The 141935-nt window shown below is 40.6% G+C and overlaps 1 protein-coding gene and 1 long non-coding RNA gene across 4 annotated transcripts; both read right to left on the reverse strand.

Annotated features, from left to right (window-relative positions):
• Positions 1 to 968: 968 nt before the first annotated feature.
• Positions 969 to 97775, reverse strand: LYST (lysosomal trafficking regulator). 3 transcript variants are annotated; one of them, XM_005436539.4, is made up of 53 exons: positions 97447 to 97775; positions 71358 to 71442; positions 69875 to 70073; positions 67443 to 67533; positions 62574 to 64656; positions 59924 to 60956; positions 58123 to 58284; positions 57327 to 57483; positions 54641 to 54867; positions 53571 to 53637; positions 52640 to 52749; positions 51176 to 51599; positions 49765 to 49909; positions 48785 to 48958; positions 46959 to 47119; positions 45440 to 45630; positions 43643 to 43888; positions 41855 to 42028; positions 41194 to 41343; positions 40463 to 40600; positions 37909 to 38107; positions 36502 to 36633; positions 33602 to 34229; positions 32951 to 33128; positions 31868 to 32037; positions 30186 to 30416; positions 29112 to 29278; positions 28467 to 28616; positions 26818 to 27009; positions 26108 to 26286; positions 24759 to 24965; positions 23360 to 23536; positions 22806 to 22882; positions 21685 to 21873; positions 20875 to 21020; positions 20693 to 20789; positions 19949 to 20010; positions 19555 to 19610; positions 18377 to 18529; positions 17804 to 18048; positions 17007 to 17073; positions 15969 to 16125; positions 15449 to 15589; positions 14829 to 15046; positions 13288 to 13518; positions 12414 to 12603; positions 11373 to 11509; positions 10531 to 10629; positions 6960 to 7099; positions 6546 to 6643; positions 4784 to 4940; positions 4506 to 4577; positions 969 to 3087 (listed from the first exon to the last, which is right to left on the reverse strand). In XM_005436539.4, exons 3-53 carry the CDS (start codon positions 70064 to 70066, stop codon positions 2949 to 2951), a joined length of 11406 nt encoding a protein of 3801 aa, XP_005436596.2. In that variant the 5' UTR covers positions 70067 to 70073; positions 71358 to 71442; positions 97447 to 97775; the 3' UTR covers positions 969 to 2948. The 3 variants fall into 3 exon arrangements, with proteins under 3 accessions (XP_005436596.2, XP_055569489.1, XP_055569490.1); XM_055713514.1 differs by lacking the exon at positions 97447 to 97775 and adding an exon at positions 88011 to 88131; XM_055713515.1 differs by lacking the exons at positions 969 to 3087; positions 4506 to 4577; positions 4784 to 4940; ... (7 more) ...; positions 15449 to 15589; positions 97447 to 97775 and adding an exon at positions 88011 to 88131 and having other exon boundaries at positions 15988 to 16125; positions 17007 to 17090.
• Positions 97776 to 112268: 14493 nt separating this feature from the next.
• On the reverse strand, positions 112269 to 124425 carry LOC129736408 (uncharacterized). Its single transcript, XR_008732962.1, has 3 exons — positions 114781 to 124425; positions 114602 to 114694; positions 112269 to 114411 (listed from the first exon to the last, which is right to left on the reverse strand). It is a non-coding gene; the product is annotated as an uncharacterized LOC129736408 (long non-coding RNA).
• Positions 124426 to 141935: the final 17510 nt, after the last annotated feature.

Raw genomic sequence — 141935 nt, forward strand, 5'->3', positions numbered from 1 at the left:
CAAACCAGGTGGTATTTTCCACCACTGCTCTCTAGAGTTCTCTCCGCAAAATGCATAGTAAATCCTGCAATCATAGTAATTCAAGAAACTGGGGTGGGGGAGGTGGCAAGGCTCTTGCTCAGTATGAAGGAATTCTTCCGACTAGATCCTGTAAGTTGATGTTTCAGAGAAAAAGTTGAAAGATATCTATCTCCTCACAGAAACCATTTTTCCTGCAGAAAATTTTGTCACGTTTAAGTTCACCGATAACAGTGCCTGACTGATTTTGTTTCTCCTGTTCGTTGTCATGGGTCTGTAAACAGTAGCTCTCTAAACCCGAGATCAGGGTTCCCTTTTTCAGTAATGGTTTGGAGACTTCCTCTCCTCTTCCCATGACAAGCGAGTATCTGGCTATTGCCTCCACTTGCGTTTTTTACCACGCATCTCCATAATCAGAACATAAATGGGCTGGGTTTACCACAGAATCCTGCAGGTGGTATCAGATACAGGCCTTGCCACATGAACCTCTCTCAAAGCCTAGCTTCCAACAGGAAAAGCCTTGCATCCTCTCTCAGATGCCTTCCAGAGATCCCAGTCTCCCAATTTCCACCCAGCACCTCTCTCTTCCTTCCCTCAGAGAATCCAGGGAGGAGTTGCTTTTTTGCCTTTCCTTAGCTCAGTCCGGTTTTCAGGGAGGCAGCAGCTGGAAGAGGAGTATCTCTGCTTTCATCCGAATTAGTTACACCTCCTACGGGAAGGAAGGGCACGTGCACACATGTGCAAAGTGATATGCTTCCCGCTTCCAATCTCACATACCACCCCCCCCACTTCCGTGTGTCAGCCACATGATGTAGTCCATAAGCTTCATGATTTTAAAAATATTAAAAGACATGAGAACTAGCAGAAATTTATCTGGAGCAAGGTATGCAAAGATCTCTAAAAGAAGAGAAGTGAAGCTAAACCAAAATTACATTTCTGACCTCAAACAATTTGGTACAAAGATCTGTTTATTACCCAACAATGTGACAGTATATATACAAAGACAGTGTGGAATGTGACATTTACAGGAAATTTCAGTACATCATGCACAGATACTATTGCAATGTATTTTAAGAGTTCCAGAATGTTAAGCTGAATAAATATTCCTTGCTTCAAAAAGTAATTTTTACTTTTACATAAAAATATATAATATTGCACTCTTTACAAGGCCAGCAATTTTGCATATTGATTTGTAACAAGTGGAATTCTACTTTATAAAAATAAGCCTTTGTGAGCAACACCCCAAACCAGGGAGCACAAAAGTACCCCCAAACCCACAATGTTTGTATTTTTTTTTCTCTTCAATAATAAAGCACATCACTTCAACATAAGCCAGGAAGCTTTTCAGTCTGTATTTGGACCTTACATTAACATTTAGACAGTGAAAAACATGACTGCAGCTATCCCATACAATGCTGCTACAATATACACCATTTAAGATTCAATTCATACAGTATGTAGCCACTTGCTTAATTGAACCCATGATCAGCTTTTGTGTCATGGACTATGAGAATGTTTTTCTTCAGTTTTTCTAGTTTGAAAAGTTCTTCCATCAGGAAGTTGCAAGAATTTCTGAGACTGTTTGGAATTTTCAAAAGAAGTGTAAAGATTCCTTGTGTATGTGTCATCTTTATCGCAACTTGACAATTTCATATACAGTGTTTTGAAGGCAGATTAACCTTAAACATGAGAAGTGACAGCAGGTCATCTGTATGGCAATAGCGGAACATGTCAGTGATGAAAAAGCAATGCAATTTAAAAAAAAAAGGTAACTACATCAGACACACGTAGCATTCTTGCCTTACCGTTCCCACAGCTAGTAGGCACTCATTCATGGTGTCAGGTTTAGAGGTCTTCAAATCCATCAACTGAAATGTTACTTTTTGATCTGGCCTAAGAATTCAAATTCATTAAGCCTTTCACAATAGAGGCTTATTTTTCTCCCCTCAAAAAATAGCACCTAGGAATAAACAACTTATTTGCACAGTGTTATCTGTGTAAACTCTTCCAAATGATCTGATGCCTGTGAACATTGATTATTCAAGCAGTTAGATTCAAACATTTTACAGTGTATTGAACTTCAACAACACTAGAACAGAAGCGCATCTGTGCCTTCTTTTTAGAGCTCTGGAAGATAAGCTGCGTGTGTTTTTATGTCCTGCCACAGAATTGCAATAGCTAGGTGTTACTAACTTAGGGAGTTAACATTAAAAAACAAAACCAAAACACGATCTAACTATTGCTTCATGATGCCATAAGTTGTCTACCCATTATTAAGACAAAATATTTTATTTTGGCTGTTGTAAAGACTTATACTGAACAAAGATGATGGCAAAAGTCACAAATATAAAGATAACAGGAAGTCAATTTTTAGCATTACAATACCATAAGATGGTGCAAAAAGCACCTACTAAGTTCTTTGCTTCTCAAAAAAAGCAATTTTAAGTGGTCTTGGATTTTTAAGTTTTGGGTTGCTTATCCCAGAGCTAACTATACCACGCTCAACAAATCAGATATACATATGCTGACATTTTAACAGATATTTACAGAACTTTACGCTGCCAATATTTTACAACATAAGAGGGAGAATAAACATTATCAAATTTTTTTTAAATACTTCTGTTCAAGAAGCGATTTAAAAAATGCTATTATGTTTTATATTGCAGCATTTTGACTTGTATATTGGAGCATTTATGAGTCACTTTGCTGGTATTGGAGTATATGACCAGAGCTTCCTGGTGACCTGGATACGCTTCAAGTTTGTGCATGCACATACACAATTTTACAAACTTAAACTGTTCTTTTATTAAATCCATTCAGTCATTCTAGAGACCTTCTAACTACTTCAAAATCCAGTTAAATAAAAGATAGTATAATCTATTTTGGATTTAAAGTGCATCAGAGACATGAGTTAGCAGCAAAAATAGTCATCACCCAGCTGCATAGCTGCTAAGGAATGAATAGAACATGGGTAACTTCAAGCGCTGCTGGTCCTTGCGACACCAAGCTATGACATTTCCATCGCTATTAGCTGTGAACAAATGATGACCATCACAGGAAAACGTAAGGCTGAAAAACAAGACGACAATCTCTTTTGTATCAAGTCTGGCTATTGAACATGCTAGAAGACATTAAAAACCCGTAAGAGTGTAGCCAACAAAGATTAGCTGTCAGCTGGGGAGACCCAGTGAGTATGTCAGCATAGTAGTATGTTTGCATATACCTGCTTACTCATTTTTGTAACCAAACAGGCTGAACTACAGCTTTGTCTAGCACTTCAACATGCCATGCAGTTTAGTACTCATTTCTTCCCAGCGTCAAAGGGCAGGATCAGCAGCAGCATCCCACCTTCTCCCTGGGCTGCCCCATCTGCTTCTGAAAGGAAGGCTTTTCAGCAATAGCATTCACTGCCCTCTGAACTTGCTTGCTGACAGAGGCAGAAACTAAATCCTTCAGATTTCATGGTACAGCATAGGACTTTTGTTCAGCCAGGCATTTCTTGAGCTTTAACAGCAGTAAAGCCCTTCAGTCATGCCACCGGTAATGTTAGAAAGCATGAAGGTCAGCATCCATTTTCTGTCTCATTTAAGCAGAAAATTTTAAATTATTCAATAGCTACTAAATCATTATCAACAAGCTTTGTGCAATACGCCTCTTAAGCAGGTAACAGAAAGACAGTAACTGCTATCAGAAAAAGCGTTCGTTTTAAAAAATGATCAGTGGTTTGGGTTTTAAATGATATTTCAGCAATGGTCAAAACATTTTTTCCAGAGTTATTAGTTACTACAGTAACGTTAAGATGATAAAATTTTGGCATAACTGTAAGACCTCTGTGCAGACTACTGTACCATTGGGGATATCAAAGACTCAATCCTTTGTGTGCTGAAAACACTTTGTCATGGGAATAATTCTGCTTATATAAATCATCACGGGGACTCAAAAATCACACAAGCACTCTAAAATGGCAGCTGCCAGGCTCATCTAAGTTGCCTTCGCTCCTTTCTCTACTGTTTCCCTCCAGCATCAGAAAAAAAATGGTTAGGGAAAATGCAGTGTTTTCATTTATTTCTGAGGGAGAAAAAACTCTTGTCTGAGTCTGACAAAGTTATCTCATAATTTTTTACAGATTCCAGGAAAAAATATTAAACGTTAAGAATAAGGAGAGTAGCTATTGTTCAGTTCCCAAGGGAATCCTGCTAATTTCTATCTGCCAGCAGCAGAACCTAGTTATTACTGTCATTACAGATACGGTATACTTGCGCTCATTTTGGCTTCATGAATAATTAGTAGGATTACATTGCTCTTTTTAGACATGGGTGTGTACCCCCTGTTCTCATGTCAAATCCACATTCAACACAAAAAGCTATTTTGTTGTGGTGTTGTTTGTCGTCGTGTCCCACCCCTCCACCCCCCCACCACACACACACACACCCCCCACCCCCCCCCTGAGAAAAAAAATATTTATTGTATACTTAAGATCTTTTTACCTTACAATAGGTTTGGCTGACTTTGAAAATGTTATTTCTCGTACTGGCTTCAAGTCCCACGTACTCCACAGTCTGAAAGAAAGAGTCATTTTTCTTCACGTTTAATTTTACAAATGTTTCAGTGATAAGCCTAACTTATTTAGCAACTACTAGGATTGGAAACGGACCCTTCTTGTCCACCTTTAAAGCCAAATATCAGCATGATATTTGTGTAAAAAAATTAATTAGCTGTAAGCCTAAGTTGTAAAGCATTTTAATAACAACTTTCAAATGCTTACCTTACAACTCCATTTTCAAGCCCCCCTGCAATCACGTTGACAGACACTCCTTCAGGCTGGTTAGAGAAAGCAACAGAGCAAATACTTTCCCTGCAGTGTACATGTCCCACAAGATCGCCATTAACTGTCCAAAGTCTCAAATCACTGCCTCCTCCAACTGCAACAGAACACAGCGTAGGAGTATTAAAAATCCCTCTAGACCACAACTAGATCTATGCAACTGTATCTTCAAGTGTTAAAGAATTTGACTTTTTGAAAGATCAGAAGGTTTGATGACCGAGCGATGTGTGCCACAGTAAATAAACAATTACCTCCTTCCCTCCTTTTGTGGCAGGGAACACGCAGGCCACCAAGCCACTGCAGTGATTTTGAAGATACCACTCATGTTTATGGAACGTTGTATTTACAAAGTAATATGCAAATTTACTTTTAATGACCACTTTTATTGTACTAACAGGGAAGCACTAATGGGGAATTCATATTATCTAATGTAAACAGCTAGTTCTTGTACCCTGGCTTGCATTTTTAAGCAAAATACTTAAAATAGCAAGCACAGTTATCCTACCTGGTTTTCTGGGATCATTTGATTCTATCAAAGAACCAATAGCCTAGCTACTGCTTTGTCTTAAAAGGGATTGACGCTCCCATCCCTTGCCAATTAAAGAACACAATCCTTTCCAGAAAAAAAAAAAAACCAAACCACTATGATGAGCTACAGAAATGGAGTTGAAAGTCTCCATCTCAGTTTAAAAACTAAGTACTAGGTTTCCGAACCTGCCAGAACAATTTCCCCCTTGTCCTTTAGTATTACAGACAGTGGTATTTTGCTTTCTTTCCCCCTCCCCCAATTTGGACAAGTATTAGTTTCAGTTCAGTCCATGGAGGACTACAGTAAGAAAAGCTGGCTAAAAGACACTTCAGTAAGACCTATCTTACTCAAGACAAAAGAGAAAGCAAGCTGTCCTGGACAAAGACAGAACTGGGTCAATAACTGCCTTCTAACAATATGGATAAACAAAGTTCAGCTCTCTTCCTTCTTATTCTTTACCTTCCTGGATCAATGGAACAATATTCTGTCATTTAGATAGAGCCTATTCCCCTTCGCAGTCTTAAGTTAATACACACAGGTATTCTTATAGACAGCAAAATATATAGACGCTGACTTAGCCCTGCTTTACAGATACACAGTCTTGTAGCACTCAACCAATCTTCAAGTCAATGAGCATACAGATTTATGAAATACTCAAAAATCCACTGCTCAAATAGGTCTTAATGTTCTTGTCCAGAAACGGTACCACGTGGAAAACACGATAGGACAAAAACCTGCTTTAACATAAGATGAGGGAGAATCTATATTTGCTTCCAGGGGTACGGACACATTTAAAGTGATACAGTGAATAACAAAAATTCTGTCACTCTAATACACTGTACTTCCCTGAAGAGCCATACCTTTGACAACAAATCTCTGTTAAAATGAAAACAGCCAACTTGACAGAGTTTAGGTCTCCCAGGAATGTGTTGAAATTTAAGTCTCCTTATAAAGAGATCAAGCTGTTAGCTTTTATATTGCTACATTTTACTCAAAAGATCTGCCTAGTAATTTCTAGAGAAACTTCTATGGTACTATGTAAAAAAAAAAAGCGCTCCTATTTGACCAAATGCATCCTCAGATGATTAACACACTCAGTAACTACTTTACTAGCAATTCTCATTATTTACTTGGTCTGCAAGTCAAAACTACTTTGCCAACTGCCAAATATACCTGAATCACAGACTGTTGCAATATCACCAGTTGTTTCGCTAGCTGAAACTGCAGTCACAGGACTCTTGTGTCCAGCCAGGCTCTGGACATAGCACAGCCTGAAGAAAATAAAGAGAACAAGCCTAAAGCCCAGGCTGAAACACAGAAAAGGTTCTTTGAGGAAAATATTTAAGAGTTACATTAACTTCAATCAACATTTTGCACAATGATAGTATTTTTCATATTCATTCTAGAATTTCAGTACCCTTCATGAGAAAAAAACAGTAAGAGTTTGACTTCACATTGATAATGCACAGAACAAATTCAGTTAACTTTAAGAGGGTAAAGATACCCAAAAGATGGAAAACGGGTATTTAGAAGGCAGCCACTGGAAATAGTTACACATACTTGTACCCGTTACATATATATTTGTACCTGTTCAAATCCCATATGATGCAGGTTCCATCTTTGCTGACACTTATCATTATACTATATGGTTTGCACACAAACAAGCTTGTTATTTCTGCTGTGTGACCATACAGATGGACTTGCGACTCCATTTCTATTTCTGAAGGCTGAAAGATAAAACATGAACTCATGAAAAAGAATTAATATCTTTCAGAAAAGGATAAGCCTCCGGACAAGTTCAATTCTTAGATTTCAAAAAATGGTTCCCACTGCTTTTAATGTCATCAGTTTAGCAACACTTAATGCTTTATTATGTTTAATGCTTTATAATGTGATAAGCCATACTGAACATTAATGTTCAACTTTTTCCTTCCAATGCTTTAGTCTCAGGAAACGTTCTGACGTGGTCCGATGAACTGAAATGAACAACTATTGTACTTCTGTCTCAATTACACACCTTGAAATCAGCTGATTCGCTTTTTGCAAGCCTGCTATTTCCACATGAGAGTGAAAATAACAGTCCTCAATATTTTTAGCATCTCGAGGAAGCACTTAGAAACACAGAAGGAAAACCCAGCTCAGCAGTTATCACTGTGTACAGTAAATTACTGGGAATTCCTCAAGTTGGTGCCAAGTTGGAAAAATATGCAGGAAATCAAGTTTAAATACAGCAACTGCTAGATAAAAATTAAAGCAGCAAATTTAACATTGAAATAACACTTCTTATTCAAGTTTTATCATTTCAAATTATTCAGACTTCCTGAAAACTGGCTAAGTTGAAGGAACTTCTTAATCAGAATACTAATGCTTTAAAACAACTTGCTGTACAGACATTAGAACAGACTTTGTAAAAAAAGAACTGAACATTTTTCTACTTGTTGCCGCACATGTGTCAGAGCGCATTGTCTGCGTTTTTGCATAAGGGTACAAGATTCAAATAACAGGTCTACAAAAAGTTTAGAAGTAAAAAAAGACAAGATAAAAATATACGTATGCTTAACAATTACTTTGTAGAAAATTTACATGTCTTTCTGCAGTACAAGGGACAATATAATCTATATAGTGTTGTCAAAAAAGTGTATTGACTTTTGCAACAGGAAGACCTGCTATTTTCCTCTTGCTACTGAGCATCTCATCCAAGTAAGATGCAGTTATGAAAGTATCTAGTCAATCTCACATGCAGATCCTTCTTGTATCCTTGCTCAGTTTAAAGAAAAAAAATATACAATTTTTCTTCCCTAACAACAAGACTTCTGATTTTCCAAAGAACTGATTTTGATAACCCTTTTACTGTGCACCTCCCATCTCCTTTAAACGTTTGCTGTTGATCTGCATTTCAACGCTTGAACTGAAAGCAGGATTCACCTGTAGCAGCTTCTATCTACAGCACGAACAGCAATGGTCTGCTGATTCTTCACTGGGTTATTGTAACAATACTGTAGTAAGACAAGCTGTGATTTTAGCACCAACTGTATTAAGGTCTAATGAGTTACGAAATAAACACTTCATGCCTAAAATACTATCCCCTTTTTACTTCCCACTTGTTTTTTAGATGACAAAATCAGTATCTAGATCAGATGCAGGTCTGTATCTACCTTTACATACCAGGTCTTTCTGTTGGTTACCCCAAAGCACCACCTATAGCACTTGAGTGGAGAATTTAAACAATCTCTGCCTAGTTTTACTCCAACTGATCACTGAAGTGGTCTCTTTCTGTTTGCGAGACAACTGAACAGTCAGCAAGTGAAGGCTGGAGTAATTTCTACAACCAGAAACCTTTGGCTGAAGTTTTTGTGAACTTACAGACTTATCAAGACAGATCAGTTTCAAAGCAGCACTTTCATTTTTTGACCATCTTAAAGGCTAGGAAAAACAGAGCATCTGAAGTACAACATGAAGGTATTTTTGAATTCTGACAGCACGCCTTTGAATTCCCATATCCAATTAAAAACGTATCTGTTTTATGCCTGTGCACTGAACTTGTATAAATGTGAAACAGGGCAAAACATTCATGTTTCAAGTAGTGCTTTATAACAGACTGTTCACTTTATCACCGAACAGCTGACAAGATGCATACAGAACAGATGCTGGGAAGCACATTTGCATTCCCTGCAGCCCTGACTTGGGTAACTGACTCAACAACAGGAGCTACAAAATTGGCACAAGGTCAGTCTGCCTGGGGCACGTAAAACTGTCAGTGCTGAGAAATTCAGCAAAGACTGTCTCAAAGACAACATCTGTGCAAATGAACAAAAAAAGAAAATCACCACTTGTTCCTAGGAAATGGAGGGAACTCAAGAATCACAACCCTACTACCAGAGTTTCATTTTAGCACTGCAGAAGGCAAGTGTATTGCATTTCCATTTTAGTACCTCAAGAAATTTAAACTGGAATCCAAGTTTCAGAACAGGTTATTTACAAGTTCACTATTCTGGTGAGCAGTTAAGGTGCCCGACTTGATATCCAACTGACTGAAGCTTGCAGGCTTCAAGCTCTACTTCATTTTTTTTTTTTAAACTCCCAAGTGCTGCTGAGCTCAAAGTCTGAGTGGCAGATCACCAGAAACTGAGAGAAAGCCAAGGAAGAAATCACTGTATGTTTTTGTGCTTTTCCCAGTCGAAGCATCTGCTGTTTGTCACTGTTGAAAATGGGAAACTGGGTAGGCACAGCAGATTGCACCAAGGTTCTCTCTAGCCCATGCTAATGTAGTGAATCAAGAGCATCAGGGAATACGATACCACAAAGTGTTTGCCGACGCTTGTATCAAGCTAAATGAAAAACCAGTGTAGTTGTTGCTATGGGTAATCCTATAGACAACACACCTAAAATGACCTGTCAAGAACATTGCAAACTCTTTGTTAGAATGATGAAGAGTAGAAATTACTGCTGGACAGAATCAGACAGAAGCTCAGAAACTCAGTCTGAATCAGAAGATTAATTTCAAGTTCTGTTTGTGATTTCGTAATATGCTTATTTACCACATAGTATCAGTGCGATTTCTACTAGTATCTCAGTGTCTTTTAATAATGCATTAAGTAATGCAAGTTATTTTTCTCCCTTCCCTCCTGACAGCTTTTCCCCTTGGGGAACATGACAAAGTGAAAAGGCTTAGTGGTTACTATATATACCATCTGAGACTTCATCCTGGCTCCAAGTGCCTTCTGCATTTGAAATGTTGTTTATTTTGGGGAAATGTATTCCAGTTTCAGTTAAGGCTATGAACGGCTGTCTCCTTCACCGAAAAAGTTACTCCTTAATGTAGGGAGCTTCATTGTGCCAGAGAGCCTCAAGTCCAGGCCCTAGCCTGAATACAATCAGAGCTGTATCTGTGATCAGTTAATGCACCCAGCTGATGAGGGCTGACTAAAGGTTAGCAGTATGTGAACAGCTTCAGAAAAATCCACAAATAAATATGCTGAGATAAATCTATGTATTAATGTCAAAAAATAAATATTGAACAAGTACTTGATTGTTTTAGCAATATTATCCTGAATACACCACAGTCCCCTTTTCTCATACTTCCTTTTTTTAAAAAAAATTACTGTAATAGTGAATATGGTGAAATCCTTAAATATAAATCCTATCCAATGGAACTTACCGTATTGCTAGTGAATCTGTTCATATATGCTGTGATGACACCAGATTTACTACCTGTGAACAGCTGACAACTGTCTGGCACCCAAGCACAACTTGTTACCTTGGAAAGACAACACAAACCCAGAAAAAATTAGAACAGAAACTATTCTTACTGCTATTTCCATTATGCTATAGCATTTGGTCAAAATGATTCTTTAGTGGTTATCCTAAGAAAAAACCATGTAAAATACCTAAGCTGAAGAAATCAGAGAGTAAAATATACCTGCTGTATGTCATGTTTGTTATTACTTCAGAAGCAAAGTAAAGAGGGAAAATATATCCCAGAATTCACAGCTGAAGAGCAGTGAATTACTGCATACTCCTAGATCTATACAGCCACATCATCAGCCAAAATCCTTTTGGAAGAATCTCCCCAACCACTGGTGTGTAATGGAGATTATGCAGTGTTCCCTAACAATCTCTTCGACAATCTTTTTCAGAGGAATCCTAAACTGGAGTTCTGTTTCTGATGAGCGCCATCTATAATTTTTTCCTGTATTTATTTTTCTTGGCTTATAACCTAAGGTTTTATAAAACCACACCAATATTCCATAGGAGGAAAAAGCTACAAATATCTAATGCCTTCAAAAGGGATCTTTACCTAGTACAGGAACACATCCAGGAATGAGGCACACTGGAGCAATGAGGGATACGTTTCAAAGGAGAATCAAACAGATTAAAACCAGTTGCGTTTGGATGCTCATCTCAAAAATGAAAGCAAGACTACCTACTGCCAAGTCAGGCCACCACTTAAACTAGCGATATTCAATTGAAGACCAAGAGACTGACTTTTTTTTTTCTTACCTGATGGAACTGTGAACTCTGTATAAAATTTACTGGAGGTTCACTTTGCTTGCTTTTCAGTCGTAAAATGTTATCGGCATATCCCCAGCTCAGGATAGCTGACCACTGAATATCAGTACTGTGCATGCTTCTCACACCTGAAGGCAGGCATATAATACTGGGTCACATATGCAACCAAAGAGTTGATCACCGAGTCAGCAAGAAAAAATCTCAGGTCCATGTTCTACCACAAGTTAGAATACAAAAAAACCTCCAAAGTTTCTCAATAAGAACTTTTGTGTTAGGCTATGGCTTAATCTGTACTGTATTTTGAACACACAGATTTCTGAAACCATGTAGACATTCCGTGTTCTCCAAAGACAGTCTGCAACCTGGACAAAGCTTTTTTGAAGAAACATTGCATCTATTGGGATTGGAGAAAAAAGGGAAGAGGCTGACAACACTTCCCTGTTAAGAGAAATGATTGTTCATAACTTCAAGGAGAATGTTACGTATTTTTGTTGACTAAATGTGAAGCCATTGATTTATAAAAACCCCAGATCTTCACTAGTATATGTTACGAAGAAAACAAAAGGATGTTGGAACCTGTCCGCACATTATCAATAGGAATCCCTCTGAGGAGTTTATCTGAAAACAGATCCTTCACCTCTGCTTTTCACTGAACTTTCCTTATTCTGTTTCTAAAAACTGTTCCTTTAATTCTCCTTTCTGTTGCCACATGTTCTTTTCATCTGTTCCTCAGTTCTTGGAGTGAATCTGCTGCCAAATTCTAAAGTTAAATCCTCATGCTCCAACCACTAAGGAAAAATATCAACTTAATTACAGGATGCCTCTATGCAATTTTGAAAGTTGCAAGTAAAATCCACCCTCCAGGAAAGATACCACACGTGTGGAAACTGTAACTGGATTTACAAATCAATCGTTGGCAGAAGTAACTACCTTTGGGAAGTTTGCTGGAGAATAATGGTAGCATTAGGTTTAATTTTTTATGGCTCATTCTTGTGCGTGTTCTGCATGTAGAGAATAAGCACACATTCATACCTTGTTCTTTGCTATATATCATCAAAAGGCAAAACTTGCTGGACAAACCGCAGATAGCTTTAGTTGGTAAAGCCTGGAGAGAGCCAAACCTTTCTCCGTGTGGCTGGCTAAAGCAGACAACAGGATCTGGAGCACTTGGGGAACCAACGTATTCTCCCCACTTCAAGCCTTTTATCCATGGTAATGGACTCTAAACCAAACATAAATAAGGTTCAAGTTAAAAGGCCGTAAAAAGTTTTCAGGAAAATCTTATTTTATGAGTAAGAGAATCATTTATATCACATTCCTGTGAGCAAACACATGGTAAGGACTGCTGAAGTATTCTAAAAATAACAGACAAGTATGAGGCACTGTAGTATCAGCTAAACTATTCACTTTAAGGGAGTTTTTCCACTTCTTTAAGGGCTGAGATAGCAAGCTTGTAGTTCAGGTAGTTTAGTAAAGAGTACAGATTTCTTTAAATGCAAGGATTCAGTTTCTCACTGGACTTACTGGAAAACAAGCGTCTGAAGTGAAGAAAGCCGAGTTGTCCCACAGACAATGAAAAATTTGAGGATGGAAAAAAGCACAGTATGTGTTTACTTACTGTAGGTTTGCACACAGATTCCAGAATTCATCACTGACTATAAAATATTAAATGCTTTCCAACACCTCTTTGCTGTAACAGATAAATTCTGATCTCTCTTTGTTTGACAATATAACACCAAAGCATGAAAATAACTTTTGCTATAAATTTACTAATTTGGTGTATTTTCTTTACAGTACAATATAGATAGAAAGTTGCAGTTTTAGGAAGGAAATTGTAAATGTAAGGGTAGAATAATTACAGCATATGAATGTTAATTAAACCATCTGGCAATTCAAAATGACATACTGGATATATTATTTCTTTAGTGTGCTCTCTGGTTTCTCTGAAAGCAAACTGCACGAGTAATCCCATGGCAGCGGGAAGTTCTCCTTCCATGATAAGCCTGGATCCAGGTCTGCTAACATGTGCTGCATGGAACAGCTGGCGAGGTGTTTGCCCATATGTTTTTATCATTGTTTCAAGGGCTCTTCTCTGAACAGGATCCTCAACAGCAGAAACATCCATTCCAAAATAGGTCTAGAAAAGAAAAAGAAAAAGGAAAAAGAGGATGGGGCAAAAACAAGCTTGTTGAGTTTTGTCTTTGGGAAAGATTTCTCAAGACATGCACGTGAGTTTAGAGGCAGACTCTTCCATTGTTTGGTTAAGACTTGGACCAGAAGCCAACCCACAACAGCTGCGCTGACTAAAGAGCTACTGAGAACAGTAACCTTGTTGTCATCACTTCTTTATTGGAGATAACTACCACTTTAGGATTTATCATGTGAATTGCCCCTACATGTACTCCGTGACTAATTTCTGTCACAGAGGTTTTCTTAGTAGCCCTTCGCTCTGTGCATAAGCAGAAGGGTTGCTGATAAAGAAGGAATTGAAAATGTTTGTTTTCATACCTCTTATTAACACATTAAAGCTCTATTTTGGGGTGGGGAGGGTGAAAGAGCCTTCATATTTCAGGAGAGTGGAAATTCTCTTGCTACTTGTCTTTTTCATGCCTCTCTATGTACGATATACTTTTCCTCAGCTCAAAAAGGCCTTGCCTTTTCACTTCAAAAAACAATGAACACACCCACACAAACTTAGGATTTGAAATTTGAGGTAATAATGAAATCAATACTTAAGCACAAAAAAGGAAGAGGAAGGAAAGCATTTGGATGGCTACTTGAAAAGGAAAAGCCACTGCTGCCAAACACTACTGTTTTATTAGCTCTTCCAGCTATAGAACGAATACAACACACACAAACACATTTGAATGCATTTGAAAACAGGACTGGCTGGCTGAGCAAACTCTGTGATAGTAAGGACTGAAGCTAAAGAATATCATCCAACATATCCGTGTTACAATTAAGTAGTGAAGCTCTGAAATGCTTTACATTAAATAAAGACTTATTTGAAATCAAGTTTACTGGGGACAAAACATAAAACATATATGAAGGGAAAGTTCAGGACAAACTGAATTATTTTAAGCATATCAAAAGTGGCAGCACAATCTATCTAAATGAAAGGCTTCTTTTCAGTGAGATGGGAGCAGGTATACACCAACACAATACCTGTACACCCCTGCAAAGAACTATCCAGAAAGTCTCAGCCCCTGATCATCCTCCAGGCCTATCTCAAGGCAAGACAGACAAACACAAATTCACTAAGTCTCACAACAGTCCCTGGGATCTTACGAGTTTTTCACTGAAACAGTTAAAGCCTTTTCTTATTCTTCAGCACCTCACAAGCAAGGGTTCTTGCTTCATGCCGGATGTTTTCCAAGCAAGTCAGACCAAACTTTCCCCCGTTATGCCACCAAGTACAACGAACACACACACTGCTTAAATACTTACTGCAGGATGAAAGACATTAATAGCCTGAACAGAGGCCTTGCCTTTTTGCTTGTAACCAAATACCAAGTCAATCCAGTGACAGATCGTCTGGGAAACATGGTCAGACTCCAACGCCTGACGATGAATCAAGATGAATAGACGAGGATCGTTACGAGCCCAGGGTGGAAGATTGACATGGTTAACTCTGTCACCATTTTGACGTACTCCAAAATCAAAACCTAGAAACAGGGGTGTAGGATTCCAACGTTTTAGCTGACAGTAACTTCAAAAAGGTCTTCCTACGGTTCTGTGAAGACTAACCATTAAGCACAGCGATTGCTGATCAACAAAGCAGCACCATTAACAATTCCCCCCAAACACACTCAAGCTGTACATACTCATTCAAAAGGAAAAACCAGACAACAGGAAACTCCTTTGCACCTCTGACATAATTACGAGAAAACTTCCCTTAAGTCCTACATAACAGTTTTTAGCATACCCCACAAAATCGTGCCAGATTTCTTCCCTACATCTACAACTTAACATATTCAATCAAGCGATACCAGTGTTTGCAGTTTCAACCCATAGGCTCTACTGTACAGCTGTTGTGGGTATATAGTTCAGTTATCCTTTTAGCATACCTTCTCTGTTAACCAGAAAGTCAGGAAGGTAGAAAAACTCTGGGATAAGCTCCTTTACATCAGTCATTGATTCATATGAAGAGAGTCGCCAGGTTGTATTGGTAGAGTGAAAAGTTCTGTCTGGGATGTCAAAACTTTGATCTGTAAAGAAATCCAAACCAAATTTGTTACATAGATGATGGATAGATAACTGTTGCACATCTGCAACGCCAAGTGACTGCTCTCTAGTTAGCTGAGAGCATTTAGAATTCTTCCATCTCAACTACAGAGACTGCAAGTCAAATGAAGGTCAGCTTTTTATAGTACATGCACCAAGGTATAAGTAAAAGATGTACAGCTTTATGGTCTAGCTTGATAATTTCAGAACAGCTCTACTGTGATAGCATACCAGATTTCTTTTTAGTGAATTCAGCTATTTGGAATTGATAAACTATGTTAAAACAGAGTAACAAATCACATTCCTGGGTCACTGGGACAAGGCCCTGATGTGAGAGGCAAGTGCAAGCAAAAATAACCTTACCCTGATAGGCTAAAAACATTTTAGTAAAAGGTGGCAGCCTGACTAGGAAATGAAGCACAGTTCCACTGTTGGAGTAATGAGATCCATAGTGATATGGTTGTACAGGGGGCATTGGATCATCCTCTCGTGCTCCTTTGCGGTACTCTTCTTCCAAATACTAGAAAAGCAGTAGGAAAAAAATAAATCATAAGCCTCCTACTTAGACTGCATTCCAATAACAAAAATAAGAGCTTGCCTAAGTTGTTTAGGAATAAAACTTAAAACTTTTAGAGGAACATACATTTAAAATCAATTTGGAATCAAGCACACTTTAAGTGACTAAAGACGTGATCATATTTACAAGCCAGTGAGGTACCAGAGTCTTAAGCCACTTTTGCCTGTTTTCCATATATTATTTTCCCTTTTTTCCCCTTCCCTCTTGTTTTCTAACAGAGCAGAGTCGTTATACAGGCTTTTCAATATTAAAAGGAAAAAACAGTACTTGCAAATACTACACTAGACCATGATGATATAGACATAGATTTGAAGGTCCAGCTGCAAATGCTTTCATTCCCCAGCATGCTGTTATTTCCTACAGCCTTTAAAACATTCTAAAGAGCAAAACAAAGAGCACTGCAATCATAATAGGACATGTTAAAATAAGAGTACTTGAAAAAAACAGCTTTTCTTTTACCAAACAAAGAATAGCCACAGTTCCACTGAAGTAATTTCAAATAACCAGCAGCAAGTTCCTGATCTTTAAATATGTATGTATGTATGTTCATACTTAAGATACTAATTTAACCTCCGTGGCAGTATCCCATGGAAAGACTAACTTGATTTCTGATTTCAGGTGCAGGAACAGACACACACACATTTCAAGCATGTTTTAAAACATTTCCCAGGAAACGTAGCATATTGGAAATGAGAATTCCATAGACAAAATACTGAATTTGTCGTTTCCCCCCCCCCCCCCATCAATATATGTTAAAGAAAATTGAAGCCTCCATATCATTTTTACACAGGAAAGGCAAGAAGCAAAAGAGTTATCCAAATTACCTTGTAAGTGTCCACATAACGATCTTCTTTTTCTTTAGACTGCACAGCTATTGGTTTGACCAGATTTCTGTAACAGAAGTAGTACTAATATCTTGTCGTTTATATAAAGATGTTGATTCACACCATTTAATAATGCATTTAATATCATGAGAAGGACAAGCGAAACTCAATAGTGCTTTACAATAGAATTCAGAAAATAAAAAGGCCGCTTCTAGTTAGTGCTAAAGGCAAACTCAGAGCCACAGGCTACCCCAGAGCACAGTCACAGGCATGCAAATGCAACGTGCCTCCATCAAATCAAGAGGCATCATATAAAGGCAAAGCCTCTGTGCACACAAACATTAAATCATTTTTACTTATTTAGGTGGGAAATTCACTTGGATGTCTTCACAATGAAGACAATATGATTCTGTAACTGGCCAAATAGTTTACAATATTCTTTCCTTTTCTATTTAATTTTTTTTGCTAATTGGCCTGGAAATTAATCACACAGATTTAAACATAGAGCTCTTACTTAGATCTGTGGACTATCCATACCCTATTAAGACAGTATACAAGTCAAGTCCAATTCAGAGCACCCTTTAAATATACACACTCTTAATACTAGGCATTTTACTTGAAATATCCGAGGTGAAGCAGCCACTTATTGTAAAAAGCCCAAGTTATTATGGATGAGGCTTGTCCGTGAATAGTTCCGTTCACATATGCTTGCATTTTAGTACAATGAAGTTGAAAAGCTATACTGGATAATGACTTCAAATATTTGAAAATAACCGGTTCCAAACATTTCATATTACCTATATACTGATGGATCATTTAGGTCCAGCGTTTCATTGGTGTAGTCAGAAAGTATAAAAGGAAATACTGGATATTGCATGAGATCATTGAAGGAACGGCCCGCATGTTTGTTTAAATGAGTCAGGTATTCAAAGTTAGTAATCTGTCCTGTGCACCACAGGTGGGTCAAAGCAGTAATGTTTCCATATTCCAAAAGGTTAGGCAAATTGTTAGTTAAGATGTTGTGGTACACATCATCGCGGACCTAGAAGAAAATACCATAGATTTAATCATATAATTTAAAAAGCTTCAAACTAAGACTTAGTAAGTTTATCTCATTTTAAAAATGTCCACATTATCTGCTGTAATGGAATAAATAGCGTTTACTATTAAGATTCTTTCATGTCTTAAGACAGATGTGTTTTACAACATGATTGTGTTTGTCTAGAAGTCTAGCCGAGCAAAGGTTTTTCAAAGGTATTATTAGGCACAATTTAATTAGTCCATGCAACAGGTCTCCTTAAAAGAACGTGCACATTATGAGGACACAGCAAAATGCTTTGATGTATATTTACATAGCAGTGCCACATTACCTTTGTATTATCAAAAGCCAAGAGTAAAGTTCTGCCATTTGTTAGAAATATTTCCACAGCGTTGTCTCTTAACTGCCACCAACGCTTATGAACTTCCTTAATTTCCTCATAGGTCCAAGAAAATGATGCTGGTTCGGTTTCTCCATGAAAACTCTGCAGAATTTACAATTGAAAAAGTTATTTTAGATAGATTGTCCAAACAAGAAACCTTCCAATGCAGCCACTTTATAACCATACAGCATACTGTAAGGCAAACTAATTTTGGTGTTATACTTTAAGACATGGGTGTGATTTTCTTCGTGTTTCCCACCCTCCACCCTGCTCAAGGCAGTGGGCAGAACATCATGCACACCCCTCAGCTGCTCCAGTTCCCTATCCAACACCAGCACACAATGCCACATTCTCACTGGCTCTTACACTAAAATACTGGACAGCCAACCAGAGCAAGCAAAGCCTCGCCATGAATCCCAGTTCTGACACTTCTATGAAGGACAAAGCAGCACAACAGCTGGTAACATCTTAAACCACAGGAGCTGCATGGTTAATGGATGCAAGGAAGAGCTCCCTGAAAACAGTTTACAGCTTTCAACAGTATAACCCATATCTTTATTTTTTTAAGAGGTCTGCTGGATGTATAAACTTAAATAATACATCAGAGCCTTTGTAAGTCAGAAGGATTAGACCAGTCCTGGTTTTGGCCATGGCACAGTCCTCTCTTGTCTAGGATAAGGGAGGAGCTAGAACATCCTTTATAATGGAAAATACCAGAATCAGATGCTGTAGAGTGCAGCACAATTCATACACTTGTGAGTTTCTGTTCTGCTTGTGCTCCAGCTCCCAGTAAGGCCAATTATCTCAGGTGCAGACCAAAGCAAGTTCTGTGCACTCGTGCTGATGAACTCAGAGCAACAGACAGCAAGGTGCAGAAGCCTCCCCACGTCACCCCCTCCTCATTCTGTCCCAGCCCCAGGCCCACATCTTCCCTGTTTTCTGCTCTCATCACTGATTCCACCACAGCCAGGGGCAACAGAAGCAACACTGAACCCAAACTAATCGGTTTGGCTGGCCTTGTCCAAGGACATTAACTAGTACTCCAGAAATCTCAGTGGCAGTACACAAAAAGTACTGATGGTCATAGCTTGGAAAATTAAAGCTGGACAATATGCTCTAATACTTACTGAACTTTCAATTGTGTCTGAAGCGTTGTCTTCAACAAAATACATGCCACATTTTCCTGCAGGAAAAAAAGTTGCAAAAGGGTACACGATATGACTATTTGTTGAATAACTTAGTGTTACAAAAAGCGTCCAGGAGTTAAGATTACTGGGCAACATCGACAGAAATAGAATTTATCATTCACATTTTTAGCACGTGCTTTGCAACTAAGACTTTACTACAGTGGAAATAGCACTCATGCAAACAGTAGGGAAGAAAGGCAGAACTGATCTATAATTAATCTTAATCCACAAGTCCAGCAACGGATGAATTACTTAAAAAAATCAGCCAAGCTTATATATACAGCAGAATCTTATACAAAAAAAGATATTCATGAGGACTGAAGATTCTACTTACCCAGCAACAGTTCACCAGCAGTCTCTCTAGAAGGTGCTACGCTTATACATCTTCGATTAACTCTGAAATATTTCAGAACATATTACTGTTTATGGATTTGTGTACCTTTTGGCACATACTTAAAACTAACAGCCTCAAAAGCTACAGTTTAAGAACGACTTTTCAACACTATGACTTTAAGAGTTCAAATCCCAAGGAGTGAAAGAAAATAGAACCTCAACTTTCTAGACTTGCACATTAGTGTATTTGTATTTATTTCTTTGCGTGTTCACTGCTGTTATTTTAGGCAGTGTTAGTGCCTGTAGCAGGTGGTAAATTGACACAACTGAAAAGTTGAGTAACACAATGGTAGAAGCAGAGGATGAAAACACTATTTGCTTTTAACACTGATGGAAAGACCTACCAGATCTAGTAGCACTGCCTGTCTTAGATATCATAAATGACAATTAAGTAAAGAAATCTCATGAGGTTAGGCCACAGAATTCCCATTCCCATGTCACACCAGATGGTATTTTCTTTTACTGATTTTTGAAGTCATGGAGATAGACTGTTTTAAGACTCAGAAAATGTACGTATTGGTAGTGCTGACCTTTTGCTTAAGAGTATAGCAAAAACCCTACTACTTTTGACGTTGGTCTCTTATCTCCCTTGATTGTTTTATAATGTTTACTTTGAAAAAAAAAGTGAGAACTGTTTCATTGGAATGGCAGAAGGTGGGAAGAGGTGGTGTTACCCAAATCTTACCTTATGTGTTCACTTGCTGCTTTGTCCTTTACAGTAGAAGAGTGAGAAGAATGTGTTTTGTCTTCAAATAAGTAAGATAATGGAGTTTTTATCACACCTATACAAAAAAGCAAACAGTAAGGCCCACAAAACTAAACAGTAAGTCATTAAAATTCAGATTTATTCCTGAACATTACAATTACCTTCTTGTTTCTGCCTGTCTGGGAGAAGGTACTTGTTTGGAATAGTTAGATAGCACCTCTGCAAGCGGCGCCTCTCCCTGTTTGGGCCTTCTGTTGGATCCAGTTGCCAAGAAGCTGGGTAATAGACTGGGTCATACCAGAGTGCTCTGCAAAAAACAGATTATGTTAGAGTTTTGCAAATGCAGCATATATGCTCGTTCATTCGTTTTTTCTTTAAATAGTGGAAAGGCAGAAGTTTCATAGTAGTACACTGGGCAAATATGTCTGAAAAAATATCAAAAGACCGAATCCTGTAGTTGACTTTCATGAGCTACCCTACTGACTGACTACTTATGAGCTACCACCGTAAGACTGCTCTTGAAGTTACTAATTCTGATTAAACCAGCAATACAACACATCCAATACTTACTTTGGTTTCTTGTCAAGACTTAACATCTTTTGCTCTAAGCAGATGAGTCAATACAGTATCTGGATGCTAATATGAATAACATAACCCCAAAAATGTTTTATTACTCCATCAATGTAATGCAAGATATGAAAACTTTATGATGTTCTTCACTATACTAGGTACAGCAAAATGTATCTGACAAAAAAATCCTGTCTAAATGGCATAGAAAAACTACTTGGCTACTCACCCTAAAAAATAGGGAAATAAAAGAATTTACAAGTCTTTAACCATCAGATGATCAGCAAAAGTAATTTCAATTTTAATCTCATCTACTTTTCATGTGCCTCAGCAGAATGAGAAGCACATGTTAGGCACTGAGCGTGTCTCTCTCGCCTTCTCACCGAGGTGAGAGAACAACTTACCGATCATGGGTAAGCTGCTGAACAAGCTCCTGCCAATGTCTGCTGGCACTCAGCTCTGCCTTGTACATCCCCCTGATGTGCTGGATTACTTTCTTCCTTTCCATTCCTTGTGACAGAGACACAGCTTGTGTGATGTCTCCAGCTATTTTAGAAATGTCTTTAGATTTTGTATCCAGACGCTGAAAGAGACTGAGGAAAAAAGAGTTATGTTTTAATATGTCAAATAAACACACTGAAAAGGGAAGGCAAGACACCCAAACCCGTTATAAAATACAACCAGTTTGGCAGTAGATATCCAGAGGTCTTGTTACAAGCAGTCGCAGAGCAACTTAGCCTACATAATTTTCACAAGCCTCATGAATACCATCTGCTTCTTAGCCTTCAAAAAAGCTATTACTTGTGGCCAAAGACAAGCCAAGCCAATCAAAAAAATCGATGGCTATATATTAGCATGCTTTACTCATTAATGTACTCATTCCAACAAAAATTTGAAGAAGAGTAATTTACCACTGCTTAAATCTCTTAAGTTATTCAATCTAGTAAAACCTTACTCCTTATCTGGACAGACTTTAAGCTGACCTTTACAGCTACTACAGTTGCTTGTATTGAAGCATGTTGCATGTGCATCTCTGATCTAATTTTTACAGCAGAGCCTGAAATGTAAATTAATGAAAAGAACCTCCTAATCTACCACAAGCTACCGAAATTACACCAAGTAGCAGTCTATGTAGCTCACGGAAGCACTATGCTGAATATAATTATATGCTCTTCATTGAGGATCAGGTTATTTGTAGGGCCACTTGTCTTCATTTCATTGCACAGACCACAGCAACAGGAGAGGTGACTGGACAGACAACAGCTGTAAAACTAAGAGTGAAATGCCAGATGTGCAAGAAATGATTCAGTGTTCTGAAGTTGACGCAGTGCCATTTATTATACAACCTACCAAAATGCAGGTACCTGCAGTCAAGCTGTTTTTATAACAGTAAAGTAAAAAACTGAAAGCTAGTAAGGCTGTTAATTTGAAAAAACATTTATAATAATCATACAGGCAACTCCGCAATAGGGTGTTGATGAACATTCTTACAGAGTTCTTGCAGCCCCTTTAAGGCGGCACTTACTTTTGCCGGTTGTTAGCCATTGTCTTCTCCCAAGCAGCTTTGTTTACACCTTCTTCCATCTCATATTTCTTCTGATCCTAAATGGAAGTTTTATACATTATCTTTTTTTTAATGGACAAAGTAAGGAAGCAGAGGCTAAAGAACATGCCAATTTAGAAAAGGAAGGCTGATAAAACTGTTCAGCTTATGTCTTCACAGTATTTTAAACCATCAAGATTTCATTTCAGTTACAGCAGTTTTATTGATACAGTGTTAGATCTTTTTTGCAAGGAAACAAAAATTGTTTTTTCCTGCCAGTGAAAGATACTGCTAGCTTAATCCAGGCAAAGGTGAAAGTCTGTAATAAGTAATATGCTTCACAAGAAGCATCAAGATGTGAGCTCGCTGTGAAGCACTGAGTATGGGACAAATACTCAAAGCCCAAAGAGTTCCAAAAAGCATAAGCCACACACCAAGCAAGAAAAACGACTATCTGCAGTAAAAGTCTGACCCCATATAACAGCCAATTGTCTCCAATATATTCAGTTTTTGAATTAAAATTTTTATTCACAAACCTCTTGCAAAGCTTTTATTAGATCTGGTTTTGGTCGTGGGCTCAGGGGAATGCATTTGTAACCACAACTTTTCAACGTATTCACAAAGTCTCCTGCTGTTCTTCGTTCTTCTTTGGTCATTTCATCGCTGTGATTGTGCATTAACTCATATAAATAAAGCACCAATTTAGGTCCATGCTAGACGATGAAAAGAAGGGAAGAAGGGATAAGAGATGTATGGTCACTCTTATTTCCACAATACAACACTGAGCAGTTTCCCACCCACCCCTCTAGCTTTATTCCCTTTTCTAGTCAGCCTGGACATATTTCTTCTACTAATTTTCCTGTGATTTGAAGAAAATAGCTGCTTTACTGTTTGAAGACAAACTCTAAGAAAACTAGAGAGAGCATGCTGAATTTAATCCTCCACATGGTAAAACTTTGCCCAGCATCTTATGACTTTTCAAATAGCTTAGAGGAAAGCAAAGTTTCTTTCCCAAGTACTCAGCTCCTATAGCCTTGTTTATACTTCAGGAACTACATGCTAGAGACTCCTAATTTTGCCTGCCAAGAATGCCACACCTTGTTTGAGTAATCAAATTAGAGCTGACAGATAATGAAGTTAAGCAGACACAGGCCATAAATGCACTCAACATGATACTCCCTCAAAGAAACAACTGCTAGTCTATCAGCTCTTTTCTTACTGGTCAAAGTGTTTATTTAATTGAATAATGTATATGTGATCAGAAACACGTTAAATGTCATAGGTTCACCCAAGAACTGCTTTCTCTCAACTTGTACTAACAGTACAATCAAAAAAGCTTTTTCCCGATAAACCCAGAAAAGCAGGGAGAAACTATTCAGCTATGTACGAACACAGAATATACAATCCCACTTTAAGAATTAAAGGTTAAATAAGAAAAGACAGAGTATCAGCTTTAATTGAAGACTGCCTGCCTCTTAAAAATCTAGTGGCAATCAGCTCTTACGAGTTTCAGGAAGCCTGCAGCTGGACTTCCAAGGTAAGGGTAATTCCTTCATTGAGGTACTGTTTCAGAGTACCTTCTAGCAGCCTCAATAAAATTCTTTGTGTTAAAACTAGTACCACCTTTGGTTTCTGCACTGCAGATGTGATGTTTGATGTGCTACAGAGTCAACATACCCAGACATAATCCTATCTTGCCTCTTACAAAACTATCGATCCTCAGGATAACATAGCAGTTGCAGGGGTATACAGAGGCATTTTGTGTGACATTTTTGTTTTAAAATTAAATTAAAAAATTAAGACATTGAAGTGTCATTACACTAAACATTGCTAAACCAGCAGTGAACCAACTTCAGCCACACAGATATAAATAACCAAATTAAAAAAAATTGAATACAGGTTTTACAAACTTCTCGCAAACACACTTGGACTTACTTGCAAAGTTGGGCTAAGACAATCACGCATAATCTCGTGATGGTTTACTTCGTGTGCCATCTCCAAAGCCTGCTTTCTCTCTTGCAGGGGCCTTGCCGGAGACAAGTTGTGCACAAGAAGCCTCCCAAGTTGTGTACGGAACACATCCTTACATGACAAAAGGATTCTCTTCCACTGGTGCTTAGGTGTGCTCATTCTGCCAGTGCCCTAAGTAAGCAACAATTTTTTCATATTAGAGGGTCAGGGCTTCCTGTCACTAAGTTTTTCACATCACAAACCAAACACTGTACGTGTAATCAGAATGTAAGTTAGTAAGGATTTCTCCACTGAGATAAAGTGTTTGATTTCAGTTTACTGATTACTATTACAAGTCAAAAGGCATTCTACTAAAAATGAAAGGGGTTTGTTCATTGTGATAAAATAAACTTCCTTCAAATCTGCCAGTATTAGGAATGCAACTCCAAATTAAACTGGATATTCAGTTAGAGGGACTATACAATCTGAAGAGTGAAAATTGTTATGCAGAGGGTTTAAAAATCAAAGGGTTGGGGTTTTTTATTTAGTTATTTTAATGAATAGTCCTTCTACATTAATTACTGGTTTCTGAATGGATTATATCAGAAGATTGGAAATGAGGCACTGGATTGAGGTACTTGTGCTCACAAAAAGAAACCTGCCATCTTGGAAAAGTATTGCAAGTATGGCGTGATATAAGATAACAGACCAAGCAAACTTGGTTTTCCAGAGCTAGAAAGAAAATCAGGTTGAGCTATTTTTTAAATGAAGATGATGCAAGAGAAACAGAGGCAAGAAGCAGTAAGTTAAGTTTCCCAGTAAAACCATTTCAAATTACCCAAGTGAAACCTGACCACCTTAGAAAGGCTGAAAAGCCAACACCTGTATGCTAGAAGAGAGCACTTAGCCCTTTGGCAACAACTGAAAAAAGAGAAAGTTCCCCTTCCCAACTCCAAAATATATTCTCGACAAAGTGCTCGGAAACTCTCCATCAGCTGTGGATACACCGCAGATTGTTTGCTAAGGCTCCAACAAACTTAAACCTTGAGGTTTAAAAAAACAGATTTGTGGACTGGACTATACAGAAGACTACTTAACCTTCGTGCACTTGTTCAAGAAGCAGAGTTTTGCTAAATATTAAGGTAAAAGTCAGAACAGATGCATTTGTTATTTTACAACTGCAGAGTAACCGAGAAGCTGAACAGAGTTTTTAATGACACAGCTGAGAGACAGTAAGAAAAGCATTTATGGACAGATGTCTTCATGCATTAGAAGTTCCTAGTAAACGAACCTTATGAAATATGTTTTAATGTGGACAACAGCTAATTACTTACAGTTGATACTATGACTCCTTCCACCAACATTTTGAACATTTCTTTAAGAAAAGGATTTGTTCTGCTAGGTAGTTCTTGCTGGCTTTCCTCTTCAGGAACCTCCAGCTGGGATGCTGAAAGTCTGCTTTGACTTGTGTTTTCCGTTATACCCAATACATCAAGGCACTCTTCAGTAGATGCTTAAAATTTAAGAGGCACATATCGATCAGTACCATCTCAAGCAAGAAAATCCTACGATCCTTTAGTTTGCATTAAATCAAATACTGCCTTTACTACTATTTTTACCGTACTTACTCTTTCTCTTGCTTCTGTGGAATTTGAACTAGCCCCCAAAGGTATCGAGTCTTACTAACAAACGTAGCCATTTCAATGACATGCAAACAGATGCATTTCAAGAGAGCAGATGCTCCCTTCAGCAGAGTTAAATCTTCAGGTAGTAATTCAGGCAGTTAACACATGAACAGACTAACACAGAATTAAAACAACTTGTTCAGTTCATTCAGTCACAAACCGTATCCAGATTGTCAGTTATGTAATACTGAGACACGAATCACCCAGAAAATAATGTTTTGCAGTTAAATCCATTAAGCTAGCAATGTTCAAATACTTCAACAACCTCAAACACTTCAATACTGCAAAAAGAAGAAGCCATTTTTCATACAGCACTACCTTGGCTCTGTCAAAACAGAAATGAAAAAAAGAAATCCTACCTAAATAAATGAGCCTGTTAACAGCTAGAACAGTCAGCCTCTGTAACCTTTGTACAAACTCCGCCTCAGTGGCTTGGATAGGATTTTCTTGGCTCATTCTCCGCTGCATCATCATGTTGAATTCTTCACTTGCTAGTGAGCGCATTTTCATCAGCAGAGCATCAGACTGAGCAAGTGAAAACTTTCTGGAGCCTTTAAGTAGAGAAATATTAATAGCATCCTACTAAAACGCACAAGAAACTTATCACTTGGCAACTGCTTTCATTCAAAGTGTTCACATCATTTAAAGAAACAAAACATTTGACATACATCAGTATTGAAGGGAACGTGTCATTTGGGTGTTTGCCTGTTAAAAGCTTTTCTATTTGAAAATAAATGTATAAAATCCCAGTGATACCATGAAATCAGTTAGTCTCAAGGCCAGATTTATCATACAACTTCCATATTTGTGTAAATCAGATTCTAAAATAGTTACTTTTATTCCTGTTTTTACTGTATAATTAGGATAAATGATTAAAATTAATGATACAACAAAATTACTGCATATTGGAAAGTAGCTTTATCAGCACAAGTGAGGAGTCAGTGATATTAACAGTTTATAAACACACTTCATACCATACCCATTACCACCAATTTTGATAGAAGTACTATTTCTAACATACAGGAATATCCCTTACAATTTTCTTGAAATGAACTGGTGGGCCTTGACTGTACTTGCTTCTTTAAGAAGTAACTACTTTTTATTTATCTTTTATCTATTTTTATTTATCTTTTATTTTATTTATCTTCACTGCCTTACCAGATTCACCAATACAGAAACACTTGCACTATAGTTACTAGTGCTGAGAGAAAGGGGCCTCAAAAACTGACCATATGAAGGATGAGCATTCCCATAGGAAACAGGGAATAATAGTGGTGGTTTCTGGGTTAGTTTTTGGTGATTTTATTTAAAAAAATACTCAAATACACATCAGGTTTAAGTTAAAAAAAGCCATAAACTCAACTTTATTTATACAAGAGATACGCAAAAGCAGTTTCCAGGCAGAAGACTCTGAAACCTTTACAGAATGATTCACAAGCTATCAAATACTTGTGAATCTAACTTGCTAAAAGTTAGAACTGCACAAGTGTTTTATGAGCACAACCACAGTGGAATCCAGGAATCTTGCATTCCTAACTATAAATATGTATTTGGAGTGCCTGGTATCTGTTTCAGGATGATCACTAATTACAAAGTTCTGCAACAATGCAATCCCCACACCAGAGCTGTGTTCAAGTTACATGCAGTAACTTTATTTTGGTATTTCCTTATTGTGATGTTGGTTATTATAAACCCTATAAATTACTTTTAAAATATCTTTACTAAGTAACTTTTGAATTGAAGAGAATCCCAAAAGGTGGTAATACCTGGCTTTAGACACTGCAGTAAGAATAAGATGACCAAGGTTTCATTTTTGTATCCCACTCCCTCCTCCCAATACAAAAACCCCACGAGTTCACTATGTTCACTGTTCTAAATACACGTATTTATAAAGCAACTCCACAGAAAAAGCAAAGCAACAGGACTCATGCACTGTATCACTAAAATTACAGTTTAAAAGTAATACATCCAGGAGAACGTACAAGAATACTACCCTTCTGCTACTCACCAGCAATGCCTTTACGCTTTTGAAACATTGTGCGATGTGGTGCAGATGATGGGACTGAACCGGCCTGCTCCTGAGCATCTTGGTTTGCTGTAGTTTTTATTAATTCAATGGCTGCTTGAAGAACTCTTAACTGCAGAACAACTGCCATATCTACAGAGAGGCATACAAAGGACACATGACATACTTTATACATCTCCATGAATTTTTACCAGATGTTTGTAAAAAAAGTAAAAGAACACAGTGTGTCAAGAGCTTTAAAACTCTCAATTCCATGGAAGTGAAAGAAAGTCACCTCATTATTCCACAGATACAGACAGTACACAAGTGAGTTCTCATGGAAAAGCCACTGAATCTATGAATTACATATATATGAAAATAAATGAAACTGCATAGAACACTTCCATTTAAATACCCTTAATCAACTTTTACAGTCGCTGTTTGTTCAGATTAGCAGTACACAATTCTTTACCACAAGGCAGGCTCCTGAGGAAAACTACTACTCTGAGAACCACTTAGAGAAAGAAGATCCATCACCAGAGAACTCCCCCTTCTCCCTCGGCAGGAATATTAATTTAAACAAAAATTCAGTGGGGAAGGGATTTACTTCTCCAGTCCCGTGACCCCAAAAATAAGCAGATAACTTACTTTGCATCCTTGCATTTTTACTATTTTGAAGATGACCCAGCAGCACAATGAGGTCTTCAATAACACGAAAATATTGAGAACCTGAGGAGCTGCAGGCATGAATTGCAACTGCTACCAGCAGCTGTTGTATATCGCATGCAAGTAACTTGTAGTCATTCAAGGGAATGCTGCAAACAAAGTTGTAGTTACCAGAGACATGACAATTCTAGTAGACTGTAACCCATAATAAGACCCATTACTATTCCCCTTGCTACTTCTGCCAACCATACCTATTCTATTGTACTTCATAAAAAAACATTACTGCTGAAGGCTACAAAATTGTAATAAAAGACACCTCTTTAATGTTACCTTTGACAGACTGGATGCCTGCAAACCTTTCAGACATTCTAACATTAAGTTGTAAAAAAGTTTTGTTGGATATGCAATGATGTATTATCAGATTTTTAAGTTACAGTACAGGTCTGAAATCCTGTATTTCTCAAAAACTCAGGGTATCTCATTTTGCAGCTATGCTGAACTAAAACTACACTGGGCTAAAAAGGAAATCTGTCTATTTCTTCAGGATACTAACTAAAGAAATTAATAAAACCCCATCTCTCCTTCCTTCACTGCAGAACTTTTCTTAAAGTACAGAATGTTTGTAATTCATGAAGTCATTTAAGTTACTCAAAATCTCAAATATTAAATCACAGGCAGCACAAGAGAGAATCTTCCTGCAGTTTTGACACCGGTTAAAAATACAGTAGAATGATACCATCTCCTGGGCCTTTATCTTTCTGTTCAGGTGAGTTATTAGGAAAAGCATCCAAAGTGCACACACTATGACACCTGCATTTTAGAATATCTTTTCACTTGAAAGTTTAAGGTATGGAAAGAATATTTTATATTCCATTGTTTGAACTGAGTAGCTAAACATTAACTTTCACTTACAGGCATAATTAGAGCTGAAAACCTCCAAAAGTGTTATTTTGTACATGATCTCTGATCATTTTAGAAGGTAGAACAACTACAAGAGAGTAATTTTTGCTAGACTTAAGGTTGTGCCTGGACTATAACAACAGATACAGTACTCACTTTGTTTCCAGTCCATTGAGAGCAGCCAGCGTATTACACAACACGTAGAGCAAACCATTATCAAGCAGTAGGTCTGCAACTTTTGAGCAGGAATTTATGATTTGTAGCAGGAGACAGAAGCAGTTATGCAGCAGAACATTATCATACAGAGAGTTCTCTATAAGACCCAGAACAGGGATGACACACCATTTTTGAAAGAGTCCAACATTCTTAACATCTTCCAGATCAAATCTATAAACATAAACATAAGTGAGTGACATCCTTGAAATATCAACCTGGTACATGCAACTAGTATATGCAGCTGGAATACCAGCCTACACCAGTATTTTTGCAAAGATGTAGCTGGTAAACTCCTACATTTCGTTGCACTAACAATGCCAGTCTACTAAAGAAAATAAAAGTAAAATAAACACTGCAAAGAGCCACAAGGAAATGAAGTGCCTAAAAACTATGCCTGAAGCTTCGGCTAACTACCAACTCCCTACAACATAAATTTTAACTAAAAGAGAGGAGGTTTTTAATCAGTGTAAAAAATATGACTCATCTTTCCAGTAATAGTTATTACAACTGACAAACAGACACAGCTCGGCATCAATATAGTAATATATTGACCCACAGCAGGTTTGATATCTTATATCCATTACCGTGGAAGTTGAAGTTTGGCAGCTTCTGGCTTACTGCAACTGTAAAATTCAGAACGGTGCTTCAGACCCTGTATTAATTGTACATTAAGAAACTGCACTGCTATTCCGAGGTTATCAGCCCATCAAATGACTGTTACTCACAATCCTAAAAACCGGAGACATTAGAACTACCTTTCCAGCCCCATAATCAATCCTGAGGAAATAACTAGCCCCAAAGTGGAGAACGTAAGCAGCCACGTTTAAGTCTTGCAATTAAGCAGGAGTGGTTTTTTGGGGGTGAAGATCAGGCTGACAGGCAGAAGTAATCTGGCTACAAATCTTGCAGAGGCAGCAGCTGAGAAGGAGCTTTTTGCAAGATTTTTGCAATGCTGACTATGCTTAGATGCATATTCTCCCCGTACAATCATTAAGTACATGGACTAATTCTAAAAAAATATTATTTACTTAGGTAGCAGTGTGTTTAAAGATTATCTCCTTTCCTGACAATACAGAGGTGGCTCTTTGGTTCAAGCACTCTTATCTGTGGGATTTTCCCTAAAGGAAATAGGGATTTAAACTCAGCACCAAGCCAAGGAAGCTGCTGTAGCATCGATCTTTTTCCTTAATCATCTACCAAAATCCAGTAGCAGAAGTCTAGTGACTAGTAATTAAAACTTACAAGGATATAAATCAGAGTTTCATGTCTAATCAGAAAGAATAGAACGAGTCAAATTGATTACGGAACATTTGAAGTCCAAAGGCCTCCAAGGCCCTCAGGAGGGCTGAGGGCTTGTAAGATCCCAGCTGACAGCACCCATCAGATGAAGTTGTTTGAAAACAGCTTTAAGGGCCTTACAACAGTCATAAGTTTAATACTTTTAAGTATTAAAGCTACAAGCAAAACATTTCAAAACAGTTCCGAAGGAACTTTTTTTATGGTTGACAACTACTAAGACGAGAGGGGGAATTAGAAAGCTATCACATCCTTACCTCCAGCAAAGCGCAGTGCTTGCAGTTCAAATATTAAGTTACAGGATGTAAAAGCAAAGCATTACTTACTCTTCATCCAAGCCAACAGAGCGGCCAAAGAGCATTTCCAAAAAGCACTCTACAACTTCCTGAGTCCCCTGGTGAAGGTACAGCTGGTTGGCTAGCAAGGAGAAGCCACGATTCTTTAAGAATTTCTCCTTCTGCTCCCTCCTTGCTCTGTTGAAATACGCATCCAACAACTAAAAGTAAATGCATAATTATGATGTAAGATTTAAGCATTTAATATAACTCCCTTGAAACTTCTCATCTGTAATTTGAACTGTTTGAAATCATTTTTAAAATTCCCGACTACAAACATCAGTTGCACTATTGTAACAAAGGGCAGTGTAGATTGCAGTTACAATAGCTGACTTCATCCTTTTAATCCAAAGACTCAGGCTTTTAGGAAAGTTTAGGGGAGATGAAATCACACACGTTAAGTTATAAAATGCATACATAAATACATCCAAGCTTTGTATATTTGTTAAATCCTGCACTCTGGTGCATATGCAAGTGTATGGCTTTAACAGATTTATAAAAGAAGTACATATAAATTTATTCTTTTTCAGATTAAAATACAGATCTACTCAAGCTTTTCACCTATATAATGTTAACATGCAGAAACACTGTCCTTATCAATATTACAAAAAAAAAAAACCCTGAAAACATTTTGAAGCTTCAAGTCCATGTTCAGGCCACAAATGTGTGGATGACTTCCCAGAATAACTGAAAGTCAACTATGTCATAAGTCAAAACTCTGCTCGCACCTTAATTTGACACAGTGAATCACATGTTTAATGTTGAAGAGTCACTGACTTTCTGCATTGTTGCTTTCATTTACATCAGTAATGTCATATGCTTCTTAAGACCTCTGGCTTAGATATATGTAATCTGTGATCTATTGAAAGATTCTACGTTTGTGTGGTCTGTTTTGTTTTGGGGGGGTTTGTAAGGTTTTTTTGGTTTTAATCTTAATGTTTTAAAAATTATCTTAAAACTCAAATTATATTTTTTTTTTGCTTCGGTTTTCTAGGTTTAACAAAACTTCATGTTTCCAACATGTTAGCTACGCTAGTTCACAACTTCAGCTGAAAACATTTTATATAGGCCTACTTTAATGACTCCTTGTTGTATGAGAGGAGATGGGTGGTTCACAAGAACTATAAGATAGTCAGGTTGGATAAGTTTGTCCATCACATCTTCTAGCATGACATCTGGTAGGATTAGGAGAACTCCACGTAAGAGGTCATACAATCCACAACAGATAAGCACAAGACTGTCTTCTGTACATCTGAAAACAGATGAATATGTTTTATCCAGAGTTTATCTACAACAGGAAACATTAAAAAACGCATAATTGTTAGCTACACTTGGGGGGCAGGAGGAAGAGGAAATCTGGCAAACATCTCTCCAATTCTCTAATAACACTCTTCATTCACACATTTTTGGATGTCAGATAGCAAAAAGGATAATCTGACCAGAACCTACTTGTTTGAGATTTTGTGAACTAGCATAACAAGTTCCCATGCCTACCATGAATAGAAAAAATCCTGATTTTTAAAGTTTGCTATGTAAATCGTGCAAGAAATTGAAACACCACAATTCTAGAGCCTAAGAGCTTCATGAATTGGTTTGTAACAGCTATTGAAAACATCCCCTTAACTTTCAGGCTTCCGATTTTTGTAGAAGAGTAATCAAGACCAAAGAATTGTGAAATTAAAGGTCATAGAGAGCTACCGGTAATTGATTATTTTATCTGCTTACCTGTCATCAGGGCTTTCAGATGGCTTTTGGGTATTCTCATTAGATGAAGAAAAAGCAAGGCTCTCCCAGTCTTCAGGAAGTACATTCTTGTCAGCAAAGCTCGGCCAGCGAGCAATGGCTGATGACCCTCCGTGAACAGAAAACGCTAAGCCCAAACCTGCAAAATTACCCTGACTCTTCTGAAATGAAGGCAGCCCTTTCAGATTGTCTGGACGACGTAGGGATGGCTCAGCTGCAGCAGCACCACCTTCATTACATTTCAGGTCTGTATCTACTTCTTTACCCTCATTTTCAGATAACTCTTCTTTTGCAATATCTTCAAACGTTTCAGCAGATGTTAACTCTGAGTCACAAACTGTTTTTGCAGACTCACAACTGCTGAGAAAGAGTTCTTCTTGTACTCTCTTTACAGATCCCGAGCTTCCTACAAAACCAGTTCTACCCTGGAGATCAATGTAGTCACGCTTGCCAATAGTCTGCAAGTCATCGATGCTTCTTCCCATTCTTTCAATTAGTCTTTTTCGAAGAACTTCAGGTGAGGAAGCAGGAGATGCTGGCAAGCTTTTACAAAGCCTTTTAGGTGCCTGAGAGCTTATCTTCTGCTGCACGCTAGCAGTGGAATTGTTCCCTAGAGAAACAAGGATTTCTTTAGCATTCCTTTTACAGTACAAACAAGCTTTTCCCTCAATGTTACACTCCATATGCATTTATCACAGTGATGAGCCAAGCTAATTTTACGTGACAAACCTGATTCAACACCTGGCATAGCTCAGATACAGACAATCGAGTAGAGGGAGTAAACTATTATGCAGCCATATATTTAGCAAGTCACAAGTCTGAAAGATACATAAAATGCAAAGTAATTTTTGCATATATACTGCAGTTTCTGGATTTATATTATGAACCTCTCAACCAACCCTCAGCAGGAATTTGTACAGAATCATAGAACCATTGAGGGTGGAAGGCATCTCTTGGAGACTGTCTAGTCCAACCTCCTTGTTCAAAGCAGAGTCAAACAGAGCAGGCTGCTTTATTTGGAGCTCTTCTGGAAGAGCTCCAATCCACCAAAGTGTTTCAGAGGACATTGCAATACTATTCACCAACCCTTCTGCACCAAGGCTTTACACACACTTCAGATTTATAACAAATCACTGCTTATTTTATTTAATAGGGCTTCCTCTGAAGTGCACATTTTGACTTGAAATAGTCAACCTTTGAGCACATTACAGATGTCTTTCATAAAATAAGTTTTTAAGATGGAAAACAGTCTGTATACCAGACTGGTAGAAGAAGCTTTCTATTAGTCTAGAAAGAGGAGACTGTTCATTCACAAGTATTTTGAAGACTATGCACCAGTTAGTACTAATGCAATGATGATGCACCAGGAATTTTTTTTTTTTTGAGTGATATATATATCTAAAACAAATATACAAATTATATATAGACACAAGCAAACCATAGCCAGACCAAGCCGGCCTTCCAAAAACAGGTAAGATTTATATAGCTGCAACAATCTCACAGCCAAGATGGCATGGATATTAGCAGGTAGTGCCACAAATTGCAAACCCACATGCAGGCAGCAAGTTGCCTAACAAACATACCATTTCAAGTATTTTATCTAAATTTAGAAATTCAAATTCAGAACCACAACACTCCAACATCTGTTTTCACAAAAAAAATAATCTTTGTTCATAACAGTTTGGTTCTATTGATATAAAAGTTACTCTGTTTAGAAGAGTAAGATGTCATATATAATCTATATGGGAGAATGACTAATTCCATACGCAATTTAGTACTGTGGTCTGCTCCTCCTATCACTGTTTTTATTCAAAGACACTTGAACTAACACTGTTTTAATTCAAGTAGTGCTTGAAGACTCAATTTGCTTTTCCTAAGCAAAGCAGCAACAAGACATCAGTTGTAAGAGGTATTACATTGTCGATACACAGAATATAGCAGTCATACACAATCTGAAAAATATAGCTTAGAGATCAGAGTAATAATTTCTACTCCTATTTTGTATATATTGGTAAACTTTGCTTAGATTGTGCAGGTTTTTTTAAATTTATTTCTTATTGTCAATAAACATAAAGGCTTATGCCCAAGTTCTCTCCTATAAATAAAGGAGCTAAAACATAATTGATCGCCTATGCAAACCTGTGTAAAAAGTATGATTAAAAATCTAATTCAATAATGATGCAAAAACCATCACACTGACAGCATGCCAAATGAAAAAAGTGAACAGCCTGAACTAATAACTTCACACTATTTCAGCATCTATAGCAGCTGAATTCAAAAGCTATTAAAGCAGTTATCTTTATAGACCTCAACTTGTTTAGCACGCTATGTAATGAGACCGTTTCTAGTAAGCCATTCAATTTTAGTTTATCTAGCCAAGGCATCTAAGTTGTTCTTTATAAGATCTACTTTCCCATCCTCTGTCATGTAGGAACAGTATATATACACCTGCAGTACAAGTAAACACCAATGCTTTAGTACTGTCTTTAGATGGATGGTAACAATCATGCACAAATAAAAGTATCAGCTTAATGCTTTTTGAACAGATAGGAGAGCTGCTTATGGCTCACTATTTCAACTATTGCCTGGTTAATAAGCCATTCTCATACATCTCTAGCAGGTCTGTTTAACAAATGAAATCGTTCAGCTGTCTGGTCCACTTTACTCCCTGAGCCATCAACGTGGCACTTGTCTCAACTTGATAATCAAGAGCAGTTTAAGCAGCACATTCACTTCTATCCTTTTATTTGGCTGTGCAGGCATCAAGTACCAATGGGCAGAGGGAGCTTTGTAAAAAACCTGTGATAAGTAATACTTCAAGACACTCTAGTCATCTGCCAAAGGACTGTCTTAACGCCCTTGCTTTGCCAGCATTGTTTTACCTCCAAGTGGTAAAGCTGTAAATCCAGTTGGAGTTGTAATCACAAACGCAGAACTATCTATTGACTTCCCACCACTGCTGGAATTTCTCAGGTACTTAAGTGATTCAACTTTCTCCTGAAATATTTTGCCATCTAGAAAGAAAGGACAAGGGGAAAAGTCACATAAAAGCTTTTTAAGTTCGCATTCTTGGTATATTTAGACTCTAGTAGCCAGGTTACATTTCAAGCTGATGACTGGAGACTAGTGGCAAATATCAACTCATGAGCATCTGAGAAAAAGCACTTTAAAACAATTTGTTGTTGTAGTGATATACCTTTAAAATTTACTTCAGGGTAGTGAAAATACTATGATATTATAAAGTAATTGTATTTAAAGATGGTCCTCGCAGGCATACAAGCAGTAGTAATTTTGACTTTCTGCCATGTCAAAAACAGGTGACTTCTCAAACAGGTGCACCTAATAAGGCTCAAGGTAACAAAAAGTGCATTCTACTCAGTCAGAATTTTACATCTATTGGTATTAGAGGACAGACAGAGCTAAAACAAACTGTATTGCCTTTGAAGATGATTACTAAAACTGGAGGTACACAGGCATCTGCAAAAGGAGAAGATTATTTCAAACTTAAATGATGCTTTCCGTGTTTACGTAGGTTATGGTCAAGGCTGTACAAGACTAATATTAAAGCATGAACTATACATCTACCAGTTCCTCATTTTTTAAAAGAGCAAGAAAGAATTTTTACAGCTCATCACTTATTTTGCCAAAATTATAATCTAGTATAGATATGTTAAAGACAGCTGTCATCCTAGATCCATACTCCTCAAAGCACATCGGTACTTTCAGTATGCAATGTACTGACGGTACCTGCCAATGACATCTTGCAGTGCAACTGATCATTTGCTAAAAATGCTCCTCAGGCCTTTTATTTTTCTAGGAATTCAGTAACAGGAAACAAGTAGAGATGGAGACAGGACCACAGACATGTATATTTCTGAAGAAGCCCCATTTACAGGTAACTTAAGACATTTTTCTCTAAGATTTGCCTACAGGCAAATGCGTCCATACAGACAGCTAACGTTATCCATTCCATTTGGCAGCATCAAACTTTAAAGAAAGTTAAATACATAACCACTAGAGACATTACTGGCTGTAGACAGAAAGAAAGCTCTCAAACTAAGCCAAGCAAACTAAGTCTAACTGTAATGTCTCTCAGTAGTGTAAATTACTTTTACTTTACTAAGTCCCAAGAGTTCAGTAACTTTTTATATATAACTATTACAATATAGCAATCCAATAATATATGCATAGAATTCACTCACATAAGAGTGAAAGGGTTTTTTTTAAGATATTGATTTCTGATTAGATTTTTATCTTATTGTTTATTTCTAGTTAAATGATATACCTACCTATGTGCAGGGAAAAGTAGAAGTTGGTAGGATTGTGACAAACGTATGTATTAGTGGGAGGGTGAACTGCTAATAGGAAATTGAAGACCAGTGTCAGCAGTTGCAGGTCTGGGGGAGATCCAAGTACTTCTTCAATTATTTTCACAAATGACCTGCAAACCTCCCGAGGCAGGGATGCAAGGTGCCCTTCTTTATGCTCCTAGAAAGGAAGAGCAGTACAACTGTTAAGTTACTTGTATTTTTATTTTGACAGGAGTTGTCTGTTCTACTACAACATAACAATTTCAAAAAAAAAAAAAAAGGACAAGAGAAAGGGCTTAAGGTAACAGAGCCTGTATTCTTTGAGAGGTGTTACTGTACCTACTCAATGTTACCCAAGTCCAGCACATTCAAAATTCAGGCATAAACAAAATATTGCTGACATTATGCAAGTTTATTCTTAGACTATTAAGATCTTCTGCATACTATACTACTTTGACTTGAAATGCTGGAGCCTGAGGACACAAATCACCACTGGAAGTGTCACTATACTGTCATTGTATGACCTATTTGCAGAGAAATTATAGCAGTTGCTGATACTAACATCTCAAGCATACTAAGAACTTCCTGAACAGTGTGACACAGTCGTGTGTATTTTCACCTCATTAGCCATTTTTATAAACATACACATCTGAGATTTCATTGGTAATTATACCTATAATCTCCATTTGATCAAGCACTCTATACACTTTGGCTATTTGAAAGAAATAATCTATTAACTGAATAATGATTTTAAACAGGACTTCAAGAAGCTTGTGGGAAACCTCACTGTCAACGCAGCACAATGATTAACTTGCTCCTAACTTCTCCAAACTTCACCTCTTTTTGGTACCCAACCACCTTAACTGAGACTGCTGTAAGAGAAGACTGAATGAAGTTAATTTAAGTGAGGTTTTCAAAGAGAATGGTTTATATCATTTTACCTTCCAATCCATCACTAAAAAAGTTGGCAAATCATTGTTGGCCAATTTTAGTACTTTTGGTTTTTTTAAATTAAGAAGTTAAGTGTTTCCCCAATAGGCATGTATTAAGTGTTTGTACTCGTGCAAAAGACAAAGAAAATACTATACAATACTCTGTATCTAGGCATTTGCATTAATATACAAATTAACTATACCAGTAATAAGTTCCAAAAGTAGGGAACTATCACATGAAAAAGACGACATTCAAAATTTACAGCAATGAAAATTAAGTCACATGAAAAAAATCATTAAGAGAGGGAAAAACAAGAAATGCATTTCATGTGGTAAGAGTGCGAAACGAAAGGAATTTCAGATAGAAAATACAGCGTAGAAAAAAGGGATTACAATACCTATTTTCACAAATAAAGATGTATTATAAGCAGGAAGCCATTTCAAAAATCATGTTCCTAAGTGTCTATCAAAGGGTTGAAGCACTTCCCCAAAGCCCTTTTTAGAATAGCTATCCCCACGCCATGAATGAAGCTACTACTGGATCAGAATTTTGAGAGAAGAGCTCAGGCCGAGTTCCACAGGACAGTTGCCCTGTTAGCTCTGGTGAGACAGAGGACAGGCAGTTTCTGCTACCTGCATGCACAGTACCCATGTCTTCCAGTAATGAAGACTGGAACTACTATGAGACATCTCAGGTCTTTTTAAGAAGGTCACAAGGATACAAGAATTATCTACTTTAAGAAGAAAGAGAAAGGAAGAAGAAGTATGTATATATCTATAGTGAAAAACAAGAAAGAATTTGAGAAACAGAGGATGTTATTAATCCTTACAGTTAATGAAACATGGCCTTGGGGGAAGAAACAGACACCATAAATTTGTCAACCTGGGGCAACAAGATAAGCTCAAGGAGCAGCAAATGGTTCATGAGACAAACAGAAAATTACCTGAACTAATTGTGAACTACACTAATTGGCATACTAAAAGATTCAACCTCAAGCAAGGAGAGCCCCCTACTAACAAAGCCCCCTCCCCACAGAGCATGTAGGGTGAAAAGAGAGAACTGTACCTTCAAATGAAGGTGATGCTCTTAAGAACCGGTGAGAATTAAGTGTGACTAAATGTAATTGCAAACAAGCACTCAAAGTGTATAAAGGGTTTAACCATGTGTTAAAGAGTTGTGCTAGCTTTATGGATTTACCACCTAGCACCCATCTCTGCGCAGACATGCAATAAATCTCTGCTCTGCGTAGGTCAGCTCTTACACACTGAGGGAAGAACTCAGATTTGGGATAACAACAGTTCATTTCAGCCTCTGCTCATGCATGGATTGTGCAAGCAACCTCACGCCTGCGTTTTCAACTAATACTAGATGGTTAAAATCTCTTGCCCCTTCTGCCCAGCAGTAAACAGAGCACCCAGTAGCATCAGTTTCATCTTCCTCAGGTGGTGTTGCTGTAAAGAGGTCTGGAAGCATGGAGAACAGTCTGCTGAAGTAGTTAAGTAGTTTTTTCCTGTATCATTCAGTCATCCCCGGCCCTCCCCTGCCCCAAGTAAACCTGAGTATTTGTCAAGCACAAAGTAGGATTTCAGAGGGAAGGTACCTGCAGAACCTGACAAGTTAGCAGGAAGTGATGTACAACTTGCGCTTTCAATAGCTGTTTAATGTTAAACATCTGTTGGTGATGATTAGCTCTGATCAGGATTTCTAGAGCTGCTAACAGCGTTTCCCATACACCTTGCTGGAAAAACAAAACAGGAACACTGCTTCAGAAATGTATTTCTCCATCTACACACTGAGAATAAGAAAACAAAATTGTTCAGGAACATAACCAAGACAGTTTTGCACCTAAGAAAAAGACTAAGTTTATCTGCAAATGGTCAGATCAGAACTAGAAACTATCAGAAAAGTGATGCTCACAGAAGATTAAGTGCTTTTTAACAATTAAGCTAAAAAAAGTATTTGTCTAAAACTGGTTTTGCCTGCCATTTACTATATTAACACTGGATGGTTATTTCCAACAGCAACTCCAGAGGGAAGCAGGGCTTCCTCAGTTGTAACAAGTTTCCCTAAAAAATTAATCCATTCAACTGACAAGCTGTTTATGTACACTTTGTTTACAGAATTCAATACACTCATGCTACCTGCATCAGATAATGGGAGCTTGATGCTACTCCCAGCTATTCAAAGAAAAATAAGGAGCACTAATTTTAGAAAGTTTTAGTAGTTACTGACATTTAACTGGAGCAATTCATTTCTGACCTCATAGTACTTTCTCTGTTTTTAAAATACTGACCTTTAGACTTCACATCTTTCCAAAACGAAAGTAATTACCTTTGCTTTAGACCATATCTTCCAGTCAAGCAGCAGCTTTTCTAATAACTGAACATCTTGGATAACTGCAGTAGAATCCACGTCAAGCATGAATTGCCCATTTTCATTTATACAGAGAATCTCATCACTGCAGCATCCTTCAAGGAGAGTCTTAAAGAGGGGAAAAAAATTTTAGTGTCAAACACACAGCAGTAGTCCTATCCAATTTTTCAAAAAATCTTTAAAGATATATCAAACTACCAAGTGAAGGCTTCTATCTATCTGGTCAGCTTTGAAAACAGTTACCAAGTTTAGTAACCCCACTGGAGATATTTAAGAGGCTTTGTTCTTTTAACACCCCTGCACAATTTTTTTGGAAAAGATTTTCAAGCATGCTCAAATGTTTTTATTAATTGCTTATGCGTCTCAGCTTACTTGAAGATCTTTGCTCACAGAAAAAGTTGGGTTTTGCCCCCCATCTCCTGAAATCAGGGTCTTTCAACACTTTTCTCTCCGCACCTATCAAGAGTTTCTAGTTCAAAGCAAAACATTCCTAGCCCTAACTTGCTCCAAATCGCTGTTCTTCCTTTGTGAAGACAGCGTCAAACAGCTTTAAAAATCACAGAGAAGTTTATAAATTTGTGCTAATGTTGAACAAAGTATCAGGTTTACAGAGCGCTACCTTCAGCATGCAAAATCCAACAATGCACTTGGGTTTGATCAACACTCGATGAATCATAGAATAGCCATTACAATTGTCCATCTCCTGTATCCTCTGTTGATTGTATTTTGTTAAAGATAGTATAAGTTGTAGCGCTAAAGCTTGAGTGTCTTCACAGCTGCTAATCTCTACAACCTGAAAAGGCAAATTTAATAAGACAGTTTAAATGAGACACATTTAGAAAAAATGCTTTGTTGCAGACTTAAATTATAGCTTCTGGATTAAATCTGTTTTAAAGATTTTGAGGTTATGTCCATAACCTTCATTTTTTCCTATATGTACATGCAGATATTCTCTCTGCAGTGGTAATTCCTACTGTGGTAAATTATGATCTGCTAAGGAAAAGTAGTCCCATTACAAGAATCCCTTTTTAAGGAGAAAGTCCATTCTAAATAAAATTTAAGTAGAAGGCACCAATTTATTCTTGCCATAGTACAAAATCACAAGGTTATGAAATACATAAGCCACTAAGAATAAACTCTGTTCACCCTGGAAAATTATGTTTCCTAAATGTTTAAGGGAAGATTTAAATTGATGTTCCTGAAAATCTAAGACTATCCCTACCTGGAAGTGTCAAACATTAAAGATTTGTTTTGCTCATAAGAGACAAGCAATTTTGTAGATGAAGAGCATGGACCATTCTTCTCTCTGCTTCCTACAGTTCTTAAATCCCAAGAAAGAGCAAATAGTATTTTTACCAAAAAACATACAAGAAGGAGCTCTCACATAAATGGAATTCCATGTGGTTGCCTTTTATAGTTTCCTTACTGTGTACTTGTTAATTCTGCTGCATTTAGTTATACACACATATACCTGTATCGTCTGACAGCTGATCTATCATTTGTTTGCTTTACTGACACAATCTACAGCAGGATATGTAGCACATGCTTCACATAAATTTACATAATACAATAACATGAATAAAGATCTTCTCCTTAGATTTCACTACCGATGTTAAAATTACAGCAGGCAATGTCTTCATAATGTGTTCATAATGTCTGAACACCTGACTGCCTCTGGCCTCATGTGCACTGGTTGCCCTCCACATACCTTTCATAACACTACCATTGCCAAAGGCACACAAACCACGCAAGTTTTAGGCCTCTATTAGTATTTTGAATTAAATTTAGTCCTTCAGAGACTCCTAGCACAAATGTTAACTGTGACCTTTACAGGGAGAGGCTAAGTAGCAACTAAGTTAAAGCTGACAACCTTAATATTTTGTGAAGTCACAGTTTTTCTTAGGATAAGCTTTTGAACATGGGTGAACGGTTGTCTCAAAGCTCTCTACTATTTATTCCATAAAAAAAGCTCTGCATGCTGTGTAGTTTTACATTTATCCATACCTGCATTGTGAATATCCTGTGTTTAAAGTGCTAAAGACAGGCAACTAAGTGCCTTTAAAAATTAGAGAGCAAAAATATAGTAAGTTCTACATCACTCCCCAAAATAATCTCCTGACATTTAAGAGCCCCATCTCTAAATGAGAATGCAGCACCACACCTTACATTCTAGCAATACTATAAAAAACATTAGGTAATAGATTTAAGTTTCCAATTTAAGACAACCTGCATGGTGTAGTCTGTGTTAAGCCACAGGTATTTTCTACATATTTTCTTTAAGAAAAAAAGAAATCACATGCAGACTAGAGCAAGGCAGTTAGAATACGTGATTTGCTACCCAAGATCCAAGGAAAATTTTATATGGGAGAACACATACATGGACCCCCCCCTCCTCCAGCCCTCTTACCCTAGCAAAGAGGAATACAAATGCACCAGTTCCTCCGATTTCATGTAGTATACCCTGAAGAGTTTTATATTCAACAGACTGAAGTGTTTTCAGGTGATGAGAGTCCAATACATTGCTCTGAACTTCTTTTGAACTGAAAGGTCTCTGAGAAGGTACAGTTTTGACTTGACCTTTCAGTCTAATAACAGGTTCATATATGGTATACTGACCAGGGCAGCATGTGGTATAAACAACAGCAAGACTCTCCTGAAATCAAAGAAATAAACTTATAAGATGGGTTGGGTTTGGTTGGTTTTTTTTTTTCCAAAGAAGTTTAATATAAAACCACATCACCCCCAAAAAACCAAAAAGCCACATGCAAAAGCTACTTAACAGCAAGCAGCAGCAACTCTGGCAGCCCATTTCTACTGTACCATGAGCATGCTCTTAAGTTTTGTGTGGATGCATATGCACTAAAACCCAAGAGGATTCCTAAATTTTAGAAAATGTATGCAACAGCTACAGCTTAGAAAGTTAAGAAAACACTAAAAAAATACCACCAAGGATACCCCTCTTACCACCTGAAGAATAATTACAACCATTTTGCAGAAAAGTTACAAGGTTGAAAGAAAATGAGCATACAGAGGTACTGGGCAAATTGTTTCTCCTTCTAAAGTGGCAAGTCTAAAATAGGAAGCTATCTGCTATTTTTTTCAGAATTTCTCCAAATTTTGTTTTACGTCTATCCTTTAATCAGCTTTGCCATAAGAGGATCTCAATAGAAGAGCTTTCGTTACTGATGAAGAGACTTAGACCAAACCTAAAGCTCTTGTGGAAGTTAACAGACTCATTTTCACAGAAAACGTGCAATGATTACATTTGGGAGGTTTTTTAAAACAGAGAAATAATTACATTTAAGGCACTTCCATTCTATGCAAAAGTGTAGAGATTAATTCCTCACTCGAGCACACAGTTGTTCTCTCTTTTATTTGGTGTTTTGTAAGGCAAAATAAGCTTGAAAGATGCATGACTGATTTGTTAGGCTTTTCACTGTTCCATTCCTTCCTTCCTAACATATTCAAAATTTAGTACCGTTGTTTACAAGGATCACATCCAGACAGAATGACCTTTTGCCTACAGCGCTACTGTAGAACAAGATTACAAAAATCCCCCTAGTGGAAACGACTCATACAGCAGAAATTACCAGTGCATGAAGACAATTCCCCAAATATAACAGGCTCCACTGATAAAGCTCTATATTTTCTAGTGTAACTATGGTGACACCTGCATCTGGCATGGCTATTACAGTCAGGAAAGGTAAGAGCTAAGACCTGCCAGCAGGAAAAAGACTTTTCAGCCAAACCTGAAGCCAGCTTACTCCCTCAAAACCCTCAAAGAATTAGGATGAAGCCTTTTGTTTCCTGTTAAAGGCAGCTAAAACCTTTCTCAGTTTTAATGTCAAAAGGTTAACTAAGTCGTCCTTAGCTACCTTTACGTTAATGGACAGAAGAGCTATGTGTTCATCCTAGGGCATCTGGAAGTGCCTGCTTATCTGATAGATTAAATACACAGTATTATAGATGCTGGAACACCTAGAAGTTGTCAGAATCCCACCTAAAGCAAGATGCAATGGCCACCCTGAATGGAGTTCAGCTCCCGCTGAAATAAGTGGGAAGAACCCTGCAGTGATTTTAATGAGAACTGGATTTGCTCCTTCCTGCTCTGAGAAAGTGAAGCACTTCAGGAGACAGCAGGAAACTTTTCCAGTTGCTTAATCAGTTCTAAGAAATTAAGAACAACTTTCAAGTAGAAACTTACAATTAAAGGCCCAACATCCACTTCCTTTTTTGCCATGAAGAGCTCCTTCATTTGCTCACATTGCAGAATCTCTTTACTTATGTACTTAGAGCAATCAGTCAATGTTTTGCCATATTTACAAGGCATTACAGATATGAAGTCTGGCCCACATGTGTATAAGTAAAATGCCTCCTCCGGTCCAATCTTTGCACCTAAAATCCAGAAAAGCAGCTGTTCACTTTTTAAAATATAATAAAGCAACATTCATACATTGGCTAGTGGATTGCATCAGAGACTTTACAAAGATTATCACTAGCTGGCTTTTGTAGGCCCTGATGATGAGAAATAGTACAAGCTGGCGCTTGCTATTAGCTACTGTAGATCAGTGACTTTAACACATCGCAGGCCGGATCAATTCAGTGGCAAAGGCAACAACATCTATCCAAGCCTCCGCAAAGTTTTCCAAGCGTAGCAAGAGTACAGATAGCAACAACATGCTACATCATCATGGAGAGTTGGGTAAAGTGACCAAGAATGATGCAACAACAATAAAAGCTTACTACAACTAACAAGGAGGAAAAAATAAAAATATATAGGAAGTAGAAGGTGAAATGAACCTTCCTCCCCTTTCCAGACAGCACGTCGCAGGTCAACTGTTTGTGAGAATGCAAATTCTAAAGAAGCATTCAGAAGGACCCAAGTCTGTGATGTATGGGTACGTGACAACTGTACAGCAGTAAAGCCAACAGTCTCTGGGTACATCGGTTCTGCTGGCTGCAGGCACATGGCAATCAGACCACGTCGATTCACCAGGTGGAGCTCACATTTATGACAAGCATCTCTCCTATGGCCTGCACAAATATGCTGTACCTACACACAACATCTGCATACACCACACACCCTGACAAACTGATTTCACTTGTTTAGTAGCCCTGACCGGGTCACTGCACCTGAAGAAATGTCAGATGATGACCAGCAAGGTTCCAGCCTTCAGCACTAAGCAAACACCCAGAAGTCCTGCATAAAACTTCCCCAAAAGGGAAGAGATTATACATTTAAGAAAACCCCAAAATAACTTCAGCAGTTTCAGAAATAAGCATGCTTAACTCAGTATTTGGTCATTTGGAGTTTGCTTTTTACTATGTTTTAAGTAATTTGAAACTGGTAGTTTAGAAGCAGGTAAGTGAAATCAATTTTCCAGCTGGGAGAGATTGTGTGCTTTAAGAAAAAGCAAAAAACCAAAGCAAGTACCACCACCCCTCCATCCCCTACCCCAAGACAGTATTTAAAGAGATTTAAAGAAACAAAGTAACTGGAATTGCCAATCACAGCACTAAAAAGAAAGCAAGAGAACAGTGGCAGAAGTACCCAATACTGAAAAATTTGCATACTTTCTCCCCGATACATTATGCTGGTAGAGAATGTATTGTTGCTTTTACTGTAAAAGCTTGGCATGTTGAAAAATATCAAGTTAAGCCTTTGAACTTGAAGGGGGAAGAGGAAATGAAGATTTATTCAAGAAAAAAGCGCACAAATGTACCATTAAATAGAAGCAGATTCCCAAGATCCCATCTACCCGACAATCGAAGCAATTCTTCTTGAGATGATGTACAATGGCCAATCATACAAAATGTTTTATTACTGTCAGATGATAAACTTGATTTCCTTGGTAGCGCATAATCTAAATTAATCTCACATTTCCTAAAAATACATATAAAGAAACAAGTGTAAGTATTAAGTGATCAAAATTGCTACCTAAGGTATTCAGCTTAGGCTTAAAATAGATTGTAATATTTAAAAGATGAGAAACCACGCTGTTATCAATATTAAATTACTAAAGCCATCCTCTATTTCTAGGCACCTTAAAACTCAGTTAAATAATGATCTAAGTATTCAACTATTGCACAGAACAGAGTTCCAACTACAGTTGCCATATGGTCAAGATCTCCCTACACCTGAAATTTCTCCATCCTCTCTGTTCTCAAAGAAACTATATATATATATAACACTATACACACTTCTAAAATACTACAATTTTTCAAGAATTTCTACTATTCCTAGAAGTCAGAGACCTCTGAATATGCACTAATGCACATCATGAAAACTGTGGTTCACACATGCTGGAAAATACCATGTTGAGGATTTGCCTATACCAGGGAACACTGTCCGAGCTAGCGTGCTGCACAGCCACTGGCAATAAGCCTGATGCCTTCAGAAAACTTCTCATTAACCTTATGTACATTTACACAAACAGACCAATTGGACTGTAATGATCATCTGAAGCTTCCTGGAAGAGCCCAACTATCAGCAAGTTAGCAACTAGCTATATGCAGAGGGGCCTCATTAACTGCACATGCACAGAACACAGGGGAAACTAAACATACCACAAGATCTCCATATTTAGCCTTTATCGCTTATCAGCGTGCACAGGCTGAACAACGGGCAGGAAGAAATCAAGTTGCTTAAACAGTTAACTCCATGTCATTTCAAGACCAAAGTGAAAGAAGTTTTATACTTAATTTCAGTTGTAACTGCAGGAAGAACAACTGCGCAACAGCTTTTTTCTTAGCTAGTTTTAAGATTGTCTTTATAACATTGCCTGTTTAGTGACCAAATCCTGGAGGAATAGTGAAGAATTTTTTTTGTGATGCATCTGGTTGTTTTACAACACAGTTTTTTGACCACCTGTTTCATATTTGGGACAAAGGAAGCCTTCATAGGCCAGACTTTAGAAAGAAAGAAACTGTGATATTTCAAAAATTCCTTTTGATGTAACTTCATGCAGGCACAGGCCCAACCTAGTATCAGGTCCCTCATTCAGGAGCGAGGACCTTAAGTTTTCAGTTGAAGAAATTAGTACTTCCCACTGCCAGTTCAGATCTTGCCTGAAATATTTTTTAACTTCTCCCTTCCCCATTTCTCTCAGTGGAGCAAAATGACTGCTTTCTCTCCATCTCCTCTTCATTCCTGCTTTCAACAACAACATTGCCAGTACCTGAACTATACCCCCTTAATTCAGATTCTTAACCAGAAACATTATGCCTACTTTAACTTCGTGCCAGAGATTATTTTTTTTTTGATCTTACTCAAGGTCTTGTAGTACTTACCCCTTTCACTTATATTCACGATGAAGAAAAACACCGATCTCTGCACCGGTCCATGGTATGAACTGAAAATTCTCAAAGCAATCAAGACAGTTCTGGCTATTTCTAGGGAATTCTTAGCAATATAAGACACCCCTTCTCCCACTCCCAGAAGGCTACTCAACTATAACTTCAGCTTGTGTCAAAATAGTGCAATGTTTTCCTATCAGAGAACATCTTTTTAATATTACAAACACCCAGGCACAATTAATGTATACTTTACCTCTGACCAGAAACCCATAGCGACAGCTTCCCATGGATATTTTTTTTGCCTTCTGGCTGCTGCAGATAGGTTATTGCCAAGTGTTGCCACCTGCCCACAAGGAAAACATTCTCTGGAGATTCAGCCTGTGCCAGCAGACCAGCTTTCATCTCATCATTTGGATCCATGCACATACTATGAAAACAACAGAAAAGAAAAAGTGTGTGTGTGGTTTTGAATTTGCATTTTAAGTCCCAAATCTGCCATTTTTTGGCCTGTTACTTTGCAATTGCATTCCTTAACTTTCACTGAATTTTTTTTTTTTTTTGATCACAATGTTATATTTAGAGTGCTCAACATAAGCTAGGGAAGAAAATCCTCACATTAAGGTTTCAACTTAAGTTATTTAACTTGTTTGCATTAATCTGCTTACACTTAAGATAATGTTATTATCTCAATTTTACAGATAAGTTAAATTCAGTTTATTGAAAAAATGCAGGTGCTTTGAACACTGAAATAGAGTGTAAAACTGCAGCTTTAAATCTATTTTAAGGATATTACCTATGAGAACTAGATTAGGGCTAAAATGTGTTCAGAAAATTAAAACTAAGATTGTCATAGTAAGTATTTAACAGCAGCAATTTTCACACCCAAAGTGTGAAAAATTACAGCTACAAAAGCTTTTGCTTCACATATTTACTGCGTCATTCCATTAATACTTAAATAGAAATATAACGCGGTACGAGGTAGCAATTCATGACTGATCTTGCTTTGGGCAATTATTCATAGATGACTACACAAAACAAAACTAGAAACTAATACTAAGCAAGTAAACCTGTAGATCTGTATGCAATAAACTTACTTGATGCTGCCAACAGTGTGCAAAGACAATTCTACTACAGAAATTAGTTCTCTATTCTTCACCAGTATTCTCCGCAAGATGCTACTGAAAGTAACAATACATATGTTCACAAGACCACTTTTGGACTAATACACCATACCGAAATATGAATGCTCCAGTGTTCAAGTCTGCCCAGACTTGTATCATCAATGCTTTGGAACCCAGTGAAATTATATGAATACAGCCATCTTCAACAAGCTTATCTCCTAGGCTTAGGTATTCCGTTCCTGCAGTCTTTGTTTCTTCTAGAATTATAAACATATTCATACACAATTATAATACAATACAACAAGAACTTTCCTACGAGTTACCAAATGTGAAAGGAAATAGTTCCAGTACTGCAGATTTATTTTTTTTTGTATATGTGGTTGGGGGGTTTTTGGCTGTGGGTTGGTTTGGTTTTTTTTGTTGCTTGGGTTTTTTTCCTTAAGGTGAGCTGACCAATATGCACAACTATCTTGAGACCTAGGTCCCTTATAAACCTAAACACAGGAGCTTGATATTAACTCAGGACTTCACGTGTTTTTGTTTGTAACCATGTACGTTCATTAAGCATGAATACACCCTAATTCAATTATGCCTTTGACACGCCATATCATATTATATTCCTAGGCTGAACTGGCCGCATTAGTGTGCACCAAGACATTTTTAGATTTTTCCTCACAAATCATACTACCCTTTAAGTGTATATTGCATTCAATATTTTTACTTTACAAAGCAAAAGCACAGACCTAACAAAAGCAGCTCTAGTGAGTTCCAAGATTCAGGGTTGGGTTTTCCCTCCTTTTATTCAAATACAATAAAAAAAAAGAAAAGTATACCATGAAAGGTATTTAAAGTGTTGAGATTGAGGCATTTTAAATATGGAATTTTTCTTCTAACAGATTATAATCCAGAAGATTCTGCTCAAAAATGCTTGAGAGCAGGAGAGTCTCTCCAAGAGCATAAACAGAGAAATGCTGTACAGCTATTGACATTTACAATGGCACACACAAGGAAAGTTAGAGGATTTCTACTGAGTCAGCCTCAGGCTCTGACTTGGTGCATTCAGAGCACCTTTTAGGTAGAAGCTCCAATATTTAAATCTTAAATCACAAAGATGCACTAGCTCTGTATTAAAGAACACAAAAGCTACTTGCTTCATCAATACGTAAGACCAAATAAACTTGAGATCAGTCTTTTCCTATGACCTTTCAGCTGCAGCATTTAATATTTTCTTCATTATAACACGAAGTAGCAGAAAGACATCTTACTGAAGTTACAAATTCGATGAGAATACAACATTTTTAAGGAAGCAGGTATTAATCTAGCTTAAGGACCAAGGCAGGGAATGTTTTATATTTAAATATGATACAGTACTCAAAGAAAAATCAGAAACATTACCACTGCTGTTTAATATCCATCGTAAGAAAAAAATCCAACCTTCTGTATATGGGATATTGATTAGTAATACTTGTAACCAGAATCCTTCAGTGTCACCTCAATAGAAACAGGCAGTACCATATCCTCACCTGTGCTGTCAAAGCTGTTCTCTCTTACAGCTACCAGTCTGCTTCTTCTCTTTATTTTTTTCCCCTTTTCCGCTGAATTTTCTGTTTCATGAGCACACTCCAGATGAAACCACAGAGACACACTGAAGCCTTCAGACATGTGTGGCCAACAGTTTTGTCCAACTAAAGGCAAGTGAATTGGGGCTACATGCCAAGAAGAAAGCAGCTGATGACTCAAGTTTTCACCATCTGCCTCTTTCTTACTCTGTGAAAGTTTCACTCTTTTTAACAGTCCAGGAGTTTTGCTGTTGGAAGTGCCAGCAGGTTTCTGCGAAGAGTAACTAGTGAAATTTGTGCCATGTAGCAAAGGGAAGGCAAGGTACTGTAAGGGGTTCATATAAATATTAGTTTCTATAATCTTCAATACACCCTTGAGTAGTATCTCCTAGAAGAAATAAACCAAACAAATGAGGGAAAAAATATCAAACTGTTTACACCATGTAGTCAAGTGTCATTTAACTAAACAGAACCCCACTCTTCATTTAAGTTTGGATTCATGTTTTCCCCAGAGGTGGACTTCCACATCCAAACTGACACACGCCTACAAAGCATCAAGCAGTAACTTCAACAGACTGTGGCCCACAGCTTTGGGGACTTAGTCAGGGCAGACCAATCTTCAAGTTACCATGCACAAGAATCAGCTGAACCACAGCAGGTGGTCATTGCACAATCTTATCTCACATTTGTTACATGCGAACAGTTCACTTACACCTCAAAAGACCACAGCTTTTGCCACAGGTTTCAGGCTGGTTAAGCATGCACACACAGGATATCACTTTGTTACTGCAGAATCACCAACTAGCTGAGCCCTAAAGCCAGGAAGTTTCTCTAGTTACTTAGCCAATTACTGCAAGCTACCTTCAAAAAAACTGACTTGTCTCCTTGTTTGGTTTGGTACTATTTCAGACTCCGCAGTATTTTTTATTTCTTTCCACTTGTTTTCTCTACAGACTCCCACACAAACCAATAGATAGGTATTTCAGTAGTATATCCCACACAAGCAGTAGTTTCCAGACTTACACAAACCAACACAAGACAGTTTTGAAGGTAATTCCTGCTGCTAAAGCATTCCTGAAATAGCAAGATGTTTTATAATTTTGAAGGAATTACTTGAAATTTTACAGTATTACAGAGTTCCACCATCTATAACCACGTCAGTCTCCTCAAGAGGAATTTTGTTTTCTTGTGCTGAAGAAAGTTCCCAGGACTACAACCACACTTCAAAACTCTCTTTTCTAATCTTCTATTTCTTTTTCATGTTTTGGTAATGAATTCTTCCAACAACAAAATTTTATTTGCTCTGATGCATTAGAACATTACTGTTAGTCTCCTCTCTCCCCAAAACTTTTAGACAGAAAAGGATATTTTTTTCTTCATTTTTCTCATTAAGTCTCTAAATTCTGCTATGTGCTACTCCATACATACCGTACAAGGTGTCTTCTCCAAAAATATCCTCAGAAGAAGAGTTAGCTCTTCTGAACATGTCTGTGAACTCATCAAGGAAACTAACAGGTCTACCAGCACCATCTGACATGCTAAAAATAAGGAGACAAAATTCTTGAAAAGTATTTTTTGAAAGCTTTAAAAATTCATATTCCATACTATTACAAAGAAAGATTAACTTGGAATTCAGAGTGTTGTGCAAAACCATTTCACATTCAGGAAGCAGTAACAATTACAAGATGAATCCTAGAGAGATCCAATAGCAGTTCCTGACACTGTCATTCAAAATTTCATTGAACGCATCTAGAAGGCTACACCAAGCCTCACTCCTAGGTTTGCAGCGTGGAGGCTGAAAGTCTGGGAACCTAGCATCTACATTGCAAAGGCTCTCCCCACAAAGCCAGGGATCAAAGTCCTGGGATGGGTTTACATCATCTCCTGCTATGGGGCAACCTCTTTATGTGAGGCTGCCTTAAAGCAAGCATTTAATTTGCTTCCACGTTCTTGGATTAGCTACCTGTTTTCAAAATAGAAGTAAAACTCAATCAAGAGATCACTAAGACTTGTGTTACAAATAAATTTGAAATAAAGCTTGTGCTGTGATGCAGTCTGATTCAATCAGCAAGATAGCTGCTATTTTTCCAAACAGTGTTTGTAACACCGTTTCCCTAGTGTTTGTGATTTCAAGTATTATTTTGAGATCTGTCAGCATGTGTTTAAATAACAGATTTCCACTAGCTCAGAAATAACCCTGTATCTACATTGGATACCTGTCACAAGTTAAAGCAGCAGCTGCATAAATTCACATATGCCCATGAAATTGCTTTGTCAATTTTGCATTTGTATTGTGAACTAAAACTGAGTGTCTATAAATTAATAAAAAATATTTAAGTTACTTAGACCTTGAACTCACCAAGAAATCTAGATTCTGTTTGTGTCAGTATGTTGAGAAATCCTCCCAAAAGATGTTTAACAGCTCCCTGTTAAAAAATATAGGGGAAATTGGTATCTGCAACATATATACCAGCTCAAGAACTAAGAATTTCTTTCAATCAATTCTTGTCTACTATTGATTTCAAATTAAAGTCAATTCCAGCTACTTTAATTTATGGAAATATTTTTTATATTTGCTAAATCTACATCTTAAAGGTAATTGAAAAATCTAGTTAAAGATAACTCGAATTGTCTAAATTGATTAATTTGATAGATTGCTCTTTCTAAACTATACTGAAGAATGAGATTATTTGCAATTATTTAATATGTTCAGAAAAGACAAATACATGTATACTAGCAATTTAAAGCTAATAATTCACACAAAGAATTGGAGTACTGAAATTTCCTTCCCTGTTTTTGGTTTAAGCTGTAAAACACTAACTTTGCTTCTTAGTCAATTGATTATATAAAAAGCACTTTAAGCTTAAATTACTTAATCTTACTTTCCTCTTTCACGAAAGAGGCATACTCAATTTAGTTATTAAAAGGCAAAAAGAGAAGCTAATTATCAGAAATTCCAAAGGATCATGAGGACACTAACATACACATAACTAATTTCGAACAAACTTACGGAGAATAAAAGTATGAAATATTTGAGATACATCACAGAGCTTCTCAAACCCCATATTAAATACACAAAAATGTAGAATGTTCACATACATACTTATACAAGAAGATATTTCCTTTTTTTTTTTTAAACAGCCTGACAGTCATTACATCTGTATCTATGGCTCTGGTGATTGAACATTCTTGATAAGGTAAGGCAACTGTGAAACTCAAAAGCTTTGTAGGTCAAATATCTTTCAGTAACTATAGTTTCTGTTAAATGCAACACAGCTGACAACATCATTCATTTACATTGCTTCAGGTGTTACAAATGTCATAACAAGCAAGAACACTTCTGAGGTCACTCTTAGGTATAGTGGTACTATAAAAATGAAGAAAGATATACAACTGTAAGCTGTTGCCTTTGTTTAATAACATTTTTACCTGTTCTATAAGTACAGTGGCATTTCTCTCCTTCTGGCTGATGATTTTCAAGCAGCTTTGGAATACATGAGCAAGCACATCTAAACTTGCATTACCAGCTGAAAGCAAGTTTAATTCTAACATGCAGATTTCAGGATACATTAATTCTCCTTGATTGATGTTTTCAGATAGGTCATTAAAGTAACCTGAAGGACCAGAACATCCTGGTTCTGCCTTTGTGTCTGCTCCTGAAAGAAAATACTTGTCTTACTGAAGCTTACTTAGCTGAATACAGTTTGCATGATTTAAGCAGAACACTCAAGCACATGCTTTCTCCAACCTTCTCATAGGTACAAAACAAAAATAGTCTTCAGAAGTTAGTATCATCTTCTATTCTGCTTCATATTTTCCTGCTAATACAGAAGGGCAAGGATGCAGTTTCTCCAATTACATGTTCTTAAACTATGCGCCTTCATTTCCTGGGAACTGGACACACACAGTAATGTTGAAATATGCAATTCATGAAACATGACAATAAAATAGATGTAATAGAACCTCAAGCATCTACACAGAACACCAAGCCTGCCCAGAAAGGAGGTTAAAATTAATGATTTTCTGTTAAAATGTCAGGGGAAGCAGTTATTTAGTTAAGTCAAAAAACACACATGGCAGAATACCTGCAAGATAACCAAAAAAAGTAAGAAATCCCCACATTTAAGCCTCTCCACTAACATCTTGGAGAGACTCTAAAACATTACTTAAGTTACTTGGTATAGAGGTAAGTTTCATGCAAATGTTTCATGGAAATATTACAGGCTAAGCTTTTAATCCAGAAATGGTTTTTGAGTGCTGTGTATCTGTTGATAAAGCCTAGTTACACTGGTAAACAACAACAGTTGAATGCAGTTGTATCAAAGGCCGTTACTGCTCAGGCTGACCTCATACAAGAACATAAGCATCCAGATGTTCAGCACAAAGAAAAACATTAAAGCAAATTAGCATTCAGAATTTGTTACACAGAATACAGCAAGAGATGTGCACCATCAGTCACTGAATGAATATAAAAGATATATTCTATCATCAGGAAGCTATCACAAGCCAAATAAAGCACGTGATTAGGAAAAGGCAGTACAGATACACCAAGGGCAAATAGTGCTTGGCAAAGCTCATCACCTTCAACGGCAAACTAGCCTGCTCAGTTGATAAGGGGCAAGCAGTGGACATGGTCTACCTGGACTTCTCCAAGGCTTTTGATATGGTTTCCCACAGCCTCCTCCTAGAGAAACTGATGTGTTATGGTCCAGACAAGTGGTCCATGCAGTGGGGGAGGAGCTGGCTGACAGGCTGCACCAAGAGGGTGGTAAATAGCTCCTTTTCAAACTGGCAACCTGACACAAGTGGGGTCCCCCAGGGATCAGTATTGGGCCCAACACTGTTTAGTATCTTCATAACTGACCTGGATAATGGGATCATGTGTACCCTGATCAAGTTTGCCAATGATAAACTGAGTGGGGAAGTGGATGCTTCAGAAGGGAGAGCTACCCTGCAGGAAGACATGTTAACAAGAACCTTATGAAGTCCACTAAAGGCAAGTAAGGTCCTGCACCTGGGAAAACATAATCCAGGAGCGCAGCACAGCCTGGGATCCACCTGTCTGGGGAGCAGCTCTGTGGACAGGGACCTGGGGGTCCTGGTGGACAGCAAGCTCAATATGAGCAAGCAGTGCGCTGCTGCGGCAAAGCAAGCCGTCAGGACGCTGGGCTGCAGCACCAAGGGCATCACCAGCAGAAAGAAAGAAGCCATTATCCCACTCTACTCGGCACTCGTCAGCCACACCTGGAATACTGTGTTCAGTTTTGGTCCCCGCTATACAAAACAGATGTGGACAGGCTGCACCGAGTCCAGAGAAGAGCCACAAAGATGGCCAAAGGCCTGGGAAGCCTGCCGTGAGAGGAAAGGCTGACAGAACGGGGTTCGTTCAGCCTCGAGAAAAGGCGGCTCAGGGGAGCCCTTATCCCTGTGTTCCAGTATTTAAAGGGTGGCTACAAAGGTGGAAGACTCCCTTTTTACAAGGAGTCCCATAGAGAAGACAGGGGTAATGGGTACAAGTTACTCCTGGGGAGATTCCAATTGGACACAAGAGGAAAATTTTTCCCTATGAGAGCAACTGGCCATCGGAATTAATCTCCCCGGGGAAGTGGTGGAATCCCCAACACTGGACAATTTCCAGCTTCAGTTGGACAGGGTGCTGGGCCATCTGGTCTAGACCATGCTTCTACCACGAAAGGTTGGACCAGATGATCCTTGAGGTCCCTTCCAACCTGGTATTCTATGATGTAATTAGATGACTTCATTTTTACCAGTTATAATATTCAATTTAAAAAAAATCAAGCATTGATTTCCGAACTACTGACAAGCATCTCTGGAAAAAGTTGCTTCTAGACCACAATAATACATTTGAACAACATGACTTTAGAGCAGAAGTCACATAAATCAATACAACCAAGACAAAACAGTTCCTGTAACACTCAGTAAGAATATGCATCATCTCTCCATCTGTAACTGCACACTACTAGAAATAAAAGACTTAAACTGCTTCCACCTGTTAAAGGTCTTTGATGCTCACCTTTCCTTTTGTCCTTCTCAAGTGAACAAGCTTTGCTAGGTCATAAAGACTGCTTTGTATATTCAGAAAGTTCACACTTACCTTCATTCTTGGTTTCACTATCATCAGGGTTACTTTCACTATCTGCTTCATATCCTTCCTCTTCAGCAAAAAGTTTAAGACTACAGCACTGTGATTCTTCAGTTTCTTCAGAAATATCTCCAGGTTGTGACACAGGCTCCTTTTCAGCATAGTGGATCTGTATAAGACATCAGGCAAGTTTACCATCTTTAGTCAGAAAAGCAACTAATTTAGAAATTTCCAGATGCCTGTTTTCTCCAAGCCCAATGGTATAAGGAATAGATTAATCACATGCTTTCAAAAACACTTGATATGTTTAAGAACACTTCATTCTTACAGAAAAAAAATATGATTTGTCAAAGATGGATTGTTCTTACCAACTACCTGACCAAAGCTCTGATAAGCAGGTGGCCAATGCATTAAGAATAACTGTTTCCAAAAAACACTATCACTATAAACATGCACCTTGACTTTTGCTCAAAAACCAAGATGTGTGCAGCCACTAAGGTCAGTCAACATCCCTGTTTGAAGCTCTCTCTTTAAGAATTTGTCACAGTGCTGTGGGATGAAAGAGTGAAGAGAACATTAAGTTTCAGGTATGTCCATGAAGCATAACACAGCTTGCTCCTTTCTGGGGTATGACTCATCTCTGAGAAGTACATGTGGGGACTGTATCAGTAACCAGCATTAAACTTACATTCTTAGATAGGAGAATCAGAGAATTAATCTTCAACTGCCAGAGCAACCAAACAACATAAACCTGACTGAGGACACCTTGCTGTATTCAGAATTAGACTACTGTGTTGGTGTTTCATACCTTTTCAGTTTTTTCTTCAGAATGATCCAGATCAGCAGAAAAAGTGCCCAACGCAACACGAAGCAGTGAATCAAACAAAGGCTTTGCCAAGTCCGTTTCTATCACTTTTGATTGAGCAAGTTGCTCTCTTATTTGAAGTAAGATATCATCCACGCAGGTGTTCTGTGGTTTGGGGAAGACAAACATTTTGATTCATGTTGTTCTGCTTTGGCTAACAGAAATGGTCTAGTACTTTCATTTAAGAACTTCCTCTTCCAACTACACTAATCTGACTTCTCAACTAAAGCCATCACATTTCATCTAGTTTCTTGCAATAAGAAAGATTTATCGTGTTTGTCATGACAAGAGATTTAGTTGGTTAAGCAAACTGCACACTAAAAAAATCTGGCAACATGCTGTTTCTCAAGCATTCCAAGCAAAAGCACTGTTTCAAAAACAAACATTTCTGAAACAGGTTCAAGAACACAGTGCATCCAAACCACACCACAACATTAGGAGTTAACAAGACAGAGGGTAACATGTCCAAGTTCACAAAAATAGCAAGTGGCCCAGACAGAACCCCAATTTCCAGTTCTCTCCTGTACCTAATACTTCCTGCTTTTGTAACAAACTGTCAAGTAAAAGTCAAGAAAGCAATTAAAACATTAAAGCACAGTGAAGGTGTCTTCGTTAAATTAACAGCTTTTTGTGGAACATTGAATTACTTCACCTTTAAGGTTTAAGTAATAGTTTTTGCAGGTGTCCTTTCAGTACCAGTGCCCTCTAGTATTCCTCTTTCTCAGGCACCACGCTCCACTCAGAACAATCATCAAAAATGCAGTATTTAAGTAACTATGTCTAACACTCACACCTTGCCTATGCAGCTTTCAGTGTTCCTCTGCTATACACAATCTCCACTGAATACTATTTCAAAAAACCCAAAGACTCTCCTATTGCTCCAAACCTACCAGCTCAGAAACCCTCTGGAATATGTGAGGCTGGACAAGCAGACTACACAGGGGAAAAAACACAACAGAAAAAGCAGGCCATAACTGACCAGAAAAAAAAAACCCAACACAAAAACAGGTACTGTCAGCCAGCAATTCATAGTTGTTAACATCTACTACTGCCTTTGTAGTCAGAGGAAACCATCCTTTTCCTCTGCTAGGGGAATTTTATGCAGAAAAACAGAATCTTCATCTGCCACGATCACAGCCTTCCCTGGGATTCAAGATACACTAATTCAGAAAACAGCATTTGATGTTGAGTTCAACCCTTAGCCATATTGTCAGCGCTGGCCCAAACCATAAGAAATATATCAAAAATAAACCAGAAATACAATTCAAAAAAGTAAACAAGGAAAAAAATAAAATCTCATCTGGCCTAGATTGATCTGCTACTCTGGGAGGCTCTCTCCCAGCCCCCAAGAAGTAGGGAATTGGCATGAACAGGGATCCAACCCAAAAGAGCAGAGAACAAAGATCACCTTGAGAACAAGCAGAGGGGTACAGTATCCTTACCAGCATCTTACCAAACACAAAAAGTGACGAGTTGACACATGGGAAAACGCCTCCCCAGAAATAGCAACTGCCAGTTTGTTCATCCAGCCACACTGATTCTTTCGTGCCTGCTGACCGCTACCCTGGCTACCGAGCACATCATTTAACTGTACGCTTTCAGTACTTCACAAAAAATATGGTACCATAAGAGCACAAGCTTATTTTTCATCCCTAAAAAGAACTACTTTTGACTAAATTACTGTTAAAATAATACTGTATGTAACAAATATGAGTAAAGTAAGCTAAGGGAAGTTGCACAGTACCTGATGAAACATCTCCACTTCCATCTTCTGCTGCATGGTGCTTGCACTGTGTAGACAGATGGTCAGCAGAGCTTCTAGGAGTCTGATACCTTGAAGTGCCCACTCAGTCTCTTCTCCTACAGTAGCCTTTAGCCCTTCAAGACTGGCAACCGAAGTAACTGAAGCATGTTCCCTACTCAAAGTGCTGTCACAGGAGACACATTCAGGCACCAGCTGTTCTGCACCAGCAAGACTGTCAGCACTATCAAGCTCCGATTGTGGCACCTCCCTTCTTTTAGCCAACTGAAGAGTCCCATCATCCTTGTTGAGAAGCTCACCATGAGGACTCCCATATGAACTTCTGCTTTCACTCAATACTCTTTCCCTCTTTTCTTGCTCCTTTTCCTTATTTTTTGCAAGTTTCTCAATTATCAGAATTAGTAATCTGTGGCATGCTTCAAAGCCTCCTAGTCTATGGAACTGTCTCTGGAAAACTGAACTATACAAATAGATGCAACGACACATGGACCAAATATCTGCAGCCCTGTGAATATGTTCCAGAGAGGGCAAAGTAAGGCTCTCCAGTGACAGATAGGGCAATTTGTGGCCTAATGGCTCACTGGCTGTGCTGTCATATCCTGATGTATCTTCAGAGTCATTAGCTGAATCCAGATCACCATCTGCTTCTTTACTTACACATAAAAAAGCAATACAGAGGAATAGGTTTATTGTGTTGACATGTATGTCTTGGCACACAAACTTTTTCTTTTTTGGGTAAGCCTCTTTCAAGCCAGCATAAAACTTGCTTAGGCTTTGAGGAACTTCTGAAACGGCATGCTGGCTACAAAGAGAAGCAGGCAAGTCAGACGTAGACTCCTTTGGTTCACTGTTCAGGCCTTCCAGTTCTGGCATTGCTTGGTCTTTCTGCTGATCACCAAGGCAGAGTATCAAAGTCTCTAACACTTTTAAAGAATGGCTTCTTAAAGCATCTAAGTAATTTAACTCAGTCATTTGATTCACTCCATTACAACTCAGAAATAAGTCTCTAATTACCCTGCAAGAGAAAGCATATAAGTTACCTTATAAATTAGTCACAAATTCATGTAGTTCAGATTACACATCCAAAAATAACCCTGTTCTACACACCTGAGCAACACCAAGGACCGTTCATGTTTACAGTAATCTCTATGAATTAGTGTAAACTGTAAATTAGAGAAGAGGAACTTGTCTGCTGTATTCTAGAATCCCAAGTAAGCATCATCCATCTGGTAGTAGAAAATTCAATTTTTTGTAAGATGCAATACAGGAAATATTGATTTACTTCTAAAATTTAGATCAATGATGTATGACATTCAGTCCTGTCATTTCACCAGAAAGCAGAGATTCCTTCTCAAATAAACTTGAAGTTTTAAGACTTTTTACTAGCTATGTCTATTATTACATGGACAATGTATTTCAAGACAGAATTCAGGAAAACTTTCCAAGCACAACTTCTTATGCAATTGTTACAGTAGGATGTCCAATGTTAAAAAACCTTTCAGTGTATTTGTTTCCAGGTATGTCTTCCCCTCCTTTCTACTCCAAGTATTACACTGAGTTCATATAGAATTTGGGGTAAGGATTTGTAAGCGTCTTGGTGCACGATATTTGCTTATAGACATTCACCTTCCTTACCCTCCCATCTCCTTCCTACAGGGTCAGATTTTTAGTTTAACCGAGTTACACACTCTAGAATCAAATGAATCATTTACTTGTATATTCCCATCTTTAAGTCAGAAGGAAATAGGCTAGCTTGCCCTTTTTTAAACCTCAATCTTATTTCTCCTGCCTCTTTGCCATTCAGTGCACTTTCAAAAATTAATGGTTCCTAATACAGTTTAGGTTAGGGTAAGAGTTAAAAATATTAAGACTATCGTTTGCATGACCTGGAATACTGATCTATTCTTTACAATTGCCCCAGATAACCCTAATAAATTCACTTCCGTTCATCAGGACTCCAACAGAAAAGATCAGAACCTTTCTTGCACAAAAGGACACATTCATATTTTGAATAAGCTTTGAATATATATTGTATTACACAACTATTTCATCAATTCACTAATAAATAGAAAATTTTCCATTTCATGCCTTGGAAGAATGTTTGTACATTTGTTTCCTTTTAAAAAAAAACCCTATGATTAAATGAACAGGATTTTGTAAATTAGGAAACTTACACAAGTAACATTAAGAAACTTAAGCAAGTAAACCTCTCAAGCCTTATTTTTGAAAGGTGGCTGGTTTCTAAGAAGACCATTCTAGAAGGGAAAGGGAAACAAATCAGGAAACTATCCCCACAGAACAGTGACATGTCAATCCGTACAACATTCCTGACTGACTTTAGCATGAGGAATCAAGAGGCAAAGAGCATGTCACATTGTACAAAGATTTTTATTTGTTTCTACACATTTTGGTTTGTTAAAGGCCTAATCCATCAGTAGAGAGCCCTCACTTTCTGGGGTTTATGAATCTAGGATTACATCTTACGTTATTCAAGCATTTACCTTTTTGCCACCCCTGCGATATCCAAGTGCTGCCCTACAGCCCAAATAAAACTGTTCTGATCAGTAACAAATCTAAAAAGCTCTCCATGTTATTAGCATGTTTTCCATTAAAAAACAGAAAATCAACCAACCTGGATTTAAGCAACACAGGGAGCGTCTGCAAATAAATCTGAAGTACTTCAGAAGGCAAATACTGGCTATGGTAACTACGTGTGTGTTTATCAGCTGTAGTTTGTCCAAGTTGTTGAGCATGGCAAGCTAGCTCAACACCTCTCTGAAGCACAGGATTATAAATACAGTTATATAGTTTCCATTGGACAACTGCATTTCCCTTTTGAATTAAGTGGCAAATATGGGTTGCAATCTGCATGCCGCGTACTTTGTCTTCTTCAAAAACAATGTCCTGATAAGCCTCCAGTGCATGCCATCTCAACAACATATCTTCAGATCCAGTGCTAGGCAGAATTCCCTGAACTCTGCAAGAGGAACTAGATGCAAGACCAGTGTCACTAGTGCTGCCCTGCAAGGCATCTTCCAGCTGAGCAAGTTGATCACAGTCTACAGTACATATATTGCAGGACGCCTGTATAATTTTTGGAGAAACTTCTGCTCCACCCAGCTGATCCAATATAAACTTGTTAAGGATGTTCAGTATGTGCTGTTGAAAGTTTTTTAATATTGGTAACTTGGAGGCATGAAGCAACGGGACAATCACAGACTTCGGATCCATACAACAACATATTCCTACATTATGTACACCCGAGAGAATCTGAACACAGGTATTGCTCAGAGAAACTTGCTGCAACAAGTGCAAACACTGGTGTGCACAAACAGCAATGCAACAGCATCTGTCAGGATAATGAATTTCTCCATCAGCAGTTTCAAAGGGGTTTTTGGAACCCTGGTTTTTAAAAGTAGATACAGACAGCCCAGAGAGATCTCTGTGGTGATGCATGAAGTGAGAGTACTCACACCGTCTGTGCCGCTTTCTCGTACACATTGATTGATGAAGCTGCTCTGATTTCACTTTTTTGACAGTGCTGATTATTTTCATGATGCTGTTGATTAGGGCTTTCAGATGCTCTGAGGCTTCCCCCGTTACTCCCTCATTCTTCATACAGAGCCATTCCATCTGAAGCACTGTAACTTCAAACAGCTTAAAGCCCTGATGCTGTATGAACTCATGAACCAGATCTATAGCTTGGCTAAAGTAGAACGGATTGGAGGCTGCACTCTGTAGGCAGCAGATCAAAATCTGCAAGACCCCTTCTATGACCTCAGGTAGAAGCAAGGCTCTGTGATGATACCTAGAAAATACATAGTCATCCTGAACTGGCTGCTGTAGTGTTTTCTTGTATCCTGCAGCAAAAGGATCGGGTTGCTTTCCCAAGCAAGTTCTGATTTTTACTGCTGCTTTGAGTAAGTCTGTTAAGTTTCTTCGTAAATTGTCAGGCATTGTTTCTGTATTGCTAATGTCTAAAGACATGAGATGCAGCACTGTTCGAAAGAGCATCCTTTGGATCAGAGCCACAGGTTCTTCTGTCCACCCTGCAGAAACTACTTCATTTTCTGTGTTACTAACACTGCAACAGTCTCCAAATCCTGCCAAGAACTCTGTCAAAGTGGGCACCACGCTAGCTGAAAGAGCAGAACTGTGATTCAGCATAATGTCAAATTTGCATACTTTCTCTAGGAGAGACAGTAAGACACGGCATAAGTCAAAAGGAGAGTTATCCATGTTGCTCTCAGCAGTTCCTGCAACTGGCTCATTCAGAATCCCTGGGTTTAGCTCATGTGCTGGAATATTTTTGCTGGAACTTTCTGGATTTGGGGCATCAAAATTAGAATTTGGTACCGCTTCTGCAGGTAGGCAATCACTTCGCCCTACAAGGTAGCTGCCCCTAACTGGATGTGTTAAAAAAGGCTGCAGTAACTGGGAGCGTCTGTGTTTTGTTACTACAGTAGTCTTGTCATCAGAATTGCCTTCTGAATCTGAAGTGGACAGCTGAGATCGCCTTGCATCTCGCACAGAGTAACGATGGGTGGTTTTGCGCAGACGTCCACTTTTTCGAGATCGAGCATTTAGTTTTACAGAAGTCTGAAGAGGTGAACGAGTGCTTCCATCTAAGCCTAGTTTTTCCTGAGTAGATTTCACAGAACTTGAATTATTCTCTTTGGTCAGACATATGTCTACTGTAAAGGGTATATTAAAATCTGTTGAAACAGAATAACAAAGGAACATTAAAAGAATATTCAGGAATATTTACAGTTTAATACTTCCAGCTTAAAAATATGAAACATTCATATCTTAATAGGTCATGGTTTTGCATATACCTATGCCCGATATTTTCAGTATTAAAAAAAGCCAGCAACAATTCACATTTAGGAACCATACTGGCTATTTTCAACGCCTAGACAGATTAGCTCATTTTCTAACTAGGGTTAGACAAGAATGTGCTAGAAAGTTTCCTATAAGTTTTTTTTAGGCACAGCTTTTCCATTCTCTTAAGAAATGATGGTATCAAGGTAGATGAAAGGACTCTTTTGGTAAGCAATGGTAAGAAAGCTTAGTCTGAAAGCCTTTTGGATTGTTACAGATGGGATATAAACGAACAATATAGCCACAAGCCTCCAGTTACATTCAATTTAAATTTGGATAACTTAAGACAGACTAATACAAAAGTAAACTATGAATCAGCAGGATACCAGCTGAGATCTCCTCTATTACTTGGCTATGGAAGCACTTTTAGACACTTACTCTAAGCAATATTTACTTTGTATATACCATTTGATATATTCAAAGTCTCACTATAAGTACTGCCAAACAGCCCTATCCCACAACAAGTGAAAATAAAAAACTCTAAGGGGAGGAAAGGTGGTCTTTCAACTTGGCCACTTTTTGCAACTCAGCTGCTACAGGATCTGGGGGCATTAACTCACAGTCCTCTTAGAATGCATGAATTGTTAGCGTATTAGTTCTGATAGAAAAAAAAATTTCTCTGCTTAGAAACAGTGCAGACCTTCAAGTATACAGACCTCTGCCTTTAACATTAATTAACAGCATTAATTGTTCCCAACACAAAAGGCAGAAACAGAAGTAATGAATTTTAAAATATTCAGGGGCAAGAGGGAGATGGAAAGGAATAATGTTTAGGGTGCTGAATATTCCCACAAAAGCCAAGCCAAAAAAACACTTTCAAATACACAGTATAAAATAGCAAATATAAAATTGAAATCTGACTGAATCAGCAAGAAGATTTTGAGGAATAAAATGCAGGTACTACTGGTTCATTTGTACCTGTAAACTCAGATCACGTTGTTGAGAAAGCAAGCAGCTGAACTCTTTATGTTCTTGGATTAAATCCATCATCATTTTTAAGCAGTGACAGAACTGTATCTGGATGCTTTGGGCAGTAAGACACCTAGCGTAAAACAACTGCAAGTATCTACCATCCAGTAAGTTCAGTATTTCGAAAAATTTTATAGTTAACAATAACAGCCCCCACCCCCATACAAAACCCTAAAAGCCTACACAATGGCCACAAATATTAATCAAACTGAAAGAAAAGATTCTTCCATGTGCAAGCATGGACTGTGCCTTGCTGTTCCATGAAGTCATAATTGTGATGCTGAAGGAAACATCACCTGCTTTGGAAGCAGGAAATTAACCAGGAGTACTTCATCAACCAAAGGGTATTTCCTGCAGGGAATGAAAAAAGCTGCCTAATACAGGTGGATTTGTGTCAGCCCAAAAAAAGAAAAAAGTTCTTAGTGCACAACTGGCTACATCATGTTTACTGCACCGACACTATGAGAGGGAATTTGGAGAAGTAGACACTGTACATTATGTAGAGTGCAAACCCAGAACGTCTTAAAACCTATTTATACAACAGTATTTTAAACTAACCCTGGAAAAGTCACTAAGCTCTCATAAGATAACCAAATCACTCCTTCAATTCAATCATGCTTCCAGGAGCATGAAAGAATGATGCAACTGAGCATGCAGGGAAGTTTGTTATAGAAGAGTGCTATGAAACTGGCACTTAGAGATACTCCCAGTCTACAAACATTAAAAAAATCCTTCAATTTGCAGGGGTTTAAAATAGAAAAACAACATTGGGAGAACTTCAGGTAAGAATCCTTAGGAACCCTCTCAAACAGAGGTAACTTCATCCTATTTATTTTATCCTCTAATAAGGAAAAGAACGCATCAGACAAATGCAAGAGCCCAAAACAAAACAAACTCCAACAAAGAAACAAAGGAAAAATCACTCCCATTTCCTGTTCACTTCTTGTACTGAACAGTTTATTTTGTATCATCTTTCACTTTAATTCACTTTAAACTGACTCTTTGGCAGTTGAACCCTTGTGATTTGATTCCTCAATTGGCACATCAGTTTGACACAGAACGTCGTATGTTCTAAGGAACGCAGCCTAGTGCTGATCATCCAGTATTATTCTATTTTTCAGGGCCTGCCTCCCTGGTAACATTGCACTTCTTTCATACTCTGTTGTTGGCTTTAAGCTTGTTCTCCACTTCCTGTTTCTTCAATTTCAGAAGAAAAAGTCTGTCCCATTGTGTCTCTAGTGTCAGCATGTTATCACTTTGTTTTTAAGAAGAATCTGTATGTTTTCCCTTTCTACTCATCATGAAACACTTCACATTAGCTAAATTATCACATACTCTTTGAAATATCTTTTCCCCCCAAATCATCTGAAAAAAGTCTCACCACCATCAAGTTCAGGTGCAGAGTAATGCGAGCTTTGCCTTTCACACTGACCAAAAGACTTTACCTTCTCTGTACAGTTTTGATCTTCCTCATACGCTGACAGAACATTGGTATTTCAGTTTAAATTCTCTGCAGAACCCACATCTCCATTCTATGTTAAGAGGGTTACGTACTACAATTAACTGCCACTCTTTAGAAGTGATTCCTAGGCTCTGTGGTAATACATAAACCACTTTTTAGGTCCTTAACACTGTAAGTGTTAAAACATACCTATTGCTTTTTCTTCTTGAACAGGGATTTTCCACACCAATGGCAGAAGTGACAGGAGGAGGGTGAGAAGTTCTTCCCGACATGTCAGCTCCTATGTGCAGAACACAAAAGACAAAACATTTTGTACTTCTAAAATAGATTGACCTTTATTTTGCAAGCCTATTCAACATGCAGTTCCCTATGCCCTCCTGCTGTTTTATGTGCTGAAAAAGTGACCTAACTGCAAAGAGTGCTATCTATAATCATTAACTAGAGCCAATCAGAAAGCATCTAAGATATTTATTACACCTCTGCAATTGTTTCTATACAAAGCTCATCCAATCACTCTTAAAGGAATTCCTCACCCAATGAACAAAACCAGAAAAGTCAGAAGCAAGGAACATGTTTAGTTAAACAATGCCAACATGGAGCCCAAGACGAGTCTGAAACTTCTGCGTTCCAAAAACGTAACTTCAACACACTTTATGGGAAGTTTTCTACTTTTTCCAAAGGGATACCCTTAAGCAAATGAAAAAAGATTACATTTATTAATTGATGTTATCAACTCACAATAGAGAAGTGAAGTTATATGGGAGGAAAGAGGGAAGGTTACTCTTAAAAAACACACACAAAAAAACCACTAAAAAAATGCCTCACTCCTATTGATATTCTAAGACTCGTACATGTAAGAAATACAATGCAGAGAGGAACAGCAGAAGGCACAGAATTCAAACACAATTCCCTTATGTGTGCTATGGACAGCACTATCAGAACTGTTTCAGTCCTAAAGATCAAGAATTTTCAAACACAAAAAGCTGACTTGAGCATTTTGTTAGTTATCATCATTCAGGGATATGCAGCTGAAGCAACATCCTTCTCCAAAAATTTATGGTAGCAATTAAAATGTATTGAGATAAGCAATTTAAATGGTTATATATAACACAAATATATTCAGTTTTATATATAGATAGCCATACACTAAATAGTTAATATTTGTCTGATGAGACTTCTAATTTAAATGGCATTTAAAAAACCCTAGAGCTATTGATACAATACAGTTAGACCTGAAAACTAAGCTCTTTCAAAGTCATTCCCTGAACTCTCTTCTGCTACTGAAGGTATTCACATTCCTAATTACTCTTGCTGAGAATGAGGAATATGGCATTCTAAGCACAATAAGAATGGTAAAAGTAAAATATCAATTTTTTGAATTTCAGTGGTATACTTCCAGAATTTGACTCTCAGCAATCAAATTCCTGTTCCCCTACCTTCTTAAAAAAAACACTATTTCCTTAGAAAATAATTGCTGATTTGTGATGTTGCATGAGGAAGGCTACAAGCTTTTTTCTTCTACTTCAGAAGTAGGGTTTTGTTGGAAGAGGCACATGGACTCCCCCATTCTCTTCTGACATGAGCACCAGCTGTTTTTCCAGCTGCTCTAGTTCTGAAGCCTCCATTAACAGCAACTATGCAGAACTCATGCGACACCTAAAAAAACCCACAGCTGTAGAAGCAGTAAGGATTCTTCTTACCTACTACATATAATTGCAGTCTTGTGGATTTACTGTTTAGCCAGTGCACCTCCTGGAATCCAAAACCAAGCCAGCAGACCTGACTAGAGTCTTAGCACAAGTCACCTCGTTAAGGAAAAGCAAACATCCAGGATGAATTTCACCAACATTAACAGCTCACCCCACTCAGGACAAGGGCTGAATAAACTCAACCAGGTTTGACTTGGCTCATTATTTTTAAACACTGGGATTTGTAGTTTCAAAGCACAAAGACCTAACGTGCATCCCATCCTACCTGTTGGTTAGTACATATCCAGTAGTGTCGGAGAGGAGAAAGAGAAAGAAGAGAAGAAAATGGACATATGCAGCTACAGGAGTGCATGCTAGACTTTATGTAAAAAATAGTGTAAACTGATCACCTGAAGTGATCTCTTGATCTCTCTTTCTCTCAAGCTAAAGTTACAAATTTCTTATTATGTTCAAGAACAAGTTAAGGAATAAAAACATATCTCATGACTCAAAATAAAAGGGTGCGTATTTTATTTTATTGCCTTAAACCTGGAGGACCTTTCCCAAACTCAGAACTGTCAGTTTGTGCTGGAGGTTCTGCAAACACTCATTTCTTTTGAAAATTCTAACCTACTGCCTCTTTCCACCCAGCTACCATGCTTCATCTTCATACACGCCTTACCTTGTCAGAAGTTCAACAACCATCAATATCAACTGGCAAACAGGTTTATGATTAGCTATTTTTCTGTTTTTGCTGAAGGACAGAATGCAACTGCAACACATCCTTTTGAATTTCTAGTCTTCACAGTTAAGTAATACACTCTACCACGAAAAGGCAAGAAAACCAGCACCAAGAAGAACAGGAGCCAGACAGATCCCCACAGTCAAAACTCAATACAAAAATTATAACCAAGTAAGAAAAAAAACTATTACCTGATCAATAGTAGAGTTCAGTGTGGTAAGTAAAATAAACCCACGGCCTTGAACCAAGTATTGTCCCAGTGCTGCCATATGAGTTTCTTCTTCTTCATCTTCCTTGGCCTCTGCCCTCTGTACCACTGCATTGCACAGTCTGTTGACATCAGTCAAGAATTCCCGTGCCAGTGAGTTACTGGCACTGCTCATGTCTGAGCTGTAAGTACAGAAATTAAATCCGTCAGAAAATACATTCCTTATGGAAAAAAAGACTAGGGGAAGAGAGGAGCATTCCTTCCCTGTATCATACACCTCCAAAGCATGGACTGAGGGATCCATGTATCAATGCAGGGTGCAAGGGAATGGGAAGGATGAGCTTAGAGAATTTCAGTGAAACTTTAGCTAACAGCTCACAACCCCAAAAACTCATTTTATAAATCTGTCAGGTAAAAGCCCATGACACACAGCATTCCCTCCCACTGCATAAATGAAAGCCAACAACTGTTCAAGCTTTCCTTTGTAACCTGAATGCAAGTTTCAACCTTCACCTGCTTCTTCAGCTGAAGCACAAGGGGAAAACAGGCCGCTCTTACGCAGCATTATACAGGAAGTGTTCTTTAATAGTTTATTTGAACACATTACACCTTTTACCACGTTATGTATTCTAACAATATGCAGACTGTTTCAAGGGGAAAAAAGGAAAAAAATAATGAGTTAAGATAAACGTGGGAGTTTCAGAAATACAATGCTTTAGATTTACCAGCTATCACTGTGTTTTCCTTCAAGCAAAACCGAGAGGATGGCACTAAGTACGCTGTAGCACTGAATTCAAGATATACTTCTAGTACACATGTTCAGGAGAAAATACCAAAAGCATCGGTACCGATTCTCAAACTGATTGATTTTACTTCAGATAATGCACACAAGGCACTCACACACTTCATCTATTTGCTTTATCTTCTAAAAATTACTTCTGTTTTCCCTTGTGCCACAGAATTCTTCCATTGCTCAGCACTAGTACACGTTGAAACATTTAAAACAACTTTTAAATCAAACGAGACAAGAAACGCAAGACTCAGCTGTAGAAAACTCAAGAGGATCACTGAGGAAAGCAAAACAAAACCAAAAATCTGTAATGGCTTCTATAGAAACAAGAACATTTAATCCAAATAAAATCCACTTAATGCATACTGTGGCATATTTAATTCCTTTTATTTCTGTATGAACAGCTGAAGCAAAATGCTCAGAAGTCAAATATTTTCATCATATCTAAGCACAGAACATGCAAAAAGAGAGCCAAATAGCTTCCGATATAACATTTAAATATAACGGGTGGATTAATACTGCTTGATCAAGAAACACATGCAGTTATTAGGTAAAATATAAAATCTTGTAAGGAAGAGCAAGTTCACTAGCACTAATGGCACAGAAAACTCCTTTTAGCGGCAAGACTGAATACTTATAATTACATTCACCGCAGAAGTAACAGGAAAATTCTTACCAGAATTACTTTTTCAACTTAACACATTTATCCTCTATCTAGAAGAAAAAGCAAATATATGCTGGAAATATCACCCTTGGATCACCTGTTTTTAAAAAGAGAAAAACACATAATTACAAATAGACAATTTATTTTGGTTTTACAACTCATTTTATGATAGCTATTTAAAGTTTCTAAGGAATCCTTGGGTTTGGGGGTGGTTTTGAGCTGTAAAGCTCTAGTTTGCGCTTTTAGCTTATGATTGTGCACAACAAATTCCATTACAGAGAAAATAATTGGTGCATATAAGGGAAGTTAACATAATAAAGTTAAATAGTTTTTAAAATGTAAAATGAGCTAGTCATGCAAGTTTAAACATTTCTCTCTAGAAACAGTACGAATTTTAGTGATGACTACCTGATACATAATACTTGAAGCACTTGCAGCTCTAGGTACAAGTGATGGGTAGTATGAGAAATTGAATTATGCAGTCAGGTGCTGACATAGATGCATTTTAAACTGTCCTTCTATTTTGTCCTGACAGATAAATGCTCTTTAATACATTAAGCGCTGGGGAAGATGTAATTAGTAATATCAGAGAGGAACAGCATTGTATCTGCTTGGTACAGTCTACTAAAGCAATTTAAGAGTTACTACTTCTTCCCTACCCCTCTAACCCCCTCCGATCCTAACAGAGGATCGGAACAGGCACTGCTTTTTTCCCCCCCTAAGATAAATACTTTAAACTACCCGTTATAACTGTAATTAGGTGTGAAGAAAAGATTAAGATCATATTGGGGAAAAGCAATCTCCCAAGTTGTTCCAGAATGGGCAGAAATACTAAGACAGTTACCCCTAACACATGCTTCAGCAAAAAAGTGAAAAACAAAGCAATATACACCAGCCCTGTCTTCATGTGCACTGCACAAAGGGCAAGAAGATTCTGTAACAATTCAGGGAAAATTATTGCTATTGAGAGTATGCATCCATAAAGCCTCAGCATCCCATATTCCTTGCTTGAAGCTAAACTGCCAAAAGGTTTAGTAATTGTTTTATTTTAAAACTTCAGGTTTCTAGTTATTACATTTCCCCTCACATCTTTAGAGTGTATCAAACCTACAAACAGGAAAAAGCTATTTAAATTCTCCTGAAAGACTCATTTACTTAAACAAGATTGAAAAGCTCCTTAAATATGCTTTAAATTCTAATGTATGTTTTTATCTGACTGGCTGAATACTTTCTCTGCTGTTTCCTGTAAGAGAGAGCAATAATTGCAGAGGCAATGGTTATTTCTACAACCTCTCAGCATTTCTTGCTACCATTTTCAATCTTCAAGTGCTAATTACTTAGCCATTCAATGGTAACAGGACTTACTAGTCTTCCTTTGCCAACTTTGGTTTTTTTGAAGTGTTAAAATACTTGTGTTCTATGACACTAAGCACATTTTAACTGAGTCCAGTTTCTAACAAAGCCCTAAAATTCTGAAAAGTTACATCCACTGACACATCAGGCATACACAGAGATGAACTGTGCAAACCATGTTTACTAAAGCATTCACGAACTGGGGTGCTCCAGTTGCAAGGTCGTCTAAACATTAAAACCTCATTCTCTAGACGTGGTCAAGAGACAAAAAATCATTTGCTATCAATGGGAATGCAAAGGGTGGTTACCAAGAACTGCCTCAAAAACATTCAAACTACAGAGGTCTAGGTCACCACTCAGAAAACACATATTATACCCACAGTTAAGGGGGGGGGGAGAAATGGGGACAGGAAAGAGAAAGAAGAAAAAGATTACATTCATTATTTTTGTATTCTCTAGTGGCAAGTAAATAAAAACTTCAACTTTAAATTTAAATTGCAATGAGCACAACCATGACATGAACGACCTCCTTAAGGAAGGAGAGAAACACTGTAGGCTCCCCAGGCAAGCTCCTAATAATTGCCCCCGCTTTGAATGCTTGGGAACAACACAACTCATCCACAGCCTTACAGAAACCCAACTTACCGATAAGGCTAACATTCAAAATTCGTTCCAACTGAATAGCTTCGGCACCTAGTGGGTTTGCAGTTCTACCAGACCACTAGAAGATGTAACAATCTGCTGTTCATCACTGTTTACTGCCCTTCCATCTGAAACTTCAGCCTCCAGGTTTCCTGCGTTGCTTGCAGTTACATGGATTTAACACCTATTACCACATGCAGCAAACAAGCTAATTTGCAACGTCAGTGGTACCATGAAGTACTGTTTTGTGGATGCTAATGCAAAAAGACATCAAGCATGTCTTCTTAATGCAAGAATTAAATATTTAATAGGTAAGGAATTAAAATGCTCTCAATTCTACAGTGCAGAAAAAAATGTAAAGTGATACCATGCTAGATAATGAAACACTTATTTTAGAAGGCCTTGTTCCAACAAGTGCTAGCTGCTTTTTTCAGTTGTACCTACTTTTTCTGCAATTAAGTTCTAAAACATACTGACAGCACAAATGTCTTTGGAAACAGTTTCAGATAACCTCCTTATTCATCCCATCTTGAAGCTAGAGACAAAGAACAACAATACAAGGATAACTGAGAAATACTTAGGAAGTGTCCAAAAAAGCTGTATATGTGATATTTGTTTCCTGACAAGTGATCCGAGAACCTAAAAGCACATTGCATTTTCAAGAAGAACTCAAGTTAACGATAAGGACTTGCCCTGCTGAGGCTGTAACAAAGCAAATGCCCTGCTTTTACAAAAACCCACCCCCCACCTCTAAGGTTTCAGCTTGCTTGTCACCCTTCCGTTGTAGATTGTGGTACGTCAATACTACACCCTACACAGCACAGCATTTCATCTCACTCCAAGAATGTATGCCAGCCAATTTGCTTTAAGTTGGAACTACTCTACTGCAGAATTTTTCTTTTGTTTCAAGTGACACATCTTTAACTGCTGTGGTGCCTGGTAATATGGAAGCAGATGCTACACAAAACACCTGTAGTAAATTAAGAGTACCTTCAGCTCTCTTCAGACAGGTCACCTCAACAAGGAAAAAGCCCAAAACCTAAAACATCACATATGAACGAAGCCATAAAAGAGCAGAAAAAAACCCACCAGAATCTCAGTTTACCACTGCTGCGTACAGTCCCAACAGGACACCAACAGCTGTGGAATACACAATGTGTCAGGGCTTCACATAGCTAGCCCTAAAAATTTTTTTTAACAAATCATACTCTTAAATTTCATTTCACACTACAAGTATATGATTATCACATTTTACAAAAAAACCTATCCCTACAAATAATATTTATTTCTAAAAGGAAAAAACCCACAAGCTTTTTTTTAAGAAAATATCACTTAACCGTGAATGATCTGACATTCACATCTAATCCGCCCTCTTCATTCCCATCTTTCCATCATCCTCAGAATTCAACCTGCATCACATCCGCCCTCTGGCCCCTTTCTACACAAGCTCTCAAGGGACTTATTTATTCGCTGTTGTAGTATAAATCTATTTCCTGCATTTGTAACTCTTATTTTCTCCGAACTTCTCTCCATTTCTACTAAGTTGACCACCAGCTGAGCATCCTGAAGTATAGGAGCGCCTTGTACTTACTTCAGTGGACTTTAAGCCTTTAAAAGAAAATGCCAAAATCATTTTATATATCATTTATTATCATTATTATTTATAAATCATTTATTATATCATTTATATAATTTAAAGGATGGAACTTAAAAATAAGACAAATTTAGCAGTCTCGAATAGTGAGTCATGAATAAACTAACTTTATATAGTGCTAATGATTACCAAGTATTATCATTGACATTGGGGAATGAAGAAAATGCAACAAAAGCTTAGGGTTGAGCTAGTATTCTGTATACAGATGGGAGTGAACCGGGCCTTTTACTTGGTTATCTTTTCAGCAATGCATTGTCCAGAAAGGCCTGGAATCTCCAATAATACAGTAAGAAGTAGTAATTACTAAATTACTACAGCAGCATTGTAATAAAATACAGTATTAAGCCAAATGAAGTAAAAATACCATAATACTGATTTAAATTATTACTTTCAGTAACTGTTGTGCTACAGCAAAAATAAAGGAGAGTGGTAGTGGTCTCCACAGAGCAGCCCAAATTAGTGCTCTAATAAACCTGCCTCCCCACAGCCTTTTTTTAAAAAAAAGTTGTTAAAATGTTAATTTTATAGTACTAGCAAAACCAAAACTACTTCAATCACCTCTATTTGTTGTGAAGTACATGTCAATAAATTTCTTCAAATGGCTCATCAGTAAATAGTTATACCAGTCTAAAATGAACATACTGCTGGGTGCTGTTCATACAGCTGCATAGTCAGGCTTGACTGACTGAGCAAAACAAAGCAATAATGTACCTAAGAACGTACACATGGCACCTAGGAGCCACCTGCTACTCACTGTCACCTTCAATAAAAGCCATCTTGTCCACCAGGTTGTACGAGTATCTTACTCCACTAAAGGAATGATAGCCAGTCTCATAAGAAAAATAAACTTACAAAAAGGTATTTTACAGATCATGCAAAGAGGAGTAGAGAACAGAGCTACAGGAAGCTGTTAATTTATTTATTTTCTGTTTCTAAGAGACAAACACTGATTAAGCATGGCATGACTGCAAGTCCTTTTGAGTACAGAATACAATGAAGCTGCATTTTTACTAGGTATTAACACTTCGAAAAAACCATAGTTTCTGTAAGCCACTGTACAATCCAGTTATTTCTGGCCTCCAGTTCAGAACTTGTAGCCCTTTTACCCATTCTCTAGAATAAAGTATATGGAAATCAGAGTCACCACTGGCCAATAAATGGTACAAATGTATTCATGCCATTTAGCAAATACTTAACCCAGCCTCATCACTTTTACTTAACATTTATGTTCTGGAGAACATGCTTGTGACCTCCTCAATGATTTTAACATTAAAATAATTGTTGATATAATGATATTAATCAAATTTACTTTGGAGTTAAAACTTTCAGTTTAAGCTCAAGCTTCTGTTAGCAGAGGACAACAGGGATAATGAAGAGCACTGGCATGTTATTAACACTAAGACAGGCCATAACAGGCTTTTGCAATTGTAGCACAGATTGCCAGGTTTATTTAAGAAATTAAGTTTATGTTGGTAGCAGACACCAAATTTGAGTGCCTTCTGTTTAAAGAAATGTGTTAACAATAAAGCTAAGGGAATACTACAGTTAATTCCCCTTTGCAAGCTGGAGAAGGAAAGAAAGCAGAGCATGACAGAGTGCGATAGAGAAAAATGTATCCAGCATGGCCTGGAACAAAACTGGAACATATCCTGCAGTGCTGCCTTGAGGTCTGTACTTGTGGTGATATGCAAGTAAAGCCTCAAACTAACGCATTGCCAAAAATCTGCATTCTTGCTTTTCTGTCCTTTTGATATCATTCAAAACTTCAAACAGGCTAGAAACAAATACCCAGCTGACATTGCCAAAATAGGTTACACGCCAGGAGCCACACACAAGCCTTTAAGAAAACAGGAACCTGAAATTCAAGCAGAGCATCAGCAGAAAGCTTGAGACACTTTGATGCCTTGTTTTACCAATGCAAGGCAATCAGTCAAAAGTGTAGCTTCTAAAAGGCAGTGAACATTTGCTAACCGTCCAACAACTCTGATAGTCAAAACCATGAGCAAACAAGAGCAAAACCAAGACACTTCAGGTTCTGCTCATTCTAAAAACAGGCATACTTGAGACAACACTCGAGCTCTGCAGAAGACCTCCTAACATACATTTTCAAACACTTTCTGCTGTCCTTTGCTACTATTTATTAACTATTCAGAGTTACAGAAGCAGACAACCTATTAAAACATACTGAGGTAGTGTTGCTCCAGCCATTGGGTTGCACTTGAAAAGCAACCTCTGTAAAACGTACAGAGTTTATCATAAGACTGTGGGTAGATATCAATTTTCTTGGCACAGTTCTACTTCTGACAAAGTCCTTTATTTCCTCAAGGAGTTCAATAACCAGCTTTTAGTCTTCTGTGTAATCCATTAGATCAGTATGATTTCCAAACAAGTTATTCAGAGGCTCTCTCCCCGAATAAAGTTAAAAATAAAAACACTTAGCACTTTTGGATAACACATGCACTATCCTTTTAATTAACCAGGGAAAAGTGTGTCAAGTTCACAATATGGTAAAAAAGTATTATTTTCATGAACACTGAAAAGTGTGTTGAGACCTTCATAGCAATGGTGTTGCTCTATATGCAACTGTATTTACGTGCATATAATCTTACTAATACTACTTGTGTAAAATCAAACGTATATTTAACTCACCTCACCTACATGGGATGCTTGCCTTGCAATACCTGAAGTCTGGAAGTCCTGATTCTGGCAGGTATCTTAAGCCTCCTATAAAGCATGTAGTCTAATTATGTTCTGCTGCCTAGGTATTAAAACAAAATTTAATCTATGAACCTGAGAAGCAGAAAATTTCTACCTGTAAGTGGATGTGAAAGCATTGTATCTTACATTGAAAAAAGTATTTTAAGGAATTATATCTGTGCTTTCTGAAAAAGTAGTCCTTAAATAAAAATACTCATTTTCATATTGTGTATGGTCAAGAAACACTGCGACATGGATGGCTAAACTAACCATTCCTGTTTGTAGAATAGGAATACCAAGGAAAAAAGCAAACAAGATCAGACAAATGCCATGCTAGATTTGGCCACATTAAAGAAACAGGCACTGTCCAAAATACCTATCATATATATATATATATAAACAAGTCAAAGCTATAATTAGCAAATACACCCAAGGCTACAGGCACCTAGAGATACAAAGTAGCACTACACATACAGGCAGGTCAACCTCTCAGAAACAGTTTCAGAGATGTCATTCTTCTGAGGGAGACCCAGACCTGTGGTACACCACACCAAATGTGAGGTAAGTGAAGAAAAACCCCAAACCCTTCCTTACCCCCAAATTGTCATTTGCCACAATATTTTCAGGCCTCAGCAATTCTGAAAGTTAAAGAAATGAAATTAATCGGTAATTTCTTTGGACACAGTCTGTTCCAGACTACCCTTGCCTAGTTTGGCAAGTGCATTTTTTCAAAGGTAACTTAAAATGTATTTGCTAGAGTTTAATGTGGTTCCCATGATATATTCTGGCCCATAAGTGTTTAAGTCTGCTCTCCCCAACATGCCCATTTCTAGAATCTCACTTTCCTGTAGCACAATTCTTGGTAACAGCAGCTCTGAATGATAGAAGCCCAACTCAAATGTATGTAAACAAGAATATTGTATATATATGTTAATTTGTTATACAACTAAAAAAAATAATCCCATTTACCCACAATTCAGTTTTCCTGTTCAACAGTCTCCAAGGTGTAATCTTAGGACATTACTTCCATTAAATGAAGTCTGATGAATACATCCTTAGTATTTCTACTGGATACTTGTCATTTCATTAGTCTGTATCGGACAGATGTCAGTCCCTTAAACAGAAAATCTACTAACAGCCCTGAAGAGTATAAGCTTGTCCTACAGTGACAATGGAGACTATCAACTCAAAACAGCAAGTTTATTAGAAACTGCTACTGACTAAAAAAAAATCAACTAGCAGCAACACACAGGTGACCAGACACCAAGGCAAGAACAACATTAATATATAATAAACTGCATTAAAAATGTTGACCAAACAGGGACTACCAAAACAAGAAGAGATAACCTGGCAAGAAAAGAGCGAGTGATGCAGCATCTGAGTACCCCAAAAGGAAGCTGGCTCAGATGCAAACTAACTGCACTTTTCCACATACATGCAATGTACCAGAGATCTACAAATAAAAGTTGCACTTTGTATGATATTTTAGAGGTCTAACTCCAAATGTTAAAACCATAAACATCATGATTATAATGAATATTCTACTTCTGACACCCATCATGACAAAGGTAGTAGCAAAACTTACGATTTCAGCAACAGCCCCAGCTTACCAGGGCCTCACAAATCAGGGAGAGAACACGCAGCAGCACCTGTACAAGAGTACGGTAGGGGCCAAACTACACACTGCTCAAACCTAGCAAGCTTTAGAGATTGAGAGGGTTAACATCACCCCCTCACCCTAGTTCCACTTTCAAATGTGGTGTGAGAACAACTAATGCTCAATGTAATACCTTGTGGAACACAAACAGCTTTCCATGCCTTACATGAAATCCCTAGCATAATCCTGTACAACAGCTTTGCTTAACTTAGTGAATTGGTTTGCTTTGTCAGGAGAGTAATTTTTAAAAATGTCTCATTAAAGTCAATTCAGTGACTTTTGATGCAGCTTTTGGTGCACCATAAGCTACTGAAACATTCACAGCAGTGAAACACAAACAGTATTTAATCAACATTTAAGCTAAACTACAACTTCTTGCCCTAGTTGATTGTGAAGTATTCACATCATGACTTGTTCTTCATTTTGAAGTCTACTTGCAAAAAACCTGACTTGTACCACCTGTTTTATTCATGACAGGGCTTTTACAAGTAGAGTTCATTACAATGCTGTAATATCAGAATGCTTAAAAAGTGAATTTGTTAGATTTAATACATATAGCACGAGCAAACCCTATTTGCACTTGATATTTACTTGTTGGAAAGTACTATTACCTTGGGGACTAGAAGTAAAGGCCAACTATCTACTCATACAACACAGTATCAAAAACTTCGATAACATGTACCATCATGTACAAAAGGGGAAAGGAAAATAAGATGTGCTATTTTTCTGCCAGCTGAATATTTTACTTTTATGTCATTGCATATTTTCCACATAAAAATACCCAATTAATATATCTGACCCTTATTTGGAAAAAATTATTAGATCACGATTTTTTGGAGTCTTTAGTGCAAAGTTTTAAGAAGCACTCTCTGATAATGACCAATGCGAGCTGTCGCAATGGAACAGAGCAATGCAATACCAAATGTGTGCTTCTTTAAGAACATGGCAACAAAGATAAAGCAATCAATGCTAAAGAAGTTGTTCTTGCTAAAATTTAGCAAATTATGAGGTTCTGCCTTGAACTATGAAGGTCTGTATCCCCCTCACAAGTTAGCAGATATCAACAGTTTCCTCCTTTTGAGTCTGGATGAAGCATCACTGAGACAGTGTTAATGGCAAGGAATCCCACAGGCCAGCTGCATATCACACATGTCCTTTGGAACAGCTTCGTGACTTAACATGGAATTTTATTTAGTCAAACAACATGAAACACCTGGGAATGCATTCTTGTTGAGCCTGAAATCAAGTTCAAAGATGAGAGATGATTCATCTACAAGATAAAAAGTACAGCACTAATAAAAGACAGGCTCTCAACCAACCACCTACACTCAAGTAAAGCATTAACCCTGTACATGTGCTATACTCAAGTTCATGCTTAGCTTGTGGTTTTACACTATCCAAAGTCAGCAACTACAATACAGTTATTAGCCACATTAAATCCATTCCAGTTCATTTAACATTTGCATATTGCAGACCAGTGCATGGCAGGCATAGAGAGTAAAGATTCCTTAGAACAGGTGCAGGGAAAGCTGTGGGCTTCAAAGATAATCACTGCAAAATTAACCGTGCTAGAAACAGATAGCTTGCTATCACGGAAACTGGCTAAAATGCACTGAATAATACAAAGCTGTTACCAACACCAAGAAAAAAATGCTAGAGACAGGCTTTGTTAGCAGAGCTGAAGACAAGGATCTGTTCCAGATCTTATCTAAAGTGCCAGAGGACACCACCTTAAGAAACACATGGTACTACAGAAAGGAACTGACAAATATTCTACCACAAGGCAGAATCTATGCAGAAAATAAGCTATGAAAGAGACCAGTAAATTGTTCTTCAAAAGAAATTCAGCAGTGAAAAGGTTGAAATGGCATAGCTCCCACACGAGACCTGTTCCAAGCACTACTCACAGTGCTAACAAGTTCTTTGCCAAATTAAAATATATACCAGTAATAGTCCTAAGTGTCTTCTTCCATGCTTTAAGTTCCATACTTATCCCCACAAACAGACTACAAAGCAAGCCTCAACAGCCATGGCTACACAGTAATAAACAATGACTAAATCTCCACAGACTTTGTGGAGTAAAAGTACAGAAGCAGTCTACTACAGAAAGTAAATCAGAAGTTCAGGGTCTCTCCAGTAGCGACCCTACACAGACCAGACCAGGCAGACTTTGTGAATACCCTCTTACATTAATCTGCAGTATGGCAGATCGCGTGGTCTCCAGTACAACCAGGAAAAACATTGTAGTTGTGACCACACTACATCTACTTGGAGATTATTTTAAACAACAAATACACCACTCAAATCACAATCTGGAGGGCCATACAAATCTTTCTGTAATTTATAAGACTGTACCCAATACTCAGGAGAAATAGAAGAGGTAAAAAAAAATGTTGAGCAGTATCTTGAAGCACTCTGGCTGAAGGGATATTCCTGAAACTGAAAGCTTAGTAGATGATTAAAACGAGAAAGCAAAATGCTTGAGACAAATTTTGGCATCGTGTCTAAAGTACCCACTAAGAGCAAATAAATAAGAGGGGAAGATCAATGATCAGAGGGAAGAAGAGCTCATTAATGGGCAGAAGACTAATTCTGCTTCTGGAGCTTTAAAACTGGTCAGTGAAGTCCATATTTTCTATAGTACTCAGATGCAGACAAGACAGCAGGTAGCAATTCTGAAGGTGGTATTAATTTTTTTTTACTTAAATATCTGAGAGTTTCATACTCTGTTATTCCTGTTAAGCTGTTTGCCAGCTTCTTCACAAAGTGCCAACGGATTTGGTTGCTTTAGGGAAGCAGACCCTGTATTTCTCCCAGGCTTTTCTGCAGAGGGGCGATCTGTTCCAGCTGCACTGACCCCTCTTGCACTGAACTGGCCCCAGAAGACCCAGTCAACCATCAAGCAAACTACAAGCAAAATGACTCACGTAACATCTCACTTCAGGTAGCTTTTCTCCAGGAGGGATGCAAGTAACAGCTAGCATTTTTATTTCATTTGTGAAGTTTAAACAGGACTTGAAATTAGTCAAGCAGTATGGACTCCAACAGAGAAACTATAATCAATAATTACACTTAATTTCATATATATTTAATACATAATAATAATGACTAAGAATATGAAGTTTCCCAGTATACCTATTACTAGGTAGGCAGATACTAAAAAAAAAATCGTGAACCACTGGAGAAACCCCTAAATCCACCCACAATGCACAAAATAACAAACTTTACGTTTAAAGCACCTATAGTTTAGGGATCTTATCACACATGCACACACAAACAAGATTTTACACTGCTGAGAGACAGCTGGGGAGACGAATGAAGTGTGCCAGATGAAAGCTACATACGTTCAGTAACCAAACATCATATGATACCTTTTTTCTGCAAATGCTAAGGATTTAGCAGGACTCCAATAATCAAACTGACTCTGTAACTAAAGTAATTTAGGCTTCTAAAAATAGGTCTAGATTAATTAGAAGTACCTTCTGGAGTTAAAAAGGCCCAACACAGCATTTAATCTATATATCCAGACACTTAAAGGAAATTCTGCTTTCCTTTGATCTTTTGTTAATTGAAACTGGAATGAAACTACACACTCTTCAGTGACTCAAATCTCCCCTTAAAATTGAAAGATGCAAGTAATATAAAGATAAATACACACCTTGGGTAGCACACAAAGTTTCACAGTTTAGGGCTTTTGCTTTGTTTTCTCTATGGCAAGCCATAAGAATGTTTGATTTCAATTCTTTAAAACTAGGATTACTAAACTCTTGCTTTCCAATAGAAAGAGAATAGGAAAGAGAAAGACTTGCACTTTTTGGTTAATTTTAAAGCTATTTCAGTGTCTGAATTACTGAACCAAAACTGGATGGACAAATTTCAACTGAAAATATTATAACAAAAGTATACTGCTGGACTTCCATCAGCTCCTGTAATGCAATTGTGAACTATCAGGAATATCTCCTTGTCTTACACATTTTCCTTAATTCACTCTTTCCCTGAATTAAGCCTAACTAAATCAGTTGCTCACCCCCCAAGAACATGAATTTTCAGTAAATGCCTCCACAATACTGAAGAGGAATAGAGGAAGCCAGGTGTTTCCTAAAATAAAACTGGACAAATTTAAAATCTGTATTAATGCTTCCAATGAAGCCTTGCTTTTGGCACTACCTGACAGTAATTTCTCCTGGTATTTCATCTTCCCATTTTTCTCTTGGGAAAGCAGAAAGGTTTTTCTCTACTGTTAGAAGTCTGAAGCAGCAGGAACCCTCTCCTCCCACCTCATATTTAGTATTTGATGCTCCCTTACTTTTCCATGGAGTATGGCAATGTTTTTAACTGAAGTCAAAAAAGCTCAATTTTCTGGGTGCAGAAAGAGAGGTCAAAGAACATATAAATGTAAGGATTTGCTGAGATTGTCAGATGCTTGCTCAACCACTCCAACAGTCTAACAGGCACTAGTCTTCCACCATCTCTCATAAACCACCATTCATCACTTCTGCTTTCCACTGCCCACCTTTCAAATTATCCAGAATGCTCACAAAAGCTCTTAAAATAATTCTCTCAGTGCCTCAGCTCCACATGGCTCAAAAACCCCACACAAAACAGAATCACCACAGGGCAGGATCCAGATGCCTGCAGTGAACTATACAAGCTCAGAAGTGCAGAAGACAACCCTTTCAGCGCTTATCCACTACGTGGCCATTGCAAAATCGCTCTCACAGTAACAGCAGGCAGTGGGGAGTTATTTACAGGGGAGAAGAGAGCTAAGGAAGTCAGAGAAGAAGAAGAATGGAAGCCCTGCTCTTTTGTAATAGACCGAAACCACAAAATATCCGAGCTACAGAACATGAAAGATAATGAAATGTGCAGTGCTGACTAAAAAGCCTAGCGAAACTTAAAAGAAATATCCAGAACAAAGGTACAATAGAACTTACAGGTACCAAAATACAGCACTACCCCAGGACTTCACTACAGCATTACATACCTATTCCTTCTTCAACATACATGAACTAATGAATTAGCATTTAATTTTCTTCTGTCTTGCTCTCATACTCAGCATCAGATTTAAGCTATATCTTCACACAGCTCACAGCACAGTTACCCAAAAGCCACACTAACAAGACTTACACTTCCATTCTAGTAGTTAGTACCAAAAAACCTGACTTGCCAGAAAAATCAGATTTTAATCAGACCCCAGGCTGCAAACAGGAACCATGAAGAGCTACCAGCAAAAAAAAGCTTCAGGACTGCACACAGCATCTTTTTCTCCTTTCCCCTCCCACATTCCAGCATCAATTCTGTACAGAGTGCTTTATCCAGAGGCAAGGCATTCCCATGCACTAACTTCAACAAGTCACTGAAAGACATGTTCAAATGCAACGCTTGAATCTGAACAGAAGAAAATAAAACCTGGATCTAATGCTGCTTTATTAGATCTTCTGAAATGACCATGACAGCTGAAGCAGACATGCTACTGAGTCCAAGCAAAAGCCCCCATCTTCGGAAGAGCAGCTAGGGTGCTGTTACACAAGACAGCTCAGCCCACCTGACAACTCATGACTAGTTTTTTCCGCTGGATTTTTTTGTTGTTGTTGAATTGCCATGTTGAGGGATCAGGCAGTTGTCACTGTCAAAGGGAAGAAGGCAGGAGGGCAACCTCTCCCTTCAGCAGTAACAAGCTGCTCGATCAGCTTAGCCAGCTCAGACAAATCAGTCCAGGCGACAAAACAGAAGCACTCACCAATCTCTTCTACCTGATCTTGTCCCAGTCTAAAAAACTCCATCTCTAGATTGGTGCTGTCACAGGGGCTGATAGTTCTGATGACACCAGCTCAATTACTTGCTACTGTCTAAAGGCCTATGATTCTCCATCAAGCAATAATTTGCCAAAGCAACTGACATTCCCACAACCATCTCTGGACTGCAAAAGAAAGCGAGAGTCAAAGTAATCCCAGACATATATACATAGAGCCCTCTCCACTGCATATTACAATCCTTTTCCAACATTCTAATCCAATTTTCCAGCAAACATAACAGAAAAGATGACCTTAAAGTTGAATCAACAATATTAAATAGTGACATCTCAGGCAACAGCTACTGCAGTTCTTCACTAAGGAAGCCCATGCAGCCTGACATCTCCTCAAAAAGGAATAAAACAGGTATTAGTGAGGTCTCATTGATGACAGCTGTTCACTCCAAAGAACTTAAATTCACCCCGCAGAGGACATGCAAGCATGTTCTGGACAGCAAGTGTTCCCTAGTGCAACAGAATCCTCTTACAAAATAATCATTTCACCCTACGTTCCCTCTGCCCCCTTCTGCCCGCAAAAGACAGGTATCAAAACCAGTTTTGCTTCAGCATTCATCTATGTGCATCATCTTATTTACACCACCATGACAATGGCAAAATTCTTCCAATATGAAGGGAATTAGATCCCTGTGCAAGCTGCAAGGGTGTATAATTGTGTATTAATACAGACACACCATGGTCTATTAAAGAAATCACTGACAATAACACAGAACTGATAGCTTCCTGAAACGTTTGTTCATATTTCATAATATTTGCTTACGCTCCTTGAGCTTAACTGTAAAAAGAACTACATAAAAGCAGTAACTTACTTTCAGCAAGTGTTAGGAATGCAGTTTCTCTTTTCTAATGTTTACAGATCAAGTGTCTTACTTTCCAACAGATCCTATGTTATTGTTCAAGATGCTTACAATCTCTTTCCTTATTGTCTTACACTGCATGGAAAACTGACGTTGGAAGCACATGAAAAACCTGCCAGGGACTAAGAGAAAGGAAGAAGCAAAAGAAGCCTCTAAGTAGAATCTGAATTTAATGGTTACTAAACAGAAAAAACTTCTTACAATTAATTAAACATTTTTAATGGAAAGCTGTCTTTTGAGTATGGTAGAAAAACTAATAGGGGAAAGACAGAAGGAAAGCAGGAAGGGAGTGACACTAAAAGAGCTCCTCTTAAGAAATCTGCATACAGTCTTACAAACCAAGTGATGACTGACTTCCTGAGGTCTCATTTATTCTTAATCTTTTTTTTTTCCTGTAGAAGCAAGGCACTGAAAGGTCCTTGCTTTTAGCTTGCAAGATTCTCTATCCAAAGCTCAATGAGGAAGAAAAAAAAAAAGAATAAAATAAAATACCCTAGAAGCTGATTTTTTCCTTTTCTATGACAACATATGAAAGTATTCTCAATCTTCACTCTATTTTAAACTTCTACCAGAAACTCAGAGCCCCTAAACCACAGATGTTCTTACATAGCCAAGATACTTTCTTCTTTGCACTTACTGCTGTGAGCCTACAGTTAAAGGCAAAGAGGAGACTCAGCATTTTCTTGACTCCTGACCATGCTGTAGCCCCGTTACGATAAAAAGCTCCACACAGACATGGTCTCTTGTCCAAGCAAGCAAATTCACATCCTCCCTTCGGGAAGGGCAAGTGTTCCAGACATCTCCTTCCTGCTACCTAGCGTAAGCTTATGATACCCACGACTAAAACTGATCTCCCTGCTGGTTTTTCTGTCAAAGGTTGTCCCACCACCTCACAGGCAACAGTACAGTTCCGTCAGTGACACTAACTTCAAGTTCCTCTAGATGCTTATATGGAAGTCTTACTGATTCATGTGGCACTACAACTGAAAGGGGGGGGGGGGGGAGGGGGAAGTCTCCCATCCAGATTTTCTTCTCCTGCCAGTTCCCATTTATAACCACATTAGATGCTTTTCAAACTCCTAGGCCACCACATTCAGTCATCTGACCTGCTTTCTGAGTTTCTTCAGTTGCTCTGCTTTCTTTTACACAAGAAGTTTTATTCTCACACCCAGGGATGCACCTGCTTTCCCTGCCTTCTCTCTCACTGTATAGATAAGCAAAAGGCAGCCTCTTTAGTTCATTCAGGGATACCATGTAATGTCCAATTCTTAATTTTATTTTTTTTCCCCCCCTCGGAAGAGTATCTTCACACATTCTCCCCATGCTCAAAGAATACCTAGAGGAGTTCTCTTTGCTCCACTGTCGACCTCTTTTAACAGATTTTTAAAAAATAAATAAGTAAATAGAAAAAAGCTATTTAGGTGCCGAAGCACCGCAGCTGTTGTATTCCACGTCCACGGACGCCACCGCGTTTCCGTGAACAGCCTACATTTGCTTTTCTTCAGCTGTTATCTGCTGCCTTCAACAAACGCCTGGCCGGCAGCGCGGCGCCGTGCGGGGCCCCGCACAGCCCCGCCGCACCCGCACAGGGCACAGGCTGGGGAGCGGCACCGCGGCCCTGCCGCCGCCTCACACCGGCCCCCGGGAGCACCGCGGCCCTCCCGCCGCTCACACCAGGAGCCGGCCCCTGGGCAGCGAGGGGGCCCTCGGCGCGCACCCACCCCTCCCGCCTCCCCGGGCCGGGCCCCGGCGGCCGCGTCTTCCGCCTCCCGGTGCCGCCAGCGGGCATCCCCACACCGCCGAGGCGGCAGGCGACGGCTGACAGACAAACAGGCCGCCCCGGCCCAGGCACCGCGGCTCCCGCCCGCGGCCCGCCCCTTCGCCGAAACCGGCGGCGGGGCCTGCGCCCACCACGCAGCCTGCCTCCCGCCCGGCCCCACAGCACCAGGCGAGCGTGCCCCCAGCCCAGCCGCAGCGGCGCCCACCCCACCCTTACCCACTCCTCGCCCCGCCGGAACCGGCGCGCCCGACCGCCAGCTCCGCTCTTATCCCGCTGACAGCGTCCCGGCAGCCCATGGCGGGAGGGTCCCGCCCGGCGCGGCCCAGCCCGGCCCCGCCCCGCCGCGCTGCCCGCCCCCGTCGCCCGGGCAACGCGGCGCCCGCCCCGCCCCGCCCCGCCCCTCGCCCCACCTGTCTCCGCCGCTCCCGCCGCTCCGCCACCACCGGCCGCGCGGGCGGGCAGCGGGCGGCGTCACGCGCGGGCGGTGTCACGCGCGCACCCCCAGCCAATCGGCGCCGCCGCCTGGCCCAGCGCGGGGCGGGGAGAAGGGAATCCCTCCGGGCAGGGGCGCGCGCCTCCGGCAGTAGCGCGTCACCCGCCCCTCGGGCGCGCGGGGCCCCGCCCGCTGCCGCCACGCTCCGCCCCCAACGGCGGGGAGGGGCGGAGGGCGCCGGCGGAGGCGCCGCGGGGAGCGGGGACCGGCGGTGCCTGGGGCCGGCGGCTCCGCTCGCTCCCGGCGCCGGGGCGGGAAAGCGCGTGCGCCCGCGGGTGCCACACGGCCGGGCAGCCTGCCTGCCTGCTCCTGCCTGCCCGCCCGCCCTCTGCCCGCCCTCTGCCCGCCTGCCTCCGGCCCTCCTGCCTGCGGCCCTCCACCCGCCTGCCCTCTGCCTGCCTGCTCTCCTCCCGCCTGCCTGCCTACCTGTCCTCCCGCCTGCCCTCCTGCCTGCCCTCCTTCTGCCTGCCCTCCCCCTGGCCATCCACCTGCCCCGAAGCCCACCGGGCCGGTGCCCCTCACCTAACGGGCCGGTGCCCCTCACCTAACGGCTGGGCCGCCTCAGCCCACCACCCCTGGTTTTTACGTCAACACTTACAAGCACCCTCACTCTCCCTGACATAGGTGTGCCCGGCGTGCACGTTGGCATCGCTGCCAGCGGCTGCAGGCCCCTGCCCGCTGCGAGCCGCTCCCCAGGCCGGGCTGCAGGGCCGTATGCCTCAGGATGAAGGGCTGCGGAGGGGAAGGGCTGTGCCAGCAGCGGGAAGGGTTCACGCTCCGATATTTGCTCCAAGTAAATTCTTGGAGCGAGCTTTGCGGCTGCAGAGCTGGGCTCTGGCGCTTGGCTGAGATGCCTGGCAGCGCGGATTGCCCGGCATGCTGCTGGGTCGGCTCCCGTCAGGGCCGCTTCATGTGTGCGAATAAATCAGTAACGTGCCCTGACTCCATGTCCCTGCTCTCGCCCTCGCCAGGAATTCCCCTGGCACGGCCGGGGCACCGACTCATTTCTTGACAGGGGCACCAGTATGTCACAGGCGATGTTTATGCGTGCGTGCCTCACGCACACGCCCCTAGGTTTGGCATAACCTCCCCAGTTTTTGAAACCAGGAGGCGGCACACAGGGTGCAGGAGTGCCCCGGCCTCCAGGCATCCCTGCGGCGGCCTCAGGCCTCCCCGGCCCCGCTGCCCTGGCTGGTGAAGGCTCGCCGCAGCTCTGCGACCGCCTTTCAGTCACCGTCCCAGGGCCTGCTGCCTACCTCCCTGGCGTTTTGGGTTTGTAACACTTAAGCCAGGCTGCCTGCAAGGATTACACGGATGGACAGAGCCAGATCTTGGGAATGCTTTGGATAGTGGGATCCCAGGACCCACCTGCCAAATTAAGTTTAGATACACATGAGGTAACAGCGGTTAAGTCTTTGGCAAATAGGAACTTCAATCCGCCTGTATACCCTGTTTCTCCGATTCTTTCCCTGTTTACGGCCACGTTTCTTATTTTTTTTACCCGGCACCTGTTACTCATGCTGGTCCCCACCGGGTACGGGGCTAAATGCACCTCTGATCCAAGCCAAGCGAGCAACTCCCCTCTGCAAGGGCCAGCCGCGCAGGCCCCGAGACAGCACCTTTCTCTGGATGCTAGGCACCTGGACAATACTTCTGCACTTGAAAATGTCATAAATCCCTGGAAAAAAAAGAGTCCTAGGTGATGACACCAGTATTACACTAAAAGCAGGAAGGGCAAGGAGCCCGACGCGCTGCTCTGCTGCCGAGCGAGGGTACATGGCACAGCCCCAGTGGCGCCCCATGTCCCCAGTTAGATGCCCACCCTCCGGATGGCCGGTTCTCAGCCCAGAGAGGCAAGTGGCACCCTTCAAGGGCAGTCAGCTCTCTTCAGTGGCCACAGAGAACTTAAGGACTTTGGGAAAATGGGTTCACTCAACACCCTGGAGTTTAGATGCCACTTAGCTGCTAATTCAGGCAGACTAAATCCTACTTTAAAGCCAGTTTATTTTAAACTCCTGGAGAACATGGTAGGATTTGATCTAGCCTATCCCAGCTGGCACTTCAGCTACTGGGGAGGAAAGTGAGCCCAAATTCCCAACCCTGGGCTCGGGGAGTCCTTGCCCTGAAGCAAACACCAAGGCTCACATGAAGCCACCTTGTTCTCAGCAGCCAAGAAAAGAAGTCTCTTCTCCCTCCAAACCAAGGCTTCCTATTTTTCAAAAAGAAGAGACAGCTCTGTTTTGTCTTTCCTCTAGATCTTCCAGCTGCATAAGGGTTACTACAGGGATGTGTGTCCCTCCTTGGGGCTGACAGTGGCAGGAGGACAAAGGTTTCTACTGGCCTCTCCCATGAAACTCCTGCCTGCCAGTAACTCCAAGGCTTTTTGCTGGTACCTCAGCCCAGTTTTCCTCAGCAGAAGACGCGGGCAGAGCCAACGCGGTGCTTGACATTTACGCATTGTCTATGGTTTTCTCAAGCAGACCATACATCGCCTTGTGCGGTTGCATGGCATAACTGAAACAGCAGCAATAAAAATGAAGTCAATGGCCAACAGTACATCAACTCACCCTTGGAATATTAGCTTTTAAAGTGCAAAGAACAGGAGCATTTCAGATTGATAGCATAAATTTTACTGAAATTAAGTGTTTTCAGGTGAGAATTGGCCACCACATGCAAACATCTGAGTGAATTTTTGCAAGTTATCTATTAAAATCTTTGGAAGGGAAGCTAGCCATAGCTTAAATTGAAATGCACTGAAGCAGTTGTCAGTGTATGCTAAAATAACTTTATAAACTGTTTGGACTAAAAAAATTGCTGAGAAAGATAAGTAGGTGCAATTAAAGATTATATCAGACCAGTAATGTTCTTCTCACTTGAATGCTTCAAAGTGCAACCTATCTTTCAGTTTATGTGGATTTTCTTTAATTATAGCAATTAAAGCTCCTGCTACAGATGTGACAGCATGCCTGTTGTTCAGTTTTAATCTGAGGGTTTCAGTTTTCCAGTTTTTCACTGATAACTCCCTTTATTCTACAAACAGTATCTGAATCTCACTTGAAATCTATAAATTTTTTTGGCAGAATTGTTCCTGAATTGGTTCTATAATTCTCCTGGATACATGCAGAAGGTAGTAAGATGGAAAACAAGTGAGAAACAAAGATATGAGTGCTATTTCCCTACTGTTCTCCTGGACAATAGAATAAGCCCACAGCCCTGAGACCTGCACAGTCACACTGGTATTTAACTTCTTCAATATGTGGTGCTAATGCTCACGGACAGTGGGTTTAGGTCAATGGTTCCAAAATTTTAGGGGTCAGTGAGCCACTGTCCATTCCCAGAACTTCTTAAGTGCCCACGGCACCTTTTTCATAAGGCTGCATCTACTCTCATTCTCAAAGTTTCAGCTGTGAGCACCACAAAGATAATGTGAGGCGGAGATTTTTTGGGCCGTTTCTACAGTCTGATTCTCCCTTGCTCCTTTCCAATGAGTATTTACCTGTCTAGGAAAATTTACCTATGTTTTAATGGTATAATAAAGTCAATAATAAAACCCGTGGAGTAATACATATAGCATGTGAGCTATCTTGAATCCACAATCTTAAATCAGAGAGGTTTGTGGAAAGGGCATCTTTTGTCAGCTGAGATGAACAGTCTTTCAGCAGGGAATGAATAATGGTCTGTTTTCCCAAGGAAATATATTACTCCGTTTTTTTCCTGTGCTACTGTAAAAAAATCTGAAAGGGTGAATGAAATAGTGAAATAGTTTTGCACTTAGGGAATCAGCAAATGGTCTGAGGGATTTATTAAGAAAATGTACTAGTTTAGATGTGGGTCTGCCTATATCATGAGGAGAAACAGTGTGAGTAGATGCACTTCCAGATCAATGTTGGAGGAGATAGCTGTTGGATAAATTCAAGGACAAACAAATCCAGGCTGGTCACATTTCATATCTGCATTCTTCATGTTTGACTTGTTGACTGCAGTGGTATAGAAAGACCAGAGAGAAAAGGAAAGTGTCGTTCAGGGGGTAGAAATCAAAGGTGGAATTAAATGGAGCCATTCCAAAAGGAGCTTACAGCACAGGAGTTGACGGAAGCCTTCCCTAGCTGTTTGTAACCCTTGTTTAGGCTTGCCTCCTGCAAGCACAACTTGATTCCCAGTAATGCTTGAGTTTTCATTGCGGTAATTCCTGGTCATAAGGATGTGTTTACTGGTGGTTCTAGTTCGCATTTCCAGAATGGAAGAGCAGGTAGCCACATAGCTTGGCTGTAACACTGTATGACCCTGGAATTTGTCCAATGTCTAATCTACATGAAAGAATTAAAAAAATACTTTCATTGTCAGATTTGAATCAGTGAGTTTGAATCAGACAAGACCAGCCTTGGTTTTCCCATTTAGAAGGAACTAATCCAGTTTAAAGTTTACTCAAAAACAGTTGAGGTAAAATCACTAGCTGCAATGTGCGCTGAGGGAGAAATAAATTGCCTTTACTGCAGTGAGTTTGGATGATGTAATAAAACTTGATTGAAATAAATTTCCATAGAAATGATGGAAGCTAGAATAATTCCCTCTACAAAGAAAGGAAAAGCCTAATGAGAAATGCAAATGGTATGAAAAGCTATATACAGGACTCTGAACTTTAATTTGCACCTTCTCACGGCTCTCCAATGTATGAACTAGACCAGACCATAGCCTCTTCCAGTTACACGCCATCATGTGCCTGTACCAGCGTCTAAAGGCTTGTCCCTGTTTGACAATAAACGATCAGGCAGAGGATGTGTTCTTGAACTGAGTTCAAAAGGTGAAACTGAGGTGAAATCTCCATAAAATGCATGTCAGGCTGCAGTTTTCATGTGCCCTTATGTGGTCCACCATTATTTTTAGCTGGATCCGCAGCCCATGCGAAAATACTGGACTAGCTGATTATCTTCCTAATCCACTGCAAAATGCATAGCTGCAGTTCACAGTAACAAATACCTTATATTTATTTTTTCCCAAGAAACACTACAAAATTAGCTAACTCATAGAAAGAAGTAGTATTATTTTAAAAATCTCCTGTTAGTACCGTTTCATAGGAAAAGTCCTAGTAGATTTTCATTTTCACCACTTATACACCATTTCTGAATTTTTGCCTTGGTCTTCTTAAAACATTGAATTAATACTGGACTGCAACATTTAGGATGGGTGGATATTTTCTAAAGAGAAAGCAAAACCAAAGTTAGGTAATTCACAAAAGCATGAGGAGGCCCCTGAAAATGACCTTGTTGCCATAGGTACATTTTTGTCAGGACTTGCTGATCTGTTCATATCATAATAAAGGTAATCCCCTAGAATTTGTCAGGATAACAATCTGTCTTTCAAAGGAGCATATAATCAGAGTGGTAGATCTGGGAAGCGCAGATCCAAACACCGTTGCCTGTATAGCAGAGGCAATGAGAGTTGATATTTCTCTGGGTAAAGCTTAGGCAAGCTCTCATGCTGAATTCTTTCACCCTCTTCTTCCCACTCCTGGCATCTCTCTCCTTTTTCCTTTCAGAAGAAAAAAGAAATGACTCATTTTGCCTGGACACAGTTGAAACAGTCTGATACTGCTCATTATTCTTATGACAGCTAACCATTCTTCATGGCTGTTCGGTTTGATGGGGGGGGGGTGTAGGGGGGTGTGTGTGTGTACTTCTTGGTTTTGTTTCAATGCAGATACCTCCATGGCTTTTTTTCACTGTTTTAGTTCTCTGATGAATTCCAATTGTGTCTTAAAAATGGCCAGACTGGGTCAGACTGAAGAGCCGCTCAGCCCAGCATCAGTCACAGCTGCCTGCAGAAAGCTACACCGACAGGACAAGCGTATGGGGACGTGGTACCCGGTCCAGCTCGCAGCGGCCTGCGGCTCAATAATGTGCTGGGACAGACATGGCGTCCTCATGGTTTATGGACCTTGATTAATTTTTCTTCCATTGATTTGTCCCGTAGCTGTGTGAGCCCATGTAACGCTTGGGCACCAAGCAAGCTCTGCAGCGTTCCAAAGCTCAGTTACACGGCTGGCTAAAAAGCACTTCTTATTATTTGTTTTGGACTTTTTACCTGCCCTTTTCTCTTGACTTCCTCTAGTTCTTCTGCTTTGCGAAAGAGGAAATAATCACTCTCTAGTCCCTGTCTCTGTGCTGCTCATGGTTTTAAGACTTATTGTCAAATCTCCCCTCTGCTCCTTTTGTTTCGTGCTGGCGTCCCAAACTATTTAATCACTCGCTGTGTAGTATTTGCTTCAGCTTTCTTGCCCTTCTTTGAACCTTTTCTTGTTCTTTTTAGCGTGACAGAACTGGAGCTGCAGACAATATTCAAGATGTGAGTCCACCATACATTTTCTGCATACTATGCTTATGTTTTCCTCTCTGTTCTTTCCTTTAAAAATCCTAATGTTGTAGACCCTTTCCTCCTCCACCACTGAGCGCTGGGCTGACAATTCATAAAACTGTGTGTCGTAACTCAGGACTCTCTTCCACCCAAGCAATAAGGCTCATCTCTTCAGCACTCCTCTCTCTGCAGGCTGAGTTAGGGTTGTTTTGATTGGGGTGCCTCCCTTTGCTGTTATCACCACTGATTTTTTTTTTCTGCCATTTTAACCCAATAACTCATAGCTTGAAATCCTTTTCTCAGCTGACTTTCATTTTTGCTACCTAGAGTTACTCACCACCAGGAAACTCTTTCACCTCAAACTATGCTTCATTTTCCACGTAACTTCTATGTCTAACAACACAAGCCCAAGGGCAGATTTCTGAGTCTTCATTGGTGACTCCACTCTCCTCCCTCCTCCCAAAATTCTCCAGTAGAGCTGTGAGATATTTTTTTCTACAAAAGCTACACTGATTTTTCCGCATTATATCACATATGTTCATGCACCTGATAATTATGTTACGTATTATAGTCTCTACCAATTTGTTCAATATTTCTGCAACTCTTTATGGTCACTTCAGGTCAGATATCAAAATATAAACGTAAAGCATTTCTTGTGATAATTTTGATAATCTGTCTTTCTTTTTGTTTTGTTTTTTTTCTTAAAGCTGGGCCTTTCTAAACTTCATGAATTTCATTACAGTCAATGTAGCATTAGAAAGATTCAGTAGAAAAACTCTGTCTTTCACAAAAAAAAGGATGTCACTCTGTATTGATTAGTTTTTGTTGGTTTTTTTTAAAGGAAAATACATAAGCCAGATCAACAACACAAAGTTGTTAATCACAACACTATGACTAAATTATGAGATAATAATTTTCTGGCAAACTGACCATGATTTTTGCAAATATATTAACTCTACTTAACAATAAACAAACCAACCTGTCCAAAACATTTCTGCTCCTGCATGAGACTCATACTGCATTTCTCCCTGTGATTTCTGATTAGCAATCTAATTTGTTGTTTCCAGTCTAGCCATGAATTTCTTAGTGAATTATCTTTGCTGGAAAAGGAAAGGTAATTCAGCAAAGGTAAATGTTCACTGTTTGCAGACACTTTTTTTCTGATTAGAGCGTTGGATGTCTCCACCTTCAGAAGCAGTAACCCACCTCCATGCATGCAATGCTAAGGAGCATTCGGGGTGCTCCTTAGCTGCGGGTGAAGCAAGCACAGAGCAGTCACGGAGCTGCTCTCCAATGCTGTCCTGGTGCTGGGGGGCTCGTGGCTGCCTGTCCCCCTGTGCAGGAGGTACTGGCGTGGTGTCAGGGAAGGTGAGAGGCCGGTTCAGTGCCTGTCCCCCACCTGTCCCGGTGTTCATGGGAGCTTTTGTCGGCTTTGCAAATGGGACATTTTCTTAGGGATGCTCTAATGGGGACAAACTGCTCCCCCCAGCCCAGCAACTCCAGAGAATGGACATTTAGAGGCATTTGGTTCCCTCTTGGTACGTACACCAGCTTCGGCTCTGGCACAGCCGGGGGTTCTGACAGGGAGAATGATGATGCTGAGCAAGCAAAAGGGTAGAAGGGAGCCGGTGTGGTGTGGATGGTGCACAGGGTTTGCATCGCCTGCTTTGGAATAAACCCAGCACATGAAGTAGTCACTGTAACAACACTCAGCCTTTGTGCTTTTCTGCTTTTCTTTAGGTGGTGCTGCCTCCAGATTAGCATTTTTGGACGGGCACTAGCTTGGAAGAAACAAGAGGGCACAAAGCATGCTCTATTTCAGATGCTGTCATTTCCCCACGACCAGCAGCGGTCTGAACCTTTCTGACAGCGTTATGTCAGTTCCCCTCCATGCTCATCTTACTATGTTTTCTGTTCTTTCTCCAAGTATCTTGAGCATTGCTCCAAGCCACCATTTGATGCTATAATGCAGCATTCAGAAAGAGAAAAAGAGCATTGATTCAAGGCAAGGGAATGAGGCAATTTCGGAGTTTTATGTAACTCGGTGGAGCTCTGTAGTTATTTAGTTGCATTAAATAATTCAGTGAGGAGACTGTCTGAAATGCAACAGCCTCTTTGTTTCCTCTGAAAGGTGATGCATGCTCCTAGGGCTTCAGACATCTATCTAGCAACCAGCACAGACTTTTTTAGAAACACAAGCATTTATATATCCAGAGACTGGCTCCCAGCACCCCTCCAGGCCCTCTGCCAAATCTTCTCATTTTTGCATTATAAGGCCAAATCCTGTGCACAGTTTTGTCAGCGTTACTCTCCTGCTTTCAGCAGTCACCCCAGAGTCACACTGCTGCAAACGGGTTTGCTATAATCTTCAGTGTTTCCCCAGCCCAGCCCACACCATCCCAAACCTTCTTCCCCACCTGGCCCATGGCTCTTCCCTGTCTGCTGACCTGACTCACAGAATCCAAATCACAAATATCAGCCCCCAGTTCCGATCAGTCCCCAGACAAGCACCAAAGCACGTGTGACAGCTGCTACTCACCCCTGAGCCCTCATGCCAGCCTCGCCAGAATCCCTGCCAACCTGCACCCCAGGCAAGTCCCCCAGCCACCTCTGCTCGGGCTGATTTTCCTGCACCTCCTCCCTCAAGAAACCTGACTGCCATCGCTCCACGTCGAGGGGAATAACCCTCCTTGGGGACCTTTCTTTCTCTCATCAACCTTCCCCATTACCCCATGCAGCTTACCCTTCCCTTGGAAATTCAGCATCATCCTAAAGAATAAAAACTGTTTAAAAACCTGTAGAGCATACCTGGTTTCCTCAGAGAGTTGCAACTAAAAAGCAAGGGGACAGTGACACAGAATTACATGGGCATCCTCCTTCTGGGGACTCCTCTGCTAGCATTTGACACGCACCCAGTCAGAGGGATGATGCTGCGTCTGCACAAACTGCTGCAGTGAAGCCTCGGAGTTTCTGTCAGGCTGCTGGATGAAATCACAGCTTCTTTGCTGATATGCTCTGGCTCCTTTTCAGCTTCACACAAGCAGCCTGTCCTGCAGAGATTTGGAATTTGGAGGTTGCTTTGGTTTGTTTTGCTTTGAGTTGGTTGCGCTGCTGTGTCTGCAGTGCTGCTGGAGGGGAAAAAAAAAAAAAGGAAAAAAGAAAAAAAAGAAAAGAAGGGAAAGAAAGAAAGAAAGGCAAAAAGGATTCCTGCAGGCTTTTTCTGTCAATGGTGCAGGAGGGTGAGTAAACAATGCAGGCAGCTAAAAAGATTGTGCTAAGTGGTGCAAGAGGCTAAAAGCTTTCCAATATGCCATTCCATTGTGTTTGCTTGAGTATTGTGTATAGGCACAGAAAAAGGGAACAGTTCAGTCTTAAGGCCACATTCATGAACTGAGAGGACCGTGAACTCAAAACTCTGTCCTGTTCTGCCAAAAAAACCTTCAATGAGCAAATCTGAGCTGATTATCAAAGAAAAGTTTCTGGTCTCCAATTGATGTTTCTCTAAGCACAACATCAAAAAAAAGAAAAAGGTGATCAAACCATGCAGATCAAAATCTGCACATACATCTGAGCCTGCAGCTTTAGATGTCTCCTAAATTTTCATCTGCCAGGACAGCAAGGCCAGAATCCCCTTATTCCAGTCACAATAAAGGAATTATGTTTGTTCTAAACCACCAAATTACTTGATCCCACCTGCATAGGCACCAGCTCTCTCACGGCTAACGCCGGTGTGCTGGTTTCAGTTAAATGGGAGGGGGGAGACCCGGAGCCACCAAGCCTTTAGGACAGTGATCTGCCTTTGCCCTGGGAAGGCGCTGGCAGCAGCCAGGTGCCAAAAGCACCACCAGAACTGAGAGGTCACCAGCTCCCTGAGCACTGAGATGAGCTGTCAATGTCATATTTGTGTTTCTCATGAAGAATCGATGGTTTAGACTGCTTCTTTGAGTGCCCCTGCCACATATCACTATGCCAATTTACCCATTACAATTATATGAATATAAACCCTATACTGAATTACCTTTATGTCTTCTCCTGTCAGTACGATATGGTCTTGGGATTTGCCTCAAATATTTGCTGGGCATGTTTGGTGTTTTTACTTCCTGCCTAGTCACAGCTACATCTCGGGGCACGGTTTCACTAAGCCCAGGTGCTGGAAGGGGAGCGCTCGTGCTTGTCTGACCTCGCAGTCAGCAGGATCAGCCCACTGACCCAGCTGAAAACCAATCTGCTCTTTTTCTAGGGCAAATTTTCAACCAGATCAGCTTGCCGACCTGTTTGACAGCGTAGTCATGAGTACTGTGCCACCACAAGGGAGTAGGGGGACAGACACCGGCAAGATGAAGGGCAGCACCGTCCACTTGGATTTCAGTCTGCATGCCAGTCTCAAGCCTCCCCTTGAAGGCAGAGCTTTGAGTTGGTTGCGCTGCTGTGTCTGCAGTGCTGCTGGAGGGGAAAAAAAAAAGGAAAAAAGAAAAAAAAGAAAAGAAGGGAAAGAAAGAAAGAAAGAAAGGCAAAAAGGATTCCTGCAGGCTTTTTCTGTCAATGGTGCAGGAGGGTGAGTAAACAATGCAGGCAGCTAAAAAGATTGTGCTAAGTGCTAAACATGCCCTCACTAAACAACATAGGTGCTGGCTGCGCACACTTGTGTTGTGCCTGAGTCTGCATTTATAGTCACCAGGCCCACATCACCTGAACCTCAGAAGATTTACTCCAGATTTGTAGTTTTCTGAGTGGTAACTCAGGCAATCTCTGTGCAAGGAGCAGCTGGTGTGAAGGAAGAAGATAACAGATCACTGCCAGTGCGACGTTGCTGAAAACATGTAATCGCTATTTAATTTGACTTCTCAGTTTTGGCAAGCTCTTGGAAATTCTCCAGATATAAAAGCCCTTCCTATTCTTATACCAAGAGAAAGCTGCCTCTCAATTTCAAAGAGACAAAACCTGGCACAGGAGGCTATGAAATACTACAGTGGAATTTTCTGTCTGACACAGAAACCTAAAACAATTCCTGCGCTGGTGCCGTAGTATCTCCATCTCATCAGATGACCAGGAAATCTGTTTGTACATCTGCCCGGGCATTTGTAAAAGTTTTAATGGCTCTTTGGAGTTTTGCTTGGAAGCCGGACATCTGCAATAGGCAGACAGGGTTTGAGGTTTGTCTCATCTAACTTCTCCCCCCAATAAATTAGACATGCAGTCTAAAACAAATTCTTATACAGTCAGTGAGGAGAGATAAGAACCTCCAGGAGACAAATCAGTCCATCCTAATACTTATTTATGTATGTTATAATATTATGTATGTTGCATAAGTGGGGTGAGCTGGCCCCTGAAAGTGCCCCTTTCCCTTGCCCTCCATTGATGATAGAAGAAGCCAGCTCAAGAAGGAAAGGAACGCCTCTGGGCTCACTGAAGGACTGATATGAACCGAAGAAAACCCAGATTCATGAGGTTGAAGTGAGCTGTGAGGGTAACCTAGAGCTGTGTGCATCAGGTGCCGTCTAAGCTATGCACAGGTCTGTCAGAAACTTGTACAAGCCTATCTTCTTCTCACTTACTGAGCTATCATTTGCCTATGGAACGGGAAGCCAGAGTGCCCATAGGGTTGGAGGTCTGGTACAGGGTGTGTTTAGGCCACCAGGAAGACCCAGGACCCATGCAGTTGTACCGCGGTGGGGAGGGGGGTCTTCTCACTCTGGTAAGTGACTATTGCAGGCGGAGGAACCACACGCTGAGCAGGAGCGCAGAGGTCCAAAGCCATGGTAGAGTTTAGATCCTGCTCACCCTGATGGTGTGCCCAACATAGTGGAAGACAAGCACTACCACGTGATGAAGGTCCAGAGGTCTGCAGCATCCAAAAGTCTGGAAATGGTCCTCTGACATAGAGTGAGAGCATCAGGCTTTCAAGTCTATGTGCGTGTTGTACAAAGGCAGTTTGTCACTTGCTGGCTCTGGTCCAGGTAGGACATAAATCTTGCCATGAGTGCAGTTTGGAACAGACGCTTCTGCTCAGGCCAGATTGCAAATATGTGTAATTTGGGAACAGAGAAGCCTGAATGCTTCATGCACTCAGCACTGAATGGGTACCATCGCCACGGCCTGCGTGTGTCACCGCTGACGGCAGTGGAGCCGGAGTGATGGAAATGGCATCCTCCAGGCAGAACATGTTTGTTGCTATGCTATTTCTGAGCCCTCCGCTTGCTTCTGTTACTGGAAATGACTTACGTTTGTTTCTAAATCCGTCTCTATTGATCAGCACTTAGTAAGGGGCTGCACAGCTTAATCTAATATGATCATAGCTCTCGCTCCTTTTGTTATTCCTGATGCGCAGAAGACTGTTCTTTCTTTTTTTAGTTGCAGGATGTTCTCATTAGCTCAGCTTAGTACTGTGCATACTTCACAGCCCAGGGTATTTGGGATTTTCTTTCCAAGTATTTTATACTGGCAACAAATAGAAAATAAATTGCATATTACTCACTTTGAATGAAGGTAAGACTGTCTACCAAATCATTAATGAGGTATAAAACATCACATAGATCATCAGTTTTTATTGCACTAGGTATTTTTTTGGCTATCTTTATTACAGAAAATGATTGGGATTCCCACAAGTATATTACAGCTATGAATAGCTTTGGTTTACGCTGCTTGTAAGCCTATGCATTGGCTGAAAAATAAAACCGATCTTTTATCAGAAGGGTCGGCTAATATTTGCCTTTAAATGCATTCATTGCAAATACCACATTATACAATTACCGTTACCTGACAGGCTGCTGGATTCTCTCTGTACTGATCTCCTGACTGTTGCATTACACTTTTTTGTGATCGTACCTCTAAATAACTTTTACTTGACTCATGCATTCCAGCTCCTTTCCTGAGGAAAGCTTGGTATCAGATATCAGTTATTGGCTCCAGAAATTTATTCAGCCATTTTCTTCAGCACTTTCTACTAATTTTCATCCTGCTGAGAGAGTTAGTTGAAAACACAAGTAAACTATACGTGGTTACCCAAGCGGTCAGAAGTAATTCTCATCAGTGTTTGTTGTATATGTTCAGTCAGATGCTCAGCAAGATGGTAACAATAGCTCCAGTGTAGTTCAGTGGAAAGAGAGTATATGGGCTACTATTGTAGGCAGTGTGTCCAGCCATGTGATACTCATGTCCCAGCCCTTTGACAATAGCCCTCTAACATCTGCACCACCACCCATCGGTATAAGTTACAGCTCTCCAGCGTTTGTTGGGGAAGAAGGTCAGACGGATGGTTTAAAGTCCCTGTTGGGGTTGCTTGAGGAGCGTATCTACCTGCATTTCCCTGGAGTGCTGCTGCACTATTCACCTCCGGCCCCAAACGCTGCTGCAGGTCTCCCAGCCACAAGCCACCGTCTGAGGGATACTGCCAAGAGGGAAACAGAAGTTTTCAGGTGGCCACTCCCGTGCTCCTTTTCCAGCTGGCAAAGCTGTGATGCAGCAGTGCTAAGCTCCTGATGGGGACACAGTTACATTAATTTTCCCATCTGGCAGTTCTGCAGTTGCTATCCTTCATTTTGGGACCCAGGAACATCAGTTTATGGCCAGAGTCTGGATCTAAAAGACATTGCAAAGAGCTGTTTCAGGTGCAGCCCATCAGGCTGCTGCTTGAAGGTGTCTGACGACAACACCATGAATTTCAGGAGCCATCTTTCAATCTCTGGTTCTCCCTACACAGTTCTGGTGTGTCCTGAAATCAACTCAACTATCTCCCAGCTATCCATGACCGGCGGAAAATGAAAGCTGATCATTTACCTCCATCCCTCTTCTAAGAAAAAGACTTTAAACTGGTGCTGGCACTGGGGGACTGAGTAGGCCAGCAGGTTATAATGGCACTCCACCCTCTCCCTTTGTACAACAGGGCTCCTGTTTGAAAATTTAGAAGAGGCTGCTGCTTCAGGTAGCTGGGACTGGTGTCCAAGTCACCATGACTATAGGCAGCATTGACGTGAACACCATGGAGACAGAAGAAAGGCCCTGGCATCTGGAATAATGTCTTTACCATGCACAAGCAAGGTCAGGGCTGCTTACGCTAGTGCTGGCTTACCAGGTCCGTTCTTGAATATGAATTTTTCACAAGGCAATACTGGAGACCAGAGGCTCTCCCCTGTGGCATGCAGGCTGCATACCAGCTGCTTTAACACATCCTACTCGTCCTGAACATGCTCAGGAAATCATGCCCTAACACCCTGGATGTCACAAGAAGTGTCACCTCAGTAGCACCAATGCTGTCCCGGCCGGTGATAGCAATGCCAGGCCCTTTAAGAAAGCTAGATGTCTGTTTCTGTTAACACAACAACTCTAAGAGATGGATGAGGAAGATTACAAAAAGTCGAAGATAATACCAACTAGAAGATAATACCAACGTAGACAGCTGATGCTGATCTTGCTGCAACATATCACAATTCTTAGTCATCCTTCAGAGGCTGCTAATCTTTATCTTGGCAGGCTGATAAATAAAACCACAATCACAGGATACACAAATGACTCATCCTGGAGGGCTCTGCTTCTTCAGCGCCAGTGTGATGTTCTACTTAAAACACAAACATGCAGAACGTCATCTGAGAGTCAAGAAAGGCTGGGGGCGGTATCCTCGGCTGTATGCTCCACTGCCCTCGGAACAGCCTCCCTCCTGACCCTGGACAATGTCAAAGCTCCTCTATTCTGCTCGGAGGATGAACACAGTGCAACTCAGCCACAGGTCGAAGCTGTCATTTTCATAAAATGGCCAGAATCAAATTGTGCACCTACAGTCAGGGAGATACCCATTTTGAAAGGAGATGCTAAGGAAGATCCCTTCCTTAACTTCACCTTGATCTAAAATAAAACCAAATAGCAGCCCACATCCCTAATCTTAATATTTAAGCACTTACCAATGAAAAAGAAACATTTTTGTCTCATTTCGTTCTGTTTTTGGTTGCTGCTTTTTATTACTAAAGTGGGAGGAAGGATGGTCTTGTGATTATAGTTGCAAGTTACGAGTCAGGAGACCAATGTTCAGGTTTTCAATTTTTCCCTCGGTTGCTTTGGTCTCTGTTTGCCCTAGGAAAGAGGGAGTGACGTCCTTCCTTAGCTTACAGGATTATAAGAACTTTTAAGATGGGAAAAAATGCTTTCAAGGTCTCTGTCCACTATGCCAAATCTTTAATGTGGCGAGGCCCTTGATTTCACAAGAAAAGTTTTCACAAACAAACCACTTTGACCCAAAAAGGCAGGCCTACAGTGCAGAAAGGAAAGGCAGAAACGTGTCTGTTAGTGATCCAAGGGAGAGGGAAAGCCTGTTGTTCTCTGACCGTGGCACAGATGCTCCAGGAGAGTTAGTCAGTGGGAAAGTCATCAGTGGTTCTACCACCAAAATCAGTGCCAGAGGTGATGGAAGACAGGTCATGTTGTGATCAACGCTAGGGAAACGTAGTTTATATGTAGGACCTACCCAGGAGCCCTTGAGTCAGCATGGTATAATATCATTGCCTGTCATTAATCTAGCCCGTCAGGCCAAGACCTGCCATGTGTTTGGAGACACGTTTCCCACGGGAACACAGCATCATGCCCTCTTCCCTGCACACGGTCTGTCCTTCAAGCCTAGAAGAAGGCTGAATTTCGGTTAGTGCTCTAACTTCGCTTCATGCCCTTGCCCTCCAACCTTTGCCTCCCAGACCCACCAAGAAGCGCACACCATCGGGCAGGATCCCCTCTTCTCCATCCCTGCCTGGCGCGCTGCTGGATGCGCAGTGAGTCCGCGCTGGTGGCAAACGGCAGTTTCACATAAAAGGTGGGTCTGGGGTATAAACCTCAGCTACAGCTGACGTGAAATAAGAAGTCACTGCACCCTGTCCTACACAAAACAAACATCTAAAAGTAGGGACCCAACAATCTCTCTTTTCCCTGCTTTCCGTAATATTCCTCCATTGTTGGCCAAATTGTTCTTTGAATAGAACTTTGAATCGTCCTTTCAGTAGAGCTGCAAAGTGTCAGGAGCACCTTTAATGTACAAAACGCTGGATTTAAAGTCTGGTGATTGGATCAAGTTTTGGGTAACTAGGTGTAGTTACACTTCCAGCAGAAAATCTGACTATATGAATGCTCTGAGTGCATCTAAATCACTGCAGCTGCTCAGCTTACAAGCGAGCTTGGGGTGAGCATCCAGTGCCACACCTGAGATGCCATTTGCAGGTCACAGCCGTGGAAATACAGAAACGCCAGTGCCTGAATCTATTACAGGCTGAGCTTTTCTGTAGCAGTGCGACACGGAAACACCAAGTTGTTTTACTCATGCCATCTTGCCAATCTAATAACACTTACACGGCGATGCTGCCTAAAGGCTGGCCCGCTCAGGGCCATGTTGTGCCAGGTGTGGTGCAAATAAGTGACCTCCTGCCTTAAAGCAGCTTGCAGTGTTTGGAGGCGGGCGGTGGGGGGGGTGGGGGAGTGGTGGTCTTGCTGCGTTTGCTGTGGGATTATATGCTCTGTCTGACACCGTTCACCACCTTGTGGGAAGTCTGCAAGGGGAGAAACACTGCCAGCTCACACAGAAAGCGCTGCCGCTTATAAAAGCATTGCCAGCCAGAAAGGAGACAGCCCTGAGCGTGGATTCCGGCTGCCTCGAGCTGCTGGAAACTTCTGAGAGGGCAGGCCGTGGCAGGAAATAAAAAAGCACATTGAATAAATCACTTGATGCTCTGATTAAGAGGCATGGGACTATGTATCATGTGATAGTTAAAGCCGTAAGCTCCAGCCTTGAAGATATTATTTAGTACACAAGCAGTCTGAATGGGCAGATGGTATTCATGAGCAGGATTATTTTTTCTAGCAAAACAGGTCAAACCAAGTCACTTAGAAATGGAATTAAAATTTAGAGATCATTACCTCTGAAGGTGTATGACTTTTTAAAGAGAGGTAGTGAATCAGGCTCATTATAATTGCATCATTTTAAAGAAGAAAATCATTCTGTGTAATAGCGAAAAGCTTTGCCTTTGTCTCCTTTCGGGCAGCTAGCTACACACGCACTTTCCAGGATGAAATTTGCCTCCAAATAGGTATGGATCATCCGGCTGGTACTGCCAAAAAGTATTCGTCTTCCTAAAGTACTCAATAAGGCTACAGGCTGAGCGGCATCGTGTCATGAGTAAGAAGCAAATGCTGCAGATAAAGTGTGGTTTGCTTGGCCTTTCCGAGCAGTACCTGGGCTCACTTTGCTGTGGCTTTTCCGTGGGCAGGCACCTCGGAGGGTGGCCGCCTGCTCCGAGCCGGGGGTTAAAGCGCCTTGCCCAGGCAGCTCAGGGTTGAGACTCTGCCCCGCCAAGGTACAAGGTACGGGATCCTGAAAATCAACCGTGTGGCAGAGGTGCAAGACAGGCATCAGGCTCACCTCACTTCTTACAGGAACAAGGGGACAGCTTTGCTGCCTCTGGCTGCTGGCTGCTCTGGAGCAGAGGGTAGGAGGAGCTGCCCCTCAGGAACCTCTGATGTCCCCACACCGAGGGAGCGGAGGTGACGATGATCCCAGGGTAACAGCAAGAGCCAGGCTGCTGCTTACAGAGGGAGGATGACAAACCACTGCAAAGTCCCTGCAAAGGACTGGAAAGTGCTTTGGAAAGGTCCTGAGAGAGGGAGGCATCCTTCTGCCTTTTCTACGTGAGCATCGGCCCTCTGGGACCACTCCTCACAGACCCATCCCCAGCATTGTTCTTTGCTGTAAGACCCCCTCCAAACCCCAGCAGGAAAACAGTATCTTGGTTGATTTTAATGGATGCCAAATTGATTTAATGGACACCTGGAAATTTCGAGCGCTCTGCTTTGTCTTCCCGAGCCTGGGCGAACGAGACTCCGCTCTGCTGCCTGCGGTGGGGCTCAGTGCCCCTTCAGCCCCAGGGCAGCCCCCAGATCTCCGTGGCACTGGCTGCCATGGGGCTCCGGAGGCAAGCCTGGCAAGCCCCATTCAGGCCCACGTCGCGCCCCAGAAGCCAGCAGACAGGTGACGAGCAGCCGCCAATGCCAGCAGGCACTGGGGAGGCGATGCCGGCCCGTGTCTCATGTCTCCCAGTGCCGCTCCGACAGGCTGAGCCAGCCGGGGCTGCTGCAGGAGGCAGGCAGCTCCCTCACCTCGGGCGGGTGAGGAGGCAGCAGGCAACAGCCTGGCAAAGCGGAGCAGAAAGGGGCCACCAGCCTGGGACAGCTCTACTCGCTTGTGAGAAACAGGGTGGCTTGTCCCTGCTCCTCCCATGCCACTTCTGCATCACCAGCCCCAGGGGCGTGAGGAAATCACGCCCGGGGCTGCCACCGAGCCTGTAAAGGCTTGGGCAGGAGAACAGGGAGCGCCTTCCTCAGCTGGAGGTGTAGCGTGGAACAGCCATGGAGCTGCAGAAGAGCAGAGGTGGGGTAAAAGAGAGCGGTGAAGACTTAAGGGAGTTGTCACAGAATTAATTACCGCTGGAAGAAGATGCTCATCATCAGGCAGCTCCCCTGTGAGCTGTGATCTCAGAGACAGCATCTGCAGCAGGGGCCAAAACCACCTTGGTGCATCCATGTGGGTGCATCCATGCGGGTAGGAAGGCAGGGCTGTCCCCCACGGGGCATGGGCTGGTGGGCACTGCACAAACTGGCAGTAAGGCAGCCTTTGCTCCAAGGGGCTTGTGCTGCAGATAGTCCGCTGGTAAAAGGTAGGAGGAGAGAGCAGTCAAGAGACCATCGGTATTTTATCCAGGGGAGGAAAGGAGGTAGAGTGGGAAATAAAGGCTGAAGGTGGCAAGCCATGGATGAAGGACAAGTGGAAGAACAGGCAGCTAAGCTGGCTGGAAGTGAAGGGAGTGAGAGAAAGGGACGGCAAAGAGTTTGGCTCGATAGCCGACCTGCAGCAGGGGTAAGCAGGGACACAGCACAGTCCGAGCACAACGTCAGCCCGTTTTGCCTCCCTGCTTCTGCTTAAATGAGCTCCCTGCATCAGCCGGCTCTGCCTCTGGTGCCAGGGAGACAGAGGCTGGCACGTGCAGAGCAGATGTTGAGCAGCGTGACCCTGAACAGAGATGGCGTTAGATCAGTATCACACTAATTTCTGTGCCAGAAGGCGCAAAGCAAACAACTATGTATTTTGGCTGATTGCTATATATAAAAGACAGAACCTTGGTCCCCACGAGGGGGTATGACAAATTCTGAGGTGATATGTTTATTCCAAGCCTCAGACTCTCCTGCAACTAATCAAAACGTGCTTTGTGTTTCCTCTACCCATGCCCACATACGAATTTAATACATGTGATCGTAAACACTTGTGAGAAATACTAAATGGAGGCTTTTGGAAAGCAAAGCCGTGCGTTAAACCACAAGACACACAGAGCAGAAGCAGGGCTCTCTGTGCGCCTCATTCAGCTCCGGAGCCCCGGGGGACGGGGCGAAGGTGCTGCAGCCGTTTGCCTCTCGCAGGCACCCGCTGCTTCTTCTGTGTGCTTAGTCTTTCAGCAAAGGTGGCAACTCCTGGCAGTTCTGGTGGCACCCCTGCAGCGTGCATTGGCTAGTGGCTGCTCTTTTTGAAGTTTCAGCTAAAGGACATTTATTGATTCTTTGTCTCTTTTATCTTCTTAGTTTTCTTCTTTCCTTTTTGCTTTTATTAGGCTGGAAAGGAAGGTATGGAGAGGAAGAACTAGAAAAGGGAAATCAGTGACATTCCTTTCTGGCTCACAGAAACCTGAAAGGTTGCCAATCTGTTGGCAAATAAGCAAAGATCTGAATCTAAGCACCATCGTTTACGATGTTTACGAAGTTGTAAACAGGACTGAAATGCTGCATTGGGCTTGTGACTTCTCTTTTGCCTTCTACTATCCATAATTCATTATTTGTCGCATGTGACTTTAACATTGGTTAAATCGTATGTGTTATTTCCGCTATGCACTTGCCTGCTAGTGAGTTTGCCTAAAAGTGGTCTACGAAAAAAGGCTCCCTGAAATGTACATAAAAAGAAACCCCTTTTGTAAATGTTGGTAGAAAATAAAGAGAAAACAGCAGTAGGGTAACTTTGAGCAAAGATGGCTCTTGGATGGGTAAAATATTTGGAAACACTTCATTTCTTTTATCGTTCATGTCCTGTCAAGCTACGCCAGTTCCCCCAGGGAGAGACTGGGCACAAGAGACGCAAAGGTTATGTCTGATACAGACAAACCTCCCTTTTATCACATTATGTGGTCAGTTTCTGAGCTGTTATTTGAACCGTGGATCAAGTAAGTGTAACAAAGACAGAAAGCATTAGTCAGACTTCAGTAGGCACAGGCCCTGAGGTTCGGTTTCCAAACTTTCCAGTTTGTGGCGAGCATCAGGTATCATAAGCTGTATGTCTATTCTTTGAAAAGGAATCTGTTGTCTGAAGGGAATATAAGAATGCCAGTGACCAGTTACAGTGTGCAGGTAATTAGGTTTGCTTTCTCTGTTTTGCCTCCTCCTTCCATTTATCAGATTTTATGGTAACTTCTAGCTTGTCACTTCATGAACGCCTTTATTTGACAGCCCCCAGCAAAGGAGCAGCATGTGCTGGTTTGGGCCCAGCCTTTCAGAATGATCAAGCGTAGTTTGGGCTCTGCAGACCATACAGCCACTACGCAGGTGCACCTTCATTTAGACCGAGGTGTTATCGGGACATCTTAATGCCGGAGTGATTCAGAGTGGCCTTAGCGTAAGTACACACCACAGTCCATTCAGCAAGACGGCCAACATGCAAATGAAAGATAAATAAAAGACAGACTGCTACAGCTTCAGCCTGCAGTGTCAAGTAACTCTCGGAAAGTGTTTAGTATTTTCCACTTCAGTTCATTTCCATGGAAGCTGAGAGATTTCAGCATGGCCAGAGCTGCTCTGTCACTGCAATACTGAGCCTTGGACAACGAGGGGAGCGAGGAGCTGCAGATCGCTGGGATGGTGGGAGCTCTGCCTGTGTGACAGCTACACGCTCTGTCTTGTTTAAGGATTAAATTCACATTTTTAAATCTAACTGTCCTGAGGAAACCCCTCCTTTCCTCCATCTCCACAGTGCAAGCATTGTGTTAGCCTATAGACTATAGCCTATAGACCGCTTACGGTATAGGTATCACTATCATGGCAAAGGTGACAAGTTTACTGGCATCTACTGTACACACAAAGTGAGAAATTTCTACTTAATATCTCTGCTTTTAGCATCTACTAATTTATGCTAGCTGGTCAGGTTCATTGAAAAGAGATGCATTTATCAAAGCTGGTATATTTATTTTAGCGAATATGTAAATATGTATTCCCATAGCAGCTGTGTACACGACAGACTAAGTATAATCAGCCTAACAGCCCAAACAGAGCTCAAGAGGCAGAAAAATAATTCTCCAGGCTGTGCTGCCTTGCCCCAGAAGAACGCACATCACCTCATTTGGTCACTCGGACACTCAGTAACTTTCTAACTTCATTACGCAAATAATTTGCAAAGAAGTTGGTGCTTTTATATTGCTTCTCTTCAAAAGGTTTATATCAGTGTGTCTCTCTCAGGCTGGGGGCTCACCCATGTGCCACCGTGCCCACAGATCCCCAGGGATGGGCAAAGCCTTCAGTGGCCAGGATGGTGTTTTCCCTGCACAGGAGTTGCTGTGGGATCTGGACTCATGCATGGGAGTAGGGGGGCTACGGGGTCAGCCTCCGACTAGGAGGAATGGGGAGTGCCACTTCCCTGCGCTACTTACAACGTAGTAACCTGACTCCTACATTTCAGGCTGAGATGCTTGGGATTTGACTAAACGGGATTGCAGAGACAGGAGAAACTCATCAGTCAACATGAGGAGTGCTGCTCAAGAGAGACAGATTTAACAGTGCCCAGTGGAGATGCCTCATTAAACTGATACAAACCTAACAAACAGTAGAGCTGCTAATTATCAAAAGGAGTTAAGCAACAAAAAGTGGCAGGAAGCCAAGCAGCAGTATTGAGTCTTCTTAATGCAAAGGGAAACTACCCAGCAAATGCGCAGTTTGTAATACAAAAGGGAAGAAGAGACAGATACCTTTTAAGATGATTGTTATTAGTAATCCTTCGTGTATTTTTTTTTACCGAAGCTATTTATATAAATCCAGCGGATGAAGGATGGTCACAGAAGTCATGTTATTTTACAAATATACTTTGGAAGCCAAGTGATTCTCCTTTGCAAATAAAAAAGAGGCTCTAGAAGTGTTTTAAAATTGACAAGGGGAACTGCTTTCCGTAAGTCTGCTGTACTGCATGACCATAGTATGAGGAGAACATGCAGGTACTTTACAGAAAGGGAGAAGGTGCCACAGAAGAGAAACATTACACATGCACTTGCATTTCTAGCTCCTGGAAACCCAAACCACTGGGACCAAGCTGGTCACTATGGTTACAGACAGATGTGAAAGCTCCCTCTGAACAGACCGTCAGCTGCTGTTGCTGAGTGAGGCCCACAGACAGGCGGTGAAAGGCGGGAGGGAGCGGCAGCCCTTCCCTGGGCCTGCAGAAGAGGATGCCCATGACGATTCAGAGGTCTCTCAAAACTATGCCCTGCTAATGAGCAGAAATGTTGCTGTGATGCACAGGCTGGCGGGGCTAGCACAAACGTGGCACAGATAGTGGGGTTGTCTCTGAGAAGCTGATCTGCCTCTCTCATGGAAAAGCAGGGAATAAAGTGCCCTTAGGCCGTGGCCATAAGCAAAGCAGCCACCTTCTTCAGAGGCAGGGCTGAAATGGGGATAATGACTGAACGCCATAGGGCCGCATCCCAGGGCAAACCAGTTTTCTTTGCCTGTGCTCCCTATGACGTAGTGTTTGCATACTGAAAGGGTCCAGTCAACACAACATGCAGGGACCTGGATGTTGCCCAGTCAAGGGCTCCCTGGCACAAGTTATTGCTCTCACCCCGAGGGTGGGCAGAGAAAGATGAAATCAAACCTACCACAACCAGAGTGAATTTTGTCCTTATATAACACTGGTTTTTGGAAGGAATCATTCCAAGTGATACTCCCCTGACTATTATTTGTGCAGTGAGTCAGGAAGCCTTGCACGCCGCTTGTGATGCTCTGCCCACTTCTCCTTGGGATATGTCTGTGTATCATGTGGACATCATGCATCATATTGCAGATTGCTCTAGCCGCACTCATTAACAGGTTTTCCTATCTTGTTATCGACTTGGTTAACTATTAACAACATCACCTTTTTTACTAAGTCTTCACAAAGTCCATAAACTGTATGTAAGCACAAGGGGCAACATTCTTCCCCTCAGCACCCCAGGCTCTGGTCTTCAAGGATGCAGCTGATCGCTTGCAGATTCCTGCAGTGTTGTGCCATTTGCATATATTAACTGGAAATATTTAACTCCTTGTCTTATGCAAAACTTATGCACCCTTATGTAAACTCTCAGTAAGGCATGAGAGGCTTTGGGCATTATTTTTCTGAACTATGTTTGTGCTTCTCCAGCTTCCAGCATGCTTCCGGGCAGGGGGCAGGGGAGAGGTGGGAAAACAGTTCATCACCAGCCGTGACTGCAGAGAGCAGTGGGCAAACAGTACCCAGGGCAGGCTGGTATGAAATGGTCTGTCAAGAGCTGAATGGGCTGTTTTCCTGAGGGAAAAACACCATGGTGGAGATAACAGAAGGCCTGATAACCGAGGAGTAATTACAGTAATTTGAATTTTAAAAGGACATAGTATAGCAGGCAAAGATGCATAAGAACAGGCACACAGAGGGAGAGAAAGCAGCCAGACGTTTCCTGGGAATAGCAAAGCCTGTTGCGTGGCTAGTCCTGCATTCGTAGGCATAATCTGAATTTTGACTCAGCCTCTAATCAAAGGACACTGCCAGCCCTGTCCAGCGGACTAACAAATGCTGGCTTGTTTTGAAGGGAGCGCTGCATCACTTACAATTATTTCTGATGGCACTACTTGGAAGGCATGTGCCTTGAAAAACAGACTCCTTGGCATGCCCATGGAAATGAGTAAGAGCTTGCTTGACTCACAGACTTCGTCCTGAGGGATCTGTTGGACCTAACCCACGAAGAAGCTACATTGCCTCTGGCTTTAGGGTGTATCTGGGGGGACTGTAAAAAAAGTCTGCGATCTTGAGAAGAAACTGTGACAACTTCTCCCCTGAGGAGGAGAAGTTGCCTTCATCACATGCCTTCAAATCTCATTAGCACCCAGCTGTATTTCCCAAGTCTTCAAAAAAACATTTTTCTGTATTGCGTGGCAATGTGAAAGGCTCATCAATCAATCACCCATGGGGTGGGAAAAGTGAAACTTGGGGTGAAACCACATGCCCTATGGCTTTGGCATGAGACAATCTTAGAACCATCAAAAGGGCACGGCATCTTCTCCCCTGCCCAAGCTTTCCCTTCCTTCCTCCTCTTCTGGCCCTGTGCTACCAGCTGCCCCAGCTCCCTGACGGTCCCGTAAGTAGCAGCGTGCAGAAGGGAGATCTGGGGACTCGGCAGCGGGAGGGATGCAGAGGGGAAGGAAGACCTCTCGTTCTGCTGGCAGGGTGTTGTAACAGCTTAGTCACTACGTGCAGCTTTGGGTGCTGAGAAACGTACAAGTGCATTGGTAAATGTGTGAAATAAATAGTTGGGGTAACAGGGCAATCACTGCCTTCAGCTGCCACACTCCAAAGCAGTGTTGTGAGAGAAGGCTGAATTTCAAGCTGCGGGCTCCGTTTCAACCCCAAGGTGATAAACCTCTGTAAAATGACTTTTAATTTGGAAACTGAAATTATGCCTTCCAGAGAAGAGAATGTTCTGCCAGTGAGAGACCATACCACTCATGCTTCCCCAGCTCTGCTCTGATATGCCACCAGTGGCAGCTGGATCCCCCCCAAATCTAGAGGTGCTCTCCCTGCTTTGCAAGGTGTGCACAAGGCACTCTGAAAAATGGTGAGATAGAGTCGCCTTGCATTAAACATGATGTATATTGAAATCATATTTACAACTTGCTCAGGAAAAAAAAAAAAAAGGGTGAGGTTTTACAGGCAGTAATGAGCAAACACAGTAAAAATTGCAGACTAAACCCGGCAAGAAAGCAGGTGCCTTTTTCAAACAGTATGTCTTCCTAGCCATAAAACAGATGAGGCATCTGTCATTCAGAACAGAATAAAAAAGGTTGGAGGGAAAAAAAAAAAGCCAAAAAACCCCCAACCCACAAAGATCCATTTTACATCTAGAAGATGCAGGCAATAAAGTCATGACTCACCCTTAACAAGTTCATCTGCTATTTTGTGACTAATGCATTAAATTATATAAGTCACAAATGTCCTACTCTTTAGGATTTTACTAAAAGTTATTTGCTGAATTAGAGTTAGAGACAGCAAAATGAAGTGAAAAAGCAGGGCCTTTTAGAGAAAGGGAAGCAATCAGCACTGATGGATTTATTGTGCAAAAGCCTACGTGGTTGTAAAACCACGCACGTACACACACATCTGGCTGCTTCAGCTGTTGGTAGTAGTCATGAATATAGCTTGCTGATGCCAAACAAAAATCCATATCAATACAATCGTTTATTTATTCATGTTTATAATGTAGATCTATTAGCCACAACTCTAGCAACAACAGAAAACAAACAGCTAGGTTTTCCAGGAGAAAGTTAAATTTGAACAAAAGTTAATCAAAGTCCATGCCAAACAGCTTAGCTAATCGATCAGCAGGGCTTACCTAGTGAGTTACAGAGGCACCGCTCCAATATTTGCAATGACAACAGCTGGGATATCACTTCCAAAAGAAAGGAAAAGCTCTTTCCCTTTCTGATCCACAAGTCTAGCCCCTGCATACAGGTCAGAGTGTGTGTACCTTTGTTACTGCATATACTTAGCACGCCAACAGCATATTAAAAAATGTATAACCTTACAGTTAGAGACACATAAATACCAAATCTTTATCTAAAAGACCATAAAAAGAAGAGTTTTGAGGAAGGTACAGGTGGTAAGTGGACAGAAATCATCAGATAGACTCACCTTAGGTAAATAAGGTAAATCTCTGCCCAGCAATACAGACAAGCCAATCACGTTTAAAAAAAGGGCACATGTAGGAAAACATTTGCTTGGTACCTGCAAGGAAAAGCAACAATTAAGCTGAACTCTGGATGCAGATACTTGGCTGCTGGGATGGATTGCCAGAGCTCAGAATTATTTACCTTCCCTTCACTCTGTTCATTAGCACCTGGCACTTCTCATGCTCTAAGGCTGTCCTCTCAGCCACACCAGTTTGGATGGGCACATCACCAGTTTCATAATCTCGGGTCACCTTTCATAAAAGCCCAGCTCTTGCATTTATGTGGTCAGTGAAGAAACTCCACTTCCCCTTTAAAAATTACTCATCTCTCAGGGTTGCAGGTCAAAGCATGGAAAATGAAAGTGCTAAAGTCTCAGAAAACAGAAGGCAATAAATAAACTAGTATTTAGCAGTTTCAGAAACATTAGAGATTCTAAAGCAAGTGTAATCATTTTCTATAGGGAGACTCATTCATGGCTTGTGGGGCCTGGGTATGGTAAGCAGAAGCTTATGTAGCCTTTCTCCCCCAGCAGTAAACAGGAGTGAAATAACTCTGTATTCTAAGTCTGGTTAACATCACACACAATACAGAAGGACTTTCTAAAAACCAAAAATTTACTGTAAGTATATATTGCCTTAAAAATTACCAAAGAAATTAGGTTCCTAATTTCTAAAACCTTTCCATTTTCTGAAAACCAAAAATTTACTTTAAATATATATTGCCTTAAAAATTACTGAAGGAATTAGGTTCCTTTACACTTCAAACTGTTAAACATTTTGCCGTGCTTTAAAAAATCTGCAGGGTTTCCATTTTTTGTTTGGATTCTATTTTTCCCTACCTGCCAGCACTGCTTGGCAGAGGTTATCAGAGGAAGGCTTTCTGAAGATTTCAGCCTCTGGTTAGTGATTCTTAAAGATAACACTCTATCTTTAAATACTGCATTCTTAAAAAAACCCATAATTTTGGAGGAAAAACTCTTGAAAAAAATCAGTATTTTCAAAAATCAATGTTGAGAAGTGGTCCTAAATAATGTTTTTTAAAAGTAATGATTTCCAACTAATTTTAAAAAGTCCTCACAGATTGCAGTGTTATTCCCTGATTAACTGTAATCACACCATGAATAAACCGGGAAATGTTACAGAAAAAATGAGTAATAGTCTGACAACTTTAATAGGAAAATTTTATTTTCAGTGGTTTTTTTGCAAGGAAATGGATTAGAAACCTGTTCTGAAAGGACAAGTGAGATCATTTTACACATTTCTTTTTCCTTCTAACTAGAGGAGCTGTGTGGAGCCATGTCTTGCATGCATGCAGCGTCTGGCTCTGCTAACAACTCTGGGAACCCACAGAATTTACCATTTTTAGATCAGTATGGTACATCTAACACAACAGGACACATCAAATGAAAAGCAGGATATATTCACTTCAGCACAGAGTGGGTAGGCTGAGATGAGTTAAATGAAGCTATGATTCTGCCCATGGTGCGTTTTAATTGTGTGTTATGCTTTGAATATAAAAGAAGACCTAGTTTACGAAGCATTTATATAACAGTCTTCCTCATTAGGAATTTCTTAACAGTGTCATTGACACTGAAATCACAAGAAGGAGAGGGGGGAAAAAAGCCCCAAGTCCATTTAAAACCACTAATTAGCTGGGCAGTCTGATTATACATTCATAACAGCTGTTGCCTTCTTGGGGTTTCAGTGATCAGCTGTGGAAACAAATGCACACTGGAACACATTAAAAGAAGGAACAAGCTTATTTTTGTGGTAAAAAAAACCCCAAAAACTTCAAAGGTGGAAAAATTCCATGAAGGTATGGAGTACATAATTCTGCATAGTCCAAATTGTGTTTAGTTTTCCTGAGGAGCATTTAAAACATTGAAGATGTCTCCTGCTGCTACATGATTTACTCCCCTGACAAAGAACACCGAGTGCTTTCCTGAATCGCAGCCACGCAGGGGTTTACTGCATACTGCAACTCTCTGTTTCATTTATAATTATCCTATAGCATCTGCAGCTTCGGCCTCTGCTCCCCCTGAAGACAAGGGGAGCCACGTTATTGATTTCAAGGAGATGCGGGAGTCAGCACCTTTTCCACCCATAGCAAATACATGCAAGAACACGCCAACTCCGGCTCCCGTTACCTAGTTAAAAGTGTACAGGAAAATTGTACGGTTTTAGCTGCTCCTTACTTCTGCTCCCAGTGAAGACAGCCACTAATAACTAATAACTGCAATTCCCCTTTTTGTGTTAAGTCATCAGCTCTTATGCTGCTACTACCTCTGCAGAGACCCAGGTACTGTTATGGGTCCTGTGCTGGGAGGACTTTTTAACCAAGAAGGTTTCAAACCCGAGGTCCTCTGAAGGACGATGGACTTTTATTTCCCCTTGAACGGAGGGTGACTGATTCAATTCCTTTGTACACCGTGCCTGAGGAAAAGTGGAAACTTCAGCCCCCAAATAATAGCCAGCTAGTGTAAATTGCACAATGCTGGTCTCATACGCTGCTTTTAACGCCATTTAAAAAGCGATCTGTTTATGCTGTACTAGCGTTTGTGCCTTAGCCGGGGCAGGAGGTAGTTCCTCATAGACTGTTTCACGTCTGTTCCAGACATGAGTCACTATAATAAGATCCAAGGCTACCTTCCATCCTTTCAGATGATAACAGTTTCCAGGAAGTCCCTTTCATGCCATCCCTTAGTAGTAACTGGAGTTCAACTGCTGAAAAAATCTGAAAATCCCATGTCCTCAGGCAAGACCGTACAGCTGGCGAGTCACACGTACCCTAAACATCTCTAATTAATGAGCAGGGTTGGAATACAGTAAACATATTATGAAGTAAAATAAGTTCCAAAATCACAACCCTAACTGCTGACTTAACTTCTGTGACAACTTCCACAGGGATAACGTGTCCATTTGTTCCTCATTCATTACAGAGAAGACAAAAAGAACTGTGTTTTGGCATTCACAGGGGCAATGTTTTTTCCCCGGAGTTAGGAAATCCAGCTTTTAAAAGCAAGCTTGTGAAAGAGTTTGATGTTTACTGATTTTATCTAATTTGCTATGTACTAACATGGTAGGCTTAGAAAGCTTGTCAGTCTGTGGGGTTTTTTTAAACTCTTGGTGGTAAATGACTCATTCTACGGACTGAAAAATATTTAAGTAGCAGTTTTTAATATGAAAAATTTCCTAAGGATTTTTTGAATAAGAGTATAAGACTGAGTATACCATTTGGTTTCTTTTTAAACCGAGAACAGAAATACCTGCGAGCACTATCAGACATTCTGTTCCTGACAGATGTTGCATCCCTGACTAATAATGCAAAGAAATAATTTGGCTTTGATCTCTTCTACCTCCTGTCGCCCTGTAGCTAATGAAGTTGGGCGTCTTCAGTGATAGGTATGAAATCTGCAAGTCTATTATTGCGAAAGAGAAAGCAGCTAATTAGTATTTTTGCTGCCTTTCATGCTTGTTAGGAGTTTTCAGTTCTGAAATTTCAATTTACTTGAAACCAAACCCCCTGTGACACACCTGTTCTGTATGGGAAAAAGCCACAGACCGGCTCCCTGTAGATGACTGTCCTTATCCTGAGACTGTCTAGAACAACTGCCTCACGTCCAGTCCCATTATTTTTTTATATTAGTGGAGAGGAAGGAGACCTAAATTTGATTCAAAAGGGAAATAAACGAATTTAAAATGCTTCATAAACTGTTGCTACTTTCTCTCGTGAAGAACTCAAGGTTATTACAGTTGTTCCACGTGTTTTGATAGAAGTGCTTATGCTGGTATCATGCTTCTGTTACAAACTCTGCAGATTTTAGGGTTTGTTTTACAAACACATTTGCTTCCAATTGCCAGCCTGGTCTGTGAAACAGGATATCCTACAAGTGTGCTTAAAAAAAAAAAAAAAAAAAGCAAGCAAGCAAATATAGCATTTTGCAGTCAAACCCAAAAACCAGTATGCATTAACTGGTGTGAGAAATTTCGTCATTTAAAAAATCAATCAGTTGTTCAAAGTAAAAAAGAATAACATCTATTCACATGAGGCATTAAAATTCTTTGGGACACTGAAGAGAAGAACTCAGACATATTATTTTGTCAGGAAGACTGCCTGCTGATCCTGCCCACTAGCTTCTCGCCAGTAGAGGTGCCTTAGGACTGTTCGATGTAAATGCACAGGCAGGTGCACGGGTAAGTCATGTTGTACTTTAACGTGTTAGCCTGAAGTTTCACCACTGATCAGGTCAACAGTATGTGAACCCTGCCTGGGTCTTCTGAGATCACAGTGGCCCATGAATCCACAGAAACGGCTCAGGCAGGCAGCTGATCCTGCCGTCTAAGTCAAGACCCCCAAAGGTTTCAATCTGGACCTGACTAACAGCAGCAGCTCCGAGCGAACTCCTAATGCAGGCCCCGACGAGGAGGAAGAACAAAGCAGAAATGAAGACAAAGACCCTGCTCAGATACTGAGGGGAAATCTAAGCATTAGGAAAGCCACTCTGAAGTGCAAAGTTTTCTGTTCATTAAACCTTCGCTACAGTGAATATTTTAATATATCCCTTTGAACAATTTAACATATCTCCTAACAAGGAGGAATAAAAATTATGGTATTTTAGGGGGGAAAAAAAAAGACAATCACACAGCGGTTTTCAATGACCAAGCAATAAACAAACACCTGCTCCAGAGCTGCAAGCCTGTAATGGTACAATCTCTCCTGGAGACTGCTATGTTATACTGTATAAAGAAAAAAAAAAAAAAAGAAAACAAGGAGGAAAGAGTGAGCACAAGATGTTATCAACCAGAGTTTCTAGGAGATTATTGCTGAGATATGAAGACCTTTGACCAACATTTTCCTTTAAGCTCAGCGTGAGTAATGGGCACAATTCTGCTTTTCTGCGCACCAGCTGATCACTTTATTTCACCGAACTGATTTAGACCATCCCTGCAGAGAGCAGGGGTTGACCAAACGTGAGTCACTGTGTGTGCCTGCTGCCGTCAGCCCCAGAAGGAAAGTCTCAAAGATGCTGAACTACCTGGAGCTCCTGAAGAGCCATGGTTGGCAAAAAATACTGATCCTTAGAGACACAAGACGGTTGATCCTGGGATTTCACACAAGACAGGGGAAAAGAGGGAGTACACTCCAGAGGGGGCAGGGAGAAGCAAAGATACAGATGTGTTAGTACTGGACTTCCCACGAGGGCAGGGGCAGGCTGACAGCACACAGTATAGAAGCTCATTTTGCAGTTATCTATGAGCTCCCAGGCTTGTCCTCACTGATGCACCAGGCGGTGGTTCCATGGTAGTACTCTGTCACCAGAAGATCCAGCTGAAGAGGTCCCTACACCCAGACGGTCAGCCCTTCCCCCCCTGTAGAAGGTGAAGCTGTGTCACCAGTACAGGTTCGCTCAGACACAATTCAGACTTCAATGACACCAAGTGATATCAGCTGCGGCAGGGAGAAAAAAAGGAATATTTTAATGCAGATTTGTCATCACTTTTGCAAGATGAGGGTACAATCTCAGCTACTCTGCAGTGTAACTGTGCAGCTCTAGAGTCTTACTGTGTTGACACACATTACAGGCTATCTCAAGATGAGTTTGCTTGGATAGTGGTTTATTTGAATTAGCACTGCAATGAAAGCAAGCACTCCAGTGCTATCAATGAGTGTTCATTCTCGAGCACACTGCGATGAGTGCATGTGTTTTAAAGCTTAAGACTCCTTCTTTCACTTCTTGTATTCCATGGAAAGTATTGGCTTTATCCACAGCCTTTGGGCTCCGTTTTTATTTACTGTGGGCTACTAAATCTTCAGGATTTTTCTCACTGCACAACAGATGACACTATTAAATGTGTTATGCCTAACAGCCTGAGCACTGCTAAATCAAATTATGAAGACCTGAGAAAAAAGCCCTGGTTAAATACTAATGGTAGTTAATGCTATTAAACTATTGGACATGGACTGATCATTACAAATGGAGTGCAACATTTAAGGAAGTAGAAAAATAACCTGTTTCTGCTAATCACTCAATTTCCATTACATATGAAGTGGCTGCAGTTTTGTACTCCTGCTTCATACAAGAATCTCTTTGTATGATGTACTGGAACTGAAAATACTATATATTGTTGCAAAAGAGGAAAGTATCGTGATGTATGACTTATGGGACCATATGTAGCTTGTCATGCATTAGGAGAAGATGACCTGCATCTAAATTGAACAGCTTCCATGGATGACTCATGCGCGAACAGCACTTGAAATCATCACACAGACTGCCTCAATATACATGAAATCTACCACTGGCTCCTCAGTGTTGCCTTCTGTCTCTTTTCAACCAGACAAATGTCAGGCCATTAGGAATCAGTGTTCCTCTATTCTGCTGAAAGCACATGGGGGCCATGACCTAAATGAAGAACAAGAGAAAGCGCCTTTGAGCTCTCTACCATACATTAATACATTACAATGTAAACAGGAAAAAAAAAAAAAATCACAAATGCTGAAAAACTATGAACAAAGCCTTGAAATGCTCCGAAGACACTATTTCTGCATGTGTGATGTTATACCTGTGAACATAACCCCAGACTACTAGTTAGCTGGACTTCTGCAAGAAGGTGTACTGCAGTTGGTGAGGGAGTCTGAAGGGTCTGAACAGCCCTCAAGGGCTAAAGAGGCCATTATGTGCCTGGTCTTAGATATGGGTGCCCAAACTGAGAATTACAGCCAGAGGACAGCGCTCTGTCCCTGTCTGGATTCAGTAGGTCTTTCAACCCCTACAAAAGGCAGTGAATCTGCAAGCACGGCATGCAAGGGCACTTCGGGTTTCTGCACGCCAAAGGGCTGGCTGCGCTGCTCAGCAGCTCTGCTAGCTGACAGCCAGGCTGCTTCGTTACCTGCGAGACAGCCCTGTGTGCAGAAACAGGTGGGTCACAAAGGTCTCAGCTGCACTTGTGGGTCCTCTGCAAGAGCCATGGGACTTAACCAACTGGGAGGTGGGAGCTTCACATGCCTTAAGTACTGCTTAGATGTGGAATAAAACATATGCTTTTCAGCAAGGAAATAAACCATCACTTTTGTGGTTTTTCAGAGACCTCAGCCCAACTACCCTTGCTGAAGTTGGATATCGAAGTCGTCCTTCTCGAAATGCAGAGTCAAAAGACAGGGAGAGAAAGGATAAGCATGAGTGTCTCCGGCAGAGAGGAACACCACAGCAGAGCTCCCCTCAAGGGCTGCCAAGGGTCTGCCCTGCTGGCAAGTGACGAGCCTCCAACAGCTCAGTAGAGTTTATTGTATGATTTGCTTCTGGTGTAACGTTTCTGTGATGTGCACATCTGCACATTAAGCACTGACTTGTTTTGTGTCATTGAACAGCAGGAGGTGGGTAACAACCCTCTTTTTCACTCTTTATCTCTACTAATGGGAACGCAGAGTTGGACTATGCATGAGCCAGCTTGTTTTCAGCCACAAGAAGAAGCAGAAGAAATGGCCTTACACTCTAAAGCGGGAACAGGGAACATATATACAGCCAGCCTCTACCACCTGCTATAAGCAAACTGTGCTTTGAGATAAAAGTGTATTTCTGAAGAAATCCCCCAAGACCGCTTTTGAAATGAAGAGGTGTGAGACCACAAAGTGTAACTCCTTTCTTCCTGTCTCTGCCCCATAACTCTATACCACTACTGACATGTTCTGACTATCTGCAAGTAGACTCACATGTGAAGTACTTTTCAAACGGAGGTTTCAGATTAACATCATAGGAAATGCAATTTTTTAGATCAGAAGCAATAAACCAGATTTGAAGCAATGTATCAGAAATCCTAAAACTTCAGTAGCTGGCAAAATGCAGTACTACTCAAGAAAGTTTTCCCATAACGTACTGAACCAAATTTGTAATAACATACATAAATGAAGGGAAGAACATGATGCAATTTAGTATACTGTTATCACATATATATCTCACAGAATACATGCAGACAGACTCCTATGTGTACTGTTCAAAACCAATGTTCTCTGTTCAATTTCCTTGCTTTTCCTAAGAAAAACAAATTTTTAAAAATGTGATGCTTGTTGCAAACTCCAATTCTAAGCAGTTCTAGTTAGTAAAACTCATCCAAAGCCAAAAAAACACATTAGCTGTTTTCCTCCCTAAAAATAATGAGCAATCTATTAATACTTGGGAGAGTACAAGGTAAAAGTTATCTGATTTCTTTTAAGTATTAGAAGTGCATCAGAACCTCTGAAGACTTCTCTTTCTAAAGCTGGTGGTGACTTAAATCCTGATTTTTTTCCATCACGTCTCACAGTTTATCAGAGACCTACAGATAGTTTTCCTTCTTCTTTCATCATCAGCACAACAATGACCTGCAACATGACCAGCCTGTTCCTAGCTGCAGTGGCTCAGGCTGTAAACAGAGAGGAAGCTGTTGGCAGTGGCTGACCTGACCAGAGGAGAAAGCTCATGACTCATGGACTCTTTGTCAATTTGGAGATTAAGTTTGTAGTCTCAACAAGAAGGATTCTCCCCTGTTCTTTGGCCCAGGAGGAAAACTAAACCACGAGCCTGATGGAGTGTGAGCAGTGAGAGCATTCCTTATGCAAGCGGTTGTTTTAGGAAGAAAAGAAACAGTGCAAAAGTGGTTGATCGTGATGAACATTTTGTTAAACTAGAACTTGCTTCTTGGTGCTCAGTACCATAGCCTGTTTTAGTTTGATACCTCTATTCACTTTTAGAAACTTTACATCTAAGATTTACATTTTCACTCTTGCATTCTACTTCTTGACCAACAGCTGGCCTGGACTCTGTACGGCAACTCTGAGGAAAGGCTTTGCATGCGTGTGAAGTGTTGTTTCACTAACAACTGCTGTAAATCAGTGTCAGTGACATCATACAGCCGCAAATGATGTCCATCAGGCTGCCTGCTTTCCTGCAGACGCACCATCTGTTTCAGTCAAGGGTGCTGGCGGTTTGAGTCAAAGCTCGTTGAAGTTACTGGAAATATTCCCATGAATCTTTGATTGTGTGACTCATCTGTAGCTTACACTACGCGCAAAATGTCAGGCTCACAAACTGCACATTATGCAAGCATGACAGCTAAGGCTTAAACAGAACACAAAGCAGCAGTTAACTCTCTTAAACCAACACATGCCAGGATTTGATCTGCTGAAACTATTGCAGCTGCAGTGATGTATAGCAGGAGTAGGCAAGACGGGGAGAAAACTCTGAACTGGTACCCTTTACTGGGAGAACTTTAGGAAACAAGAGGACTCTCAGAGCCAGAGGAACCAGTTCTATTTTCATACCTCTGGGGTGATACTACCATCAGTGGGGATGATGCACCTAAAAAGAAAAACATGGACCATGATGCCTGAGGCAATCAAACACCACGGGATAGGTGGGAGAAAAGAATCTCTGAAAGAACATTAAGAGTAGGCAGAATTCAATGTCAGTGAGTAAAATGGAAGGATGACTTAAAAATAGCCAGCTATATCTACAGATTCAAGTTGCCTTTCTTAGGTAAAGACGACAGCGCTTTTCTTTCCCACGATTATATAAAGAGACCCAGTTCCCTGCTTGGAGCTCCCACAGAAATCAGTGTGAGTCACTTGTGCAGGCTGCTGGGAAGTACATCTCCAGGAGAGCTAATTATTGCATCTATCATAACAAGTTTGCAGAAGTGGTTTTATAAACACCTGCCACTGTTTTATTATCTCCAGCTCAGGAAACAGAATAACTGTCAGCCCAAATGACACGGTTTGGTATTTTCCACTAATTCTGAAAATAAAGAAGTAAAGAGCAAGTCCTAGCATAAAGAAGTAAAGAGCAAGGCCTAGCAACACCTTTGGTTTCAAAGTTACTGTCAGGTAAAACATCTATTTTAAAAAAGTATGCTAATTTTATCTCCAAGCCCCCACAGGAACACGCAGTAGTTAGGACCTCTTCTCTCACTTCATGGACGAGAAGATGAAGGGAAAACCAAAAGGCCCCTAATTGCCTGATTTCACTCTTGGACTTGCACGAAACAAAACACTCCACCAGTGCTAGTTGTTCAGCAGAACTCGATCAGGTGAAAAACATAAAATTTGATTGTATAAAGCCAGCAGAACGGAAAGGAGGCGTTATTAAGGATAATGCTTATCTGTTGCGCTCCATAGATTAAAAAGTCTATCAGCCTGTCCTGTCTGCAAAGACTTAACATTTTTGTTTATATTTATGGGCCTTTAAAGCACAAGTCTGCTTGTGATTTAATCAAGATTTTCAAGCGATCACATCCTTTCACTGATCAAGTACTGACATGAGTCTCATACAGCAACTGAGATCTCTGTCCCATCATTGGCAACGGTAGAGGCTCTATGACAATCAAGAGCATTTAGCTCTTTCCTCAAGGAATGGCAGTGAAGGGCACCAACTCTTCTTTGGTTTTGCACTTTCTCCTCCTGCAAAGTAGAGACATAGAGCAGACACAAAAAGTTTGTTCTTACTTTCTTATTCCAGGAGAAAACTTGACAGGTTAGAGGCAGGCAAAAGGAAAAGGACTTCAGAAATCAGGGAGATGGAAAATGAGGAGGAAATCTCAAGCAGAACACCTAATCCTGAAACCAAACTGTGAGATTGGCAGCAGAATTTTTCTGGATTAGTGGTTATTGATGTGCCTCACTCAAGAAATCCCTTTCCTGAGGGAGTTTCCTTGGGTGGGTAAGTGAGAAGGTGTCAAGTGAAACTGCTTATCTCCACATGGTCTGCAACACACTGAGGTAATCGCAACTCTCACTAGGTATAGCCTGCTGAAAAATAGCGTTGTAATGATTACTTGTACTCATCTTTATTACCTTGTGTCAGACAATGGGAAATAAATAATAATTCATAATAAATAATAAACAAAAAATAATAAAAGGAATAGGGTTTATGTGATTTTTCCCAGGCTGACAATGTTTCTCTGAGTCCATCAGTTGTTCTGCGCAGACCTTGCTTTTATATACTTTCCTCAAAATGTGTCAGAGGAAACTGCAGCTACATACCTGTCCCCCGTACAGCTTGCCTTTCAGGCAGTATAGTTTGACACATGTAAAGCACTCCTTATTCAGCAGAGCAAGGCAACAGAACAGACTGACTGGCTCAATATCTATTAAAAAAACCCAATAATCACGCTGATCTATTTAGTTGTCATGAGCTTCAACATCTGGACAGTTTTATCTTTTTAACACTTCATTGACTTCTATACAGTAGCAAAACAAAGAAAGTAACGCAGCAAAACTGGAACTCGTATAGAAATGGAACAGAAAATACAGTCAAGAACAAGGATGGATGTGGATGCCACCTTCTACTGATGGTTGCTTTAGACTGAGCTACATCAGCTTGAAAAAAACACTGAAGTGAACAAAATACACTATTTGCTTTTTGTTTTGTCCGAATGCTCTTTGGAGTCTTTCCTACATCGCTATATTCTGACCACGTACTAGTGTAAATGAGAAACTACTCCAAAGAAATCAATGGATGTTAACTGGAATAGGCAAAAGGAGAATTAAGTTCAAAAAAGCAATAGCTGTATATACCCTTAAAGCATCCCTAACATCAGTCCGTCCAAACACCGTTCATAGGCGAGAGTTCCATTTTACTTCCATTTTGTCACAGACTCAGAATCCGGGAGATACAGTAAAGCATTTTCCCAGTTCCAGGAAACTCACTGGTTAGAGCAGGTTTGGGTACAATTCAGATTTGGCTTTCTCCTTTAAATAACATTAGTAGGCCTAAAATGTCCTAATTTAAGACGTTTCCAGAACTAAAGTTTCATTCTGCACTGCATCGTAGGGATCTGAGTCCCTTTGTTATATTTGTTACTGCTTACCCAATCCACATGCCTCAAAATTACCTGGGAAAACATTGGCATCGGATATTATCTGGCCAAACTGGAAGAACTCCAAGTCTTATCAAACATATAGCACTGGCTGCACCTAGTATTTTGTGACTATATTTATAGAGCAGGGATATAGAAACATTTAATAAAGGAAAAAACACCCTCTTATTATGGTTTGACCGATTCAGAAATTATAGAGTCTATACTCTCACTGCTCGAAGGATTGTCTGATGTGGCCCATCTAAGGGAAGATGCCTGGAGCTGAATTTCCCTCGTAGTTCCAGTTCTTTTAATTTTAAATTTATTTTTTTTTCCCCTCCAGCTTGCTTGCTCAGTGGAAAGGATGTAATGACATAGAATGTAATTACACTCAGCTGAGCTGGGCATGTCTGGGGTGATGGATGATGGGACTAGTTGCTAAAAGCTCGCATGCACCGCAGCAATCTGGCAGAAAAGCCCTGTGCATGAATGTCATGGTGTGAGGCATTGCCTGGATGAGGCTTTTCCAGAACAAAGCACAGCATCATAATCCCCCACGTTCAGGAAAAATGAATTCATGTTGGAAGGGATGCAGAGAAAGATGCTGGGAATCTAAACCTACCTTATAAGAGGGGACTAATACAGCTAAGCTTGTTTCATCTAACAACGTCTGGGAGGGAATACGATTGCTTTTTGTAAAAACACAAAAGAAACACAAAGAAAAAGGGAAAGAGCAGTTTAAGCAATGGGATAATGCTGGCGCAAGAACACATGGCTGTGAACGAGCCACATAAAAATTTAGACTGGAGTTTGACAATTATTTCTATCCATCAATAAAGTAATGTTCTGGAACAGACTTCCAGGCAGGAACAGCGGCTGCAAGAGGCCTAATCGGTTTTAAGGTGAAGCTTGACAAATCTGATAAAGGGATAATAGGACAAGGTTGCCTGCAACAGCAGACAGCTGGACTCCCTGTTTTAGAAGATCCCTCCAAGCACTAAGCTCCCAGAAAAATGCGGCAGTAGTTCCTCATGCTATGAACACTTGCTAAACAGTATATTGAGTCCATTAAACTCCATACAGTATTTGGCCTGGAAACATACACTTCATGCAGGTCTTGGTTTAAAATTATTGCTATTTCAGAGTGCCATATATAAAAGGTCTTTTCCATAGAGAATAAAATTGAATGGCACATTAGCGTTGAGACAGAGCTATCTCAGGTTTCCTCCATTTGTATCATCCCTCATTTTCAAATACTTACGTGACCCTATTATTGTAGTTTATCCTTCCATTATTATTTTGCAAGGTGATAGTAACCACCCACATTATTTCATGGCTTTGATACAGAACATTTAAATTTTTTTCTATGAAGGGATCAATTTAGTCACGAATTAATAAAGCATGCTGTCGTGCCCAGAACTACTCCATATGAAAGATCTCTTATACCTGAGATAGGGTACCACACTGGGAATTTGGAACCTCTCCTTGAAATGATGGAGTGGAAAAACAGCAAGGCCAGCTATCTTGGTGGCGTCAACCCCTGGCTCAAGGACCAGTGATAATCCTCCAGAAGGAGGAACATCTCAGATTTTTATTTTTTTGAACTACATTCATATTCAGTTGGCTTAATTACTTCAATAGCCTTAAAATCCCTGCCTGATAGAGGAAGGCGGCTGAGAATTCTGGAAGACTTGAAAAGCCAAGGCAATCTAAGGTGGGACAGTATTCATTACAGTGGCTTCCTGATAAGCACACTGGTCAGTCCTGAGCAGACACCGCAATTCCTCTCCTAAGCAAAAAAATATTAAAATCCAAAATTTTGCTTAAGAACTGGAACAAACAATTGGAGATGGGAGGTGTAGCATGTGAAAAACATCTTTTGCAAAGGTTCAATATCAGATGAACCAGATCTGGACCTTCTCCCATACTCTGTTCCAATGGCTTCACTGTGCTCTGGGGTGGTCAGTGGCCAGGTCCCCCCTGCTTGACCAAGGCTGTGGGAGATGTTGGTAACCCAGGACACTGACAGCCTGGCAATGGGCTGGCAGGCAGATGGTCTGAGTGACAGGCCAGAGAATGTCAGTCAAGGAACATCAGCCTCCTGAGGTTTGTTGCATGTTTTACTGGAACTAATGTTTTCACAACAGGTTGTTTTGTTGGAAATTTGTTTCCGTGGGGAAGTATTTAATGAGAAGGTCACTGACTAGCCCAAATATTGCTGCTGGCTGTTACCAGTACGGAGCAGAATGAAGGTTATTTCACAGGTTGGAGCTTCTCTTTACCTGCGCTGTTTGAGTCTCTCAAACTGGACCCTAACATTGGCATTCATAATGCCTTTGTTTGAGAAAAATGACTGCAATTGCTGTGATATATATTACTGTTAGAAATTAACTCTATTTCAGTGCAGCTTTTGGGGACATTTGCTGTGAGGCATAGTACTGTCCAGGGACCCATAAACTAAAGATTGCACAGTGCCTAAATGTCTTAATGCAGAGTCATCTCAGTAGCACGATAGCAGCTAAGAGCTCTAAAATAGTTTAATAAAATGATAGCAGCTTCCTTAGAATAGCTATTTTCCAGTAACCCAGAAAGTCTGTTTGGCACAGTGCCATCCCAAGGTGTATGCCTCGTCATGTTTGGCCAGATCATGGCTTGTCTCTGTTTGCTTTGCTCTTACTTTTAACGGGAGGAAAACTGTTCCACTCCTAGAGCTGGCTGCTCATCTATTTGTTGTTCCATTTTCTAACATTTCACTTTCTGAACCTTCTGTACTTCCTGGTGCTACCGTTCAAATCCCCCATCACCACAGGTTTTGCAAGGACTGTGCAAAGTTGCATTCCTTTTAGTCTAGAGATCACAGCAGAAGTTCTGCAGGTCCAAACCCTCCCAGCCTCCCCCTGCCCCAAGCCCACCCTGACTGCCCCTGCTACAGGTTTGACGAGCTCACAGCTGGGGGAAAAGACATGCTGTGTTGACACGCTACCATCTAGCGGCAAGTACCGCAGATTTCCGTGGGACAAATCCCCTAGGGAGCGTGCTGGGTTCTCAGGCTCCTGCTTTATCTCACGGTCCTGGGCAATATCATTGCTCACGCTGTGCCCAGGCATGGCTCATGCAGCACTTGGGGGCTGCTGCTTTCTTACTGCTGCTGCTCCTTCTCCAGGCTACTACGAACAGCAGCATCGATTCTCACCCTCGCTTCTCTGCAAATTGGCTTGCAGAGAGCTCTGCCCACGTCATCCGTCTTTCCGCTGCAGACCTGCGGCGGACGGGGCTCAACCTGTGCTTGAGCAGAGATGTTTAAGGACTGCCTCAGTAGAGACTTGCTGTCTAGAGCTCAGCTCTCCCTTCTCGGGGTTCAGGCAGCTGGGCTGTTGGTTTGCATGATGGAGCCAACCTTCCAAAGTGACTCTGGTTCTTTTGGGCAAACTCCAGCTATGGCCGCTGGGTTCCCAGGCAGACACCCTGTGCCTGCCCTCAGGAACAGGACCCTTCAAGCTACTGGCTGCAAAACCAACACCCCCCAGCTTCAGAAAGCCAAAGCAGACACTAGGAAACACGTCCAGCTGAAGAAGGGCTCCTTATCTAACACAGTACTCTCAAAAGCAATTCTACCTCTACGCCTCTGTTCAGCCCTTGCTCCAGAGGGTGTGCAAAACATATTAAGCTAAAGGCACCGTAACATTTTAATCATTACAAGTTTCTGAGGATTTGAGAATGCTATGCCCTACTCTGATGCTGTGCAGGCCCTGAGAAACCAGAGGACGGGGGGGTGCATGAAAATGCTCCCCCAAAGTACAGAAATGAAGAACATCCCCACAAAAAACGTGTCACAGTAGAACAAAAGATTTGATCAGATCCTGCTCCCCTGATTTATCAGTGTGAATACACAGTTGCAGACCATTCACACTCGCTACTGAGATGAGGAGTGCAAGTACTCGCCTTATATATCTCCTCCCTGACTAAAATTCACCTTCTTTCCTTTAAGATCTGCTAACTAGCAAACAAAAAACTCAAAGTGCAAAAGAAGTGTTAACTCTCCCACAAGCTAAAATATGTGGTGAAAACGTGCAATAATGCAGATCTCTAACCTCAACATTCCTTGGTAGGAAAGAAGAGAATTCTTTGCAAAAGCTCTTGACATTTTGTTTCAGCTGCTTTTGCAACTTGGCAATTTTTCTCCATCCTTCATCCAAGAATCACAGCTGGCTACTTGGGGATTGTAGAGAAGTATGGGACAATCATTGTTTAGCAGTTTTTTATGTAAAGTATTTCTAAAACTGACGGTCTGCCTTTTGCATGCACTGTGTGGGAAGGTTTCCACTTGTGGAACCCTTTACAAAAGCGAATCCTTTTCAAATTCTCAGAGATGGGTTGTACAGGGGTGGGGGAGAAGAGAAACAGCACTTCATTTTTGAAATGCTGGATTACAATGCATTCTGAACACGTCAACAGCTGCAGCTTTCTCTGTCACTTATACTGGATTACTTCAAATTACTTAAAATTCAACATGAAACCTATTATTTATGTCTTTGTCCCATGGACATTATGGATATTATCTTTTAAGCCTTTTGTTGCTTCTCTTGCATGACTCTTCCATTAACTTCCTTTAGTGATGCTTATGCAATTTTTACTGCTGTGTTTAGGTAATCTCACAATGCTTAGCCTCACCTGCTACAAAAACCATGTCTGCACATGTTCACACAAAAAGCAAAACGTCAGTTACAGAAAAGTGTTGTTAAGCCTTTTCACTTCATCCTACAGGGTCAGAACACAACACCCAACCTCCCTGCTGAAACCTCCTCTTTTTTCTCTCCAGTCAAACACTCTTCCAGCCAGCCATATCACCATTCAAGCCCCTAATTACCGCTGCTAAACTTGTCATCTAAACCTGTTAATCCCCTGCTTTGGCAACTCATCTACTCCTTGCTGATCCAGATGACTCTTCCTCTGGGTCACCCAAACTGTCACAGGTAGTCTTTTTTATTCTTCCTCTTATCATCCTCAGCCTTAACCCCTTTCCTGTTGTCTCTGGTACTGATTTCTTGTCCTTTCTTCAAAAACTTTCACAGTCTGATTCTACTCCAGCAAAAGGCTTATTTCCTACTTCTTTTCCTGCACTTTCATGCTGCTGCAGAAAAACCTTCCTCTTGCAAGTCATCAAACCCACCACTGGCACAATACTGAGTTCCTCTTCAAAACTATGCCCTTCCCTAATGCACCCTGGTAACTCCAATCCAGTAACAAGAGGTGGTGAGCCCTATGGACACAACTTTGACCTGGCTGTTTCTGGTCATTTGCCCCAGATCCATCCTACTCTTTGGGCTCACCTACCTATCACACATCTTGTTTCAGCCTGTAACCCTCCATGGATGGGGCTGCCATTTTTCTGATGTATTTGTTTTCTCTCACATGCATATACACACAGGGTGGAATTTATATCGAACCAAATCAGAAAAAGCTCTCACTGCCTTAACTTTGACAAATCTTTTTTATAGGCACCAAAGACATGCTGACAAGGCATTTTCCCAATCTTTAGAGAAGGACTGTGAAGACTTCCACTTCTTTAAAAATGCAAAATGGCCCAAAAATTCCATCATCTGCCCCTCCATCTCCATGAATCTGGCCTTACCCCCCACCTAAGAGATGTCAGTGAACAGCTCACACACAGAAGTGAAGGCCTTGCACTATGGTGTAAGTGAGGAACAGACGGACTTGCTCAGTGGGCTGCAGACCTGTGGCCACTACTGTCACTGCCAGTAGAGCAGCAAACGTGGTCAGACCTATGCAGCCTTCGTCCTCATCCAACCCCTCTTTAGATCCAGACTGCATCTGCCCTGGTTCTGTCAAACGGCAATTCTGTAAACCTTCTGATGCTCATGGTCTAAAATTGACTCTGACAGCAAAACCATAAGATGAGAAGTTAATATCTCCCCAGTTTTAAAACAAAAAGAACTGAGCAAGTTTACCTATGACAGAACTGCCAACAGAAGAGTTTTGAACATAGGATGCTCAGCGCTCTCTTCCACACTTGACTTACACAAGAACTAAGACAAATAATATTTCTAAAATTGCCAACTATTTCTTCTCACACCTGTAAAAGTCCTACTATGCACAGCTTGCAATTCTGAATACTATTCAAGCAGAACATGCACAGAAGACTGCAGAGCAAACAGACATGCCCCTAAGCCAACACTCAGCAAATCCTACAGACCAACACCACGACCCCCTGACCTCTCACTCTAGCAGGAAGTAACCACCGAACCTCTCACCTTTCTCCTCTCTAACAACCTCTGCTCAGTAGGTGCCAAAGACTCCTTTAAATTCAGAGCGGCTGCTTCTGATCCATAGTTGGAGCACATTCCTTCTGTTTCACACCTGTGCCTTAAAACTATTTCCCCCCAGCTGTTTGCTCTAATAAATCACAGCTTCCCACTAATCTGACTTTTTCAAACAAGAGCAATTTCACTTCTGTATCTGATCAGTCTGTTTATTGAGTTCCTCAGCCAAAAGCAGCATCAAAGACAACTTGCTGGAGCTGTGCAAAACCAGGCAGCTGCCAGCAAGGTTGTGAAGGGAGGGAGGAGGGCTATGGGGCAAGCTTCATGGTGCTGGGCCAGGGAGAGAGAGCTGATGGCTGTGGGGTGGGTGAAAACCTGCTGCGGCTGTGTAAGGCTGGTGGTGTATTGATGCTCATTTCCCAAGAAGGCAGAAAAGGTAATTCGAGCGCTGGCAGCAAGTCTGGGTGCAGTGTTGAAGTGGCTGCTGGGTGGTCTCACAAGCCTCTCTGAGGATGGGATGTCGTGGGTGCTTCTTAAGGAAAAAGTAAGGGAGCACAGTATCAGCACTGGGCTGTTTGCTCTTGATGCTTCCGATATTTGTTCTTAGTGGTAATGGAACTGATTAATAGCGGGATTTAAGATAACCCACTTATGGTTCCTGTATCAAAGAATGTAGAGGCTATATTTTAAGTGTTTTTAAAGTAAATGTGTTCTTGAGCTATACTTAATAAAAGTTTTAAATTTACTCCACTAGTTACATGGATCTCAACTTTCCATATGGTTCATCACAGACATGGGATAAAGCAGGACCACATCTACTGTGTTTTCTCATATAGACTGTTGGTGCAAGATCTCTCGTCTTTTCTGCTTTTATGTGTACAACCTGCCTGTTTTAACACATTTATGTCAAGACAGAGGTTCACATCTCAAGTTTTCTGTGCATAGCCTAAAGCTCTGGTAACATATAAGGGTCTTTTCATAAAAGAGAATGAGACCCAGCTGTGAAGTTTCGTATTTCAGTCTCTCTCTAAACTTGGAGTTTGGACTGGAGTTCACAGGTCCCAAACTCCACTTTCCTAATTGGATTCTGTAAATTAACAGCTGGTCTGTTCTTTGGGACAGCTCTTCTTTGTTTTCAGCAGCTCTGATATTAGATGCCAATTTAAGACCTTTGGGTTTCAAAAAAACAGTGACCTTGTCTTTCACTTAGCTATTGAAGAGCAAATGATTGTTATAAAATGAAGTAAATGAATTAAAATCCATTGCTAACAGGTGACATCTATTTGTGCTGGGAGACAGCTCCAGTGAGCAAGATGTAAACTCTACATCTGCTTCCTGTGCTTGAAAGACATGCATTTTAGAGAAGGGGATGAATTTCAAATTTACTATTCTTTTGTTTTATCTTCTTTTGACAAACACTCACTCCTGACTGACAGACCTTGCAGACTTCCGATAAAGAAAGTACCTCATACTGTTCTCAGTTTTAATACCTGCTAACAATAATTTTGAGATTTGTTCTTTATTTTTACATTTTGTTTTTATTCTGCTAAGAAGAGAGCAACTCAAGGAATCCATACTATCAGCTGAGAGCCTCCACAACTCGTCTGTTATATGCTGTGCTAGCCAACACAAAATTAGTTACTCAACATCCTGTTTGCAGCATACAAGCGAGCAGAAGTAAAAATAAATAAATAAACATCTTGTTTACCAAAAATGGGCAAACAGCACTAAAGCCTTAACAAACGTTTGTTTGTTTAAACAGCATCCAAACCAAACACTGAATTATCTTTTGCAGACACTGCACTCTCCAACAACCTCAGAGAAGCTGAATGCTGAAGTTTTAAGCAAACATTAGGCAAAACACATGTCGCCAATACTAAGCAGTGCTTTCCTTGCAAAGTTGTTCTTAAGCACCGCACTCAAACAGCTCGTGCTTTTACATCGGAGCAGACAAAAAATCTCACCACCAACTTACAACCCAAACAAAAAAAGCCTGTGCACCTAGGAACCAACTGGTTTCAAATGCCTTACTGAATTCTATGCATCAGACTACTCCTAAACAAGACACCGATTGATCATGCTCTTTGGAAAATAATTTCAAATGAAAAATACACTGGCGATGGTTGCGAACTACTAGAAGATGATTTGACAAGAAGCTGACTTTTAATTTCCTGAGTTTGTGATTCACTACAACAAATAATTTTTTGGTCTGTGATCACGAAAAGATCTTCAGCAAGAAGACTCAATATATTGCTTACCGTGAGCATTTGAATAAACCCCAGAGAATGGATTAGCACACGATTGTAATCACGTTATTTCTAACCTTCTGCCACTAGATGGTGCCCAGTTACATGAGCTGTAACCGCACCTGCATTAATCAAAAACCGTTCAGAATTGCTGAATACTCACCCTGACAGCTTTTGCTGGTATTTTGGCGAAGCTATTTTCCAGGGAGATTTGGCTTTTAAAGTCTTACTTTTGATCTCAGTATGATCTTCTAAACGGGGAACGATGAAGTCTTTGATGTGGATTCTTGCATAAACAGAAGCAATGAACTACAGAGCACCTAAATGCAACCAAGGAAATGTGAGCCAGGGTTGAAGTAATGCGCAATATCGTTTCTAAAAGGCGGGAGGAAACAGAAAGGAGAAATGCAAAAGGGAGTCCAGAGAACAAAGACCACTACCACTGTCTAACCGAGCAAGATTATAAAAGCCAGTTGGAAAAAAAAAATGAAGCCCTTCCTGTGTGTTGTGGAGCTTGGTATGTGGTCTTTTACCTCTCATTTGAGAGCTACGGTAGACTACACTGTTGTGAGGAAAACTGCAAGAAAAAGAAAGGGTATGAGAGCACTGACAAGACACGTGATCCAGACACAAATGTGTACCGGCAAAGAACATTTTCTCCTTCGCCTTTACTCCTCTTTTACCAGTATAATTAAACAGTGACAAACGGAGAACTGCGGTGTTTCTCTGTTCCCAGCTCTACTAATGCAGGAGGCACCAGGGGGCCTCAGTCATTCGCTAGCAAGAGACCCAGGGCACACTAACTCTCTACTTGCGGGATTAATACGCTCCATTGTCTTCATTTAGCAAGAGTAAAAATAGTATCTGCAAGGCAAAAAAGAGGAAGGAGCAACAGAAAAGGAGCATTAAAGCTCATCTGTGCAGAAATTTGCAGTAAAACGACTAGAAAATGTGACCTGAACTCAGTTTTTACTGTCTGCACGAGTATCTGAAAGCATGGTTTCATGGCGGAAAAGCAACAAAACCCCCTTACTTGCCAGTGTCACCATGGGGGGTGGAGTGATTTAAAACCGAATAAAAAAATAAAGAATTTGTTTGTGACCTTTTGATCAGCTCTAGTGACGGGTAAAGAGGGACTGTTTAGAACTACCTAGGCTGTTTATGAAGGAAGCCAGGTCAGTGATGAAACTCCTGACTTCAGGGCTGTTTAGCTGCAATTCAAGGGAGTTCTCTCTTTCAGCTTTCCCTCAGCGATACCTGCATGTACAAGCACAAATTAGCTCTTATTCTTATTCAAATACTCTTATTCTGTAAGAGTATTACAAGTCTGTGTGTCCACCCCACAGGTAGACTTCACTGGTGCCAATCAGGTTAAATGTAGTCTTTCTCCTACAGACCTGGGGCTTGTAACTGCTAGCATATACTCTAAACTGTTCAACAGCTGCCTGACAATCAGATTAATTCAAAGTAATTCTCATTTTCTACAAAATTACCTTTATTTTACTTTTTCTTTCTTTCTTTCTCTCTCTAAAACACTTGTATTATAGCTATCTGAGTTGCTGTAAGGGGACTGCACAGCAAAGTGACAGGGCTGTGGGATCCAGACAATTGCAAGCAGCCTAAAATAACAATAAAAAAACCCACAAAACCCCACAACTTCTGTGATGCCTGATCTATTTTCCATTTGAAGCAGCTGCAGCTGGATGCATCTTGGAACTCCAGGCAAAAACAAGAGATTGTTCTCTTGCACAACTCTGGGAAGTCTCTCAAGCCATGAAAACGGGAAAGCACCTAAGGAAACTGTACTTGAAGCCTCTACCTTTGGAATTGGTAATTTACCTAGCCACCTGAAATGCTGAATCAGAAATTACTAATTTAACTTAAGTGATTCTGGGCAGTTCTGCATTAAGAAAATGATACCTGATCCATATACAACACTATGCTTTGCTCAAGGATGATAAACTGTGTAGTTAGGTGGCTATTTAATGACGTTAATACAGTACCTAAACTTTAAAACATTGTTTGTGTCAGGCAACTTGATGATATACCTTGACATCAAGAATTAAATTCTGTGACTTGCCTGAAGGTATACTGCACTCAGCTGTATTTTCCTGATGAATATTTTAATATCTTGTGACTGAACTGCCTTTAAACATCTCATGAGACCAATGGCAACTCGGAGTGGAACAAATGCAGAATCTGAAAATACAAATACAGAAAGTAAGAGATGTCATCTCCATCATAACCTTCTGTGACACGACTAGTTCCACATTCCCCAAACCCATTATTGTATTTCAGATTGCTATATTAGAATAATTGTCTGTATTATGCCTCGTTAGTAATTGAAGTGACAGAACCTTTAATTTAAACGTGTTTCACAAGGCTCCCTTTCCTGTGACAACATCAATTCTGACTTCACTTCAACATAACATAAATCAGTTAGATGAAGGCCTTTCTTGCCCTAATGAATTTCTGAGAAAAGTTTAGCTCCCTCCTGTGCCCCCACCCCCACAATTTGTAACACAAGTATCTTTACAGAAAAGTCTGAGGGCTCTGCTCCTGAACATTACTGTTTAAGACTATAGCCTGACCTGATACATAGCCACAACTGCTGACCTGATTCTTATGTTAATAACTTTTTTAACCCCAGAAAGTGTGGAAATTTTCAAATCCCACAGATGCAGACAATAATTCGGTCCTTCTAAAGTCGCAGTTTGGTGGATTAATTCCCCTCACATGCGGAGAACGAATATATCTCTTGTATTTCCCAGGGCTTCAGTCAGTCCCAGGGCGTTTAGTGGAGAGGAGTAGTGGTTCAGTCCCTCTGTGTTGGCTCTAAGAACTGAAAAGAGGACTAACAACTGGATAAATACCTATTTTGTGTGCCGGAATAGGGCTTCTGCAAGACTGAAATGCAAAGAGCCATGAAGAAAAACATGCTTTCAGAATGAAAAACACCAGGCATCAATTGCCCCCCCTGCTCCGCAAAGGTAACCTGAGTGTAACAAACCAAAGTCTCTACAGCCAGTTCTTAAGAACTGCATTCACTATTGGCCACCCCAAGCATGAAAGTCAAAGTCCTAGCTGGGTACCAAGACAATTACATCCATCTATCCATCTACTCAGGACTCGTAAGACCATGTCTGAAGTACATCTGAGTGTCATTTGGGACCCTCAGGGCAAGAGGGATATTCACAAACTGGAGAAGGTCCACTGAAGACTACTAAGATGGTTAGAGGGCTCGAGTACACAGTATACAAGGAAAGGGTGAAGGAGCTGCTGTCTTCTGCTACCTGGAGAAAGGACCTAGAGCCAAACCCTTCACGTAGGTGCACAGGGCAAGGACAAGAAGCAACGGTCACTAGATGCACAAAGGAAATTCCATTGGACTTGAGGGCTTCAACATCAAAGTGGTTCAGTACTGAGAAGTTGTCCAGGGAGGCTGTAGCATTTCCATCTCTGGAGATCTTAGAAGTTGGCTGGACAAAATCCTGAGCAATCTGCTCTTATGTGGAAGTTGTCACAGCTTTGGCCAGCATATTGGACTTGACATGTTCCAGAGGTTCCTTCAAATCTAAATTTCTATGAATTTTCTAAGCAGGCATACAGTTAACATGAATTTGCAAAAAAATAGTATCTTTTGTGCTGGTCTTTCTATCTGCCTTTTGTAGTCAAGGTTATTGGGGGTCGTGTGTATAAGAGCTGCTGTTCTAGGAAAAATCATCATTCTTGATAAAAATCTGTGAACAAACTCATTGTGTGTTCCTTAACTGTTGTATATTTGTTGCTCATTAAAACAATGTCTTAAGGAGGTTTTATTTTATATGAGAACATGGTCATCCCCTTTGTGATTCTTCATTCAAGTAAAAATCAAGCTGAAAATGAAAAAAATAAAATTACATAATTGCAGAAACATAAATTTGTCACAGCACTGGAGAACAAGAAGCTAAATTTTCTTGCTCTGCTAGTAATAGAATACTGTATCAGTACAAACAGATAGTTTACAGTGGTTTTCAGACCCTAATGTCATTTTTCACAGGCAGCCAAGCTAGCAGGCAAACTAAGAAGTGATCAGACAAATGAGTATTGCCAACTAGTACTTGCAAAGTTTGGATTCCAGGGAACACCCAGCAAGGATGGAGCTTCCACAGAGAGTACACAAGTCTGTGGCAGCAACTCCCCTGAAAGACACAATTTCCTCCTCTCTGTCTTAATCAATGGCTAACATTAAAAACATCTTTACTGGCAAAGTCCAGACCCTCATGTTCATAAAATGAATCAGTGAAATCTACCAGACAGAGGAATGTAAGTCACAGACAGCTAGCGTGAAGTACATGAAGACCACAGGCATCTGTCATTGCTGAAAGTTGCTACTGCCACGACAGAGCACAGACATGTCTATCTGGAGAAGACATATCATGCCAAATTTTTTTGGCCCAGGACCAAATACGTTTTATTTAATTGAATTGATACAGAGGCCATATCAGACTTCATACTGTGCCTTATTAGTCGGGTATTACACCGCGCAGGATCTAGCAGACATGCCAGGATTTAGGCTGAAACAACTGTAAAGCAAAACCCATTGGTTCAGCAGGTAAAGGTCAGTTACAAATGTCAGTGTGTCACGTCAGCATCACAGCCATGTAAGCACAGAAACTGCAGCACAACAGTCTTTCACTGTTTTGAAGAAATCGGCGTCATGGTTGTGCTGTCACTTGGAAGCCCAGAGCCTAGAAGGACTCTCAGCCTGGAAGAGAATGAAATTAACTGTGTGGTTTGACATTTCCCCGTATGTGTATGTTTGAAAGGACAAGAGACCGCTAAGATAAATGATTAATTACAGTGCAATCACTTCAACATACATGAGATACATCTGCTCAAAGGTTTAATAACAAATAAGACAGGCTGTAACACAATGCAAGGGGGAAAAAACTACCTCATGCTTACAAACATGTCAACAGAGACCTTTGGATTCAAGCTGCTGGATAGGTTGAGTAGCTTGTTAGCAGACTGGTGCTTTGCTGCTGTTCAGTTAAAGAGACCCCCGTGACACACTTGGTGTAGTTAATGCGCACAGCAAGTCACAGCTAGAGGATCTAGTCCTGGAAGAGGTAGTGCAGGTGGGGATTAGAAACTGTCTTGGGAGCACTAAGCTGGGAAAGCAGCTGCACCATGAAATGCCAACAGTGGCTCACCAGGGTATCTGGGGCTGTGTCAGGAATGAGGGAAGTCACGCTCGGCAGCATCTCCCTCTAGTAGGGAGCTGGATGGACCATACTATTACTCTTTTCTGGCTTACCTGCTTAGGTTTCTTATCTGCGTAAAGCAGGGAAGACAGGTGAGAAGAACAAAACGTCCCGCTCTTGGGTTTTGTCCTCAGAGTAGGATCTGAGATCCCACACTTCATCCCACAGTGCCTGAAGAGACTGCTGCGGTCAATGGGATATTATGGCTTTAGTAGGAAAGGAAGAGACTGGAAAGGTTTCCAAAATCCACTATAACTCAGCACCTTAAGTCTCCCTCACCCTAACCCGATCAGCGTACTTCTGAACTAATGGAAGACCACAAAAGAACACTACAACCACCATCACACTAATTTGCTCTCTCCACCTCCCAAACTTCACACACATCTGCGTCCATCGCCCTAAAAATCTTCCCCTTCAGCTGCCCTCCACCACATTTCCCCTTTCTCTATAACCCTCCACTCAGCTCCTGGGAAGATTTCCACTGTCATCTGCAGTACTGCTGTGCAAGTTACTGGGTCAGATCCACAGTCACCACTTGGCACGCCCCACCAACATCTGTACAGCAGGACATCTTCCTCGTGTTGAAGGCCCTGCACTATGCAGCCCCTCTGTGAGCTGCCTGTGTGTTCTAGACACCCCACAGGGTAGGAAACACTGCCCACCCAGAGCAAGCAGCACCACAACAAACCTAATGGACCCTGGTGAATACTTAAGACAAAGAAGCCAGAGGCTGAAATACGCCATCCTTGTTACTTGTGGAAACGGCAGTTTGTCCCCATTCATCAACTCCAGAATCCTTCTGGAAAACAAAAAAGAGGAAGAGCACTGAGTTACTGCAGCCCCATCTGCTTTACTACAAAGCAGCAGGGAAGCCCGCTCACTGCACTCCACTGGCTGCTGAGCCTTTTGTTAGTCAAGCAAAGCTCCAGAGTCATCAGTATGTACGTTTGTAGGATGCAATATACTGACCTTTCACCTATTTTATTGACATGCTGTCCTAAACTTACAAATAAGATAAAGGACAGATTTCAAGTGGAGTAGAATTTAAACAAAGGAGGTGATTCAATCACTTAATGAACCAACTGCTGCCAGATCCCCAGCTGGGGACTCAGGGTCTGGAGGGAATATTTAGTTCTTACAGACAGGCCAGGCAGGGGGCTTCCCACAACTGTGTTTTCTACAGCCATATGTGTTTCACATCCTGCCTTTTTTTTTTTTTTTTTTTTTCCAGCAAGATGTCCAAGCAATATACTATGAAATACTACACATAAAACAGTTTGCATTTAACCATAGGTTAAACTGATGCATCGTGACACTGCCGTTGAGGGGCCATTATCCTCTAGTAATCATCTGTCATTCTTAATTATATGCCTGCAAGTTAAAAATGTAATATGTTGTGACAAAACTGTGCAATTGGAGAACCGCAAAGTAAGCAGATTGCCACCTTGGAACAACACTGGATGGGATGCTGGGTTTCAGAAAGCCATACTGGATTTTCTCCATGAGGAGAGAGTTCTTTACAGGTTAAAATGTTGGGGGTTTCAAACACCCTTGGATGGAAAGGTAGCTGAACAACCCCATCAAGACATCAGAAAACCAGTACTACTTTCAGTAGATTTCACTTTTTTGCAACTTATTACATCATTTATAAACATCATCAATGGTCCTACCATTAAATATTTTTCTGCGTGCTGGAAG

This window comes from Falco cherrug, chromosome 6 (assembly GCF_023634085.1).
Source record: "Falco cherrug isolate bFalChe1 chromosome 6, bFalChe1.pri, whole genome shotgun sequence".
Lineage (NCBI taxonomy): Eukaryota > Metazoa > Chordata > Aves > Falconiformes > Falconidae > Falco > Falco cherrug.

Bases quoted from the DNA above. Each gene is read 5' to 3' on its own strand.
- LYST (XM_005436539.4), bottom strand. From the start codon at position 70,066: ATGAGCAGTGCCAGTAACTCACTGGCACGGGAATTCTTGACTGATGTC. The intron at 60,957-62,573 runs GTTGGTTGATTT...TTTCTCTTGCAG, and splicing joins CCTGTGTTGCTTAAATCCAG to GGTAATTAGAGACTTATTTC. The intron at 38,108-40,462 runs GTACCTTCCCTC...CTTCCTTTCTAG, and splicing joins TAACTTGTCAGGTTCTGCAG to GAGCATAAAGAAGGGCACCT.